General features: G+C 55.4%; 3 protein-coding genes across 8 annotated transcripts; all 3 read left to right on the top strand.

Moving 5' to 3' along the window:
• Positions 1–581: 581 nt before the first annotated feature.
• LOC144341373 (uncharacterized) lies at positions 582–53,877 on the top strand. The gene is made up of 13 exons (XM_078004587.1): positions 582–808; positions 8,980–9,294; positions 23,009–23,230; positions 32,394–32,572; positions 35,271–35,386; positions 39,296–39,330; positions 42,993–43,118; positions 44,231–44,354; positions 44,938–45,206; positions 46,904–46,968; positions 48,420–48,646; positions 49,922–50,172; positions 51,932–53,877. Exons 1-3 carry the CDS (start codon positions 585–587, stop codon positions 23,100–23,102), a joined length of 633 nt encoding a protein of 210 aa, XP_077860713.1. The 5' UTR covers positions 582–584; the 3' UTR covers positions 23,103–23,230; positions 32,394–32,572; positions 35,271–35,386; positions 39,296–39,330; positions 42,993–43,118; positions 44,231–44,354; positions 44,938–45,206; positions 46,904–46,968; positions 48,420–48,646; positions 49,922–50,172; positions 51,932–53,877.
• Positions 52,463–62,987, top strand: LOC144341361 (uncharacterized). The gene is made up of 4 exons (XM_078004535.1): positions 52,463–52,855; positions 55,016–55,173; positions 62,516–62,706; positions 62,797–62,987. The coding sequence occupies exons 1-4, from the start codon at positions 52,463–52,465 to the stop codon at positions 62,985–62,987; spliced, it is 933 nt and encodes a 310-aa protein (XP_077860661.1).
• A 2,119-nt stretch (positions 62,988–65,106) lies between these two features.
• TPPP (tubulin polymerization promoting protein) lies at positions 65,107–99,052 on the top strand. Of its 6 annotated transcripts, none has more exons than XR_013418076.1 (5): positions 65,146–65,202; positions 78,780–79,094; positions 91,357–91,510; positions 92,178–96,753; positions 96,819–99,052. XR_013418076.1 is itself a non-coding variant. In NM_001266695.1 (4 exon segments), coding segments are annotated over 3 exon segments (660 nt in total). In that variant the 5' UTR covers positions 65,107–65,202; positions 78,780–78,783; the 3' UTR covers positions 92,373–93,602.
• Positions 99,053–101,710: the final 2,658 nt, after the last annotated feature.

Genomic DNA, 101,710 nt, shown 5'->3' with positions numbered 1-101,710 from the left:
GGGAGCGCACCGCTGAGCGCCGGGTCGGGCGCTGCGGAGTCACGGAGGCGCCGCCGGTGCAATCGCTGCGTCTCCAAGGTAAGCGGACGTGGGGCTCGGTCCTGCGGGCGCGGCTCGGGGGCCACCCGGGGGCGCAGACTGGGCCCGTCAGCCCCAGCAGCCACCTGAGCCGCAGCCCCTGCCCCCCGCGCTCACCCGAGCCCCCTTCCCGGGCCGTCCCGCGTGTCCCGGCGCCCCCAGATTAGGATGCCCGGAGTTCAGCGCAGGGCGCTCGGTGCCCGGAGGCGGCAGGGAGGTTTCGCAAAGGCCGCGGGCGGGGGTCACCGTCCGCCGCGCCAGGGACAGGTCTGTCACCGTCTCCGGGCCCTGCGCCTGGCGCTTTGGCCTTTCTTCGCTGTGGGGGACGCCCCTGCAGCCTTTCCCTCCAGGCCCTCCCCAGCCCGGGACTCGAACCGTTTCCCTATTCCCAGGCCTAGGGGGCCGCCGCCAATGTGAGGCGTGGGAAATTAGGGCGTGGTGGGCTGGAATGAAGCCACAGCCCACAGCGGGTTTTGAGAGATCCCGGGCCATAGAAATGGCCCAGAATGAGCCGTCTCGGGGTCCTGACACCACCGGGTCCCGGCAGGTGGGGGTGTCAGACCGTCCCCCGCAGAGCCTCGGGCTTCCCCGGGCCTTGGCTACCGCCCACGGGCCTGTGGCGATGGAGAGGCGCTGCCGGGACACCTTCCCGCACCCCTGGGAGCAGCGCCCGAGGATCTGAGGAGCCCTTTATTCTGCGGTTTCGGTTACGTAAACGGAGCCGAGGGAGGTGAGAAGCGCGTCCCTCCCTGGCCGTGGCGGGGCTGGTGTTTTGATGAGGGTTTAGGGGCTGCTGTTTTGATGGGGTTTGGGGGCTGCTGTTTTGATGGGGCTTGGGGGGCTGCTGTTTTGATGCGGGTTTGGGGGCTGCTGTTTTGATGGGGTTGGGGGCTGCTGTTTTGATGCGGGTTTGGGGGCTGCTGTTTTGATGGGGTTTGGGGGCTGCTGTTTTGATGGGGGTTGGGGGGCTGCTGTTTTGATGGGGTTTGGGGGCTGTTTTGATGGGGTTGGGGGCTGATGTTTTGATGGGGTTTGGGGGCTGCTGTTTTGATGGGGTTGGGGGGCTGCTGTTTTGATGGGGTTTGGGGGCTGGTGTTTTGATGGGGTTTGGGTGTTTTGATGGTGGTTGGGGGGCTGCTGTTTGGATGGGGTTGGGGGGCTGCTGTTTGGGTGGGGGTTTGCGTTCCCTCTCAGTGTCACCGCTGATCCACCTGGCATGTTTATTGGCTCTTCTGCGTGCAGGGCCCCTGGGAGACCCATAGAGGACTGGGCCCCTCAGCCCACCCCGGCCACCCCTGCCCGCCCGACTTCTCTGGGGGAGAGGTCTCCCCCCGCGCCCAGCCAGCCCCTGCCCCTGGCAGGTGACCCAGCTCGCTGTGGCCTGGGACTAGGAGATGGGGCTGGACGGAGGCCTGGAAGGGGCAGGAAGTGGAGGGGAGTGAGGCAGCTGCAGCCTGATGCCGGCGCCTTGAACTGGGCTCTCGCGCCTGTCAGCAGCTGGGTGCCAGCGCCTCCCCACCACGTGATCCTCGGAGGGCCTGTGGGGGAGGGGCGGGCTCCAGGAGCGGCTGCAGAAGGCGAGCTCCAGGAGGGTGTGTGCGTTTCCCGGGAGGGGTCTGCAGCTTTCATGGTTTCTAATGGGATCCCTGATTCCGAAAGGCGCCGGCATGAACTCGCTCTGCATCTTCACAAAGCATGAAGTCACGGGGACTGGACCGCGTGTGCGTGGAGGAAGCTCCCTGGTCACTGGCTGCATTTTCATCTTACAGCTGGGGTTGGTCCATCTTCCCGAATTCCCTGAAGTTTCAATACATGTTTTAACGATTATACAAGGTTATAAATGCTCATTGTGGAAATGTGCATAGAAATGCTCATAGAAATGGTCTAAAAGGGGCTTCCTTTTGACCCCTCTACCCTAATTTGCAAGCCTCACACTGGCAGTGGCTGCCCTAGGCCTGGGAATCAGTCAACAGGGTTCCTGCCTCGGGCTGGGCAGGGTCTGGAGGGAGGGGCTGCAGGGGGCCTCCGTGGGCACAAAGGCCAAAGCGCCACATGCAGGGCTTGGGAGAACTTCCTAAAGAAAATTAGGATCACCCATCGCAGATGGAGACTGGGGACCTCTCTGGAGAGCAGGCAGTCTGTTCCCTCCCAGGCCTGTGGGAGCCACTCCCTGCAGAGGACGCTGAGAATTAAAAGCTTCCTTGGGAGACGCCGTGCCAGCAGAGAGCCGAGTCTATTTATAGCTGGTGGTGAGACAGGAGGACTGTGTGAGAGGGATGCCATCTGGGGCTCTCGGGGGCCCCAGGCCAGTGCTGGTCAGCGCCCTGCAGTACCTGGCCCAGCCTGGTGCCCTCAGGCAGAAGTGCCTTCGGGAAAACACTCTGGGTGAGGAGAGTCAGTCATTGCCTCTGCCTGGGCTGGGGGAGCCAGAAGGCTGCGCCCAGGAGGGTTGCGGCCGGGTGTCAAGTCCATCTGAGCCCACAAACCCTCAGCCAGGAGCCAGGATCAGGCAGCAGAATCTACACACGCCTAGTTCCTACTGCTGGAGCAAAAGGTGTTTCCTGGGAAGGAAGGGGTGGAGCTGCGTGGGTCAGGCCCAGCCACATCTGGGGCTCAGACCTGGTCCCCGGCATCCACGAGCCAAACCCCAAGATGCCCTGCATGGATCCTTCTTCTAGGGAGACCACCTTCTTCTTGGTGTGTGTGTGTTAGGAGGTGGCACAGGGCCATAACCCACCGCATGCCCCTGATATGATCTTCCACCCAGGGCAGCCCCCATCCAGGGCAGCCTCCACCCAGATGATCCCCCACCCAGGGCATACCCCACCCAGATGATCCCCCACCTGGATGATCCCCCACCTGGGGCAGCTCCCACCCAGGTGATCCTGCACACAGTAGAACACCCACCCAGGGCAGCTTCCACTCTGCATCTCCCACCCATGGCACCCCCCACTCTGATGATCTCCCACACAGGGCTTCCCTCCTAGGGCATCAGCAACAGATATCCCCCTAAGGTGACATCCTCCTCCCAATACCTCTACCTCCCAGAGCTACCCCCTCCCAGAGCCACCCCCTAGGCCATTCCTTCCCCAAGGCTCCACCACCCAGGACAATCCCCACAAGGATTCCCCACCCAGAGAATCCCCCCCACCTAGGGTATCCTCCCCACATGGCATCTTCACCCAGGGCACTCCCCCACCCAGGGCACCACCCCTCCCAGGGCACCCCCCCACACCCAGCACATCCCCCTCACCCAGGGCATCTCCCCACCCAGGGCATCTTCCCCACATGGCATCTCCACCCAGGGAATCCCCCCCAACCCAGGGCATCTTCCCCACATGGCATCTCCACCCAGGGAATCCCCCCCAACCCAGGGCTTCTTCCCCACATGGAATCTCCACCCAGGGTATCCCCTTCCCCAGGTAATCCCCCTCCCCAGCGTATGCCCACCAGGGGATTTCCCCCTCCCCAGTGCATCCCGCCCCCTAGTGCATCCCCCACCCGCAGGGTTCTTCCACCCAGTGCTTCTCCCTCCCTAGGGCTTCCCCTGCCCAGGGCTTCCCCATCCTGGGCATTTCACCTCCAGGCCGTCTCCCCGCCAGGGCCTCCAGGGCACATCAACTCAGCAGCACCTCCTCAGTGGGGCAGCCCCTCCCCAGCGCTGCAGGGCTCTGCCTGGGAATGGCTTTGATTGGCCCTGCTGGATCCAGGGGAGGGGCGGGTTCTGTGGTCTGCAGCCCCCTGGAATCACGCCTGGGGAAGGGCAGCACCCCGCAGGAAAGTGGCACGCGGTTCTCAGAAAAAGAATTAAGAAAAACATCAGCTGTCCCTAAATCTTATTTCCTTATCGCAAATTAAGACTGTTCTGGGTTCCATGTTGCTCCTTTAACTTAAGCACTACTTAATTGTGAATTGTGATTTAATGTCTGAATGTCCAAATGCGTGACTTTCTTTGGGGAAGAAATATAAAAAATCTTTCAAAAGAGTGGAAGCAGGCAAAGCTTTCTGTCTTTTCATCATACCAGCTGCCTTCTGCAGCCTCATCCGTTCAGAAAGCTGGGCTTCTCCCTTCCATCGTGGAAGGGTGAGCGCCTCCTCTGAGGACCCCAGTTGTGCTGACGTCGTTGAAAAGTGAGGTTCTGGAAGGGAAGGGAGGTTCTTAACCTTTCTTTAAGCCCAGCGGTTAAGGCCACCTGGAGCCCTTTCCCCGTTCAGCGTGGCTCAGGGAAGGGATTGGTGCGTGCGTTCCTCCGGGCCGGCTCTGTGTCCCACGTCTGACTTCTTGGCATGATCAAAGGTGCCCACCCATGTGGGCTCCACGTGATCCCCCAGTGCGCATGGCGTCACAGACCACATTTCCCAGATTCCATAACCTGTAACCCCAACCTGCTCATTTGTTCACAAACGTCCAATGTGACCTCTGCCCAGGGAATGCCACCAACAGCCGCACCTGCCAGGCCACTTCACATACCCGCTGCCTCCCTCTGGCCATCAGTCATCAGTCAGTGGGGACAGGAGCAGCGAGCACCCGTATGGGTGAGGAGAGAAGCCATTTCTCTTACTGTCTCCTGTCTCTGAAGAGGAGGAGGAAGTAAAATTTGAAAAACAATAGAAATGAAGTCAGTGGCAAGACCAGCAGGTGCCACTGATGACCAGGCCTGAGGTTAAAAGATTAACCCCCCACTCTAACCACATGTGCTCTCAATCTATCACGACCCTTTCACATGGAACCCCTTAGAGTTGTAAGCCCTTAAACAAGCCAGGAACTCTGTCTTCAGGGAGCTCAGCTCTTAAGACGTGAGTCTGCCGACACTCCTGGCTGAATAAAACCTCTTCCTTCTTTAATCGGATGTCTGAGGAGTTTTGTCTATGGCTCGTCCTGCTACATGGGGTCTGGATGTGGATTCAAACCCAGGCCCTGGCCCAAGTGCCCTCACGTCTGACACAGGCGAGCTCCCAGCACCCTCTGCGTTGTCAGGAAGTGTGTGACACACCTTCCTGGCCCACAGTGGTGTGCCAAGTGTGCTTAGCTCACCATGCCGATGGCTGCCACTCGCCGTTCACCCGCTCACACTGGATCCCCGCCCAGAAACAGACCAGGTCAGTCCCACCCACTCAGCAGTGCTGCTGGTACCTAAGGGCCAGGGAGCCATGTCCAGGCCTCAGCCAGCCCCAGGGACCTGACCCAGCCCCTCCCCCTGAGCCCAGGGCACCACTGCACAGCCACCTGCATCTCCCACCCATGGCGTCTCACAGGTGACCTGGCCACCGTGGCTGCTTCTGGGGCGTCCGACCTCTCCTGTGCACACAGCCCCCGCTTCTCCTAAGGCTGCCCAAATGCCGGTTTCCTCTGCTCCTGGGCGGGGTGGCACCTCTGCCTTCTCAGTGCCAGAGGAGCCTGGGCCATGGGCGGAGCCACTGGGGTGAAGCTCATCTCAGCCTCACCTCCCACCAGGCTTGTTCCTGCCACCTTTGCCAGTGCCCACGTGTCCCCAGGCCGCCTGCTGTGAGGGCCCCAGCTGGCACCTGGCACAGTCCACCTGCAGTTCTAGTGCCAGTCGTTGTGGGCTGCCTCTCTTCGTGTTCCGGGAGCGGGATGGGGTCTTACTCACTGTCTGTTTTCTCATCGAATCACCAATTCCTGAGCACTGTGCTCTGGCTTTGCCTGTGTTTTTAACGTTTAACCAGAAGCCGCGCAGTGGGCACTCTGCCGTGCCGGCTCACCGTGGTCAACAGTGTGCGCGAGTGTCCATCCACACTGCATCGAGGAGCCCCAGGCGCTCGCGCTCATGCTGCCCACACTCTCGCGGGGATGCCCGCTGTCCCTCAGACCACCATGTTGGCAGCAGGCGCCTGTCCACGCGGTTTCCCTTTCTTGGCAACTAGAGATGAAGCTGTCGTGGGCATTCCTGGGATGTTCTTTGGGGCACGTGGGCAGGAGTCTCTTGGGTCAATCTGGAAGTGGAGCCGTTGGATCCGGGATCATGTGTGTCTTTACATTCATCAGATGATGCCAAGCAGTTTCCAGAGGGGTCGAAGCCATTCACCCACACAGTTTCCTGTTGGCCCGTGTCCTTGGTGGCACTTAATGCCACCACAATGGGGATTAGGTTCCAGTGTGGATTTTGGAGGGGACGAATTCAGCCTGTAGCACCTTCTCCTCTTCTCTGTGTGTCTTCTCTTCTGCCTCTTCTAGGTAGAGACACTCACCATTGGATTTAGGGCTCAGCTATGGATAATCCAGGATGATCTCATTTCCAGATCCTTTCTCCAAACAAGGTCGGGTTCACAGGTTCTGGGGATTAGATGGGGCCACCGTTGGCCCAGAGCTGGCCTGGTCCCAGCTGCCTGCAGGTGCCCTGGAGCTGGAGCCCCGAGGGCAACCCACGGGCAGTGACTGGCCTGGGGTGGGGCACGGTCCTCGTGCGTCTGGCGCTCAGTGAAGCTGCGCTGGATGAGGGACCAGCCCCTGGTTCTGCCGTGTCCTGTAACCTGCTCTGCCCCTTGTGAGAGCCCCGGCTGTTTTCTCCTGTAACCCACTGTGCCTCCTGTGAGAGCCCCAGCTGTGTTCTCTAACCTGCTGTGCCCCCCGTGAGAGCCCTGGCTGTCCCCACGGGAGGTGCCTTTAAAGGAGGCCTGTCCCACCACATCTGCAGCCGCCGAGTCTCGGACGTGGTTGATGGGATGAGCCAGCCAGGATCTATTTTATTCCGTTTTGGGATGCTCCGTTGGCGGAATGTCCTGTGTGGTGCTTTAGGGAAAGGTGTTGGCGTGGGTGGTGGGCACTGGCTGGGGATGTGGTTTAACTCTCACTTGGGCCTCGGACAGCCGTCTCAGACCAGGATGAGTCTCTGCTGCAGTGTCCTTTGCAGAGTCCGGGAGCCCCATTGCACCTCCGTCCCACGGTGGCCATTCGGTGGCAAAGTTGGTGCCCACAGCCCCGATGACTCACGGAGGTGTGTGAATAAGGGTCTTTGTTCAGGCGCGTCCCCACACGAGATAAGACCACAGAATGCGGCCCTGAGTTTGAAGCATCCCAGAAGGTTCTTTTCCTCTGACCCGCACGCCCACCACTGTTCTGGGTGCTCACAAAACCCACCATTGCTTCTGGGAATTTCCCAACCGCTCCTCCTGCCCAGCGTCCCCTGCTGCACAGGCCCAGTGGAAACACAGGCCAGGCCTGTGAGCAGCTCCTGTTTCAGACAAAGAAATGGTGTCAGCGATAAAACGGGAGACTTTTCCTGGCTGGACACCTGACCCAGCCCTTCTACCCCCAGGATCCTGACCCCAGGTGGCCCCGCCCCCACCGGGATCCTGCCCCCACGCGGCCCCGCCCCCGCCGGGATCCTGCCCCCACGCGGACCCGCCCCCACCGGGATCCTGCCCCCACGCGGCCCCGCCCCTGCCGGGATCCTGCCCCACGTGGTCCTGCCCTGACTGGGTCCTGCCCCTGCGTCCTCCGCTGGGTTGGCATCTGCATTTTCGGTGCCTTCCAGGAAAGGGGTGAATGGGAGGGGCCTGAGGCCCTTAAGGTCCTCAGTGTAGGCAGCACCTCTGGATTTTTTTCCAGCTGTTTTGGGAGAATCTGTGGGATCTCAAGGTCAGCAGGGGCCACACTCAGGACCCCCAGGATGACAGAGCCACACTTTGGCCATGACTGGTGCTGAGAACTCCAGATCTGAGAGGGCTCCTTGAGTCCCAGGGTTGGGACATGCACCTGTGTCCTCGGCACCGACCCTCCCACCGGCTCTTGTGTCTGTGGGCCGAGGCCACGTTCAGCTCTCAGTGCAGTGCTGATGGCCACCTGGCGTCCCGGCCCCTTGGGGAAGCGGCTGTCATGCGGAGGCCAGCACCTCACTCTGAGTCCTTCAGGACCTGACTGTGTCTCACCATGCGTGGTGGGGAGGCGGCCTCGGCAGCCCCGCCCTGTGGCGTAGCCCTGCGTCTCCAAACCCTCCCTGAGCGGCACCCCTCAGTCTTCTCAACCCCATGGCCCAGCCGCCTGCTCTGGGGGTGGGCGCCTTGCAAAGTCCAGAGGGCGTCCCTGCGCCCCGACTCCGGTGCCCCCACCACTGCCTCAACCCTGCACACCCGCAGTCCCCTCCCCTGGCTGGGGCACCGTGGGCTCGGCAGGCCCAGGGCACCTGGGCAGAGCATCCTCAGGTGCCCCCAGGGCCACCACGCACACCCCCCCCAACCCAAAGCTCCATCTATGGTCAGAGGCTCTGCACTGGGGTGGGAGCGGCTGTCCCAGGACCACTGTGGACCCTCCCGGAGGAAGGCGTCCCGTCACAGACCCTGGGGAAGGTATGGTCCTGAGGTGTCCCCCAGAGCTGCAGAGCGGGCATCCACAGGAGGGGCAGTGGAAAAGTGTGGTGGTGGGGAGGACCCAGGATGGGCTGTGATGCTGCCAGTCACACCCTGAGCCTGCTCGGCCTGGAGCCTCTGGCACCCAGCTCAGCTCCCACCCTAAAGCTGCTGGCTTTATCTAGCTTAGGGAGTTCTTGGCCCAATGACGGCAAGTGGGCAAGGCCTTGCTTGGCTCCACTCTGCCTGGCAGCTGGACACCCATGCCTCCAGGGCAGCTGGCTCTGAGGGTCTGAGGGGCCTCACGCCCAGCCCCGGGAGGGCCTGCCCATCTCAGCCCTTGCCATGTCGCCCTGGGAAGGCCTGCCCGTCTCAGCCCTTGCCACGTCGCCCCGGGAGGGCCTGCCCATCTCAGCCCTCGCCACGTCGCCCCAGGAGGGCCTGCCCGTCTCAGCCCTCGCCACGTCGCCCCGGGAGGGCCTGCCCATCTCAGCCACATCCTGGTGCTCGTTGGTATGGTGGGTCTCCTGGGCTGCGCCCAGGTCAGCTGGGACATGGCCCGGGTGACACCTTTCTCCTCTCCTTCCTCCACAGCAACATGGCTGACAAGGCGAAGCCCGCCAAAGCTGCCAACAGGACGCCCCCCAAGTCCCCAGGGGACCCCTTGAAGGACCGGGCGGCCAAGAGGCTGTCGCTGGAGTCGGAGGGTGCCGGTGAGGATGCAGCAGCGGCCCCCGAGCTCAGTGCCCTGGAGGAGGCCTTCCGGCGCTTTGCGGTGCACGGGGACACCAGGGCCACTGGGAGGGAGATGCATGGCAAGAACTGGTCAAAGCTGTGCAAGGACTGCCAGGTGATCAACGGCAGGAACGTGACGGTCACCGACGTGGACATCGTCTTCAGCAAGATCAAGTGAGTGCGCTGGGCTCACGGGCCGAGGGACCTGGCTCATGGGGTCTGTAGGCTGGTGTTGGATCCGACAGATGGTCCATGATAGGCCACCGACCCTGTTCCCGTGGCTCCTGCCACAGATGGTCTGTGTGGTGGTGGAGCCCACTCAGCTGACTGCACTCTCCATTCTGGCAGAAGACGTTCTAGACCCAGTGTCTCCAATGGAAACAGAGCACAGGCTGTCTGCAGTCTCAGGTTTCCTACTAGCCCTGATAAGAGAAGTAGAGCAATGCAGGTGACATTAATCCCGGCAGGTTTTATTTCACCTCTCAACATGTAGTCTGTAGAAAACATTAACTTGAACTTTATGTTTTTTTTTCATATTAAGTCTTCAAAATGCACATAGGATGGGATGTAAAGAATGCTGAAGTGGGGGCATTTCAGAGGCGTCTGCTTCTGTTTGCCTGCACCTGGTGGGAAGCTGCAGTGGTCTGCGTGGCTTGCGTGTTGGGATGTTGTGGTCTGCGTGGCTTGCGTGTTGGGAGGTTGTGGTCTGCATAACTTACGTGTTGGGGGGTTGTGGTCTGCGTGGCTTGTGTATTGGGAGGTTGTGGTCTGCTTGGCTCACGTGTTGGGAGGTTGTGGTTTGCATAGCTCACGTGTCGGGAAGTTGCTGTGGTCTGTGTGGCTTATGTGTTGGGAGGTTGTGGTCTGCATGGCTTGCGTCTGTGTGGCTTATGTGTTGGGAAGTTGTGGTTTGCATGATTCACGTGTTGGGAGGTCATGTCTGTGTGGCTCACATGTTGGGAGGTTGTCTGCGTGGCTTGTGTGTTGGGAAGTTGTGGTCTGTCTGGCTCGTGTTGGGAAGTTGTGGTTTGCGTGGATTGTGTGTGGCTTTCAGTTGGCATCAGCCGGTGGGGCAGTCCTGGAGACTGAGCCCTCACCTGGAAGGCTGCCTGTGCAGCGCCTCCAAGCTGTTCTGACCTCCAGCGGGATTTGTGGAGCCTGGATCCATGGGTCCCACTGGTTCCCATGGTGACATTCCACCTGTCTCCCCTGGCTCTGTTCAGGCACTTATGGCCATGATTGATTATAGGGGATGGGCGCCAACAGCAGCAGAGGGACAAGAGCGTGGGTAACGTCCGAGGGAATCCAGTGTGAGGCCCAGATCCGCTCCCAGCAGAGGCACATGGGACGTGCTTAATTCCCAGGAGTGAGCTGTGAGAACACGTGTGAAATGCCCACTAGGGAAGCTCATCAGAGGCTTGGTGCCCAGGGTCACTGGGGTCTGGTCACAGGGCACCCCCTTGCCAGGCAGGTACCAAAATCCAGACCCCAGAGGGAAGGTGAGCTTTAGCATAAACTGCTCTGTGCCTGTCGTTGGAGCTGTGAACAATCCCTAGCACGGGGCAGGGGACCCCAGACGCCAGCCGTGAGTGGCCTCGCCTTCCAGGAGACCCTGGCCCCAGGCTGCTGTGACAGCACTTTTCTGCACAGCGGCTATTTTTCTCAGCGCTTCTGAGATTTTGACCTTATTACTACTTTTCAGCAGCTCGGTGCTGAAGTGCTGTGGTGTGTTAGTCTGTCCTCACACTGTTGTAAAGAACCACCTGAGACTGGTCATTGGTGAAGAAAAGAGGTTTAAGTTCCTCAGGCTGGCTGGGAGGCCTGGCTGGGAGGCATCAGGAAACTTAGTCATGGTGGAAGATGAAGGAGAAGCATGCGTGTCTTCACATGGCACAGCAGGAGAGAGTGCAAAGGGGGAAGTGCTTTTAAACAACCAGATCTCATGAGAAGTCACTCACTATCGTGAGAACGGAGAACAGCAAGGGGGAAATCCATTGCCATGATCCTTCCACCAGGACCCTCCCCTAACATTGGGAATTACAGTTCAACGTGAGATGTGGGCGGGAGTACAGAGCCAAACTAGATCATTCTGCCCCTGACTCTTCTCGAATCTCTTGTGCTTCTGACATTGCAAAACACAGTCATGCCCTCCCAACAGTGCCCCAAAGTCTTAACTCATTCCAGCATTAACTCAGAAGTCCAGAGTCTAAAGTCTTATCTGACACAAGGCAAGTTCCTTCTGCCTGTGAGCCTGTAAAATCAAAACCAAGTTAGTTAATTCCAGGATACAAATCGGGTACAGGCATTGGGTAAATAGACCCATTCCAAGAGGGAGAAATCAGCCAAAACAAAGGGGCTGCAGGCTGCAAATCTGAAACCCAGCAGGGCAGTCATTATATCTTGAGGCCCCCAAATAATCTTCTTTGATTCCTTGTGTCACATCCAGGCCACACTGATGCAAGGGATGGGCTCCCACGGCCTTGGGCAGCCCTGTCCTTGTGGCTCTGCAGGGTACAGCCCCTGTGGCTGCTTTCCCGGGCTGGTGTTGAGTGCTTGCAGCTTTTCCAGATGACATGGTGCAAGCTGTCAGATGTACCATTCTGGGGTCTGGGGGATGGTCGCCCTTTTTTCACAGCTGCACTGGACAGTGCCCCAGTGGGGACTCTGTGGGGTGAGGGCTCCAACCTCACATTTCCCCCCTGCACTGCCCTAGCAGAGGTTCTCCGTGAAGGCCCCGCCCCTGCAGCAGACTTCTGCCTGGACACCCTGGCTTTTCCATACATCCTCTGAAATCTAGGTGGAGGTTCCCAAACCTCAGCTCTTGCCTTCTGCCTTCCCACAGACCCAACACCATGTGGAAGCTACCAAGGCTTGGGGCTTGCACCCTTTGAAGCATTGGCCCAAGCTGTGCCTTGGTCCCTTTAGCCATGGCTGGGACACAGAGCACCATGGCACCATGTCCCAATGCTTCAGAGAGTATTGGGGCCCTGGGCCTGGCCATGAAACCATTTTTCCCTCGTAGACCATCAGGCTTGCCTGAGCAGGGACTGTGCAGAGGTCTTTGAAATGTCTCTGAGGTATTTTCTCCATTGTCTTGGCTATTAACATTTGACTCCTCTTTACTTACGCAATGTCTGCAGCCTTCTTGAATTCCTCTCCAGAAAATGATTTTTTTCTTTTCTACCACATGGCTGGGCTGCAAATTTTCCAAGCTTTGACACTGTGCTTCAAATGTCAGTTCCAGTTTTAAATGTCAGTTCCAGTTTCAGGTCATTTTTTTGTTGATGCAAGTGAGCATAGGCTTTTAGAAGCAGCCAGGTCACCTCTTGAACGCTTTAGTGCTTAGAAATTTCTTCCACCAGGTGCCCTAAATCATCTCTCTCAAGTTCAAAGTTCCACAGATTTCTAGAGCAAGGCCACAATGCTGTCAGTCTCTGCTAAAGCATAGCAAGAGTGACCTTTGCCCCCATTCCCATTGAGTTCCTCACCTCCATCTGAGACCACCTCAGCCTGGAACTCACTGTCCATGTCACTATCAGCATTTGAATCACAGCCATTCAGCAAGTCTCTGGGAAGTTCCAAACTTTCCCTCATCTTCCTGTCTTTAAGCTCTCCAAACTGTTCTAGCCTCTGCCCATTACCCAGTTCTACAGAGCATGTCTGTAGTCACCGTTCTTACACTTTGTCTGCTGATTCCCTGATCTCAGCTTTGAGTCTCCCCTGGTTTGGGCTGTGTTTTCCTGCCCCCTTGTGTGTGTGGGAATCATTTACTGGATACCAGGTGGAGTTTGTAGTTGGCGCCGTCGGGTGATGGGTCTGCTTACACACCTTTGAGACCTGGCGGCCTTTGTTCAGAGTTTGAGAAGTGGCTTAGACTCTGTGGGACCTTCCCCAGACATTGTCAGGGTAAGCCCAGAGCCACCCCGGAGGAGGGTGAAGCTGGTCCCCTGTCCGGCTGCACCTTTCCCAGGACTTGACTGGAGGCCCTGGCTGGTGGGGCTCAGGTGACCACAGACCTGCGTACAGGCTCTTGGCATGTCTGGTGCATGGTCCAGGCGTGGGCTGGGAGCTCGTCCTTTCCACCTGCCAGTTGGACGTTCTGGGTCCCGGATGGCTGTGGCTTGGAACCTGCTCCACAGTGAGCTGGGTGGGTACCAGGGTCTGCAGGCCTCTCGCACCCTCCATCCAGCTGTCTGGCCTTTGTGTGTTGAGGACAGGAGCCCGCGCCAGGCCCATCCTGGGTTGTGGCCACATCCCTCCACAGTGTCTGTGCGTGACATGACTTGGTCTGTGCAGTGCTGGGTCTTGTCTGATGCTTTGCTGGAGCAAAGGACCCTGGGCGTCTGCCTTCCCTTCGCTCACTGCTAAGGGTAATGTCTGTCCTCCAGGCCTGTCCGCCTGTCTGCCGTGAACTCGTCCACTCAGCTTCCAGAGCAATTATTGTCCTGAGCAGAGAGGTCAGATCTGGATGGACAGTGCACAGAGGCTCCCGAGTGCTGGAGAACTGTCAGGTAGGCTTTCCTGCCCCTTCCCCGTGTCGTCCTGGGCACCTGCCCCAGCCCAGCTGTTCCTCGTACTTGCGTACCTCGTGTGTGCCCCTGACAGACAGGATGTCCATGGGCAGCAGACCTCTGGCCACTGCAGGTTCCGGGCACCAGAGTGAGACCCAGCAGGATTCAGCCGGCAAGAGGGCCCCTGACTGTGGGCAACTTCCTCACGGTGGGGGTCCTGGAGGGGCTCCTGCTAACAGAAAGGGGTGCATCCCTGTCCACCTTCCCATCCTCATCCCCAAAGGCAGCGTCAGCAGCTGACCCACATCGGAGGCATTCAGATAGGAGTCAGTGGAGACCCCCAGCTGACAGGAACTGGAAATGCCTTGAGTGCTGAGGGAGGAGGGCTGCAGGGACGGGAGGGAGGAGGGCTGCAGGGACGGGAGGGAGGATGCCCTTCAACACACTTGCTGGCCCTTCTCAGGAGAAACCCTTCCTTGGCGTGGGTCATGGTGAAACTGTGCCCTGAGTTAAGCCAGTGACCGAATTCCTGAGCTCACAGGACGGCCAATGAAACAACTTGCTGAAATGCTGAAATTCCCTCCACTTGTGAGACTGAGAAGAAACGCGCCGAATTCAGTCAGAGCCACGGTGGCTGACGTCTTTGCTCAGAACCAGCTGCGGAGGTCCCTCCCTGGGCTCCTCCTAGGCTGAGTACTCTGGGGTCGCAGTCTTCCTGGCTCCTCCTAGGCTGAGTACTCTGGGGTCGCAGTCTTCCTGGCTCCTCCTAGGCTGAGTACTCTGGGGTCGCAGTCTTCCTGGCTCCTCCTAGGCTGAGTACTCTGGGGTCGCAGTCTTCCTGGCTCCTCCTAGGCTGAGTACTCTGGGGTCGCAGTCTTCCTGGCTCCTCCTAGGCTGAGTACTCTGGGGTCGCAGTCTTCCTGGCTCCTCCTAGGCTGAGTACTCTGGGGTCGCAGTCTTCCTGGACGTTGCCTGTTGGTTGTCGGGTTTTAGGTGGTTTTTTTTTACAGTTGTCTTGCTGCATTTTGTTGCGGACCACAGTGCATTGCAATCCTAGTCAGCTCAGGGGCTTTCAGGTATTTGACTTTGGAGCTGAGTAGCTGGGCAGACTGATAACAGACAAAGCGAGCTCTTTTGCAGGTTAGTAAACTTTGATCTTAGACTAAACTTCTTTGGTTCAGGTGAGGGCAGCTAAGCAGGTAGGAAGGTGGGGAAGGAGAGGCCGACAAGCAGGCATCGGCAATCCAAGCAGGGGCCTAGGACATCCTGTTTTTCTGTAGTTTGCTGACCTAAACCGGTTCAAGGCACCTTGTCTTGGAAATAGACCACTGCATGCATTATTTCACCAATGCCCGAGTCCATTTCACGCTTTCCCTCCTCCTCATGCCCCTTTGTCCCCTCATCCTCCCAACTGCCATGGCTTTATGAGGCGCCCTGGGTTTAAGGAAGGAGACCACTACTACTCCTGCTGCCCTCCTCCCCCCACCTTGCCTAGTTCCAAGACGAGAGGAAAGAGAGAAAGCAAAAAGTTAGAAAGAAACAAAAGTAAGGTAAATAGCCAGACAACCTTGGCACCACCACCCAGCCCTAGGAGTTAAAAAAAGTAATAATAATAACATCAACCCCTGACCTAAACTGCTTGTGTTATCTGTAAATCCCAGACACTGTATGAAAAAAGCGTTGTAAAACTTTTTGTTCTGTTAGCTGATGCATGTAGTCCCCGGCCATGTTCCCCACGCCTGCTCAATTTATCACGACGCTTTCACGTGGACCCCTTAAAGTTGTAAGCCTTTAAAAAGGCTGAGAATTTCTTTCTCGGGGAGCTCGGCTCTTAAGACGCAAGTCTGCCGACGCTCCTGGCCGAATAAAAACCTCTTCCTTCTTTAATCCGGTGTCTGAGGAGCTTTGTCTGCGGCTCGTCCTGCTACAGGTTCCGTGGCTACCGTGTCGACCAGGGCGGCCCACCCACCTCTCACTTTGGTCTGGAGTGAGCGAGAGCGACGCTGCTTTTCTCTTGCTCTTCAGCCTGGACCTGTGATGTGATTGGCGTGAGAGGGAACTGTGGATTCTGGCGGTAAGGAAAGTGGGGGCTTACTTTCCCGTGTTCCCAAAAGGCAGATGCAATCCCTGCACCCTGAAGGAGTCAAGCAGTAAAGGCGACACAGCAAGACCGTCGGGGACTCGGGCAATGAGGATTTGTCTCCTAAGGGGCCTCAGAAAAGGCCGTTTCCGCTGTGTGGAGTACAGGAATGGAAGGTTTCACCAGGGTGGAGTGGCTTCCAGAGGGTCCCCGTGGAAAAAGCGTGGCTGAGCAGGCCCAGAGGGGGACGAGGACACATTTGGGGGGCTGGAGGAGAGCGAGGACATGTCAGGGGGGCCAGACTGTCATAAGGGCAGGGACAGGGTGAGGCCGACTCAGGGACCACAGTGTCATAAAGGCAGGGACAGGGACGAAGAGGACAGACTTGGGGGACCATGGTGTCATAAAGCTGGGACGGGCCAGGACAGACTCGGGGGACCTCGGTGTCATAAAGACAGGGACGGGACCGGGACAGACTCTCGGGGCCTGGTGTCATCAAGACAGGACAGGGGAGCAGGACAGACTCGGGGGACCACGGAGTCATAAACGTAGGGACAGGGCCGGGACAGACTCTCGGGGCCTGGTGACATATACAAAGATGGGAACAGGAAAGGCTCAGGAGGCCATGGCATCTTAAAGACCTGATAGGGTGGGATGGGCACCTGTGGTCTCTGGGGTGCGTGTCAGGGGCTGGTCCTCGTGCAGAGACGGATGGAGGCCCAGTCTGAGAAGGGGGCCGTGTCCACATGCACAGATGGGGGCAGACGGGAGGCGCCTGGGGTCCACCACACAGGATTGCGCTGCCGGTCCCGGTGCACGACAGCCAGTTCCCCGGGCTTCAGTCCAGTTGCCAGTTGTCATAACACGGGGGGCCCATCCATCCTCAGTTGTGCTCACTTCCTGAACCCAACATCACAAGTCTTCAGTGTCACGACTCACAGATGCGCCTTTCGCTTGAATTGTGTGTGGGAGTGTGTGTGCATTGTGTGGTGTGTGGGGGAGTGTGAGCATTGTGTGGTGTGTGTGTGCATTGTGTGGTGTGTGTGGGAGTGTGAGCATTGTGTGGTGTGTGGGGGAGTGTGAGCATTGTGTGGTGTGTGGGGGAGTGTGAGCATTGTGTGGTGTGTGGGGGAGTGTGAGCATTGTGTGGTGTGTGGGGGAGTGTGAGCATTGTGTGGTGTGTGGGAGTGTGTGTGCATTGTGGGGTGTGTGGGGGAGTGTGAGCATTGTGTGGTGTGTGTGGGAGTGTGAGCATTGTGTGGTGTGTGGGGGAGTGTGAGCATTGTGTGGTGTGTGGGAGTGTGTGAGCATTGTGTGGTGTGTGGGGGAGTGTGAGCATTGTGTGGTGTGTGGGGGAGTGTGAGCATTGTGTGGTGTGTGGGAGTGTGTGTGCATTGTGGGGTGTGTGGGGGAGTGTGTGTGCATTGTGTGGTGTGTGGGGGAGTGTGAGCATTGTGTGGTGTGTGTGGGAGTGTGTGTGCATTGTGGGGTGTGTGGGGGAGTGTGTGTGCATTGTGTGGTGTGTGGGGGAGTGTGTGTGCATTGTGTGGTGTGTGGAGGAGTGTGAGCATTGTGTGGTGTGTGGGGGAGTGTGTGTGCATTGTGTGGTGTGTGGGGGAGTGTGTGTGCATTGTGTGGTGTGTGGGGGAGTGTGAGCATTGTGTGGTGTGTGTGGGAGTGTGTGTGCATTGTGGGGTGTGTGGGGGAGTGTGTGTGCATTGTGTGGTGTGTGGGGGAGTGTGTGTGCATTGTGTGGTGTGTGGAGGAGTGTGAGCATTGTGTGGTGTGTGTGGGAGTGTGTGTGCGTTGTGTGGGAGTGTGTGTGCATTGTGGGGTGTGTGGGGGAGTGTGAGCATTGTGTGGTGTGTGTGGGAGTATGTGTGCATTGTGGGGTGTGTGGGGGAGTGTGTGTGCATTGTGTGGTGTGTGTGTGCACGTTGTGTGGTGTGTGTGAGAGTGTGTGCGTTGTGTGTGGGGGAATGTGTGTGCATTGTGGGATGTGGGGGGGAGTGTGTGTGCGTTGTGTGGTGTGTGGGAGTGTGTGTGCATTGTGTGGTGTGTGTGGGAGTGTGTGTGCATTGTGTGGTGTGTGTGTGTGCGCGTTGTGTGGTGTGTGTGAGAGTGTGTGCGTTGTGTGTGTGGGAATGTGTGTGCATTGTGGGGTGTGTGGGGGAGTGTGTGTGCGTTGTGTGGTGTATGGGAGTATGTGTGCATTGTGTGGTGTGTGTGGGAGTGTGTGCATTGTGTGGTGTGGGAGTGTGTGTACATTGTGTGGTGTGTGCAAGTGTGTGCATTGTGTGGTGTGTGTGTGGGAATATGAGCATTGTGTGGTGTGTGGGAGTATGTGTCCATTGTGTGGTGTGTGTGAGCATGTGAGCATTGTGTGTTGTGTGGTATTTTGTGGGGGGTGTGGTATGTGTGCAGTATGTGGTGTGGTGTGTGGTGTGTGGTTTGGTGTGTGGTGTGCGGTGTGTGGTGTGTATGCAGTGTGCTGTGTGTTGTGTGTATTGTGTGGTCCCTGTGTTGTGTGTGGTTCATGTGTAGTGTGTGATGTGTGCATGTGTGGTGTGTGGAGTGTGATGCATTTGTGGCTGGTGTCTGGTACGTGTCATGTGGTGCATGTGCAGTGTGTGATTTGTGTGGTGTTTGTGTTTTGCTTGTGTTACATATGTGTGTGCAGTGTGGCGTGAGGTGTGTGCGTGTGGTTTGTGTGGTGTGTGGCTTGTGGAGTTTGTTGTGTGGTGTGTGGTCTGTTTTGTGTGTTGTGTGGTGTGTGCGTGTTGTGAATTGTGTGGTCTCTGTGGTGCGTGTTTTGTGGTATGTGGTGTGTGTGGTGTATGAGCTGTGTGATGTGTAGTGTTTGTTGTGTCTTGTGTGGTGTTGTGTGTTGTGTGGTTTCTGTGTTGTGTGGTTTGTGTTGTGTGTGGTCTGTGTTGTGTTGTATGATGTGTGTGCTGTGTAGTATGGTATGTGGTGTGTGGTGTATGTGGTGTGTGGTGTGTGTGGTCTGTGTTGTGTGTTGTGTGGTGTATGTGGTGTGTATTGTGTGTTGTGTCATTTGTGTTGTGTGGTGTGTGTGTGTTATGTGGTCTATGTAGTATATGTTGTATGGTGTGTGGTCTGTGGTGTGTGGTGTGAGTTATGTGGTGGTGTGTGTTGTGTGGTGTGGTGTGTGTGGTGTGTGGTCTGTGCAGTATGTGGTGTGTTGTGTGGTCTGTGTGGTGCGTGGTGTGTAGTGCGTGGTATGTGGTGTGGGTTGTTTGGTCTATGTGGTATGTGGTGTGTGGTTTGTGTGGTATGTGTTGTGTGGTGTGTTGTGTGTGGTGTGGTGTGTGGTCTGTGTGATATGTGGTGTGTGGTGTGGGTTGTGTGGTGTGTGTGGTGTGTGGTCTGTGTGGTATGTGGTGTGTTGTGTGGTCTCTGTGGTGCATGGTGTGTGATGCGTGGTGTGTGGTGTGGGTTCTATGTGGTATATGGTATGTAGTCTGGTATGTGGTGTGTGGTCTGTGTGGTTTGTGTGGCTTGTGTTGTGTGGTGTGTTGTGTGTGTTGTGTGGTGTGTTGTGTGTGGTGTGGTGTGTGGTCTGTGTGGTGTGGTGTGTGGTGTGTTGTGTGGTGTGTGGCCTGTGGTGTGGGTTGTGTGTTGTGTATGCTGTGATGTGTGGTGTGTGTGGTGTGTGGTCTGTATGGTGTGGTGTGTGGTGTGTTGTGTGGTATGTGGTGTGTGGCCTGTGGTGTGGGTTGTGTGGTGTGTTGTGTATGGTGTGATGTGTGGTATGTGGTCTGTGTGGTGTGGTGTGTGACTTGTGTGGTATGTGGTGTGTGATGTGTAGCGTGTGGTGTGGGTTGTGTGGTGTGTGGTGTGGGTTGTGTGGTGTGTGGTCTGTGGTGTGTGGTGTGGGGTGTGTGGTGTGTGGTGTGGGGTGTGTGGTGTGTGGTGTATGGTGTGATGTGTGGTGTGTGGTCTGTGTGGTGTGGTGTGTGACTTGTGTGGTATGTGGTGTGTGATGTGTGGCCTGTGGTGTGGGTTGTGTGGTGTGTGGTGTGGGTTGTGTGGTGTGTGGTCTGTGGTGTGTGGTGTGTGACCTGTGGTGTGCGGTATGTGACCTGTGGTGTGTGGTGTGTGGTGTGTGGGTTGTGAATGTGCTCACAGGCCACGGTGGTATCGAGGCTGAGCGTGGGCCTGAGGGGAAGGAGCTGTCCTGGAGTCTTCCCTGGCTGTTGTGAGGTCCGTGCCCCCGACTCGCTGTGTTCCGTGGGGTCTGTCCCCTCAGCTCGCTGTCCTCCATGGGGTCTGTCCCACTCACTTGCTGTCCTCCGTGGGGTATCTCTCCCCGGCTCGCTGTCCTCCGTGGGGTATCTCTCCTCGGCTCTCTGTCCTCCGTGGGGTATCTCTCCCCGGCTCGCTGTCCCCCGTGGGGTATCTCTCCCCGGCTCGCTGTCCCCCGTGGGGTATCTCTCCCCGGCTCACTGTCCTCCGTGGGGTCTGTCCCACTCACTCGCTGTCCTCCGTGGGGTGTCTCTCCCTGGCTCACTGTCCCCCGTGGGGTCTGTCCCACTCACTCGCTGTCCTCCGTGGGGTATCTCTCCCCGGCTTGCTGTCCTCCGTGGGGTCTCTCCCCAACTCGCTGTCCTCTGTGGGGTATCTCTCCCCGGCTCGCTGTCCTCCATGGGGTCTGTCCCACTCGCTTGATGTCCTCCATGGGGTATCTCTTCCCGGCTCACTGTCCCCCATGGGGTCTGTCCCACTCGCTCGCTGTCCTCCGTGGGGTATCTCTCCCCGGCTCGCTGTCCTCCGTGGGGCAGGTGCGGCCCCTGCTGCTGGGCTGCTCCGCTGTCCTGGGCCGCACCGAGATCCTGTGAGGAGATGGCTGTGTGCTGGCCAGCATGGAGTTCCCACGCCCCCGCGCGTGGCTCCGTGGAACAGCGCGACCCCAACGCTCCGCGCCTGCGGCCGGTGGTGCAGGTTCATGGTTCTGTCGTCTGTCACTTAGATTTGGTTTTGTTTTGGATTTAATTTAGATATAATTTTAGATTAATTTGCTCACCATGTTTTATCTGTGATAATTTATTTGATAGAGTAAATCTCTAAATAATTCTTTTTGGAAATGATTAATGGTTGGTGTACTTTGAATATTCACACATTCCGAAAGAATCTGTTTTGTCTCAAACTTTGATTATCCTTTGGCCAGATGCATTTTAGATTAAAATGCTCTCAGAACCTGAAGAATTGCTCTACGTCTAAAAAACGGATGCAGTACAATTTGCAGGTATCCATATATTGTAATGAATCTCCCTCGTGTTTTCTTCTGAGAACACTGCAGGATTTTTTTCTACATCCTTGCCGCTCACATTTTCACCGGTGTGGATGTATTTCTTTTTCCAATCATCCTTTCTGGCCCTTGTGCACAGTGTGGACCTGAAGCCTTCAATCTTCTCAGAGTTCTTCAGTGTTTTCTTCTCTCACAGACGCTCTACCTTCCTCTTCTGAAAGCCTGACAGATGCACAGGGTCAGGCTCCAGGCTCCAGGCCGCTGAGCGATTCCTCTCTCCTCCTCTCTGAGATCTGTGGTCCTTCCTGGATGTGATCGTCCGGGTTTTACCAATGTGATTTTTGGCAACATCATTTCTGTTTCTTGGCACTTTCATTTGGGTTTTGTTTTTAATTGGGAATTGTGTTTTTAATGTACAAGATTGTCTTTCTGTGTTTCTGTTTCCTTCCTTAGCACCTTGGACTTTTCTTTCCCCCTCCCCTCACCTCCCCTCCCCTCCTTTTCTTTTCTTTTGAGATGGAGTCTCCCTCTGTTGCCCAGGCTGGAATGCAGTGGCACAATCTTGACTCACTGCAGCCTCGACCTCCCAGGTTCAAACAATTCTCATGCCTCAGCCTCCCGAGTAGCTGGGATTAGAGGCATGTGCCACCATGCCCTGCTAATCTTCATATTTTTAGTAGAGACGGGGTTTCGCCATTTTGCCCAGGCTGGTCTCGAACTCCTGACCTCAGGTGATCCGCATGCCTCGGCCTCCCACAGTGCTGGGATTACAGGGTGAGCCCGCGCCCGGCCCAGGCACCATGGTCTTGTTTCACAGCTGTGAGTCTCTCGGGTCTCCCTGAGACATTCTTGTGTGGCTCAAGCCCCAGGGCCCTATGGCCCCGCATCCGCCTGGCGTCACATTTGGAGGACCAGGGAGGAGCCCCAAAGGCAGCGCAGAGCCACTGAATCGTGGACGTTCACGACTGCAAGGAAGAAGAATTGTGAACTAGTTCTCAGTGTCTCTCTTCCCAAAGTAGTACATGTAATACCAACTTCATTTTCTGAAGGTTTTTTCCCAAAGAGACAATAAGGGCTTTGCACGAGGCATAACGCGGGGAGGCTTCCTAACACTCCTGTTGAGACCGCCCAGCCCCTCCAGATCCCCCACCCCATAGCAGCCATTGAGTGCCTTTCACTCCCCCTCCCTCCCTCCCCTGACGCCACGTCCCTCCCTCCCCTGACACCACGTTCCTCCCTCTCCTGACACCACGTCCCTCCCTCCCCTGCCTCCCTCCCCGCCTGACTGGCCAGGAGCCGCCGCAGTGTGCGTTCAGAACCTCGCAGCCACTGCCCACCTGGACAGGCCCCAGCCCCGTGTGGCTGGACGGGCTACCCTGTCCTGTGGAAGGGGAGACACACAGGACCCCGTGAAGTGAGCTCTCGGGTCCTGCTCCTCTGGGAAGCTCAGGGAGGCTTCTCGGGGATGATCTGGGAGATTTCAGTGTTGCAGCAGTTAGTATCGGCTCAGGAGCTCTTCCAGCATTGCCTCAGTTTCTCTCAGGCGCACCCCTCTGCTCCGTGTGGCCTCTTTCTGATGTGGGTTTTCCTCTGGCACCTGGGGAGTCTTGGGTGAGCCTGTGTATTCGTGAATGGGTTCTGGGACCTATCACTGTGTGGGGGCTGTCGAGGGCTCCCCAGAACTTAAATCCTCGGGGGAACTGAGGGGCGGTAGCACCAGCACCGGGTGCCTGGCCAGGTCCTCCGCCCAGGGGCCCCCACACCCTGGAGAGCCGTTTTCTGTAGCCGCTCGGCTGTGGCCGGGGTCAGATTCTGCAGCATGTCTATTCATTCCCCTGAGCAGGCCCTGTACCGGCTCCATCCCAGCCCCGCTCCCAGGGACGCGGCCCCAGGCAGTGGGGTCCTTGGGCTCTCAGTGCTGGTCCTCAGGGATGATGTTCCCAGTCCCTGAGGTCTCCCTGACAGTGGGTGGGGCCAGCCCTCCCTGGGGCTGACGGGGCTGGTCTCCCCTTCTGGATCCTGCAGATGGACACCCGCTCCGGGAGCCAGTGTTCCGTCGCCCCAGAAGCCGTGCTCAACAACGGAGATCTGGTCTTGCCGCCCCGCATCTCCAGAGTGAACGGCTGGTCGTTACCCCTGCACTACTTCCAGGTGGTGACCTGGGCTGTCTTCCTGGGCCTTTCCTCGGCCACCTTCGGGATCTTCATTCCCCTCCTGCCTCATGTGTGGAAATATATCGCCTACGTGGTATCCTTTTCACCGCGGCACGGTCTGAGCGGGAGGGGTGCCTGGAGGACCCTGCAGTGGACCTGGCTCTGAGATCTGGTCCATGGCTGCCCGGCGGCACCAGTCACCTGCCCTGGGCCAGACTATGTCCCCCAAGCCTGCAGGTGGGCCCAGTGGCCACTGGTGCTCTGTGCAGCCCCTGCTCAGGATCAGGGTGGGCAGGACAACTGCTAACCCCACATTAGGCCATTCCTGTGTGGGTCAGGGTGGACAGGGCAGTCACTGACCCCATGTCAGACCGTCTGCTCCCATCTCCCAGTGGGTGGGGGACCTGTGTCTGCTGTCATCTCCCAGCAGGTGGGGGCTCACATCTGCTCCCATCATCTTCCGGCAGGCAGGAGCCTGCGTCTGCTCCCATCTCCCAGGGTGCATGTCCGTGGAGCATGTGGGCTCTGCCCTACCCCCAGCAGACCATGTCATTCAGTCAAGAAACCCCGGCCCCCTAGGGTTGCTGAGACATGAGTGTGTGAGGACAAAGGGGCCTGGGGACAGTTGGCCTGCGTTTGGTGCCTGGGGGCACTAGTACCCTATTTCTAAAAGTGGGATGTGTCACTCCTCACTAGAGCCTGCCTCAGTGGGGAAGCGGTGACACCACTGTGTGGTCCTCCGGCTGGGCCATCCTGGGCAGGTCTCTGGTGAATGGCGAGCCTGGTGTGTGTTGCTGCGGCACAGACAGGGAGGTGTAGGGGCCGGATGCAGAGTGACCAGGTGTGCAGCCCGCCAGCCTGAGCACCTCAGCCACCGGCAAGGCCATGTCCCTCTTTCCTGAAACTTGTTCCTGTGGTGTCTTTCAGTTTATAGAGGTAGAGACTACAGTCAAGCAGACCCACAGGTGCCAGTCACCTGCTTCAACAGTAAGCTTTTGCTAACCTTGTTTTACATCTCACACATGTGTACCGGAGTAACCTTAAAAAATCTCAGACATCGTGAAATTTCACCTGTAAATGCTCCAGTTTGTGTCTGAAAAACTATTTTTATTTTTATAACACCGTGCTTTATCTCACTTAAAAATTACATAGCCATTTCTTAACATCATATATTCCTTCTTCTCCGTATGGCCATTTCCCCAATTTTCTAAACAAGTCTTTCTGCAGATGCATGGCTCACATCGGGAGCCACGTGCCTGGGGCTGCTGTATCCCTGAAGCCCCCCTTCCTCCATCCGTTTTGCTCCCAGGCCTTTGACTGGTCAGAGAAACTGGTGCCTTTGCCCACAGGAGGCCCCTCAGTCTAGAGTTGGCTGGATTTTTCCCCAAGTGCAACAGTTTCCCTTGTGGGAAGGCTTTTGATAATGAATTCAATTTCTTTAATAAAGAGCTATTCTGTTTCTCTGTTTTCTTGTTTCTATTTTCATAGGTTGTATTTTTCTTCTTTTTTTTCTTTTTCGAACATGGAGTCTCTCTCTTGTCACCCAGGCTGGAGTGCAATGGTGTGATCTCGGCTCACTGCAACCCCTGCCTCCCAGGTTCAAACAATCCTCCTGCCCCAGCCTCCTGAGTAGCTGGGACTACAGGTGCACGCCACCACGCCCTGCTAATTTTTGTATTTTTCAGTGGAGACGGGGTTTCACCATGTTGGCCAGGCTGGTCTTGAACTCCTGACCTTGTGATCCACCCACCTCGGTCTCCCAAAGTGCTGGGATTACAGGCGTGAGCCACGGCACCCAGCTGATAAGTTGTATTTTCCAGGAAATTGGAGTATTGCACGTAGGTTGTCGTATTGCTTGGAATACAGGTGTTTACAGTGTTTCCTGCTAGCCTTTTCCCGTCTGTAGGGTCTGTAGTGCTGCACCCTCCTTCCTCACTATCCTGGCCCTTTGTGTCTTCCTCCTCCTCCTTCATCAGTCTTCCTGGGGTTTATCCCTTTCATTCATCTTGAAAAGAATCAGCTTTTTAATCTATTAATTTTCTCTATCGTTTGCCTGTTTTTCTTCTATTTAAAAAAAAATCTGCTTTTATTTTTACTACTTCCTTCAACTGACCTTGGGTTTACTTTGCTCTTTTTTCTATCATCTTAAGATGGAAACTTAGGTCATTGATTGTAGACCTTTCTCACTTTTTAATGTATGTTTAAAGCTATATATTTTCTGTAAGCACACACGTGGACCCGGGCGCACACGTGTGTTTTCTGTGAGCACACACGCGGACCCGGGCACACGTGTTTTCTGTGAGCACACACGTGGACCCGGGCGCACACATGTGTTTTCTGTAAGCACACATGCGGACCCGGGCACACACAGACAGACACACACTGCCAGTAAGGCTTTTGGCCTCTCATTCAACCAACCCTGTTTGGCTCAGTGATTCAAGGGTGTCTCCCCAGGGATTTGAGGCTCAGTCTCTGGGTCTTGGGGTGCCTTGTGTGGCTAAAGTTCCCTTGGGAGGTCAGGCCACACCCTGTCTACAAGTCTGAAATGGGCTGGGCCCAGCTGGCCTCGCAGAGAGCCTTGCCAGGGGTCCAAGGATGTGCTTTAGTGAGAGGCGTGAGTGCTGACTCATCCTGGGTGCTCTCTGGCTCCATCCGTCTTGCAACCTGCGTCCTGTTTGCAGGTGGCTCTCCAGGGCTGTGAGTGGCCATCTGGGGTTGTGAGTGGCCTTCAGGGGCTGTGAGTGTCATCCAGGGCTGGGAGTGTCTGTCTGGGGCTGGGAGTGTCTGTCTGGAGCTGTGAGTAGTCGTCCAGGCTGCGAGTGACCGTCTGGGGCTGGGAGTGACCATCCGGGGCTGGGGATGGCTGTCCAGGGCTGGGAGTGTCTGTCTGTGACTAGGAATGTCTGTCTGGGGCTATGAGTGGCCCTCCAGGATTGCAAGTGACCGTCCAGGGCTGGGAGTGTCCGTCCGGGACTGGGAATGTCTCTCTGGGGCTGTGAGTGGCCGTCCGGGCTGTGAGTGACTGACTGGGACTTCGAGTGACCATCTGGGGCTGTGAGTAGAAGACTTTGTGTCCCCCTGTCTGCTCCCTGGCCTCCCCAGTCCTAGGGGATTTAGGGAAGCAGTGCTCACTTCCCAAGAGGAGGCCTTTGCTGAGAGGCCCTGAGTGTGCCCAGTCACCAGAGTGGGGGTTCCGTGGGGTCTAAGACCATGCCTGGACACACATGTGGGGGGTCGGGCTCCTACCATGGGGGGTGCTGGAATGTGGCAACCCATGTTTCCACCTGGCACACACTGCCAGTCTTGCACCCCTCCACTCATCAAGACAGATCATAGTTCTGAGTAGTGGCCTGTCTCTGCCAGGCCCAGGATGTGCCCTATGGCCCTGCTGGCATTCCCCAAGATCCCCTGCCATTGGCCGAGCTTCTGCTGTGGCCCAGCGTCCGAGTTCTCCACCTACAGCCCCGAGTCCCCACACCCCCAAGGCCTGGGTCCCAGATGGCCTCCCCCACCTCCAGGGCCCGGAAACCCACAGACCCACAGAGCTGCATGGCAGCGCCATTGGCCCCAGGTGTCCTGCAGTGAGGGATGAGGATGCCACTGAAGCCCACAGTCACTGACCGTGTGCTGCACGGCCCGCCTCCCTGCTCCAGCACATGCCCTCCAGACATGGGTGTCCTCCTTTATTGCACCTTCATGGCAGGTGAGAAGACAGGCTGTGATCGGACCATGCCTGAGGCAGTCCACGTCAACATTCTCCAACAGCCCCCAGATGCACTTGATAGGATTTTTAATCCAGAATCTGGCCAAGGTTCTGGGCATGTTGCGACCGAGTTTCTGGGTGTGTTTAGGTCAGCACAGTGCCCGCCTGCCTTTTCCTGGCAGCTGCTGGCGTCTCCTTGACCACAGCATCACGGCGTGTCCAGACCAGCGTCTTGCTCCACCATCTGGGGGTCTGTGTGGTTGAGGCTGAGCAGTTTCAGAAGAACGTGGCGCAGGTGGCGTCGGCCTGTCCCACTGCTCTGTCCGGAGGCCCAGTAGGTGGGGATGCAGCGGTTCCTTGGGAGGGTGGGCCGGGTCTCTGCCCCTGCCAATCCAGAGTGGTGCACAGGTGGACTCTGGGTCTCAGGTATGTTGCTTTCCGCTGCAACCCTCATCTGAATCACAGTTACGCTGGGGGTGTAAAATGCTGTGTTTCCGTCTGTGATTCCACTGCATGGCCCAGTGGACGCTCTGCAGAGGAAGGCGCCCTCCCCTGCTGCTCTGCCCACCGTCTGTCTCTCTCCCTCAGCATCACCAGGTGGCCGCGGCACGTCCTGGGGCTGCCATCACAAAGCACCAAAAACCAGGTGCCTGCAACAGCAGACATATCTGGTCTCACAGTTCCGGGGCCCGGGGTCCCCAGCCATGTGGAATCGGGTGCTGGCTGTACCCTGTTCCCGCTGAAGCTGCTGGAGGGGGTGGCTCCGGCCGTGTGGAATCGGGTGCTGGCTGCACCCTGTTCCCACTGAAGCTGCTGGAGGGGGTGGCTCCGGCCTTGTGGAATCGGGTGCTGGCTGCACCCTGTTCCCGCTGAAGCTGCTGGAGGGGGTGGCTCCGGCCGTGTGGAATCGGGTGCTGGCTGCACCCTGTTCCCGCTGAAGCTGCTGGAGGGGGTGGCTCCGGCCGTGTGGAATCGGGTGCTGGCTGCACCCTGTTCCCGCTGAAGCTGCTGGAGGGGGTGGCTCCGGCCGTGTGGAATCGGGTGCTGGCTGCACCCTGTTCCTGCTGAAGCTGCTGGAGGGGGTGGGGTTGGCTCCGGCCGCTGTCCGTGGCTCGTCTTCTGGTGTTCACGCCGTCTTGTCTCTGTGTGTGTCTGCGGCTGTTGGGTACCCGTTTTTGTAAAGATGCCAGTCATTGGAGTGGGGCCTACCTGAAACGGCCTTGCCCTAACAGGACTATCTGCAAAGACCCTATTTCCAACTGCGGTCCCAGCCACGGGTGCTGTGAGTCAGGGCTTGGACCTATGTGGGGGATGATTTGACCCTCCACACCTGGCTGTTTCCTTATGCGCTGCTAGAATCCCTTCTCTCCACTCTTCCTTTGGCCTGTGGCTTGGCCATGTGCCTCTGGGCTGTCACCTGCTCTCTGGTAGGTGAACCCTCTGTGGCTCCCCTGTACCCCCCACTCCACACCTGGATCTCCATTTCTAACAGAGCCCTTGGTGTCCCAGCCCTCGTCCATGCTGCCCCTCCCACTGGCCAGCGCCAGGCTCAGGACGGCCTCCCCAGCTGCACCCCCCGTGCCTCAGCGACCCCCTCGGCCCCCTGGGCCAGCAGCATGTGGCTTTCCATTGTGGCCACTGGAGGGTGCCCACGCTATCTGGCACCTCAGGGACCTGGGCGGGTCTGGGAAGTGACCACCCAGGCCCCGTGGCTGCAGCCCCTGACCCCGGGGGAGGTCAGGTGCAGGGTGAGGGATGTTGTATTGTGGACAGCGGGGAAGAAATGGAGTAAAGACCCCAGGTTAGGCGGACATTTGAGTGCCAGGCTTGGCCAACGGTCAGTGGCCTCGTGCTTGAGCCCTTCCAGAGCGTGCCTCAGGGCACACGTGGCCGCATCTGTTCTTCTGCAGAGGGAAACAGACTCCGCTGCCGCCACGTCCATAGGGCCTGGTGTGTGGAAGGGATTGGAATCTGTGTAACTCTGTTTAATCTGGAGAAATCTCTTCCCAGCAAAGTCCTGTGCTGTGGCCCAGGGCAGCACGAGCTTGGCGGCCGCGCGGGAAGATTCACCAGCACAGAGCGGCGCTGTGCCTTCAGCAGCACGTGTCAGCTCTGAGCCCCGCAGGGACTGATAAGGTGACAAGACGTGACGGGGACTGCGCTGGGCCCCAGGATCAGGGGCTGTGGGCTCACTCTCCGCCTCCTCTCTTTTCCTGCCTGCAGAACAGGGCGGGGAAAAGGTTAGCAGTGTTACAAAGGGCACAGGGCGTGTGTCCTGGGCTGGTGCTGCGGCACTGTTTGTTTACAAAATACAGATTGTTGCTAGGGGAGATTCCGACATAGCTAGGTTCTCATGACAGCTTGAGACCGAAACTTCCAGAGGGCAGGCGGTTTGCGTGGTGAAAGGGAGACACTTACTCTACTTCTTTTACTGTTTATTGCTCGTTGGAACATAAAGCACTACCAGGATAAAATTAAATGTGAAAGTAGAAGCAGAGAAAATTGAGAATACAGTACCCAGTGTCTCCTATCCTGGGGCTCTTGCCAGCTCAGGAAGGGTCACCCGCGGGGGTGGGTGATGGGCAGAGTGGCCAGCTGGGTCAGTCTGGGCAAAACGTAGCCAACTTAAGGTCACCAGCATCATTCCTGTGGGTGATGGATGTCCCAGGAGGACATCCTCTTGCAGAGCGCGGCCCTCTCTGGCCGAAGTGCGGCCGATGGACAGCAGGGCACCGTAGTGTGCAGTGAAAGATTTGCTTCAACCTGGTTCTCATGGGAAAAGCTTTGAGTCCAGGGAGCTGTCCAGGGGGAGACACTGCCCTGGAATCTTAGCGGGGGTGTCCTTTGCCAGCTGAACCCTTGTTTCTGGGTGGATGCCTTCAGGGGGACCGCCCGGCCTCGGCGCCTGCAGGTTTGGGGACTGGCTCGGGAGCGCCACGGGTTTGCCTGGCAGGTTCAGGCTCAGGACAGCCCTGAGCTCCTCCACATGGAAGTCAAGGGTCCTGGTTAGGGCCACACCATCTCCAGGCTGTCTCCTGGTGGCCCCCTGCAGCAGCACCGTCTCCCTGGCAGTGGGCTTCTGTGTGCAAAGCCTGGAGAATGTGAGGCTGCAGTTGGATGTGGCGACCAAGGGCCTGGGTGGGCGTCCTCAGCCTGAGCTTCACCTGCTGCCCGGGCAGAGGCCCTGCCTGGCCCTGCCTGGCCCCGCCCTCCCTGCCCAGCAGTTTCCAGCGAGGGAAGAGCTGCTCCAGCTCTGCAGAGGAAGGGGCTTCTCCTGGGCCACGGTGCAGCTTCCTGCCTGGTCTCATTGTCCTCAGCGGCCACTGAGAGCATCCCAAGGCTCCAGATGCGCTCTCCGTTGCCCTGGCAACCACGTAAATAGTGCAGCGTCCCCAGCTCAGCCTGCAGGGAGCGGGTGCACGAGACAGCAGCCGGGATGCAGCCTCGTCACGTCGGTGTCACCAGCTGGACAGTAAGCCCTGCAGCCTCAGTCCACTCCCGTTTGGCGGGGCCCCTGCAGGCCTCTCCTCTGGCATGGTGGGATCAGAGTGGCCACTGATCTGATCAGTCCTGGCCCCCATGTGAGTTCCCCAGAGCCTGGCTGGCCTCCAGCCGCACTGTCCAACTCCCACCGCACCCCCGCCTGGGCAGCAGCTCCCTAGTCCCATCCCCTTGGCATCCAGATCATTCTGTCCTGTCCTCCTTGCAGCCATGTCTGCACCACAGAGCCGCCTCCTCAGCTCATGCTCACAAGCACCCGGGGCCGGGGCCGCGGGGGGCCTGGAAGATGCAGGGTGTGTGCCGTGTCCTGCTGAGGGCTTCGGCACCTGTGTCTGCGTTTCGGTCGGAACCAGCTTCACACTCAGGCTTCCCATGCATTACAGCACGTTTCTTACGGGGCCCTCGTCAGGGAAGGGCTGCTGCATAAAAACCCTGACCCCATGCCCCAGGGTGGTGCCAGGACAAGGCGGAGTGTGAGCCCAGCAGCAGCGAAGCTGTCCCAACGTTGCCTGAGGGGGCTCCAGAGAGGGGCTCTGTCTGAAGGAACAGCAGCCCCCTGACCTGGCGCCAGACCCGCCCTGCTGGCAGCCTTCTGCTAAACTCCCTGCGCAGCCTTTTGCACAAGGTCAGCACCTCCCTCCTCGCCCCTGTGCCAAGGAGGACAGCGCTGTGCCCCGCAGGTCGGCAGCCTGGGTTTCCATGCCAAGCTTAGGCCACACGGTGAGGGCCTCTGGGCCGCCCCACGGAGACAGCTGTCAACCCTGAACTCCTGGCTAGAAGGCGGTCCAGGGGCCAGGCAGGGTGACGGGAGGGCCCCGCGCTCCACCCCTTCTGTTTGGTTGCCATGGGGAGTCTGTGTTGGTCCCAGGGTGAAAGGAGGAGGGAGCCAGGATCTGAGGGCGGGAGCTGATGTCCCGGTCATGGGGAGCCCAGCTTCTCCTGGCTCCAGGGGACAAGGACCCTCTCCCCAGTGGCCCCACAGCCAGGCTCGGAGACAGAGGCCCAGGTGAGTCTGGGGTCCTTGAGTGAGTCTGGGGTCCATGAGCGAGTCTAGTGGGGGCTTCCCTGAGCGAGTCTCGGGGAGAGGGTCACTGAGCGACCGTCTGGGGTCTAGAGGGAGCGGGTAGATTGTGCAGCTCCCTGCCTCCTCCCCCCTCCTGCTGTCTGAGGCTGTGCTTCTCCCCCAGTGCTCGCGGGTCTCTGGTATGAAAGAACCAGGTTCCCCACGGCCTTTGGGGCTGCATCTGGCTGTGTTTACATCTGGGCGTCCCTCCTGCGGCCCTGCTCTATCCCTCACGGTGTAAAGGGCTTTGGGGTGACTGTGCTTGGCTGGGCTGGCTGAGCCTCTGGGGGTGCGGTGCATTCTGTAGGGGATTTGCCCTGTGTCCAACAGGGATGAACAAAAAGGGCATGGGGGCAGCCATCCCGGTCCCCGCCTGGCACAGGGCTGTGTGTGCAGGGCTAATTGGTGGCCTTGTCTCCTCTGGGCCTGGGTAAGCAGGGCTGTGTGTGCACCGCTGGGTAAACAGGCCAAGTGGGCAGGACTGGGTGTGCAGGGCCGGGTGAGCAGGGCCAGGTGAGCAGGGCCAGGTGAGCAGCACTGATGGGTGGCCTTGTATCCTCTGGGTCTGGGTGAGCAGGGCTGTGTGTGTGGCGCTGGGTAAACAGGGCTGAGTGGGCAGGACTGGGTGTGCAGGGCCAAGTGTGCAGGGCTGATGGGTGGCCTTGTCTCCACTAGGCCTGGGTGAGCAGGGCTGTGTGTGCAGCACAGGGTTTGCAGGGCCATGTGAGCAGAGCTGGGTGTGCAGGGCTCAGCTCTGCAGGCCTAGGTGTACAGGGCCATGTGTGCAGGGCTGGGTGAGCAGGGCCAAGCCTGGTTGAGCTAGGCTCCAGTGTGCAGGGCTGGGTGTGTAGGGCTGGGCGAGTAGGGCTGGGTGAGTAGGGCTGACTGGTGGCCTCACCTCCCCTGGGCCCTTGGGCCTCATGGAGACGCCTCGTGCCAGGCTGACCAGGCCAACGAGGCCCTGGGCCAGGTTCTTCCTTGACGTGTCAGGTGACCGGGAGGATCTTCTTCTTCTACCTCATCGTCCACCTGATTGCCTCCTGCATCGACCCGGCCGACTTCAATGTCAGACTCATGAAGAACTACTCTCAGCCCATGCCGATCTTCGACAGATCGAAACACGCACACGTGATCCAGAACCAGTTCTGCCACCTGTGCAAGGTCACCGTGTGAGTGCCCACCCTCGCCGAGGCCCCGCGCTGTCAGGGTTACCTCCAGGGGCCCAGGGGCTTAGGTCACTGCTGGCCCCACAGGGCCCCTGCCATGGCCACAGCTGACGCTAATGGAGCTTCCAGGGACCGGCCCTGTGGCTGCGGGTGGATAGCCCCTCATCGCGCTGTGAAGGGGACGCAGTGCCAGGCCGCCCCAACTCCTCTGCAGGCAGGGCTGAGGCTGGAGGGCTGTGTCTGTCACCTGCAGGTGACCCGCTGCTCCCCTGGAACGGAACGCGGTGGCACTCAGGCATGTTTGATCCTCAGTGGATTTCGTGCACGAGGTCCCTCCCCTGTGATCCCAGGGCAAGAGAGCGCTGTCTTTCTTGGGGGTTTTCAAGGCAAGCCCCAGGGAAAGAGGGAGGGAAGGGTTCCAGTGTCTCCAGGGACCCTGGAGGCATCCGTGATGGCCTAGGGGGTGGCTACAGGGCTGCTTTCGGCTGCAAGGGAGGTCCTATAGGCACAGGTGGGATCCAAGCCCCCAGCCTCAAGTCCTGGAACCATAGGGCAGGTGCGGCCTCCTCCAGGGCCATTGCCCAGAGTGAGGCTGGTGCAGGAAGGCTGGGGGGTGGTCTACGCTCCGGCGTCCGCACCCACCACAGACATGGGCTCCTGTCCATCCCCATGTCCTGTCCAGACAGTGGGATGAAGATGAGGGGTCTTTACTCCCCACAAGTGGGCTCAAGCCCAGGAGGACTGGGGGCAGGGTAGGGCATGTAGGCTGCCTGGAGGGGCTGCTGCTTTGGAAACCCAGGCTGGGCATGGAAGGCCTTGCCACGTCCTCCGCACTGCGCGGCCACATCCAGGCCAGGCTCCCAGGCTCAGCGCTGGCAGGAGAGTGCACTGGCGGCGTCAGGAACCAGGACACCAGGAAGGAGGGCTGGGACCACCCGCCTGGTCGTCGCTGTGTCTCCTCCAGAGGCCTGAGAGGCCATCTGTCTCCCACTCCGTGAGGCTGAGGCAGCTGTGGAGGGTGGTCCTTGGGGCAAGGTCGCCAGTCTCCTGTGCAGGCTCCTGGAGGTGCAGCCTGGCCTGCATGTGTGTTCTGTTCATCTGGGGGCAGGTGTCGGGTGGGGGGCCATGGGGAGCTGTGTCAGAAGCAGCTGGCCACTCAGACTTCATTTTGAAGCTGGAGGATGGACCTTGGAGAGTCCTCAGGGCTCGTGGTGAGGGCACAATTCCCTGAGCAGGTGAGTGATGTGGGGCTGCCTTCCAGAGATGGATGGGAGCCACATTCACAGTAGATTGTAGAGAAAACCTGCTTGATGAGGTCAGGGAAGCACAGCCTTCCCCACATTGCCCGGCCGGCCAGGGAGCCCCGGCCATGCTGGAGACCCTGGGCCCGCCTGGGAGGTTTTGCGGCTTCCCTGCCCTCAACCTCACCATGACGCTCAGGTTAACTTTCCCACAGAGCTCACTCGCACCAAGCGGGCCTCTGGCAGCCACAGGGCACGCTGAAAATCTGGTTTTGATGGTATTTGTGCAAACCTGGGCAAAAGAACATATATTTTAACTTGAATATAAACAAGCACAAGTTCGTGTGCTCAAACCACGACAGGTTCTGGGGGGCGTGGAGGACTAGCCTGAGCCATGTGAAGCAGCTCAAGGCCCGGCCAGGGCCTAACACCCAAAACACTGCAGGGACAGGCTGGGCTGGCTGCAGGCAACTCCATAGGGCACCCACCGCCATCTGCTCCTCACTGCAAATAGGCCTCTGGGCGGCTGCCCCAGTCTCCAGAAATAGTCACGAGACATCAGCTCTCACGGTGTTGGTGCTTAGGGAAAGAAGCATGGAGATTTTGGCACCTCCCCGGAAGCTCGTGGCTGAAATAGGTGTAGAGTCCATTTTATTAACGTTTATTAAGACGAGTCTTTTAGATAAACAGGTGTCTCAGGTTTTCCTTTGCTTCGATGCGCTGCTTTGCTGCCTGCAGTGCAGGCCGGGTGGATGGGGCTCTGGTTGGCCTGCTGAGGTGGGCTCTGTGCAGGGCTGCAGGGATATGACCTGTCTCGGCCCCATCAGAGGCTGTGCTGAGTGGCACTGACGGCACTCGTGTTCACCTCCTGGGCCTGGGGCTCTGAGCGCCCGCAGCAGTGTGTGGTCCCAGGACCCGCTAGCCAGCACCTCGGGGTGGCCGCCACACTGTCATCCTCCGACTTCGGGGTCTCTGTGAATCCCCCAAGGTGTGCCCCACCCCGTGTCCAGATGTGAGGAATCCCGCAGGCCACCCGGACCCTCAGACAGAGCGGCCCCGCCTGAGCTGGCCTCTGACCCCCGCCAGTGTTCCCAGGGGATCTGGAGCAACCTCTCAGGCTGCATGGTATGGGGGACCCAGGTCTGTGAGAGGCAGCTTCTCTTCTGACACCACTGACGTGCAGCTCAGTGAGGCCTTGGTGGGCAGGGGGGTGTGGAGCGGTGCCGGTCCCCAAGTCACAGCTGCAGAGCTCTCTTGCTGACCATCAGCTAGCTGTGGAGCTGGACCCACGAGGCGCCTGCACCCATCCTGGCCTCACAGGGCCTGCGTGGTGGGCGGAGCACCGCTCCCTGCGCAGGGGCTGGGTCAGTGGCGCTGGCTGCCTTTCTGAACTGTCCTGTGGGCGCTGCGCAAAGCTGCAGGGCTGGTAACTTGTCCTGTTCCTCCTTTCCTCTTTCCAGAGGCCAAGAAGCTGACCACCTTTGAGTATCTCATTAAGACCCGCAAAGAAGAGAGTTCAAAACACCAAGCGGCGAGGAAAGATCCATGCACGCAAAGGGAGGAAGGATTTCTCCAGGTACTGCTTGTGTCTCTGTTCCATGTCTCAGGCCTGGGACAATGTCTAAGGTCACTCTGTGGTTGGGACCTCTCAGCCATGCTCCTTTGCTTCAGGGCTGGTGCAGCCTGTGGACACTGCTGTGAGTGTGTGTAGTGTGTGTGTGTCTGTGTGTGAGGCTATGTGCATGGGTGTGTCTGTGTGTCTTTGTGAACTTAAATACCGGAAATGCACCAATGACTTCCTAGTGCAAAGAGAGTAATGGAACTGGGTCTCCTAAACATTTCTATACTTCATTATACATCATCTAACTCTTCTAAGGTTGAAATGTGCTTTTTGCATCTTTTTTTTTTTTTTTTTAGACAGAGTCTCGCTCTGTTGCCCAGGATGGAGTGAAGTAGTGAAATCTCGGCTCACTGCAGCCTACACCTCCTGGGTTCAAATAATTTGCCTGCCTCAGCCTCCCAAGTAGCTGGGATGGCAGATGTGTGCCACTATGCGTGGCAAATTTTTGTATTTTTAGTAGAGACGTGATTTTGACATGCCATGCTGGTCTCAAACTTCTGGCCTCAGGTGATCCGCCCGCCTTGGTCTCCGAATGTGCTGGGATTACAGGCATGAGCTACTGTACCTGGCCTGAAACACGCTTTTTAACTTAAGGAAGTTAGTTCCCTTTCTAGTTAAGTGACATGAATTATTATAACTAAAGAAGACACAGAAAATCTCAACAGACATAGAGCTGCCGAGAGACTGAACTACTAATTTAAAATCTCCCAGTGAAGAAAAATCCCAGGCCCTGAAATCTTCATGCATGAATTCTAGCAGAGATTTTAAGAAAAAAATATAATACCAACTACACACAGACTCTTTCAGAAAACAGAGAAGGAAGCAACACTTCCCAACTCATTCAGCAATGCCACCATCAACCTGACACCAAAGCCAGGCGTTCGTAAGCCAATACATTCAGGAGACACAGTCAAAGACCACTGATAAGACCTTGGCAAACCAAATCCAGCAGCACCGGGCAGGACCATGCACTGTGGCCAAGTGATATCGCTCCGGGGTAAGCAGTGGCTTAAGGCCTAGAAATCAATTACTACAGCTCAGCACGTTCGTCCAATAGAGAACAGTGACCATGTGATCAAGCCAATCAATGCAGAAAAGAGTTTGTTACCAGCAAGTTCCCATTCATGATTTTTAACAAATCTCAGTGACCTAGGAATGACAGGAAAGCACCCCGTGTACCTGACATGACATTTCCTGGTGAAAGGCTGGTGACCCTCTCTCTGAGGCTGGGCACAGGCGATGACGCCCCCTCCTCCTACTTCTGACGTTGCCGGAACATTCTGGCCAGCCCAACGCAGCAGGGAAAATGAAGGCACACAGAATACGAAGTAAAACTGTTTATTTGCAGGCAACAAAATCCTAAAAGTATGTTTTAAGACCCAGTTAAGATAATAAAATCGCTTAACAAGGATGTGGGGCATATATTAAAATACATCCTCACACATCTCTATCCACCAGCAATGAAAAATCTGGGTTATATTTTTAAAACTTCCTTTCACAATCTTATAAAAAGGAATAGATTCGACAAATCTTGTGCAGATATATACACTGAAAGCTACACACCATGACTGAGAGAAGTCGAGATACTCTATTGAGTGAAAAGGTATACAGCATTCATAGATTGGAAAAAAATACTATTGAAAGAGCAATTTTCTCCAAACCTGATCTACAGATTTACCACAATCCCTGCTGAACCCCAGCAGGCTTCTGATTTAGCAGAGATGACAAAGTGGTCGTAGAATGTATATGCAAATTCAAAAGACCTAGACTACTATACAAGCAAAAACAATTTTGAGAAAAAATAAAATTAGAGAACTTAGGCAATGAGACTTTAAATTTTGCTATAAAGCTGTAGCACTAAAGACAGTGTGGCGCTGACATAGAGAGAGACATAAAGCTACAGTAATAAAAACAGTGTGGCACTGATGTAGAGACAGATGTGGAGAAATGGACCAGAAGAAAGGTCCAAAGTTAAACCTTTCATTTATGGTCAATTGACTTTAAATAATTGTACTAAAATAATTAAATGGGGAGAAATTATAGTTCAACAAGTGGTACTGTTAACAATTGGATATCCACATGGAAAAGAAAAAGGAATGATTTGAGTTCTTCATACCTGTACAAAGATTACCCAGGACCACTTCATTCCCCACACAAAAATTAGTCCAAATCCATCTGACACCTAAACTTAAAAGCTGAACATAGAGCACTTCTAGAAGCAAGCATAGAATGAAATCTCTGTGATCTTTAGTGAGACAAAGCTTTTCTTTGATATGACACCAAAATCATTGCCTATTAAAGAAAAAAATCATAGTTTGGACTTTACCAAATTGGAAAATATTTGCTTTTCAAAAGTCACCATTAAGAAAATAAAAATACAGGCACACATGAGAGAGATTGCAGGTTTGGTTGTAGAAAACCACAATAAAGTGAACTTCTCAGTAAAACAAGTCACGTGAACTTCTGGTTTCCCAGTGCGTATAAAAGCTATGTTTACATGACACGTGTGCAACAGCATTATGTCTAAAAACTATGTGTCTGAATTAAAAGTGCTTTATTGCTGAAAGCTGCTTACACCGACACTCAAAGTGAGCACATGGTGCGGGGAAAATGGTGCCGATAGACTTGCTTGACCAGGGTTGCCACAAACCCTCAATTTGTAAAAACAGCAACAACAACAACAACAACAAAAACAGCATCTGTGAAGTGCGGTAAAGCAAAGCACAATACAGCAAGGTGTTCGTTCCTGTGCAAGCCACAGGCAAACAAACTATTTTCAGGTCTTAGACTGATGTCCGGAATATACAAAGACACAAAGAGCTTTCAAAGTGCAATTGTAAAAAACAAACAAAAACACACAAACAAACAAGAAACCCAGTTTTTCAAATGAGCAAGAGAGCAGGGCACAATGGGAAGCTCCTATAATCTCACTGCTGTGGGAGGCCAAGCAAGAGGATTGCTTGAGGCCAGAAGTTCAAGACCAGCCTGGGCATCTCTACAAAAATAAATAAAAATACATACATACATACATAAAATGGGCAAAAGATTTGAACAAACTCCTTACCAAGGTAGATACATAGATATATGGATGCCACATAAGCACATGGAAAAAAATGTCAACATCGTTCTACATCAGGCAGCTGCAAATTAAAACCACAACCAGATACTACCACACACCCAGGAGAATGCCTGTCATCAAAAAGACAGACACCGGCCGGGCGCGGTGGCTCAAGCCTGTAATCCCAGCACTTTGGGAGGCCGAGACGGGCAGATCAAGAGGTCAGGAGATCAAGACCATCCTGGCTAACACGGTGAAACCCTGTCTCTACTAAAAAATACAAAAAACTAGCCGGGCGCGGTGGCGGGCGCCTGTAGTCCCAGCTACTCGGGAAGCTGAGGCAGGAGAATGGCGTGAACCCGGGAGGCGGAGCTTGCAGTGAGCTGAGATCCGGCCACTGCACTCCAGCCTGGGCGGCAGAGCGAGACTCCGTCTCAAAAAAAAAAAAAAAAAAAAAAAAAAAAGACAGACACCACTAAGGGTCAGTGAAGCTGTAGAGAAATTGCAAGTCTCCTGCATTGCTAGTGGGAGTTAAATGAGGGTGTAAAGTGCTACCACTTTGGAAGGTAGTTTGGTATTTCTTTAAAAGATAAATGTCTATGACCGGAATCCCACTCCCAGTTTCTCACCAGAGAAATGAAAATGCGTGTACACGTAAGTGGTTCTGAGACCTGAACTCAGGACCCAAGAGAACTCCAGGTACCGTTCCTCAAAACCCACTAATAATAGACTTGACTTTTATGTAAGAATCAGCTGCATGTCAATAACTTCTTTTTTCATGTTACGAATTTTCGTTTACCCCACAGCAAGGAGATGGCGCCCTGGGCTCATCTGCACAGGGGTAAGTTGCCAGCTTCCTGCAGTTGCTTGGTCACTGAAGAATAGCTGTATTCTTTTCTTAACTCAAATGACTGGAAAATAATTCACCTATGATGAGACATTTTGGCATCATGGGATGATGCAGTAGAAGATAAAATAGTTTTGTTTAACTTTGTTAAATTATACCAAATCATCTATCTCGATGTGCTTGTTTTACTTGCAGAAACTACATTCTTCACTCCCTTCTTCATAACTAACATCTAAACTAAAGCACAAGAATAAGACCCCCTTATTTATTTCTACATCTCTCCATGAACACATGTGTAGTTGTGAGTCTGAATGTATTTCTGATGATCTCTAATAGTGTTTCGTGTAAATTGTAAGCTCTGAGAGTCCAACCCGTTCCTGAGTCAAAGTGGTAAGTAAATGGGAGCTCTGGGGGCGCCTTGACCCTGGAGCCCCACCCATCAGGGCCAGGGTTGGCTTCACAAACAGGGTTTCAGGAAGCGTCTTTGAGCCAGTGTTGTGCAGTGCAGGTCGTTTTATTTTGGAGGCTAAGAGTCAAAGGGCATGTGCATTTTCCGTCTTCACAGACTCTTCCTGATGACTTCCCCAAAAGGGTGGAGCAGTTCACACTTCATTCAACCCTGTCACTCTTTTCGGCGTGAGATACTAACAATATGTTTAGTTTTATTCAAAGAAAATATGTAATATTTTAATATGCATTTCCTTACTACCATTAGGACTGAAGATTTCTTCATGTTTTGACCATTTTACAAATTTTCCGGTGTGAATTAACATTTCTGGTGTGAATTACCAGTTGGGTTATTTGGATTATCAAACATAGTGACTCTTTGCATATTAGGAACCCTATGGGATCTTGCACAGTGTAGAGGTTGTGAACTTTTCCGAAGCCAAATATGACAACATTTCCTTTCCTTTTGTCTTGCTTTAAAAAGCCTTAATTACTCTAGGGTTATACAAATATCCTCCAATACTCTTTGCTTATGTAGTTATAATTTTTTTATTTTTATTTTTTGGGATGGAGTCTCACTCTGTTGCCCATGGTGGAGTGCAGTTGTGCAAACTCGGCTCACTGCAAGCTGCACCTCCTGGGTTCACGCCATTCTCCTGCCTCAGGCTCCCGAGTAGCTGGGAGTACAGGCGCCCACCACCACACCCGGGTAATTGTTTATTTTTTGTATTTTTAGTACAGACAGATTTCACCATGTTAGTCAGCATGGTCTCGATTTCGTGACCTTGTGATCTGCCCGCTTCGGCCTCCCAAAGTGCTGGGATTACAGATGTGAGCCACCGCGCCCAGCCTAGTTATACTTTTTATTTTTATTTTATTTCAATGAACTTTGGGGGGAACAAGGTGTTTGGTTGCATGGCAAAGATTTTTAGTGTTGATTTCTTTTTTTTTTTTTTTTTTTTTTTTTTTGAGACGGAGACTCGCTCTGTCACCCAGGCTGGAGTGCAGTGGCGCGATCTCGGCTCACTGCAAGCTCCGCCTCCCGGGTTCACGCCATTCTCCTGCCTCAGCCTCCCGAGTAGCTGGGACTACAGGCGCCCACAACCGCGCCCGGCTAATTATTTGTATTTTTAGTAGAGACGGGGTTTCACCGTGGTCTTGATCTCCTGACCTTGTGATCCGCCCGCCTCGGCCTCCCAAAGTGCTGGGATTACAGGCGTTTTAGTGTTGATTTCTGAGATTTTGGTGCACCCACCATCTAAGCAGTGTATACTGTACCTAATGTGTAGTTTTTTATCCATCACCCTCCTCCCACCATTCCCCCTGAGTCCCAAAAGACCATTACATCATTCTTATGCCTGCATCCTCATAGCTTGGCTCCTACTTATAAGTGAGACAGTATGATGTTGGGGTTTTCATTCTTGAGTTAGTTCTCTTAGAATAATGGTCCGCAACTCCACCCAGGTTGTGTGAGTGCCGCTATTTCATTCCTTTCTATGGCTGAGTAGTATTCCGTGGTATGTACATATGTACAGATCACAAGAATATGTCACATTTTCTTTATCCATTGATTTGTTTTAGGCTGCTTTCATATTTTTGCAATTGCAAACTATGCTGCTATAAACATGTGGGTGCAAGTATCTTTTTCGTAAGATAAGTTCTTTTCTTCTGGGTAGGTAGCCAGTAGTGGGATTATTGGATCAAATGATAGTTCTACCTTTAGTTCTTTACAGAATCTCCATACTGTGTTTTATGGTAGTTATACTAGTTTACGTTCCCACCAGCAGTGTAAAAGTGTTCCCTTTTCAACACATCCATGCCAACATCTGTTCTTTCTTTATTTTTTAAATTATGGCCATTCTACTGATGGTCAAAACATGGAGCATGTGGGAAGCCCAACACGGCAGATCACAAGATCAGGAGATTGAGACCATCCTGGCTAACACGGTGAAACCCTGTCTATACTAAAAATACAAAAAAATTAGCTGGGAGTGGTGGCGGGCGCCTGTAGTCCCAGCTACTCGGGAGGCTGAAGCAGGAGAATGGCGGGAACCCGGGAGGCGGAGCTTGCAGTGAGCCGAGATCGCGCCACTGCACTCCAGCCTGGGCGACAGAGCAAGACTCCATCTCAAAAAAAAAAGCGGAGTTTGGTGGCATGCTCCTGTAATCCCATTACTCGGGAGGCTGAGGCAGGAGAATTGCTTGAACCCAGGAGGTGGAGGTTGCAGTGAGCCAAGATTGTGCCACGGCACTCCAGCCTGGGTGACAGAGTGAGACTACGTCTCAAAATACATAAATACATAAATAAATAAATACGATGGAGCATGGGAGTGTGTTGGAGACACTTGCAGACGTCCACGGGGAACTGAGTGAGGGAGCCTGCAAGTGGGGCAGGTCTGGGAGCACTGAGGACACAGCACAGGATGTGTGGGCAGGTCTGGACCCACACCCAGAGGTCAGCTCAGGCAGAGCAGAGGAGCTCGGAGAGGAAAGGAGGGCAGATGCAGCTACCATCGGGCTCTCTCTGTGCACTGAGAGCTGAGCACTCACACACCCAGCAAAGGGTGTAAGGCTAAGGGCGCAGGTCCTCACAGACGTCCCGCGTCTGCACTGAGAGCTGAGCACTCACACACCCAGCAAAGGGTGTAAGGCTAAGGGCGCAGGTCCTCACAGACGTCCCGCGTCTGCACTGAGAGCTGAGCACTCACACACCCAGCAAAGGGTGTAAGGCTAAGGGCGCAGGTCCTCACAGACGTCCCACGTCTGCACTGAGAGCTGAGCACTCACACACCCAGCAAAGGGTGTAAGGCTAAGGGCGCAGGTCCTCGCAGACGTCCCACGCGCTCGCTCCCAAGAGGCTGCGCAGCGAGAGGGAGGCTGCACAACTTGACCCCTCCCATCCCCATCAGGCTGCAGTGCCCAGTTTTCCTTCTGTGGCCCCAGAGATTCAGAAGGACCCACCTGAAGATCTAAGGTTTGTCTTTCACTCCACTTAGGAGAGCCCCATTCTGACCATGGAAGGTCACACCCTGGCCCTTAACTTCAGTGGCCACAATCACGGAGAGTCTGATGGGGACTGGCCTGCACCCCCAGACCCGGCCTGTGAGCTGCTTCTCTTAGCTGCAGGCTCAGTCCAGGACCTGCGTCTGATCCTGCTGCTCTGATATCCCCCAGAGGCATCCCAGGCCCCCCTCTCTCACTCTTTGCAGGAATCCAAAGCTCCTCTTAGCAGAGCGATCAGGAGCTAATTGGCACCATAACCTGCATTTGGACTTTGGCATCAGACAGACCTGGGTTCTAGGCCAGTGTGGAGATGCTGCTGGTTCTGTAACCTCGTAAGTTTTTAATCCACTCCGAGCCCCTATTCCTCACAAGGATATGAGGGATATTCGTATCGCTTCCCAAGAAGGTCATGTGTGAGCTCCTGGAGTTGTGAACGTCACTGCCAGCGTCTGGCGTAGCGAATGGTGGTTGCCTCTTTCCCCTTGTTTTGGATTCCAGGTGCCCAGAGTCACACTAATCCCAATCCTGGGTAGGAACACTGATGCATCCTTGATCTGAGTGACGTGCTTCCTTCACTGACTCTGTATTTTGTTTATTTATGATGATGGAGGAAGCACCAAAAACAAAAGCAGAGTCTGACATCGTCTTTGTCTTCTGTCAGGGCCCCCGTTCCAAGTCCTTGCACCCCGCTCATGTTCTTCATTCTCTTGCTGTCCTTTAAATTTTGTTCCTTAGATATCTATATAGATATAGATGTATATTCCTAAAGAGTACATACATGCAATACATTGGTAACTTTTTCTTTTTTTTCTTTTTAACAGAAAGGACGTTGTATGTATGTAATATCTGGACTCTTTGGGGAATCACTTTTTTCGCTTAATACTGAATTGCCGAGGTCTGTCCATACCGCGTGTCACTGTCTTCTGCTTTCTTCTGCTTGCTCAAGTCTGTTGAACTCTTCTAATGAACTTTTTGTTTCAGTTATGTACTTTTCAGCTCCAATTTCTTTCTGGTTTTTAAAAAATATATAATTTCTCTCTCTATTAATAATCTAATTTGCTCATATGTCATTTTCCTATTTTATTTAGTTGTCAGCGACTTCCTTTAGTTCACTGAGAATATTTAAGACAGCTGCTTTAATGTCTTTGGCTAGTAATTCAAATGTCTGAGCTTTCACAGACATCGTTTATGCCAAGTTTTTTTCTCCTGTGAATAGGCCATATTATTCTATTTCTTTACATGTTCTATAATTTTTTGTTAAAAACTGGATATTATGAGTATCATAATGTGATAACTCTAAAAATCAGGTGCTTCTCCTCCTCTGGGACTGTGGATTTTCTCTTGTTAAAGGCTGGATCCATCAGTTTGTGACTTTTTCAAACTGCTTTTGCAAAATGTGTATTTCTTGTCACTGAAGTTGCTCTTCCTTTATCTATACGACCAGTTGGTGAACTACCAAAGATTTCCTCAAATATCCAGCTACAAACAAGGGGGAAAGTCTGTCTCTTTAAATCTTCCAGTGGACGCTGCTGGAGGAAGCCACTGCTGCCAAGTGGATCAAAACCAAGGCAAGTCTCCGTATTGATCCCTCAGGCACCACCAGACTGACCAAAATGTACCACGTCAAATTTTTTGAGGGCAAGGTCCCTGATGCTCACTCTGACATCAGCCAGCTGCTCCAGGAATGTGGGTTGCTACTCTTATAGGCACAGCAGGACTAAGAAATGGAGGCGGTAGCTGGCTCGTGTCCACCACTCACAAAGGACCAGCCGCTTCTCCTTCCTTCCTTCCTTCCTTCCTTCCTTCCTTCCTTCCTTCCTTCCTTCCTTCCTTCCTTCCTTCCTCTTTCTTTCTTTTCTTTTCTTTTCTTTTCCTCTCTCTCTCTCTCTCTCTCTCTCTCTCTCTCCCCCCCTCTCTCTCTCCCTCTCTCTCTCTCACTTTCTCTCTCTCACTTTCTCTTTCTTTCTTCTTTTCTTTTGACAGTCTTGCTCTGTCACCAGGCTAGAGTACAGTGGCGCAATCTCCACTCACTGTAAGCTCCACCTCCTGGGTTCACACCATTCTCCTGCCTCAGCCTCCTGAGTAGCTGGGACTACAGGCTCCCACCACCACACCCGGCTAATTTTTTTTTTTTTTTTTTTGTATTTTTAGTAGAGACGGAGTTTCACCGTGTTAGCCAGGATTGTCTCGATCTCCTGACCTCGTGATCGGCCCACCTTAGCCTCCCAAAGTGCTGGGATTACAAGCATGAGCCACCGCTCCAGGCCCAGCTTCTCCTGTCTTCAAGCATTCTCCCATAGATGCCTGACCCGGTTCCAGAGTTTCCAAATAATTCATTGCAATTACTCTTTATAGCTCAATGGTTGTTCCAGTGGAAGGACCAGCCTCTATAGCTTCCTACAATACCATTTTGTCCTTAGGTAAACTACTTCTGCCTTTTTATATACAGACTTAAACACAGTTTTACAACATTATCTACATTCTTCCCCACCAACCTTCATTTCACAATCCTCCACTATTTCACCTATCATACTTTGTCATACTTTTATTTTCACTTCAAATTAATATTTTATTTTCTCTTTAATCTCAGTAATTTTAGGATTAGCTTGGTGGTACCTTAGCTCTCCTTTGCTTATTGAGTCCTGTCACTTCCTTCTGTACATTTTTTCCTTGCACTTTTCTGTGTCTACTAAGACTACTGCACCCACTGCAATAATCGGGTGGCAGACACTCCCGTTGTTGCCTATGGTGTGGGAAGTTTTGCAGCAGCAGTCACTGCCTGGCTGCTCAGCCTGCAAGTCCCCCAGCTAATTGTCCCATCAGGAGCCCTGCCCAGCGGAGCATCCACTGCTCCTCACTGGCGATTCCTGGGGGGCTCTTCCAGGTTCTGCAGCACGTCCTGACCGAACCTTCTGCATCGGCTTCCATTTGCATTCTTTCCTTCTAGGAGTCATCATTTCTGATCCAACAAAGGTTTCCCTTCTTGCTTTTCTTTGATGTCCTGTCTTTACTCATTTATGGATCCATTTATATCCTGATTATAATTTTTATTTTATTTATTTATTTATTTATTTATTTTTGAGATGGAGTCTTGCTCTGTTGCCCAGGCTGGAGTGCAGGGGTGCAATCTCGGCTCGCTGCAACCTCCGCCTCCTGGGTTCACACCATTCTCCTGCCTCAGCCTCCTGAGTAGCTGGGACTATAGGCGATCACCACTACGCCCGGCTAATTTTTTGTATTCTTTAGTAGAGACGGGGTTTCACTGTGTTAGCCAGGATGGTCTCGATCTCCTGACCTCGTAATCTGCCCGCCTCGGCCTCCTAAAGTGCTGGGATTACAGGCGTGAGCCATTGCGCCTGGCCGATTATAATTTTTAAGGATTGGATCAGAGAAGGAAGACTATAGCATGTGATAGATAAGCTGTTTTGATTTAGAAGTATCCTAGTGACTTTTTTGCTTGTGGGTCTTTCAAAAACGTTCAAAGCAAGATTTTGCACATTTCTGGTCACTAATTCCTGACATATTCAGCATTGCAAGTTAAGATAAGCCCGAACTCCAAACCTTTGCAGAGTCTGGGCAGCAACACGGTCACTTCTCCTGCCAGCTGGCCAGCACGTATAAACAGTCAAGTTCTTGGCTGGCTGCGCTAGTGTAGCATCAGGGCAGAGAGCAAAACACCTGTACCCAAGATGTGGGTGTAAAAACACTTAAGGCTCCCTGACAGCCAGAACTCGCCACAATCAAGCAAGAGTTGTGAGAAGGTGCCAGGCATGGGATGACCTCTTGTGGGCCCATATTTCCCCACTTTTCATGCTAGAAATCCAAACTAGCCTCCTTGGCTACCACAAGACCCTCTTATTGATCAGGGAAAACACACTTTATCTCGCTGTATCAGCACACATGCAGAAGAAGAAAGCAACATTCTTCCAGCAGTGCGGTCTTATCACCATCTTCACAAAAACGAAGGCTCGGAAACTCAGAGAGGTGAAGCGATTGCCCCCGTCACAAGCTCATCTCTAAACTGTACTCTCGTTGACACATTTTGTCCACTTCGGCAGTATAACAAATATTACATCACACGTTCTCTGTTGTTTCTCTTTCTGAATACTGCAAACAGGCTACAACAAGAAAGAAGACAGCCCATGAAAACCGACAGTGCTGAAAGTGAAGCCTGAGATTCAGGTAAGGTATGTGGCAGTACGGGTCGTGTTGAAATCTGCCCAGGTTTGGTTCTCTAGAGAGTGCAATATCTTCTTTAAAAAATCACCAGTGCAAACTCAAGGGCTAGGATGCTTGCTGTTTCCTTGTCTCTTGATGTCAACAGTAACCCCAGAATGTGAGCCACGTGTCCGTCTGTAGAAGTAGTGCATGGCAGACGAGGTATGAAAATATCAATTCATCTTTATTTTCTCGGCAGTAAACAATGTATAAATTGTAGACCGCTCATTTTCATACTTGCCTTTAAGTCTAAACTAAGAATTATTTTCACCCAATTGTACTAATCTAAGAACTTTAAATAATGAACACCTGCCATTTTAAGATGATTTCTATTAGAAGCCTCTGACCCTACCTATCCGAGCTTTCTGCTCAAACCTTTAGGACGATCCATAGAATGCAGCGAAATTTAACTGTGAAACAAATGATCATTGACTTCCAGAATCAGGGGGAAAGTTTACTCACTAGAAGGCTAAAGGAATTTGCTATGAGGCACACACATGAGTTGGCAAACCATCCAGCCATGCTCTGCCATCAGAATAGGAAGCTGAGCACTTGAAAACAGAGGAGCATGCTGTCCCTCCACTTCTATATCCCCTCAGCTAAGAAACATGAGACATGATTGTATCTGAAAATGAGACCTCAGCCCTTTCTCTAAGCTGTTACCTGTGCTTTCCAAGGCAAGGCAAGCTCCTTTGCACCCTGAACTCTACCATTCAGTACCTGCTGTCTCACAATGCTTCAGAGAGGCACCTCGCAAAAACTAGCTGGACAGGAAAAGGGTATAGGGCACACTGAATCCTCAAAGGCATGAAAAGTCCATACAAGAAAAGTCCTGTGATTGGGGAAAACATCAAGAGCCCTGGGATCCTCAGAGTTCCTGTGCTCCCGGCAGCTTCCCACAGCTGGCTGGGTGCCTTGGAGCCCTGAGGAAGGTCAAGGTCTCCCAGCAGCACAGCCCTGACCAGCACCCTAGAGGACAAGAGGGCAGGACTGATGGTTCTGTGTATATCCTGTGAAAATGTTGCAGAACTGGGAATAGACATCACCAGGAAAGCCCAGAGAGACAGCAAACCTAGGAAAATTGTTCTCTAGAAAAACAGTGTTTGAGATGCATAGCACAGGGGCTTAATGAGGCAGGAGCCAAAATCATAATTGGAGACAAGCTGAGATGAGAAGACAAATCCCCTGAGATCAAAGGGGAGCTGAATGAGATATGGAAAGATTGTAAGAAACTGACCATGTATTGCAAAATTAAAATCTTTCAAGGAAAGATGAAGTAAAGTGGTGCTGTAAAAAACTGTCTCAGTCATATGGAGGACAAACTTAAGAAGCTACAACTTGAGTTCATGTAGAATGTCTATAGAACAGCACCTGATTCTACGTGCTTCTCCCACCATTCCCTCTGTGTGCAACAGTGAAACGGCTGAGGAGTAGCAGAGCCCGAGAAGTGGAGCTGGACACTTGGCTGATGCGTCAACTTGCAAATCATCTGCAAACAACTGACAGCTGCTGTGGACATCCTTCCATGTGAGCATCAAATGGAGCCGTGGACTCCCTGCCGTGAGCAACAGTGGCTAACAGTGATGGACACAAGGGGTGTCTTAGTCCATTGGTGTTACTACAAAGAGACACCTGACCCTGGGTAATTTATAAAGAAAAAAATGTATTTGGCTTGTGAATCTGATGGCTGAAAAGTTCAAGATTGAACCCCGCATGTGGTGATGGTCTCAGCCTTCTTCCGCCAACAGCAGAAGGTGAAGGGAGCTGACATGTGTAGAGATCACATGGAGAGAGGGGAGGCGAAGGGGTGGAGGAGGCTCCAGGCCCTTTTCAACAAGAGCCCATGCGTTGGTTAGAGCAAGAACTACTGGAGCTGAACTCACTCCCTTCAGAGGGAGGGCTTTACTCTCTTCGTAAGGGGTCCACCCCATGACACAAACACCTCCTGTGAGGCCCCATCTCCAACACTGGAGATCAAATTTCAACATAAGGTTTGGAAGGGTCAGATGTCCAAACCATAGCAAACAGCAAGTTCCCATGGCAGAGCTTGATTAGTGATTGAAACAAGATGATTCAGTGTGTTTTATGGAAGCTCAAACTCAGCCAACCACAGCTTGTCTGCTGAAGTTATGGATAATTTCAGGTCACATTCTTTATTGTTTGCATGTTCTTTATCGTTTGTATTATGTTTGAATGAGGCTAAATCATTTCTAAAGCATGTGGTCTTCCTGGGGTGCTTTTGAAATGATTTAGCCTCATTCAAAAAAAATATTCACCACTAAGGTTTTAAGCAGATGTTGGCTGTGATAACATCTTACAGTTGTGAATTACTGTAGCCCACATGAAACACGTCTTCAGTATGCCTTCCCCTTCTCAAAGTGCCTGTGGGTAGGAGTCAGTCACTCCTATCTCTAGAAAAGGAGATGGTGGCTAAGAGAGTTGTCTGATTTTTATGTAATCCCAGAAAGGACTTAAGGTAGATTTTAAAGATCGTGGAATACAGACTGATGGCATAAAGGGAAAAGGAAGGGGAAAGAAAGAAGGTAGTGATATGAAGCCTGAGGTTCTAGTCATGTGGCAAGTCACTTACAAGGATCGGAGAATGCTCTGAAAACTGAGGAAGTTAGGGGGTTGTGTGTGTGCGTGTGTGTCCGAGGAAGTTAGGGTTGTGTGTGTGCGCGTGTGCGTGTCCGGGTACATGTGAGTGCGAGAAGTTAGGGGGTGTGTGCGCGTGTGTGTCCGCGTCCATGTGAGTGTGAGGGTAAGTATTCTTAAAGGCATCAATGAACTGAGGCGACATAAGGAATTTTCAGGCCGGGACTGAAGGCACAGAGGAACCCAGAGAGAAACCCAGTGGGGAGTGCAGCTGGCCTTTGCCCCGAGGGCGTTTGGGAAACCTGGTGAACTTCATTTTCAGCTTTACAAGAGACAAAAAGAGAAGATCAAGCTGAGAGCACAGCCAAAATGGCAAGCCAATCAGTAATCTCTTAAAGTTGGCACCCCCAGATGGCGGTACCCTCATTGCAGTGGCAAAGTAGAAGCAACTCACTTCTCCACCCGCAAAGAAATCAGGAGTGATCAGTCATCTCGAGCCCTAGAGCTGAAAGAAAGAGAGAAAAAACACTGCCGAGTATTTGGAGCAACAGGTTGTCCCTAACTGTGTGCGAGGTGAGTGACCGAAACTCCCCAAGCGGAGAGTTTAACGTAGAGTGATTCTGCACTGATCATTCCCAGGGGCCAAGCATCATTCCTTATGAGTAACAAACCTTCATCCTACGGCTCAAAGATTTCTCACAAATAAAACTACAAGCCAATGAGCAACTCTTAATGAAAAATAACTCACCACACGTGAAAACAAAGCACTATGAGTGAGAAGCAACAGAAACCATAGTAGAAACAGACACACAAATACTTCAGATACTGAATTTGGCTGACCAAAACATAAAGAAAACACAAACTCAAAAATATCTGGAGAGAACAGAAAACTATTTTTTAAATTACCAAGCAGATTTGGAAAAATACCAAATAAAACTAATACAAATGAGAAAAATACCAAATAAAACTAATACAAATTTTTTAAATTGATGGATGGATTTGACAACAAATTAGACACAATTGAAAAGTGAATTAGAGAACTAGAATCTAGAGCTGAACAAATTACTGAAATAGACACAAAGTGACAGAAATGCGAAATGTCGAAAACATTAATGAGAATACCGTTTGAAGACTATGTTATGTTTAATTAGAGTCCCAGAAAGAGAAAAGAGAAAATTGGCAAGAGGTTGTATTTAAGGAGATTTGGCTGAGAATTTGCCAACATTGTTAGAAGACACCAACTCACAGATTTATAAAGTGCAGTGAATCCAAGAAGGGTAAATAAAATTCTAGACACAACATAATTCAATTGATAAATGCCCTAAACAAAGAAATATATATATAATCTATGTATATATATATTTTTTAGACAGAGTCTCTCTCTCTCTCTGTCTATATATATATATATAGAGCTCTATACCCCAGCCTGGAATGCAGTGGCATGATCTCGGCTCACTGCAAGCTCCGCCTCCCAGGTCACGCCATTCTCCTGCCTCAGCCTCCCGAGTAACTGGGACTATAGGCGCCCACCACCACGCCCAGCTAATTTTTTGTATTTTAAGTAGAGACGGGATTTCACCGTGTTAGCCAGATCTCCTGGTCTCGATCTCCTGACCTCGTGATCCACCTGCCTCGGCCTCCCAAAGTGCTGGGATTACAAGTGTGAGCCACCGCACCCGGCCAGAGAAATATTTTTTAAAATATCTAGTGATAAAAGATGGGTTGTCTTGGCCGGGCGCGGTGGCTCAAGCCTGTAATCCCAGCACTTTGGGAGGCCGAGACGGGCAGATCACGAGGTCAGGAGATCGAGACCATCCTGGCTAACACGGTGAAACCCTGTCTCTACTAAAAGAAATACAAAAAAACTAGCTGGGCGTGGTGGCGGGCGCCTGTAGTCCCAGCTACTCGAGAGGCTGAGTCAGGAGAATGGTATAAACCCGGGAGGCAGAGCTTGCAGTGAGCTGAGATCTGGCCACTGCACTCCAGCCTGGGCGACAGAGCGAGACTCCATCTCAAAAAAAAAAAAAAAAAAAAGATGGGTTGTCTTTCAAAAAGATGCATTTCCCAAGAAGAACAATAGAAAATGGCCTATGTTGGTGATGCACTCATCTCTAAGCTTTCTGGAAGGATGGGGAGGGCAGGAGCCTTGCTCAGGAGGACTCTCACTAGACCCAGCTGGGAAGTGGGGCTAAGCCAAGGTGATGATCTTCCCGGAAGCCAGCCCTGCCTCTCCAGGGAAGAGGGTAAAAGCCACTGGTGGGTTTCCATCACAAGGAGACCTGAGCTCCGTCCCTGGTGGCTGCTCAGAGAGTGACTTTGTTTTGTCCTGCAGAAGCGGAGGTGCCTGTGATCCAGGTCTTCCACCCTGAAACCCCACCCTGCATCAAGGTCCTGCCTGGAGAGTCTACCTTGCAAAGCCTCCTGCTCCTACACATGCTACAGTCCAGCAACGAGAGCCCATCATCTCAGAGCCTTGCAAAGCCTCCTGCTCCTACCCATGCCACAGGCCAGCAGCCAGAGCCCATCATCTCAGAGGCCCCTGTATGTCCTTCGAAGGAACCAGGACCCTCACAGCCCAGCATCCATCACTGTCATCATCTTCATCACAACCAAAGAAGAGCAAGCCTGGCAGGCGGGGTTACATCTCCAGGACGATGGGCTGCCAGCAACTGCAGAGATGCGGCCACCTGCTTAACTGTGCTGTCCAGCCAGCCAGCCAGCTGCAGGGCCTCTTGCTGCTCAAGAAGAGCTGATGGGCCGGGCACGTTGGCTCACACCTGTGGGCACAGTGCTGAGAAATGGGAGCACAGTAGTGAGAAATGGGAGCACAGTCCTAGGAAATGGGAGCACACAGTACTGCGAAATGGGAGCACACAGCACCGGGAAATGGGAGCACACAGTACTGGGAAATGGGAGCCCACAGTACTGGGAAATTGGACCACACAGTATTGGGAAATGGGAGCATAGTACTGGGAAGTGGGAGCGCACAGTACTGGGAAATGGGAGTGCAGAGTACTGGGAAATGGGAGCACAGTACTGGGAAATGGGAACACACAGTATTGGGCAATGGGAGCACAGTACTGGGAAATGGGAGCACACAGCACCGGGAAATGGGAGCACACAGTACTGGGAAATGGGAGCCCACAGTACTGGGAAATTGGACCACACAGTACTGGGAAATGGGAGCACAGTACTGGGAAATGGGAACACACAGTACTGGGAAATGGAAGTACAGTACTGGGAAATGGAGCACACAGTACTGGGAAATGGGAGCACACAGTACTGGGAAATGGGAGCACAGTACTGGGAAATGGGAGCACACAGTACTGGGAAATGGAGCACAGTGCTGAGAAATGGGAGCACAGTGCTGGGAAATGGGAACACACAGTACTGGGAAATGGGAGTATAGTACTGGGAAATGGAGCACACAGTACTGGGAAATGGGAACACACAATACTGGGAAATGGGAGCACAGTACTGGGAAATGGGAGTACAGTACTGGGAAATGGGAGCACACAGTATTGGGAAATTGGAGCACACAGTACTGGGAAATTGGACCACACAGTATTGGGAAATGGGAGCATAGTACTGGGAAATGGGGGCACACAGTACTAGGAAATGGGAGTGCAGAGTACTGGGAAATGGGAGCACAGTACTGGGAAATGGGAGCACACAGTATTGGGCAATGGGAGCACAGTACTGGGAAATGGAGCACACAGTACTGGGAAATGGGAGCACAGTACTGGGAAATGGAGCACACAGTACTGGGAAATGGAGCACACAGTACTGGGAAATGGGAGCACAGTACTGGGAAATGGAGCACACAGTACTGGGAAATGGAGCACACGGTACTGGGAAATGGGAGCACAGTACTGGGAAATGGGAGCACAGTTATGGGAAATGGGAGTATAGTACTGGGAAATGGGAGCACAGTATTGGGCAATGGGAGCACAGTACTGGGAAATGGGAACACAGTACTGGGAAATGGGAGCACAGTACTGGGAAATGGGAGCACAGTACTGGGAAATGGGAGCACACAGTGCTGAGAGATGGAGCGCAGTACTGAGAAATGGGAGCACAGTACTGCGAAACCCCAGACCTGGATTCTGAGTTCTTCAGCCTAGCCCAGACTTCTTATCTTAGTAGACAACAAGAGTCAAGAGAAGACCAGAGAACCACAGTCATCATCTGTATTTTAATGAACTCTGCATTTTAGTCTGTAGTCATATTTTAAAAGATAATCCGTTTTCTAAATATATCTCTAAGTTACTACATGCATTGGGCTGTTTTGTGTTTCTATAAAGAAATACCTGAGGCTGGGTAATTTATTTTAAAAAAAAAATGGATTTAACTGGCTCACAGCCCTGCAGGCTGTACAGGAAGCACGGTGCTGGTATCTGCTTGGCTTCTGGTGAGGCTCAGGAAGCTTCCATCGTGGCAGAAGGTAGGTTGGGAGCCAACACATCATGTAGTGAGAGCAGGAGCAAGAGAGAGTGGTGGGGTTGGGGGGCGGGCATACATTTTTAAATGACCAGATCTCAAGTGAACTACCAGAGCAAGAACTCACTCATCACCAAGGGGATGGCACTAAACTATTTATGAGGAACCTGCTCCCATGATTCAAACACCTCCCAGCAGGCCCCACCTCCAACACTGGGGATTACATCTCAACATGGGATTTGGAGGGGACAAAAATCCAAGCTATATTATTCCACCCCTGGTCCCTCAAATCTCATGTCCAAATCACCTTGCAACATGCAATCATCCCTTCCCAATAGTCCCTGAAAGTCTAAACTCATTCCAGGATCAACTCAATCAAAAATGCCAAGTCCAAAGTCTCCCCTGGAGATGAGTTCCTTCCACCTATGAGCCTGTGAGATCGAAAACAAGTTATTTACTTCCCAGACACAATAGATACAATGATGGTACAGGTACTGGGTAAACACACCTATTCCAAGAGGAAGAAATTGGCTAAAAGAAAGAGGCCACAGGCCCCAAGCAAGTCCGAAACTCAGCAGGGCAGACATTAAACCTTAAAGTTCCAAAATAATCTCCTTTGACTCCATGAGGCACACTGGTGTGAGGCGTGGGCTCCCAAGGCCTTGTACAGCTCCACCCCGGTGTCTTTGCAGCTTGCGGCCCCTGCAGCCAATCTCATGGGTTAGAGTTGAGTACTTGTGGCTTTTCCAGGCTGAGGCTGCAAGCTGCCAGTAGATCAAACATTCTGGGGTCTGGAGGGCAGAAGCCCTCTACCCACAGCTCCACGAGGCAGTGCCCTGGTGGGGACTCTATGTGGGCTCCAACCCTACATTTCCTCCCAGCATTGCCCTCATAGAGTATCTCTGTGAGGGCTCTGCTGCTGCAGCAGGCTTCTGCCTGGGCAGCCAGGTTTTCCCACACATCCTCTGTAATCTAGAGGGAAGCCGCCAATCCCCCTTCACTCTTGCGTTCTGTGTTCCTGCAGATTTCACACCACTTGGAAGCCACCAAGGCTTACCCTCTAGAGCGGCAGTCCACGCTGTACCTGGAGACTGTTGAACCACCACTGAACCACCTGAAGAAGTTGGGATACAGGTACCAGTGTCCCCAGGCTGCACAGGGCATCAGGGCCCTAGTCCTGGCCCATTAAGCCATTGTTTTCTGCTTGGCCTCTGGGCCTGTGATGGGAGGGGCTGCTGCAAAGATCTTTGAAATGTCTTCAAGGTCGTTTTCCCATTGTCTTGGATATTAGCACTTGGCTCCCTTTTAGCCATGCAAATCTCTCTAATAAGTGGTTGCTTTGCAGCCTGTTTGGATTCCTGTCCTGAAAACATTTTTTCCTTTCTCTACCACATGGCTAAGCCGCAAAATTTCCAAACTTTTACACCCTGCTTTCCTTGTAGGTATAAATTCCAACTTGAAGTCATTCCTTTGCTCCCATATCTGATCACAGGTTGTTAGAAGCAGCCATGCCATTTCTTGAATGTTTAGCTGCTTAGAAATGCCTTCTGCCAGACACCCTAGGTTACCATTCTTAAGTTCAGACTTCCACAGATCACTAGGACACAATTACAATGCAGCCAAGCTCTTTGCTAAGGCACAGGAGGGTGACCTCTGCTCCAGTTCCCAATAACTTCCTCCTGTTCATCTGAGACCTTGTCAGCCTGGCCTTCATTATCCATATTTCTATCTGCATTTTGGTTCCAGCCACTTGTTAAGTCACTGAGTTCCAAACTTTCCCTCGCTTTTCTGTCTTCTTTTGAGCCCTCCAAAGTCTTCCAACCTCTGCTCATTACCCAGTTCCAAACCTGCTACCACATTTTCAGGTATCTTTAGAGCAGTGTCCTGCTCCTCAGTGCCAATTTTCTGAATGAACCCATTGTTGCATTGCTATAAAGAAATAACTGAACCCGGGTAATTGCTGACAAAAGACCTGAATCCATAGGTATTCATGATGAATAATTCATGACAAGCTACACAAATGAAAATAAGAAATCCAGGCCTAGATACATTGTAGGGTAAGGCGGAACACAGAAGAAAATCTAACTTTAAAAATAACCAGAAAGAAACAACAAATCATCCACAGAAGGAAAGCAATTAGACAGCAGATGTGTTAATCGTAACAACAGTAGATAGATAAATCATGTTGCTACAACAACAACAAAAGACACTTTTGACCTAGAATTATGTATCCAGCAACACTATCTTTAGGAAAAAGAGCAAATTAATCATATTTTCAGATAAATAAAAGCCAAGTTTACCACCAACAATCCTACACTATGGGACATCAAAAAAGATGTTTTTATTGATGGAAAATGTGTAAAGCAAACACAGAGCCTACAGGGAATAATTTTTAGAAATTCACTATCACTCGTGGAAGTTTTCAGTGCCACTCTCAATCACTGTTAGGTCAACCATATTTTTAAAATAATAAAACTATAGATTTGGACAACATCATCAACAGGCTTGATTTATTGGACAGCAGTGGAACTGGAAGCACATTTATTATTAATAGAAAATGTGCGTTCTCCTTAGTCACACAAAGAATATTGCCCAAAACACTGCTTGCTGGCTTCAACAAGTCTCAAATAACTTCTATGGGATGGACCAGTGTTTCCCTTTACATATTTTGTCTGATAGTTATTCCTGTCTGCTTTTAACATTTCTATTTATCACTGGGATTAAGCAATTTGATTATAATGAGACATGATGTAATTTTATTCAATGGTACTTGTGCTTGAGGTGCATTCAACTTCTTGCATCTGTAGGTTTATAGTTTACGTCAAATTTGGAAAAAAAAGTCATTATTTTTCCAAACGTCTTTTTTTTTTTTTTTTTTGAGACGGAGTCTCGCTCTGTCACCCAGGCTGGAGTGCAGTCCCCAGATCTCAGCTCACTGCAAGCTCCACCTCCCGGGTTCACGCCATTCTCCTGCCTCAGCCTCCCTAGTAGCTGGGACTACAGGCACCCGCCACCTCGCCTGACTAGTTTTTTTTTGTACTTTTTAGTAGAGACGGGGTTTCACCATGTTAGCCAGGATGGTCTCGATCTCCTGACCCTGTGATCCGCCCGTCTCTGCCTCCCAAAGTGCTGGGATTACAGGCTTGAGCCACCGCACCCGGCCCCAAACATCTTTTTTAATGCACTACCCTCATTCCTCATGTTTTCTTCTCTCCTTCAGGGACTTCAATTAAATATATATTAAGCCACATGAAGTTGTCCCACAGATTACAGATAATTTAGCTTAAATTTTTTTAATCCTCTTTTCTTTTGGTTTCATTTTGGATAGTTTATATTGCTATGGTTTCACGATGAATAATCTTTTCTTTTTTAACATCTAATCTGCCATTAATCCCATGCAGTGCAGTTCTTATTTTATAAATTGTAGCTTTCACCTCTAGAACAGTGATCCAGAGTGTTGTTATATCTTCCATGCCTCAAATTAGCTTTTACAGTATGTGGAATAGAGTTTTGATATTGTTTTAATGCCCTTGAGTCTGTTCTGGATCAGTTTTAATAGACTAATTTGTCTTCTTGTGGCTCCTATTTTCCTACTTGTTTGTATGTATAATATTTCTGACTGGATGTCAAAAATTGTTGCCTTCTCTGGTGTTGGATATTTCTGGAGTCCTATCAGTATTCCTGAGGATTTCACAGAACTGACAAAAGACACAAATCCACAGGTATATGATGAGTTAATTATGACAAGCTGCATAAATAAAAAGAAGGAATCCACACCTAGGTAAATCTTATTCGGGGATGCAGATAAGATAAAATCTCATTCTGAGATGCAGTTATTTAAGAACAGAGTTTTAAAGTGTTTATAGATGTAAGGGGTAGAAGTGCAGATTTCTTCCATGCATATGTTGCATAGTGGTGACATCTGGGCTTTTAGTTTACCCATCGCCTGAATAGTGAACATTGTACTGAATAAGTAATTTTTCAACTCTCACCCCCTTCCACCCTCCCACCTTTTGGAGTGTCCAGTGTCTTATTATTCCACTCCATATGTTCATGTGTACACATTGTTTAGCTCCCACTTATATGTGAGAACATGTGGTATTTGACTTTTTGTTTCTGAGTTATTTCACTCAGGATAATGGCCTCTATCCATGTTGTTCAAAAGATATGATTTCATTCTTTGTTATGGATGGATAGTATTACCTTGTGTATATATGCTACATTTTCTTTAACCGGTCCTCCACTGATGGATGCTTAGGTTGATCCATTATCTTTTCTGTTGTGAATAGTGTTGTGATAAACATACAAGTGCAGGTGGTTTTTCATATAATTAAGTCTCTCCCTTTGGGTATATACCGAGTGGTGGAGTTGCTGAACCAGATAGTGGTTCTATTTTTAGTTCTTTGAGAAATCTCCATACTGTTTTCCAGAAAGATTATACTGATTTACATTCCCAGTAGCATTCCCCTTTCTCCACATCTTCACTAAAATCTCTTGTTTTTAGACTTTAATAATAGCCATTCTGATTGGTCTAAGATGGTATCGCACTGTGATTTTAATTTGCCTTTCTCTGATAATTAGTGATGAGCATTTTTTCATATTTTTTGACCACTTTTGTGTCTTCTTTGGAAAAATGTCTGTTCATATCCTTTGCCTACTTTTTAATGGGGTTATTTGGTTTGACTTCCTTGTAGATTCTGGATATTAGCCCTTTGTCAGATGCATAGTTTGCAACTATTTTCCCATGTCTATTTACCCTGTTGATAGTTTATTTCACTGTGCAGAAGGTTTTTAGTTTAAGTTCCATTTGTCTATTTTTGTTTTTGTTGCAATTGCTTTGAGGACTTGGTCATAAATTATTTGCCTAGGCCAATGTCCAGAAGAATTTTTCCTAAGTTTTCTTCTAGGATTTTTGTAGATTTTGGTCTTACGTTTAGGTCTTCAATCCATCTTGAGTTAACATTCGTATATGGTGAGAGGTATTGGTCCAGTTTCATTCTTCTGCATATGCCAATCCAGTTTTCACAGCACCGTTTATTGAAAAGGGTGTCATTTCCTCAATGTATCTTTTTATGGACTTTGTGTCTTCATTTCTGAGTCCTCTATTCTGTTTCATTAATCTATATGTTTATTTTTGTACTACTGCCATGCTGTTTTGGTTACCATACCCTTGTAATATAATTTGAAGTCAGGTGATGTGATGCCTCCAGCTTTGTTCTTTTAGCTTTGGATTGCTTTGGCTAGTTGGGCTGTTTTTGGGTTCTATGTAAATTTTAGGATTTTTTTTCTAATTTGATAGAGACTGTGTTGGGTCTGTTGATTCCTTTGAACAGTATGATAATTTTTAACAATGTTGATTCTTTCAATCCATAAACCTGGGATGCTTTTCCATTTGTTTGTGTCATGTATGATTTCTTTAATCAATGTGTTGTAGTTCTCCTTATAAAGATCTTTCACTTCTTTGGTTAAATATATATCTAGGTAATTTTTTGTAGCTATAATAAATGAGATTACCTTCCTGATTTGGTTCTTGGCCAGATTGTTATTGGTGTATAAAAATGCTATTGATTTCTGTACATTAATTTTGTATCCTTAAATGTTACTGAATTTATTTATCAAATCTAAGAGTTTTTTGGTGGAGTCTTAATACGGTTTGGCAGTATCCCCACCCAACTCTCATCTTGAATTCTAGCTGCCATAATTCCCATGTGTTGTGGGAGGGATCTGGTAGGAGATAATTGAATCATGGGGGCAGCTTTCACCATACTGTTCTCATGGTAGTGAATAAGTCTCACGAGATCTGACGGTTTTATAAGGGGAAGCCCCTTTCACTTGGCCTTCATTCTCTCTCTTGCCTGCTGCCAGGTAAGATGTGCCTTTTGCCTTCCACCATGATTGTGAGGCCTCCCCAGCCATGTGGAACTGTGAGTCTATTAAATCTCTTTTTGTTTATAAATTACTGAGTCTCAGGCATGTCTTTACCAGCAGTGTGAAAATGGACTAATACAAGTCTTTAGAGTTTTCTATACAGAATATCATTTCACCAACAGAAAGGGAGAGTTTGGGCTCCTTCTTCTCCAATTTGCATTCCCTTTATTTCTTTCTCTTGCCTGATTGCTCTGGCCAGGACTTTCAGTACTATGTTGCATAAGAGTGCTGAAAGTGGGCATCCGGGTCTTATACCAATTCTTAGAGGGAATACTTTCAACTTTTCCCCGTTAAGTATGATGTTGGCTGTGGATTTGTCATGTAAGGCTTTTATTATGTTGATGCATGTTCCTTCTATTTCTAGTTTTTGAGAATTTTTACCATGAAGGGAGACTGAATTTGATCAAATGCTTTTTCTGCATCTATTTAGATGATCATATGGTTTTTATCCTTAATTCTGTTCATGTGCCACGTCTCATTTATTGATTTGCATCCCTGGGATAAATCCCACCTGATCAAGGTACATTATCGTTTTGATGTGCTGTCGGGTTCTATTTTCTGGTATTCTGTTGAGGATTTTTATGTCTATATTCACAGGGATATTGATCTGGAGTTTTCTTTTTTTGTTCTGTCTGTGTCTGGTTTTGGTCCCAGGGTGATACTGGCCTCATAGAAAAGAGAGATATCCTCCCTTTTCAATTTCTTGGAATAGTTTCAGGAGGATTGGTTTTAGTTCTTCATATGTTTGGTAGAATCTGGCTGTGAATCCATCTAGTCCTGGGCTGAGTGCAGGGCATTAACACAACAAGTGAAGCCACTTCCGGCAGCGGAGAAAACAACTGCAGGGACAGAAGCGGACCAGGCTCCGTGTGGTCTGCTTGGAGCCATCTCGGCTTCACAGAGCTCACTGCCCACTGCCTCTGACAGCCACACCCAGGGCCTCCGCCCCTGCCCCGGCCAGCTGGGGTGTGTCCTCTCCACTGCAGACACAAGCGCCCCCCTTCTCTGCGGCCCTCAGCTCTGCGACGCCATCCTCTCTCTGGTCCTCCGTGTCTCTGCCAGGCATGGGCTCCCGTCCACATCTTTTCTGCCCAGCACACTGTCCTGTTGCCGTGTCCCCGCATCCTTCTTCCCTAGCATCGGCTGTGGAACTGAGGTAGCAATGGCTGGCATATTAAGAATGTGCTCCAAGCAGCTCTGCCTAGGGCTGAACACCCCCCATGTGGCTTCCCCTCCTCATCAGCATCTGACCAGTGGCAACAGTGAGGCCACAAGGCTCAAATGCCCTTCTCTGGGTCACAGGTGTGTGATAGTGGAGCCAGGGTCGCTCCCTGGCAGCAAGACCCAGAACCTGCACTTTCATTCCATGTTCCACAGCAATTCCAACCCCAAAATTGAACTTGACTTCTTTAAACAATATAACCAGATGCAATCATAGCCCAAACACACAAGGCACGTGCACACACACAGGTGCAAACACACACACATGCACACACACAAAGACACACGGGCACAGGCACACACAGGCACACAGGCACGTGCACACACACACAAACACACAGACACGGGCATGTGAACACATCCACACACAGGCACACAAGCAGGTGGACATACAGGTGCAAACACATGCACACATACAGAGACACAAGCACACGCACACACTCGTGCAAACACACAGAGACACACAAATACACAGCTGAACATAACGCAGCTGAACACACACCGACATACACCAGCATGCATATTCACACCTACAGGTGCACATTCACACACAGGAATACACAAACACACGCATGCATGTGCACACACACTCACGTGCACACCCACATCCCCGCAGACATTACCTAAGCTGCCAAGGACCCGTGGGAGTGACTTCAACACCCCCATGAGCCTTTCCAGGACCCACACCCAGGCAGGCACGTCGTTCCTTCAGTGACAGGTGTCACACTGACCACCCCCTCAGGCCCCATGCACCCAGGCTGTAGCTTGTCCCCAGCCCAGGACCCACACAGGAGCTGCTTAGGGTTCTCAAGGGGCTGTGACTGCTCACCTGCTGTGGGCCACACCCCCACGGGGCCCAAAGAAGCTGCTCAGCCCATAGGCCATCAAAGGACATTCAGCTGCCAGGGGTGGGTGGACGCCTGACAGGTCCAGCTGCAGGCCTGGTGGGAGCGGCTCCACCTCAGCTGCTGGGACCTGGCATCCCCATACTTGGTGTCGGAGGCCTTTTCATGTCTGCTGCTGTCTGTCCCCAGGAGTCCATTCCTCCCCCTACTCCCTGTGCTTCCATCTTCAGCATGGGGCCTCCCAACGGACCTGGGCTCCTGTCCTGGTCTCCCACTGCAGACCCGGATGGCCCAGCGTCTTCCGCCATCGCTTCCGCCCAGGGCTTCCAGTGCTACCCACCACGCTGTGTCTGCCCTGCCCAACCTCCACTGTCAGCCTGAACCTCTGCCCACAAAACCCAACGCCAAACCCAGGCAGGGTGGGCGAGGGTGCTGGGCAGCAGGGGCTTGTCCCTGAGAGCCAGCCTCCTCCTATGTGACAGCTGCCTGGCCTGGTGCTCCCAACTGCGGACACAGAACCTGTGCAGAAAGCCGTGGAAACAGCCGCAGGCAGGCGCCTGGGTGAACGCTGCTGGTCACTGGCGCGACGCCACAGGTGGAGCTGGGAAAAGCTTTGGTGTTGCGGGGGTAGTGCCCCCCACCCAAAAAATTCACATCGACCCAGAACCTCAGAGTAAGACCTTTAAAACAGGGTCTTTGTAGATGTAATTCCATTAAAGATTTTGAGATTATCCCAGCTTATCCTGGTGGCCCTTAAATCCAGTGACAGGTGTCCTGATAAGCAAAGGAGGAGACAGACACAAACTCTGGGAAGGAGGCCCCATGAGGACAGGGGCAGAGGTGGAGCCATGCGGCCACCGCCCAGGACCGCCTGGAGCCACAGAAGCTGGAAGAGGTGGGAACCTCCTGAGCGCACAGGCCTTGATATCGGACTTCTGGCCTCCTAAGCCTTAGGAGGGAACCCCTGTTGTTCAACCCATTTGTAGTGATTTTCTCAGGAGCCCAGGAAACGTCTTAAAACCGGACACTGTGCGTGGATCACATCATTGGCTGTGCGTCAGTTTTCAGTAATTGCAGGGTAAATGGAGGCCATCCAGGTCTGGCGGTGTAGCCAGAGCTGGGGTCAGGAAGGGCCACTGGAGAGGCAGCCATGGCCAGGTGAAGAGCCTGGAGTCCCGAATCGGGATCCACCTCTCCCGACTGGGCAAGATCCTGTGCCCCCGTTTCTGGTGATTTTGTAAGTGCTGACTGAACCGACTGCCGCTGGGAAATAACATCCGTGACCCCAAACCAAAATTTCACCCGCAGACAAGGAAGTAGACTCCATGAACACCCGACTCCCGACGGTAGAACCAGGTGCCCACCCCAGCCCCGGTCACTGTGTGTCCTGCGCAGGGGCCAGGGCAGCCCAAGGCTCAGTTCTGTCCTCCTGCTGAGACCTCGCTCAGCCCCCTGGACGCCGCCCCGCGCCCCCTGCCTCTCCTCTCCTCACAAAGGCTCCAGGACCATGTCTGTCTCTGAAGCCTGACGTTACCTCCCACTGCAATTTTATTGTAAAATCACTGCGTTTATGTCAAGAGAGTTTGTACAGGTTTCGAAAAATGCACTGAAGAGTCACCTTGTGCCTAATAGGACAGTAAGAACACACCAAGGAGACACCATTTCATTATTTCATTGATGCTGTTAGTAGGAACTGCCTGAGGGGAAGGCGCCCCGGGCTCCGCGGGACAAGAAGGCCGTCAAGCCCGCACCGAGCAGGAGGGAAGCAGGAGCCGCAGCCTGGCCGCCGCACAGCTTTGGGGGTCTCCCAACTTCCCTGCTGTGAGTGCGGAATTTCTCAGAAGAATTACACAGAAGCCCATCTCTGGTCAGTTCTGAGTGGAAGGAGAAACCACAGGAGAGGAGAGGAAGTGTGGGGCCCGAGACCACCGTGGGGTGGGTGGGGGCCAAGCCGCCGGGCTCTGAGGCCTCAGCACCCCCTGCCCAGCACCCCAACTTCCCCTGCTGCCTTTGTGGGCTCCAGGGTCTGCTGGACACCTGGTGCAGGGACAGAGTCGGGGCTGGGGTAGGAGCTCAGCTGCACCAGACACAGTGGAGCTGGAAGTCACCAGAGGCACCCCTTCCTCCTGGGGGGCTGTGCCTCGGCCTCCTCAAGGCAGGGGCCCCTGTGCCCCTCAAGTCCCAGCACCCGGCACCACAGAACCGCCCTGTCAGCTCGGCCCAGAACCTTGTGCGGAGCCAACTCCTGCGGAGGGCCGGTCAACCCCGGGCAGAATGAGCCCCCTCCGCAAAGCCTGTCTAGCGGCGCGGGGCCACAGGTGCCCAGAGAAAGGCGAGATTAGAAGAGCTGCCGGGATGGTGGCGCTGCACACGAGCGCCCTGCAGGGAGAACAGAGGCTGAGGCCGAGGGCGGGGGTGCGCGCTCTGCTCTCCGCTTCTGCGGGAAGGGCGGCCCAGTCCCAGGCAGCTGCGCTCCGCGCCCGGCATGGACCTGGCTCCCTGCTCAGGCCGACCCCCGGCCGCGGTGCCCCCACCTGGGCGCCCAGTCCCCGGCCTGCGCCTAGCCTTGGGGTCCGAGCACCTTCACAGCCCGGCCCTGCCGCTTCCCTGCACCGTCTGCAGCTCTTTAAAGAACTGGACGCGGTCGGGGGTCGCCCAGCACTGTCCTCGCGCCCCTCGCCGCCAACCCACCCCACCCCAGGAGGCCGCGTCCGCGCTCATCCATCCCCCGCCGCACCGTCCACGGGCGTCCTGCGGGGCGCAGAGATCGGGGTCCGGTCGTCCCCGGGGGGGCCCGGAACCAGGTGAGGGGCCCCGCCGCACCCTGCCCAGCGGTTCCCACGGCCCGAGGGTCGACCGCGCCCTGCGCTGAGCGGATACCCGGTGGCCGGCGGGGCCTGCGCGGAGCCGGCCTTGTATGGCAGAGGCCACAGTGCGCCCCGCGCGTTCCCCGAGCCGGGTGGGGCGTCGGGGGCGGGGCTGCCAATGAGCGCGCGGGGCGGGGCTTGGGGCGGGCACGGGACGTTGGGGGCCGGGGGCGGGCCCGGTGCGGGGCGGGGCTGGGCGGGACCGGCTGGCGCGGGGCCGCGGCGGGAGCGCTCCGCTGAGCACCAGGTCGCGCGCGGCCGAGTCGCGGAGGCGCCGCCGCTGCAATCGCTGCGTCTCCAAGGTAAGCGGGCGCGGGGCTCGGTCCTGCGGGCGCGGCGCGGGGACACCCAGGGGCGCAGACTGGGCCCGTCAGCCCCAGCAGCCACCTGAGCCGCAGCCCCTGCCCCCCGCGCTCACCCGAGCCCCCTTCCCGGGCCGTCCCGCGCGTCCCAGCGCCCCCGGATTGGGATGCCCGGAGTTCGGCGCAGCGCGCTCGGTGCCCGGAGGCGGCAGGGAGGTTTCGCAAAGGCCAAGGGCGGGGGTCACCGTCCGCCGCGCCAGGGACAGGTCTGTCACCGTCTCCGGGCCCTGCGCCTGGCGCTTTGGCCTTTCTTCGCTGCCGGGGACGCCCCTGCAGCCTTTCCCTCCAGGCCCTCCCCAGCCCGGGACTCGAACCGTTTCCCTATTCCCAGGCCTAGGGGGCCGCCGCCAATGTGAGGCGTGGGAAATTAGGGCGTGGAGGGCTGGAATGAAGCCACAGCCCACAGCGGGTTTTGAGAGATCCCGGGCCATAGAAACGACCCAGAATGAGCCGTCTCGGGGTCCTGACACCACCGCGTCCCGGCAGGTGGGGGTGTCAGACCGTCCCCCGCAGAGCCTCGGGCTTCCCCGGGCCTTGGCTACCGCCCGCGGGCCTGTGGCGATGGAGAGGCGCTGCCGGGACACCTTCCCGCACCCCTGGGAGCAGCGCCCGAGGATCTGAGGAGCCCTTTATTCTGCGGTTTCGGTTACGTAAACGGAGCCGAGGGAGGTGAGAAGCGCGTCCCTCCCCGGCCGTGGCGGGGCTGGTGTTTTGATGGGGGTTTGGGGGGCTGCTGTTTTGATAGCGGTTGGGGGGCTGCTGTTTTGATGGGCTTTGGGGGCTGCTGTTTTGATGGGGGTTTGGGGTCTGCTGTTTGGATGGGCTGTGGGGGCTGCTGTTTTGATGGGGGGTTTGGGGGCTGCTGTTTTGATGGGGGTTGGGGGCTGCTGTTTTGATGGGGGTTTAGGGGCTGCTGTTTTGATGGGGGTTTGGGAGCTGGTGTTTTGATGGGGGTTGGGGGGGCTGCTGTTTTGATGGGGGTTTAGGGGCTGCTGTTTTGATGGGGGTTTGGGGGCTGGTGTTTTGATGGGGGTTGGAGGACTGCTGTTTTGATGGGGGTTGGGGGGCTGCTGTTTTGATGGGGTTTGGGTGTTTTGATGGGGGTTGGGGGGCTGGTGTTTTGATGGGGGTTGGGGGCTGCTGTTTGGATGGGGTTTGGGGGCTGCTGTTTGGATGGGGGTTTGCGTTCCCTCTCAGTGTCACCGCTGATCCACCTGGCATGTTTATTGGCTCTTCTGCGTGCAGGGCCCCTGGGAGACCCATAGAGGACTGGGCCCCTCAGCCCACCCCGTCCACCCCTGCCCGCCCGACTTCTCTGGGGGAGAAGTCTCCCCCCGCGCCCAGCCAGCCCCTGCCCCTGGCAGGTGACCCAGCTCCCTGTGGCCTGGGACTAGGAGATGGGGCTGGACGGAGGCCTGGAAGGGGCAGGAAGTGGAGGGGAGTGAGGCAGCTGCAGCCTGATGCCGGCGCCTTGAACTGGGCTCTCGCGCCTGTCAGCAGCTGGGTGCCAGCGCCTCCCCACCACGTGATCCTCGGAGGGCCTGTGGGGGAGGGGCGGGCTCCAGGAGCGGCTGCAGAAGGCGAGCTCCAGGAGGGTGTGTGCGTTTCCCGGGAGGGGTCTGCAGCTTTCATGGTTTCTAATGGGATCCCTGATTCCGAAAGGCGCCGGCATGAACTCGCTCTGCATCTTCACAAAGCATGAAGTCAGGGGTACTGGACCGCGTGTGCGTGGAGGAAGCTCCCTGGTCACTGGCTGCATTTTCGTTTTACAGCTGGGGTTGGTCCATCTTCCCGAATTCCCTGAAGTTTCAATACATGTTTTAACGATTATACAAGGTTATAAATGCTCATTGTGGAAATGCGCATAGAAATGCTCATAGAAATGGTCTAAAAGGGGCTTCCTTTTGACCCCTCTACCCTAATTTGCAAGCCTCACACTGGCAGTGGCTGCCCTAGGCCTGGGAATCGGTCAACAGGGTTCATGCACCGGGCTGGGCAGGGTCTGGAGGGAGGGGCTGCAGGGGGCCTCCGTGGGCACAAAGGCCAAAGCACCACACGCAGGGCTCAGCAGAACTTCCTAAAGAAAATTAGGATAACCCATCGTAGATGGAGACTGGGAAGCTCTCTGGAGAGCAGGCAGTCTGTTCCCTCCCAGGCCTGTGGGAGCCACTCCCTGCAGAGGACGCTGAGAATTAAAAGCTTCCTTGGGAGACGCTGTGCCAGCAGAGAGCCGAGTCTATTTATAGCTGGTGGTGAGACAGGAGGACTGTGTGAGAGGGATGCCATCTGGGGCTCTCGGGGGCCCCAGGCCAGTGCTGGTCAGCGCCCTGCAGTACCTGGCCCAGCCTGGTGCCCTCAGGCAGAAGTGCCTTCGGGAAAACACTCTGGGTGAGGAGAGTCAGTCATTGCCTCCGCCTGGGCTGGGGGAGCCAGAAAGCTGCGCCCAGGAGGGTTGCGGCCGGGTGTCAAGTCCATCTGAGCCCACAAACCCTCAACCAGGAGCCAGGATCAGGCAGCAGAATCTACACACGCCTAGTTCCTACTGCTGGAGCCAAAGATGTTTCCTGGGAAGGAAGGGGTGGAGCTGCCTGGGTCAGGCCCAGCCACATCTGGGGCTCAGACCTGGTCCCCGGCATCCACGAGCCAAACCCCAAGATGCCCTGCATGGATCCTCCTCCTAGGGAGACCACTTTCTTCTTGGTGTGTGTGTGTTAGGGGGTGCCACAGGGCCATAACCCACCGCATGCCCCTGATATGATCTTCCACCCAGGGCAGCCCCCACCCAGATGATCCCCCACCTGAGGCAGCCCCCACCCAGATGATCTCTCACACAGGGATTCCCTCCTAGGGCATTGGCAACAGGGTTTCCCCCTAAGGTGACATCCCCCTCCCAGGACATCCCCCTCCCAGAGCTGCCCCCTCCCAGAGCCACCCCCTCCCAGAGCCACCCCCTCGGCCATTCCTTCCCCAAGACTCCACCACCCAGGACAACGTCCACAAGGATTCCCCACCCAGAGAATCCTCCCCACATGGCCTCTCCACCCAGGGAATCTACCCCCACTCAGGGCATCCCCGCCACATGGCATCTCCACCAAGGGCACCCCCCCCACCCAGGGCATCCCTCCACCCAGGGCATCCTCCCCACATGGCATCTCCACCCAGGGAATCCCCCCCACCCAGGGCATCCCCCCACCCAGGGAATACCCCCCACCCAGGGCTTCCTCTGCACATGCCATCCCCACCCAGGGTATCCCCTTCCCTGGGAAATCCCCCTCCCCAGCACATTCCCCCCACCAGGGGATTTCCCTCTCCCCAGGGCATCCCTCCCAGGGTTCCTCCCCCAAGGCTTACCCCTCCCTAGGACTTCCCCCCTCCAGGGCTTCCCCATCCTGGGCATTTCACCTCCAGGCCTTCTCCCTGCCAGGGCCTCCAGGGCACATCAACTCAGCAGCACCTCCTCAGTGGGGCAGCCCCTCCCCAGCGCTGCAGGGCTCTGCCTGGGAATGGCTTTGATTGGCCCTGCTGGATCCAGGGGAGGGGCGGGTTCTGTGGTCTGCAGCCCCCTGGAATCACGCCTGGGGAAGGGCAGCACCCCGCAGGAAAGTGGCACGTGGTTCTCAGAAAAAGAATTAAGAAAAACATCAGCTGTCCCTAAATCTTATTTCCTGATATGCAAATTAAGACCGTTCTGGGTTCCATGTTGCTCCTTTAACTTAAGCACTACTTAATTGTGAATTGTAATTTAATGTCTGAACGTCCAAATGTGTGACTTTCTTTGGGGAAGAAATATAAAAAATCTTTCAAAAGAGTGGAAGCAGGCAAAGCTTTCTGTCTTTTCATCATACCAGCTGCCTTCTGCAGCCTCATCCGTTCAGAAAGCTGGGCTTCTCCCTTCCATCGTGGAAGGGTGAGCGCCTCCTCTGAGGACCCCAGTTGTGCTGACGTCGTTGAAAAGTGAGGTTCTGGAAGGGAAGGGAGGTTCTTAACCTTTCTTTAAGCCCAGCGGTTAAGGCCACCTGGAGCCCTTTCCCCGTTCAGCGTGGCTCAGGGAAGGGATTGGTGCGTGCGTTCCTCCGGGCCGGCTCTGTGTCCCACGTCTGACTTCTTGGCATGATCAAAGGTGCCCACCCATGTGGGCTCCACGTGATCCCCCAGTGCGCATGGCGTCACAGACCACATTTCCCAGATTCCATAACCTGTAACCCCAACCTGCTCATTTGTTCACAAACGTCCAATGTGACCTCTGCCCAGGGAATGCCACCAACAGCCGCACCTGCCAGGCGACTTCACACACCCGCTGCCTCCCTCTGGCCATCAGTCATCAGTCAGTGGGGACAGGAGCAGCGAGCACCCGTATGGGGTCTGGACGTGGCTTCCAACCCAGGCCCTGGCCCAAGTGCCCTCACGTATGACACAGGCGAGCTCCCAGCACCCTCTGCCTTGTGCACAGCCACCTGCATCTCCCACCCATGGTGTCTCACAGGTGACCTGGCCACCGTGGCTGCTTCTGGGGGGTCCATCCTCTCCTGTGCACACCAGCCCCCGCTTCTCCTAAGGCTGCCCAAGTGCCGGTTTCCTCTGCTCCTCGGCGGGGTGGCACCTCTGCCTTCTCAGTGCCAGAGGAGCCTGGGCCATGGGCGGAGCCACTGGGGTGAAGCTCATCTCAGCCTCACCTCCCACCAGGCTTGTTCCTGCCACCTTTGCCAGTGCCCACGTGTCCCCAGGCCGCCTGCTGTGAGGGCCCCAGCTGGCACCTGGCACAGTCCACCTGCAGTTCTAGTGCCAGTCGTTGTGGGTTGCCTCTCTTCGTGTTCCGGGAGCGGGATGGGGTCTTACTCACTGTCTGTTTTCTCATCGAATCACCAATTCCTGAGCACTGTGCTCTGGCTTTGCCTGTGTTTTTAACGTTTAACCAGAAGCCGCGCAGTGGGCACTCTGCCGTGCCGGCTCACCGTGGTCAACAGTGTGCGCGAGTGTCCGTGCACACTGCATCGAGGAGCCCCAGGCGCTCGCGCTCATGCTGCCCACACTCTCGCGGGGATGCCCGCTGTCCCTCAGACCACCATGCTGGCAGCAGGTGCCTGTCCACGCGGTTTCCCTTTCTTGGCAACTAGAGATGAAGCTGTCGTGGGCATTCCTGGGATGTTCTTTGGGGCATGTGGGCAGGAGTCTCTTGGGTCAATCTGGAAGTGGAGCCGTTGGATCCGGGATCATGTGTGTCTTTACATTCATCAGATGATGCCAAGCAGTTCCCAGAGGGGTCGAAGCCATTCACCCACACAGTTTCCTGTTGGCCCGTGTCCTTGCTGGCACTTGCCACTGTCAGCCTTTGCAATGTCTTAGCCTTTTCTAAGGCTGTGTGGAAGCCTTATGATTTGCATTTTCCTGGTCATACTAACGAAGCTGAGTGCTTCCCGCCGAGCACTGGGCACTTGGATACCCCATCCCCGAGGGGCCTTTTCAAGCCAGCTGCGCTTTGTGTATTGAATTCTTATTGATCTGTACAGGTTCTTTATATATTCTGGAGACAAGCCAACATTTGTGGTGTGTAGCAAACATCTCCTACTCTAGGGTTTGCCTTTTCACTCTCTTGATGACATTTTTTCAATGAACAGAAGTCCTTTCTTTTAATCTGGTGCCTTCTAAGAATCTTTTCCTGCGGGCCAAGGCTTTCTGTGTCCGTGTAACAATTTTCCCCCACGCCAAGGACATCAGAAATTCTTTTGCATGACCGTCCTGAGGCTTCTCGATCTGATCTGGAGGACAACCTTTAGCATGCAGACACAGCTGAACCTTCCCTTAAATCAACAAATTCCCATCAACTGACTTTTCCTCACGCCAGCCACATATGCACCCTTCATTTTCTCCACCTAAAAATGGGCAACTGGAGGCTGGATGGGTCTCAGAAGGCAGGTGCTGTTGGCAGCCCTGGCCTAACACCCATCCTGGCTTAAGCAGACCCCCAGGGGCCTCTGGAGCCCCCTGTGGCCTCTCAGTGCTACCTGAGGGCCTCCGCAGACTCTGTTCCCCATTAGGGATGCTGAGCCTTCTGGTCCCACCCACTGTGTCACTGTGTCCAGAGGCCGCTGACAATTGACACAGTCCGGGGTTAACACAACAGGAACGCATTCCCCCATGGTCCTGGAGACCAGAAGCCCAGTGTCCAGGCATCTCAGGGGTCAGCTTCCTCTGGAGGCTTGGGGGGACCCTCCCTGCCTCTTCCAGCTCCTGGTGGCTCCAGTTGTCCTGCGCGTGTGGCTGCGTCACTCCAGTCCCAGCCTCATGGCGACTGTCTTAGTCCGTGGGTGTTGCTGTGACAAAACCAGGCGTGGTAATTTATGAAATGATATGTTCACTTCTCACAATTCTGGAGGCTGGAGAGTCCAAGATCAAGGCACCGGCAGGCTTGGCGTCCGACAAGGGCCCTTCCCTGCTTCCAAGACAGGGCCTGGTTGCCATGTCCTCATGCTCTAGCCCTTTGATAAGGCACTCAGTCATTCCTCGGAACCTGGCCCCCATAGCTCAGTCTCATCCCCCAAAGACTCTAACTCTTAATGCCACCACAATGGGGATTAGGTTCCAGTGTGGATTTTGGAGGGGACGAATTCAGCCTGTAGCACCTTCTCCTCTTTTCTGTGTGTCTTCTCTTCTGCCTTTTCTAGGTAGAGACACTCACCATTGGATTTAGGGCTCAGCCGTGGATAATCCGGGATGATCTCATTTCCAGATCCTTTCTCCAAACAAGGTTGCATTCACAGGTTCTGGGGATTAGATGGGGCCACCGCTGGCCCAGAGCTGGCCTGGTCTCAGCTGCCTGCAGGTGCCCTGGACCTGGAGCCCTGAGGGCAACCCAAGGGCAGTGACTGGGCTGGGGTGGGGAATGGTCCTCGTGCATCTGGCGCTCAGTGAAGCTGCGCTGGATGACGGACCAGCCCCTGGTTCTGCCGTGTCCTGTAACCTGCTCTGCCCCCTGTGAGAGCCCCGGCTGTTTTCTCCTGTAACCCACTGTGCCTCCCGTGAGAGCCCCAGCTGTGTTCTCTAACCTGCTGTGCCCCCCGTGAGAGCCCTGGCTGCCCCCATGGGATATGCCTTTAATGGAGGCCTGTCTCACCGTATCTGCAGCTGCCGAGTCTCGGACGTGGTTGATGGGATGAGCCAGCCAGGATCTATTTTATTCCGTTTTGGGATGCTCTGTTGGCGGAATGTCCTGTGTGGTGCTTTAGAGAAACGGTGTTGGCGTGGGTGGTGGGCACTGGCTGGGGATGTGGTTTAACTCTCACTTGAGCCTCGGACAGCCGTCTCAGACCAGGATGAGTCTCCGCTGCAGTGTCCTTTGCAGAGTCCAGGAGCCCCATTGCACCTCCGTCCCACGGTGGCCATTTGGTGGCAAAGTTGGTGCCCACGGCCCCGGCGTCTGTGGCCTGGATACTCGGCCCTAGTGCTCTGGAATGTTCCATCCTCCCTCCTGTGTCTCCCTGTCATCCTTAATCCTTAGTCTCCCACTCAGAAGGGGTTTGCTCTGTAGCCTGGGAGGGTTTTCTCTGTGACTTCCCTGCCTTCTCATCCCTACACCTGTGTGCAGATGGGCTCCGGTGGCCGTCCCCAAAGTGGCCGTGCTGAGGGCTGCGGGGACCACATCCTGCAGATGGGGGCCAAGATGTGGTTCCCAGAGGCAGAGGGCACCAGGGGCTGGGTGCTGGGTGCACCCTGTTGACCCGAGAAGCTCCCGTGTACCCATCTCTCTTCTTCTGAGGGCGGAGAGTGAGTGGAGGTGGCCGGGGCTGCACAGCCCCTGCTCCCCTGCCCCCCTTACCGGAAGGTTCCTTGTGCAGGGTCCCTCCCACCCCATGGGACTTAGGATAGTGTGAAGCCTGCCCTGTCCTGCCCGGGTCTGAGGCCACGCGGTTGTGGTGAGTGGCAGGGGTCCCGATGGCCCCGTGCAGGATGGCCAGAGGACGCCACGTGAGACGACCAGGGTCCAAGTGTGGTATGCTGCGGGCGCTGCCACAGGACTCGGCCCTGCCCTCCTCCTCCCACTTCCTTGGGGACTGCACTCAGCCTGGGCTTGGCTCTGGCCCTCAGGGTCCCTGAAGAGCAGGAGCCCGACCTCAGGTCCGCTCTGGGGCAGAGCCTCAGCCCAGGCCTGGAGACCCCATCCTAGCGACCTCTCTGGACCAGTGACCTCTCAGGATCAACCAGTGACCTCTCAGGACAGTGACCTCTCTGTGCTGGGGACCTCTCAAGACTGATGACCTCTCTGGACCAGTGACCTCTCAGGATCAACCAGTGACCTCTCAAGACTGATGACCTCTCAGGACCAGTGACCTCTCAGGACAGTGACCTCTCAGGACAGTGACCTCTGAGGACTGGCGACCTCTCTGGACTGGGGACCTCTCACAATGGGGACCTCTCAGGACCGTGGCCTTTCAGGACTGTGACCTCTCTGGACGGGCACCCTGGGGCAGACCTGGCCGTGTGCGCCTGCCTGGCCTCTGGGTGGGGTGTGCTCTCGAGTGTGCCCTGGGGACGCTGGGCTTGAGTGGCTGATCATCCTGCATCTTCCGCTGCAGGGGGAAGTGCACAGACTCAGAAACTGCCAGCTTTGTTTTGGGTCAGCGGGTGCAGCTGGAGAAGCTGCTGGTGGCTTCTCCAAGGCAGGTGGAGCTTCAGAGGTCACCCCCGGCCTGGTCCAGCCCAGCACAACCCAAGGGGCCTGCAGGACACCTGCGACCAGGACAGAGGTTCCCAGGGAGGCCAGAGCCTGAGCAGGGCCGAGGGCTGACTCTGGGGTCTCAGGTCCCAGGGAGGGGTGATGAGCTGAGAGGGGTGGTGGCTCCCACTGGCTCTGTGGCTCCTGCCTCAACCTCTGACCCGGCACTCCTGTTGATGTGAGCACGGCCTGTCCACCAGCCTCCTCTGCCAGCAAGGCTCAGCCACCCCACAGCCATCCACGTGGAGAGCGGTCGTGTGGGCTCTGTCGGCGCCACCCCCCTGTGGGCGTGGGCAGTGAACAAGGGAGCACCGAGGCTGCTGCTACCTTTAAAACAGCAGCTGGCCCTAGTGACACACCCCAGGCCCTTGTGACACACCCCAGACCCTAGTAACAGGCACCAGGCCCTGGCGCTAGTGACAGACCCTAGGTCCTAGCCACAGGCTGCAGACCCAAGGGATAGGCCCTGGCTCTGGTGACTGACAGACCCCAGGTCCTAGTGAGAGACCCCTGTTCCTAGTGACAGAGCCGTGGTCGGTCCTAGTGACTGCCCCTGGCCCTGCTTACTGATGCCACGTGGGCACCCGGGTTTCCAGCCCCTGGACAGCTCTGTGATCAGAGGCCGGCTGCTGTTTCTCCAGCCTTGTCACTTCTGTTCCGTCAGCTTTTCTGTAAGTTTGGCTTCGGGCAGTCCAGCATCCAGTCTTAAGGTATTTCCCAGGAGATTCATTCTGACAAATTGGGCCCAGTTGATTTTCCGTGGGGCCTCTTGGGAATAGGGACAGCCCATGGGGTTGGGGGCAAGGTGGCCTGGGGTGCCTGGGCGGCCAAGTCCTTGGAGCTGGCGACGCACCTGGGGCAGGCGTTTCCCGGCCAGCGGGGATGCTTTGTTCCCCAGGACAGTCGCCCTCTGGGGTCTGCCTCTGCCTGCCCGTTCTGAGGTCTGTGGTACCACCTCTACCCTTGTCTTCTGCCCTCTCCAAGCCTGTTTTGAAAATGCCAGTTGTACAACAACGTGCGGCCCACCCGTGGGTGAGCCCATAGGCACCATCCTCCTGACTCCCTGGGGAGGCCCTGGGGGTGGGGGCGTGAGTGGGGTGGGCTCAGCCTCCAAGCAGGTCCTGGCCGGGCCCCACTTGGGCTCCCTTGGGGTCTAGCCAGGGAAGGGGTATGTGCTGTGAGCAGGAACCTGGGTCAGGGCAGGGCTGGGCATGTCCCTCCTACCAGGGAGGCACCGGCCAGCAGGAGAGGGTGCAGGTGCACACCTGGATGCAAGCCACAGGCCTGGGAGTGCAGGGCACAGCTGGGATGGTGGGCACAGGCCTGGGAGTACAGGGTGACCCCCTTGGGGCTCAGGGCACATGTGGGATGGTGGGCACAGGCCTGGGAGTGCAGAGCAACCCCCTGGGGGCTCAGGGCACACATCTGGAGATGGTGGGTGCATGCCTGGGAGCTTGTCCTTTGATCCCTGGGTGAGCAGTTTGTCTTCCTGGAGTCTCTTCTGCTACACGACCTTCTTTTCCCTCACGGTGACAGAGCACAGCCTCCGGGGGAAACGGTGTGAGGGTCTGCACCCAGGGCTCAGGTGCGCTGCGTCCAGAAACTGTGAGAAAGTGGAGGACGCCTGGCCTCCGCCCGTCCAAGGAGAAGCAGCTGGCACAGCTGCATACTACACTTGGTGGTGAGCGCCAAGGGAGAGGTGCCCGCCCAGGCTCATTGTCCCTCTGACACCTCCACGTTCTCTTAAATTAAATGTATTCTATTACCGTCATTGTGGAAACAGCACATGGGTCTCGTGAAGCGATCCAGACAGTGCGACTCCCGTCTCCTCTGCTGCCGCTCGGGGTTGGCCGCGGCGTCCTTCTCCTCCAGACCCAGCAGCAGCCTGGCTGTCTTCCACAGCAGCACGTCTCGCCTGATTCATTCTGTCTATTTTAATTTAAAAACCTTTTAAAAAATAGTTTGCTAAGCTAATGCCTGTTTGAGGTAAAACAAAACTACAAGAACCTAGAACAGCGAAGCTCAGATGGGCTCTGAGGCGAGTCCCCGTGTGAGATCCCTGAGCGTGCACCCCACGCAGAGCCGGCTCTGGAAGCATTTGTGGCAGCCGGCGTCTGAGGTCGGCACCGCTCCACGCCTTGGTGCAGAAAGGCTGGGGCTGAGTTGGGACGGATTCCGCTTTTCCCTCCAAAACTGCCTGGGCCTGGTCCTCGGCCCTCCCGTCACGGCCGTGGGTTCCTGCATCTACTACTTCTTCTCAGCTGTTGACGGCTGTCGCCCTCGTCTTCCTGGGAAGCCCAGTACCAAGCACCTCCGCAGGGGGTGTGGCCACGTCTCTGAGCTCACACCCACTGCAGGTGGCCTCCCTCCCCTCAGCCTGAGTGGGGACAGTGGACGAGGGTATCCAAGTCCCGGCCGGAAGCATTTTTCCTCAGAACGTTTGAAGCCAGTGTCCGTCTTCAGTAGATCTGGCGATGGCCTGATCCCTGTTCCTTTCTGCCCTCTGCCCCGCGGACCCCACAGTGCTCTCGTTCGTGCCATCTCATGCTGTTGCTGTGCTGAGGGGGGCTGAGCCCAGTGAAGGTGGTGCCTGCCCAGCAGGGGTGCAGGGGTACCTGGGCGCAGGGGCCCTGCGCTGGACCATCCTCACGCACCGTGACTCCCGCCTGCCCGCATCTCTGCTCACGCGCGTCCGCTTCCGCCGGGTCTGAAATTGCCTGCTGGCCTCCCTCTGACCTGCCTCAGTTTCTCCTCTTCACTCCTCGCTGCCTGATGTTTCATTACTTGTTTATTTATCACCTGCCCCAACTGAAGGCCTCACGAGGGCAGGACGCTTTATGTCCCGCTCAGCCTTCCAAGGCCAACCTCCAAGCTTATTAAAAACTCCTGCAAAGCACGCGCTGATGGGTGGGACGTCCTGCGTGAGCCCTGAAGGCGGCTCCGAGGGGCTTCCCTCATCCCTTTGCTCCCAGGCGGGTCCCACGGGGTGCAGGTTCTCAGATGACTCACGGAGGTGTGTGAATAAGGGTCTTTGTTCAGGCGCGTCCCCACACGAGATAAGACCACAGAACGCGGCCCTGAGTTTGAAGCATCCCAGAAGGTTCTTTTCCTCTGACCCGCACGCCCACCACTGTTCTGGGTGCTCACAAAACCCACCATTGCTTCTGGGAATTTCCCAACCGCTCCTCCTGCCCAGCGTCCCCTGCTGCACAGGCCCAGTGGAAACACAGGCCAGGCCTGTGACCAGCTCCTGTTTCAGACAAAGAAATGGTGTCAGCGATAAAACGGGAGACTGTTCCTGGCTGGACACCTGACCCAGCCCTTCTACCCCCAGGATCCTGACCCCAGGCGGCCCCGCCCCCACCGGGATCCTGCCCCCACGCGGCCCCGCCCCCACCGGGATCCTGCCCCACGTGGTCCTGCCCCGACTGGGTCCTGCCCCTGCGTCCTCCGCTGGGTTGGCATCTGCATTTTCGGTGCCTTCCAGGAAAGGGGTGAATGGGAGGGGCCTGAGGCCCTTAAAGTCCTCAGTGTAGGCAGCACCCCTGGATTTTTTTCCAGCTGTTTTGGGAGAATCTGTGGGATCTCAAGGTCAGCAGGGGCCACACTCAGGACCCCCAGGATGACAGAGCCACACTTTGGCCATGACTGGTGCTGAGAACTCCAGATCTGAGAGGGCTCGGTGAGTCCCAGGGTTGGGACATGCACCTGTGTCCTCGGCACCGACCCTCCCACCGGCTCTTGTGTCTGTGGGCCGAGGCCACGTTCAGCTCTCAGTGCAGTGCTGAGGGCCGACCTGGCGTCCGGGCCCCTTGGGGAAGCGACTGTTGTGTGGAGGCCAGCACCTCACTCTGAGTCTTTCAGGGCCTGACTTGGGTCTCACCATGCATGGTGGGGAGGCGGCCTCGGCAGCCCCGCCCTGTGGCATAGCCCTGCGTCCCCAAACCCTCCCTGAGCGGCACCCCTCAGTCTTCTCAACCCCACGGCCCAGCCACCTGCTCTGGGGGTGGGCGCCTTGCAAAGTCCAGAGGGCGTCCCTGCGCCCCGACTCCGGTGCCCCCACCACTGCCTCAACCCTGCACACCCGCAGTCCCCTCCCCTGGCTGGGGCACCGTGGGCTCGGCAGGCCCAGGGCACCTGGGCAGAGCATCCTCAGGTGCCCCCAGGGCCACCACGCACACCCCCCCCAACCCAAAGCTCCATCTATGGTCAGAGGCTCTGCACTGGGGTGGGAGCCGCTGTCGCAGGACCGCTGTGGACCCTCCCGGAGGAAGGCGTCCCCTCACAGACCCTGGGGAGGGTGTGGTCCTCAGGTGTCCCCCAGAGCTGCAGAGTGGGCGTCCACAGGAGGGGCAGTGGAAAAGTGTGGCGGTGGGGAGGACCCGGGATGGGCTGTGATGCTGCCAGTCACACCCTGAGCCTGCTCGGCCTGGAGCCCCTGGCACCCAGCTCAGCTCCCATCCTAAAGCTGCTGGCTTTATCTGACTTAGGGGGTCCTTGGCCCAATGATGGCAAGTGGGCAAGGCCTTGCTTGGCTCCACTCTGCCTGGCAGCTGGACACGCGTGCCTCCAGGGCAGCTGGCTCTGAGGGTCTGAGGGGCCTCACGCCCAGCCCCGGGAGGGCCTGCCCGTCTCAGCCCTCGCCACGTTGCCCCGGGAGGGCCTGCCCGTCTCAGCCCTCGCCACGTCGCCCCTGCCCGTCTCAGCCACGTCCTGATGCTCGTTGGTATGGTGGGTCTCCTGGGCTGCACCCAGGTCAGCTGAGACATGGCCCGGGTGACACCTTTCTCCTCTCCTTCCTCCACAGCAACATGGCTGACAAGGCGAAGCCCGCCAAAGCTGCCAACAGGACGCCCCCCAAGTCCCCGGGGGACCCCTCGAAGGACCGGGCGGCCAAGAGGCTGTCGCTGGAGTCGGAGGGTGCCGGTGAGGGTGCAGCCGCGGCCCCCGAGCTCAGTGCCCTGGAGGAGGCCTTCCGGCGCTTTGCGGTGCACGGGGACACCAGGGCCACTGGGAGGGAGATGCATGGCAAGAACTGGTCGAAGCTGTGCAAGGACTGCCAGGTGATCGACGGTAGGAACGTGACGGTCACCGACGTGGACATCGTCTTCAGCAAGATCAAGTGAGTGCGCCAGGCTCACGGGCTGAGGGACCTGGCTCATGGGGGTCTGTGACCCTGAGCCCCCGGGTGGGTTCTGTGGGGAGTGGGCCATGGGGAGTCGAGGGGGTTGTGCTTCAAGACCCCGCCCTTCTCAGAAGCAGCCCAGACGTGGGAGTCTGAATGTGCCATCTGGGCCTCCGGAAGCAGGGGTCCGGGCATTCCAGGACCTCTCGGTTCCGAGTCCTGAGCGGCAGCCCTGGCTCCTCCTGGCCCCATGGTTGTGCGGGGTCTTGGCATGGGAGGTGGCCTATGAGGGGGTGTCTGGCCTCGGAGCAGACTCAGGGTGAATGTTGCTCTCCAGAGTCAGGGAGCTGTGGCTGGGATCACTGGGCCTCCCCAGGAGTGGGGACAGTTCCTGCCTGAAGCCTGGAGAGGCAGTTGGCTGCTGGCAGGCAGAGTTCCTGACCCTCCATGGGTTGACTCAGGGGCTGAGTCTCAGAGGTTGGATGCTTGTGTCCCCATGCATGGAGCTGGCCATTCAGGTCCCAGCCCCTCCCAAAGCCTTTGTGCTGCTCCACTTCTGCCCCGGGATTCCCACAGGTGCCGAAACAGCAAAGGGCACCAAGGATGCGGCTCTGGCCATCACTGCAAAACAGCATCATGCCGTTTGCTTTGTCTGCGTTGTGTGTGCATGTGTGCGCGTTTCTGCGTCGTGTGTGCATGTGTGGGTGTGCGTTTCTGTGTCATGTGTGCACGTGTTTCTGCGTCCTGTGTGCACGTGTGCACGTGTTTCTGTGTCATGTGTGCACATGTGTAAGTGTTCCTGTCGTATGTTCACGTGTGCGTGCATTTCTGCGTCGTGTGTGCTCGTGCATTTCTGCATCCTGTGTGCACGTGTGTGTTTCTGCATCGTGTGTGCACGTCTGCGTGTTTCTGTGTTGTGTGTGCACGTGTGCCCGTGCGTTACTGCGTCGTGTGTGCATGTGTGCACGTGTTTCTGTGTCGTATGTGCACATGTGCAAGTGTTTCTGTGTCATATATGCACGTGTGCGTGCGTTTCTGTGTCGTGTGTGCACGTGCATTTCTGCGTCCTGTGTGCACATGTGTGTGTGTTTCTGCGTCGTGTGTGCAGGTGTGCATGTGTTTCTTTGTCGTGTGTGCACGTGTGCCCATGCGTTACTGTGTCGTGTGTGAACGTGTGCGTGCGTTTCTGCATCGTGTGTGCACGTGTGTGCATGTTTCTGCATCGTGTGTGCACATATGCACGTGCATTTCTGTGTCATGTGTGCACACACCTGTTGCTGTGTCACACGTTGCCTGTTTTCTCCTGGATGATTGCCGGGAAGCACACTGAGGCACCCTCACCCACCCCGGCACATTTCACCTCATGTCCCGACACCCCACCATGATCGCGCCTGAGAAAAGCAGTGGTTCTCCCCCAGCCCCGTGTCTAGCCCTGTCCTGTCCATCTGTGTAGAAATGGCTTTATTTTGGCGGTTTGCACCCGCGTCCACTTGCAGCCAGATTCCTACGTTGCCACAACCTCATTACTTTTTCATCTCAGAGCTCCTGCTGCCTTCCCCCTCGGAGGCCTTGGCTTTGCAAGGGGCTGGGCCGTGGGTCAGATGCCCCCATGCTGAAGGCTTTGGGGCCCACCTCTGCGGTGTCAGCACCCGTCTACCAGCTCTGGATGGGCACCGTGGCCTTTGCAGCTGTGCTGTCTCTGCTGTGGTCTGTGGCGATGTCACATGTGTCTCCCGGGTCATGCATGTCCCCTGGGTCTTGGGTGTCTCCTGGGTCGTGCATGTTCCCGGACTGTGCGTGTCCTGGTGAGCTTCCTATTGTGTACGGCACATCTGAGTGCATCTGAGGGCATTTTGAGTTTAGAAAGTTATGCCAGAAAAGCCATGAAACTGCTCAAAAGGATGCCTGAACCCGGATCTTCTCTCCAGCTGACTGCCTTGCAGGCTCCCCCAGCTCTAGGGGATGGCAGGGGCAACCAGGGCCAGCAAGTCCTGTTCGTCGTCCTGACAGCTCGCAGCCTCAGTCCTAGAGAAACTGGAGGGGAGGGTCCATCCGGGGACCCGGGTGCAAGCTGGTCTCACCCTTGACCCTGTCCAGACCCAGTGGCCCCTGCCAACCTCCTTTGTGACTTCCCAGCCTCAGCGTCCTCATGGGCTTAGCCATCGGCCGGTGTGAGAGGAGGCTGTGGCTGGCCCCTCTGGGCAGGTAGTCACGTAGCCTTGCACTTCCCAGCCTTGGACAGGGCCATCATTTGCCAACACCTTGGTGGTTGGAGCCCATACTAACCCAGGATCACTCATCCCTGGGGCCTCTGGAGACCAGGAAGGCACAAAGAGCCTGCCAGGGCAAGGGGACCAGAAGGGCCCCGACAAGGGCTGGGGCTTGGCCTGCGAGGGTCCGTCTGACAGCCTGAACCCCCCACACTGCACCCCTGGCCACACTACACCTGCCTGTGCTGCACCCCTGGCCATACTGCACCCCTGGCCACACTGCACCCCACACACTGCACCCCCGGCCACAGATCCTTCGTGGACTGACTCTCGGGGCCGCACCTCCAATGGTACTGTGGCTGAGGCGACTGGCACCTGACTCAGAGGTCCAGACCCCACTTGTGGGCTCTTTGGCGAGAGGCAGCTCCCACAGGCTTGCTGGGGCTCCCATATCACCCACAGGGCTTGTCGTGCCAGCTGCTGCCTGGAAGACAGACCAGCCGCCATCCCTGCTGGAAACCTGCAGCCTCCTGCAGCAGCAGGCTATGCAGTGTAGGCTTGTGTAGACACCCCCCGCCAGCTGCTGACAGGTCCTGGTGACCAGGGCCGCTCTGGTGGGTCAACAGCCATGGGCAGGCGGCACTGACCTGCGCTGTGCTCAGGAGGCCGGGGGCCAGAGCCTCTGGCACAGACAGTGCCCTTGTCCTGAGCCCAGAACTCACTTTGCCAAGGGACGTGTCCCAGGCACACAGACCAGGAGAGGGAAACTGGGTTGGCTATATTTAGCCCATACAGCGGCAGGTGGGGTTCGCAGAGCGGCCATGGTGTCTGGAGCCTGTGTGGACATTGGCAGGGCTGGCTCCTCCCCTTGGCCGCCAGGGCCCATGTGTCCCCCAGTGCTCCTCCTCCCCCTCAGGTGTCCTTGTTTGGAGGGGACCCAGCCCCTTCGTGGATCCCAGCCCCGTGCTCCTGGGCCCTGGCAGCTGCTCCTCAGCAGGCCTGGGCATGTGGGCGCGTCTGGGACGAGTCCCTGGGTGCCCTCTGTGCCGCCCAATGTGTGCTCTGGGATACACAGGAGCAGACCCAGGGCAAAGCAGTGTGGAGACGGTGCTTGTGGGTGAAGCTCCTAGAAGGGCTGGGCGGGAGGTGGGAAGAGCCTGTCCAGGGGCCATCAGCCCTGCAGGGCCAGCCCCATGCGCACAGCCTTGGCGCACAGCCTTGGCACTGCCCGGACACACCAAGTATGGTGCCAGGTATGATTCCTTCTGCAGAAAGTGGCCTTCAAACTATGGCGCATGTGTGCGTGCACATGGCCACACGTGCACACACACGCCTGCACACACCTGCACACACATGCAGAGCTCTCCCTGTGGTGGCTGGGGCTTGGCGGCTGTGGCTCATTTGGAGAATGATGGGAGCCCTGCCTGCTCGTGGGGGTGCTGGCACCCCAGAAGGCCAGAGGAGCCCCAGCTGGTCTGGGCCTGTTCCCAGAGCCAGGGCTTGAGCTGCTCAGGCACTTGGGGGCTAAAGCTTGGCCCCCTGCTCCAGCACAGCCACCTCCCCAGTGCAGAACCTGGGACCAGCCTTGGGGTGTGCCAGCCTTGGCTGGCCATGAGGGTCAAGGTCTGGGGGAGCAGACAGCTGTGGCCCGAGCCCAGGGAGGGGCTGAGGCTGAGACCCAGTCCTGGGCAGCCTGGTCGGCTGGCTGGGCACTGTGGGTGGGCGCCGTGTGGCAGATTGTCCTGTGGGCAGCAGCTCAGGTGGCCAGGACCGGGACCGTGGCCTGAGGGGAGGCTGAGGGATTCTGACCTCCCCGCCTCCCAATTCACCTGCAGCCGCAGACCCTTGTGACCCCGGGCTTCCCCCAGGACTGCCTCCGCATCTCTCCCACCCTCAAACTGTCCTTCCCTCCTGCAGCCTAGATTCCCTTCGGGGGAGGGTCCCTGTGATCCTGGCACGGGGTCCTGACCTCCCAGGTGTGCAGGAGCAAGGGGCCTAAACTCACACACTTGTCTCAGGAAGACAGAGGGGGGCAGGGCCACCAGGAGGGGCTGGCGACACTAGAGATTTTCCTTTAATCTCCAGGAAAAGCAAGGGGTGGCGGGCAGCAGGCCTGAGGGGTATTGGCTTGCTTTTGTTTTGCATTTTGGAGAGGGGGATGCCCACTGTCACTTGTGGGAGCCTTTGCCTCCCTCAGGAGCCTGGGGACCGCGAGGAAGTGGCCTTAGGTACCGCAGAAAGCTGCTGACTCTGACAGGACTTGCAGAGAAAAAGTCCACCGATTTCTGTTTTCGGGGCAGGTTGCCATGGCTCCACCGGCGTGGCGCCAGCTCGGGGTATCTGCGAGCCTTTGTTTAGTCCTCGTTGCCATGGCAGCGCTTGTTTGTTTTGATGTTACTATGTGTTAAATCTTAAACAAATTTCTTGCAGCCGTATGCCAGGTTTTTGTTGAAGACTACCGTTAACCCAGACAATGACTCCCTCCTGCAAAGAGCACGCACTGGCAGCTTCAAAATATTAATTAATGGGCCGGGCGCGGTGGCTCAAGCCTGTAATCCCAGCACTTTGGGAGGCCGAGACGGGCGGATCACAAGGTCAGGAGATCGAGACCATCCTGGCTAACACGGTGAAACCCCGTCTCTACTAAAAAATACAAAAAACTAGCCGGGCGAGGTGGTGGGCGCCTGTAGTCCCGGCTACTCGGGAGGCTGAGGCAGGAGAATGGCGTAAAAACCCGGGAGGCGGAGCTTGCAGTGAGCTGAGATCCGGCCACTGCACTCCACCCTGGGCGACATAGCGAGACTCCGTCTCAAAAAAAAAAAAAAAAAATTAATTAATGGAGGCATGAGGTGCACAAGCAGGATCGGACCACAAGCGGTGGGAGTGGGGCCCAGTAGGGCCATGGACAGTGAATCTTCTGGCACCTCCTCGAGCCTGGGGAGGGGCCCATGCCATGGGTGCCTCGGGACCCCTGGGGTCAGGCTCAGCCGCTGCCTCCCCACCTGCACCAAACACCACCAGCCTCTGGACAAGGGTCTGCCAGCCTTGCTCACTGGGCCCCCTGTGGGTCCAGCTAGCCCAGGTGGGGGCACCCATCTGATGAGGCAGAGGAAGGAGGGCTGGGCTGGGGTCTCAGCTCACTGGGAGCCCCAGCCTCCCCCAGGGCCCACGCTTGTGTGCTGGGTGTGGTGTGTTTTCCCAAGTAAATGCACTGATATTTCCTGCAGACACCTAGGCGGAGACTGGGTGGTGGCTTGGCTTGGGGGACTGATACCTGGACGCAGGTTAGGAGGAAACCAGGGCCAGTGGGGGCCTGAGAACAGCAGGGCCAGACTCCCTGGGGTCTGTGGTCGCCCCGAATGGGGAGGACTGCTGAGCCTGGTACACCCCCCAGGCCAGCCAGCACTGGGGTCTATGGTCACCCCGAGCATGGAGAGCTGGCAGGACACTTTGTCCTAAAGTCTGCAGACTGTTCCCAGTACGGAAGCCGATCCAGCCACCTCCCAGGAGCAAGACCCAGGTTTGGAGAGAATCCAGGTCACTGCGTGTTTGGAGGGCAGCCACCACAGAGCAGGTGAGGTCCTCAGAGCGCTGTGTGTGATGTCCTCCTGTCTGTCCATCTCAGAAAAGCAGTTGTCAGTTCCCCTGGAAGGGCCAGGAGCCTCAGGGCAGCATTGCTCCCCTCCCCCTCCCCCGTGGTACCCAGCCGCGGGGAAGGGTGGGCTGCATTCCCCACACCCAACCCTGTCCCTCCATTACTGTGGGTGCCACCCTGTCCCGGGCTGGTGCTTGGCAGCTCTGGAGCCCTCCGGCCAGTTCTGTCTTTGGGGAGCCTCTAGTGGCCACCCCTGGAAGTGCAGGATGACAGTGGCTTCTGCAGAGTGGAGCCCCTGGCAGGGGTGTCCCTTGACCGTGGGTGCGTCTGTGACTGAGGGTTCATGAGCTCGTGGCACTGTGGCCTCGCAGTCAAGGCCTGTGGCTCCTGTGACGTGCAGGTGCAGTACCGGCAATCCCCAGTGCACTGCGTGGTGACAAGCACCCATCTCTTCTGCTCTCCCCAGCGCACTGTGTGGTGCTCGGCCAGTGGTGGGTGTGGCTTTGGCTGTCCACTTTGCCCCATGAGCCTGGCCAGGCAGCACAGGTCATGTGAGAGGGTGGCTTCCAAACAGCCAGAAACTGACCTCAGGTGCATAGACCCAAGCCCTGCCAGGGCAGAGACTAGGGCAGATGGAGGCAGCCCAGCCCCTGAGGGCCCCTAGAGAAGGTTGGGCCCCTCACATCTGCCCGGGGTCCCTCTGGGCCCCAAGTCCATGTCCCACCAAGGGCCACCTCTTCCTGGTGACATCCACAGGGCGGTGACCACACATGCTCCACCCCCACCCCTTCCCAGGAAAACAAAAAGGCTGGCGGCAACGCAAAATTAGGAGGAATCTTAGGGTGTCCCACTCAGAGGGAAACAGTGGGCGGATCACAGGCGGCCCCTCAGGTAGGGTGGGACCTTCAGTAGCCAGACCTCCGGAGCTCAGGCACCCCACTGACCCGCTGTGTGGGGGCTTCATGGTGGTCCTGCCTGGGGTTAGAGCTGGTGCAGCAATGGGAGGGCCCTGGCTCTCAGCCCACCCCAGGGCCTGAGCTGCCGTGGCCCAGTGGACATTGTCATCCATTGGCTAAGCTGAGTGGGGTGCAGGAAGGGCTCCGGTTTCCAGAGATGAGGGGGGAAGCCCTCCCAAGTGGCCAGACATCACCTCACCTGCCCCCAGGTGCTCAGCTACTGGTGGAGTCACCTGCCAGGAGAGAATGGGCAGGGCCTAGAGGGCTTGCCACCAACCACGGCCGGCCCCAGGAAACTTTGCTCTAGGTCCTCTGTATCCTGCTGGGGCTTGGGGGAGGCAGGGGGCCCCCAGGCTGGGTCCTGCAGGACCAGGACCACTGGACCCTCCTGGAGCAGTGAGAACTCGGAGCTGACGTGCACGATGGCGATGCCAGACAGGGCTCCCCTAAGGCCATGTCCCTTCCAGGCAGGAGCCTCCCCAGAAGCCCCCACTGCCCCCGCGGGACCCACCAGCTAGGGGTTCCTTCCCAGCCTCCTCAGGTCTCAGGAGCTAATGGAAGATCCCAGAGGTTGGTGCCCTAGGAGAACCGCAGCCCCTCACTCTTGGACTCGCCTAAGTACAGGGAGAGGCTGTTTCCCCTGAGATTCCCCTCCACAGCCCCCAGCTTCCCACCTGTGGCAGCCTCGGGACAGGGCACTCCAGCCACAGCAGCTGCAGGCCGAGAGAGCCCAGGGGAGCTGGTAGCTTTCTCTGGAACCCGAGCAGCAAGCTGTCACCCCACCCGCTGGCCCCTGCGCCTCAGAGAGGTCACCCTGGGAGGGCATTCCTGATTCACAAGGGTGCTGGATGCATAGTCCCGAGCCAGGAGTGCCTGTGACGTCCGCCCCGGAGGAACAGGCCTCGGTCCTCAGAGGGCTGTCCTGACTTGAGCCCAGCTCCCGGAGGCCCCAGGCCGGGTCCCAGTGTCCCCTGAGAGACCGAGCCAGGCTAAGAGGCCAGGGGACTCAGAGCCTGGGAAGTAAGTCCAGGCCCCACAGGGCATCGTGTGTGAGCAGTGGCAGCGCCCGGCTGGGTCGGCTTCCGGGCAGGGCGCGGGGCTGGGGAGCACATGGGCAATGAAGATGCCGAGCTCTGCACTCGGAGGCTCCTCCAGCACCCTGGTATCTGGAGAACAGGCCCACTCTGTGTCGGGAGAGCCAGGCAACCAGACTAAGTGTCTCTGGGGAAGACGCAGGCACCACTGTTCTAGAACTCTTAGGACTGCCCCAGGCAGGGGCACCCGGGTTTCCTGGGGAGAGCTCCCCACCAGCATGGAGCAGAGACCCAGGCGCCCTTTCCCCAAGACACTCGGGGCACAGGCAAAGCAGGTGTCCCGATCTGAATGTCGCCTCTGATGGGGGAGCCCCCTCAGCCATCCCCCTCCCCGCGGAGTGACTCATGCTGGTGGTGCCTGGCTCCGAGGCAGTCAGAAAGGGCTGCGTGCCCCAGCACTGGTCACCAAGCTGGCAGTCAGGCCTGGCATCCGCATGTCAGCTTGGGCAGGGTGTGAATAGAAGAGAGAGCGCCTTTGATGGTCCGGGACTGACAGAGAGGCCCCAAGGGCCCTAGAGAGTCAACACCCCCCACAGGGCCCAATGGGCACTGTCAGTTCCAGGCACTGCTGAGCTGCCTGGGGTGGCCTGGCTCCTCCAGCACCACAGGGAATGGTGCGGGTGTCCAGGCTGAGCGCGTCAAGGGGCTAAACCTGCCCCCAACACTGTGCACCACCAAGCCATGGAGTGGCTCACGGCCTCTCCGGCTCACCGGGCTCACCAGCGCCCCCTGGGGGATGCCGCTGAACAACAGCACCCTATAACATGCGGTTCTGGAATGTGCCCTGCCTGGCTGTCCTCAGCAGTCCAGGCCCCGCCCTGGGGCTCTGTCTCCCCATAGCCCCCTCCGGCCACAGCGTGAGGCCTCCGCTCACCTCCCTGGGACCCCATGAGGCGTGGGGGTCTGAGCTGTGGGACCCCGAACGCTTGGTGTGTTTCTGAGTGGATTTCTTCTCCTCTGGCACAGTGTGGTTCCTGATGGTGTCTGTTGTGTCTTCAGGACACGCCTGAAAAGTGTGTGGGAACCCTCAGGTGCTGTTTAAACACAGCATCCGCCTTGGGGTTTGGGAACCACCCAGCGGCACCTGCATGTCTGGCTCCAAACCTGGCCACTTGGCACCCACCGCGTGGGGTGCCTATCCTGGGCTTGTTCTCAGGGGTGGGGTGCCGTCCACGTGCGCACGCATCACAGCACTGTGGTCTAGCCACTGCAGGGCATTGGATTGTCTGGGGTTTGATGACGAGCAGAACAGTGGTAAACATTTGCATTTATGTGTGAGCCTCCGTTTTCATTTCTCTTGAGCAAGGACCCAGGAACGTGACTGCTGGGCCTTCTTTGGCTGTGACAGAAGCTGTCCACAGTGGCTCTGCCATGCTGCTCCGCCGGCTGTGGATGAGGACGCCCCCCACCCGGCGGCCTGCTCAGCTCGAGGTGCTGGCAGTTTGTTTATTTGATTGTTTGTGCTCCCTGGAGGGTGCGCAGGGTCTCGCTGTGGTTTCCCTCCGCACTTCCCTGAGGGCGCCAACGGCCGCCGCCTCTCCAACGCGGCCGCCTCTCCGTGTGCTTGTCTGTCTGCACTTCCCTGATGGCGCCGACGCGGGCCGCCTCTCCGTGTCCTTGTCCGCACTTCCCTGAGGGCGCCATGGCAGCCGCCTTTCCCTGTGCTTGTCCGCACTTCCCTGAGGGCGCCATCGCAGCCCCTCTCCGTGTGGTTGTCTGTCCGCACTTCCCTGATGGCGCCTACGCGGACCACCTCTCCGTGTCCTTGTCCGCACCTCCCTGATGGCGCCATCGCAGCCGCCTCTCCGTGTCCTTGTCCGCACTTCCCTGAAGACGCCAACGCTGTCTCCTCTCTGTGTGCTTGTCTGTCCGCACTTCCCTGAGGGCGCCATGGCAGCCGCCTCTCCGTGTGCTTGTCTGCACTTCCCTGATGGCGCCAACGCTGTCGCCTCTCGTGTGCTTGTCTGTCCGCACTTCCCTGATGGCGGCAATGCTGCCTCCTCTCCGTGTGCTTGTCCGCACTTCCCTGAGGGCGCCATGGCGGCCGCCTCTTCGTGTGTCTGTCGGCACTTCCCTGAGGGCGCCAACGCTGTCTCGTCTCCGTGTGCTTGTCTGTCCGCACTTCCCTGAGGGCGCCATGGCAGCCGCCTCCCCGTGTGCTTGTCTGTCCGCACTTCCATGAGGACGCCACGGCGGCCGCCTCTCCGTGTGTCTGTTCGCACTTCCCTGAGGGCGCCATCGCAGCCGCCTCTCCCTGTACTTGTAGGCACTCCCTGGGGGCACCATGGCAGCCGCCTCTGCCTGTGCTTATCTGTCCGTGCTTCCCTGAGGGCGCCATGGCGGCCGCCTCTCCATGTGTCTGTCGGCATTTCCCTGAGGACGCCATGGCGGCCGCCTCTGGGTGTGCTTGTCTGTCCGCACTTCCCTGGGGACGCCATGGCAGCCGCCTCTCCCTGTACTTGTCGGCACTTCCCTGGGGGCGCCCACGCGGCCGCCTCTCCGTGTGCTTGTCCGTCCGCACGTCCCTGATGGCGCCAAGGCGGCTGCCTCTGCGTGTGTTTGTGGGCACTTCCCTGAGGGCGCGGCCACGGCCGCCTCTCCGTGTGTTTGTCAGCACTTCCCTGAGGGCGCCATGGCAGCCGCCTCTCCGTGTCCTTGTCCGCACTTCCCTGAGGGCGCGGATGCGGCCGGCTCTCCGTGTGTTTGCCCACACTTCCCTGAGGGCGCCATGGCAGCCGCCTCTCCGTGTGCTTGCCTGCATGCACGTGTTTGCTCTGAATATTGCTGCTTCAAATATTCTGCCCGTCTTTTCACATGGAATTTTTTTTCTCACTGCTGAGTTTTAAGGTTCCTTTGTGTATCTGAGAGACAAGTCCTTTCTCAGGCATGTCTCCTACTCTGTGGCTTGTCTTCTTATTGTCTTAAGGGTATCTTCTGAGAGCACAGTTTCCATGAAGTCCAGTTCATCCATTTTTTCCACTATAGGCCATGTTTTGTTGCCATTTCTAAGAAATCTTCACCTAATCCCAGGTCACAGAGATCTTCTTTTGGTGTTCTTCTAGAAGTTTGTTTTAGTTTCATAATTAGGACTGTCCTCTATTTTGAGTTAGTTTTGTATATAGTGTGCAGTATAGACCAAAGTGCATTTTAATTTGCACAGGGATCACCAGTTGCTCCAGCTCCACTTGTGGAAGAGGCAGTCCTTTCTCTCTGGCTTGCCTCTGCACCTGTGGACATCCGCGGATGGCATGCGTGTGGCTGAGCCGGACTCCCCGGGCTGTGGGGCTGGCAGTGTGCCCATGCCCACGTCACTGCCACTTTGCAGTGAAGCCTGGATGAGCTTTGGAGTTGGGTAGTCAGTCCTCTGATTGTTCTCATTTCTTGAAATCGTTTTGGCTATTCTAGGCCCTCTGTTCATTGACTTCTGGAAAGGCTTGCTCGGGTTTTATGGGTCATTTGTCTCCTGAATCTTGGTCACTGTGGTGGATTCTGCAGCTGGGAGTGCCCTTGGAATGCTTGACCTGCTGGGTGCAGCCCTTCTCGCGCTGTTCCAGAGGCTTCCCTGGTGAAATGCAGGTGGCTTTTGCAGAACTGAGCCTCATCCACAGGATCTCTTGTTTTAAACAATGAAAAACCCTACTTTGGGTTAGTTGTGGTAGATCTGATCAGAGGAGAAAAATGTTTTCTAATTAGAATTATTATATAAGAGACCAAGCGTCAGTTTAGAACCCTCTGAAATTGCCTGAATGGCCTGTGGTGGAGGATGTTGTAAGGTGTAGAGTGTGTTTAGATGCAGCTGTGTTGTGTGACCAGGAGCTGCTCACCACACCTCCCGCATCTGGCTCTGCACCTCTGAGGCCAGGGCAGCGCAGGGGCACAGCGGGCCGCCTGGCGGGTTTTGGAGCCAGGGGGTCTGAAGTGTGGGCCTGTGCCCATGCTACCAAGTGTCCGGGGGTGGGGGCGGCGGCCCCTCCTAACCATGTTCCTGTGTGGGGGACACCTCCACCTGGGACCCCAACACACACAGGCAGAGCGGGGGCCCCAGCAGGTCCTAGGACCTCCAACTCTTGGCGCAGCTGGGCGGGGCTGTGGTGGCCCCCGGAAGAGGAGGTGGGCTCTGCTCCCTAATGGCCTCCCCCACCGCCCCAGCAGAGTGCAGACCCACAGGCACCCAGTGTCAGAGCGGCCTGCAGGGCCGTGTGAGCATCCAGCTTTACAGAGGACCTGCTTCCGCCAAGCTTTCTTCCAAGACAGTTTGGATTTGCGGTGCTACCAGGGCGGCCGCCTGCGGGTGAATCCTGTGAGTTGCTGGGCAATGGCCGCCCAGCTCTGCTCGGACCCACGCCAGCGCGGGCAGCCCTGGGCCGGCCTGCGCCCAGCCCTAAGTTGCCTGTGCCCCTGCAGAGGGAAGTCTTGCCGGACCATCACCTTTGAGCAGTTCCAGGAGGCACTGGAGGAGCTCGCCAAGAAGCGATTCAAAGACAAGAGCAGCGAGGAGGCGGTTCGCGAGGTGCACAGGCTCATTGAGGGCAAGGCGCCCATTATCTCAGGGGTGACGGTGAGTAGGGCGGGGATGGAAGGCGGGGCCTGGAGGGGGGCTGGGGGCGGGGCTGGCAGGTGGGTGGTGCCTGGGGAGGTGTGGTCAGGAGGGACATGGATTGGGGCGTGGCCTGGAGGGTGGGGCCTGGGGAGGCGTGGTCAGGAGGGGTATGGATGGGGGCTTGGCCTGGGTTGGGTTCTGGGAGGCGTGGTCAGGAGGGCATGGCCTGGTGTGGGGTCTGGGGAGGTGTGGTCAGAAGGGGCATGGATTGGGGACTTGGCCTGGGGGGGGTGGGGTGGGTCCTGGGAGGCGTGGTCGGGAGGGCGTGGCCTGGGGCAGGGTCTGGGGAGGCTTGGTCAAAAGGGGCATGGGTTGGGGGGCCATAGCCTGGAGGGTGGGGCCTGGCTCTCCTGACAGCCCCTTCCCTCTGAGGGTGCAGGTGGTGGGGTCCCCAGCTGCATAAACACCAGGTGGACCGGGGCAATTGTTAGGGTCATGGCACCCTGCAGGCCCAAGCCTGCCCCGGGGCCACAAGAGGTAAAAATAAGAATTAAAATTAAAAGGGGCATAAATCCCAGGGTTTTTGCCCCTTGCCCACTGCCCCACCGCTGGGAGACCTGCCCAGGGCACAGCCACTTCACCTGCTGGCAACTTACCTGTCCCCTTCCTCCCACTCCTCTTGCAGAAAGCCATCTCGTCGCCCACAGTGTCGAGGCTCACAGACACCACCAAGTTCACGGGCTCCCACAAGGAGCGCTTCGACCCCTCTGGCAAGGGCAAGGGCAAGGCTGGCCGCGTGGACCTGGTGGACGAGTCAGGCTATGTGTCTGGCTACAAGCACGCAGGCACCTATGACCAGAAGGTGCAAGGGGGCAAGTAGCCCCCGCTCCATGCCCCGCGGCACTGCCGGTGTCCCCGGAGCAGGGACTCTGTCACCTCGCACTTCATTACATTCCTGTGCTCACTCGGGCAGAACTCAGATGGGTGCCCCAGAGGGGGCTGGGGGGAGGCCAGGCCCAGGCCTCCCTCCTGCCCCTCCTCCTGCCAGATGCCCCCAGCACTCCCCTCTCGAACCAGGTTTGGGCCCCAGTTCACTCACCCTCCTTATACACCTGCGTCCTCAACCGTTTCCAAAGTGTCTCCCGGATCACACCACATCGGGCACGTGGTTTGCAGGTCAAAGGGGTGTTTTAAAGGAGCTGGCTGTCATGGCAACAGGAGGCTGTGCTGACCTCCTGACTGGCAGACACCTTCCAGGAGCCCTGAGGGTGGCAGGAGCTAATCCCAACCAGCAGGCAACTAACACGGAGTTGGCCCCACACCAGACATGGGAGGTGTCTGTGGGGCCCGAGACCTGTACTGCATGCAGTGGACACCACAGGGCCTTCCCGCTTTCCTGGGCAGAGGGCAGAGTGAGGCCACCTGGCGGGGGTGCTGGGCACCTGGCACATGTGTGGGGAAGCCGGTCACATGGACACAAGTGTGCACACATGCCTACAGGCCAGCTCTGTGCCAAGGGCAACGTCGGAAAAAGGAAAGCTGTGGGGGGGCAGTGGGCGGCTTCCCAGCTGACCACAGTGGCCTGGACTGTGAGGGTGGAGTCAGCTCCCTTTGCTTTCCTGAGTAGACACGGTGGCTGCCTGTGTTCTCAGAGCAGGTCTAGGAAGATTTGGAATGTCTGGTCCCCGTGGTGTTGCCAGGCAAGAGACACGAAGTGCTGAGACACTCCTCGCCTCACTGCGTGACAGGGCCTCTGCCCGGCCCTCCTGCTTGCCCATCCTCACTAGCTGCACCCTGCTTGCTCGCAGACCTCCCATTGCCACAGCCCAAGCGCCTTCTTCAACTCTCCCGAAATGACTTGGCCTCACCTCTCCCGGCCCCTCCCCCTGGAGAGCAGGACACCAGGGAGGACCCCCAAGCCTGCAGTGTCTGTGGGGCTTTCTCTGCCAGCAGACGGCCAAGCAGAGCCCATCCAGGACCCTCCACACTGCCAGGACACACCCAGGCGGCCTGCTCTTGCCTATCTGCACCTGGGGAGAAGCTGGCACTCCTGCTCCCTCCTGGGGAGGCTGAAGGGTGTGGCTACCCACTGTCACAATGGCGCACTGCCACTGTCCCTTGGCACGCAAACAGCCACAGCCGCGCGTGTGACCTGCTGGGTTGTGGTTCTGGAGTCTACCTGAGGATGAGCCTGCGGCAGTCTTGGGGAAACGCTTCCAGAGCCTGTTAGCCCGTGGCTACGGTGAGGCTCTGGCCAGGGCAGGGGGCCGCCCAGGGCCAGGCTCACAGCACAGGATGGTGAGGCCCTCCCTCACTGGCACGCATGAGCGCCACCCGCCTCCCCTGACTCCCAAGAGTGTACCTGCTGCGGCCACAGCCCTGTGGAAGGACTCCCCCTACCTGAGCAGAGCAGGAGCCGCAGGGCTGGAGCTCCCAGACAGCATGGTCCGCTGAAAGTTGGGGGTCTCTGAGGCCCCTCAACAGACTGCCGCAGGCTCATCCCCAGGTAGACCCCAACCTGAGGATGGGGAGGACCTGGCAGGCAGCTTCTCATGGCAGGGCTGGGAAGTTCATGGTGTCTGGCAATAAAGACCAAGGAAAAATGAACCTCAGGCTTTGTGGCTCCTTTAGGATGTCACCTCACCGGCCTGGGGAAGGCGGGGGGTGCACAAGCCCAGCCCTGTGCCCCCACTGAACCTGGCTGGACCACGTGTGAAAGGCAGAACTAACGTACGGAAACATTTGAAAACAACTCTGAATGTGCAGTGTGGAATCATCCGATTACAGACGAGCGGTCACCGGAATTGCCTGATCACAGCCCATCACAACTCCAAAGCCCTTGTGTTGAAGAGGTCGAGGACGAGCGGTCACCAGAATCACCAATCGCAGACGAGCAGGTCACCGGGATCAGCCGATCACAGACGAGTGAGTCACCAGAATCACCTGATCACAGACGAGCGAGTCGCCGGGATCGGCCAATGCCGATCACAGAGGAGCGAGTCACCGGAATCGGCCGATCACAGACGAGCAGTCACCGGAATCGGCCGATCACAGACGAGCAGTCACCGGGATCGGCCGATCACAGACGAGCGAGTCGCCGGAATCACCTGATCACAGACGAGCAGTCACCGGGATCGCCCAATCACAGACGAGCAGTCACCGGGATCACCCGATCACAGATGAGCGAGTCGCCGGAATCGGCCAATCACAGACGAGCGAGTCGCCAGGATCAGCCCATCACAGCCCATCACAATTCCAAAGCCCTTGTGTTGAAGAGGCCGAGGACAAGCGGTCACCGAACAGGGCGGCTCCCCAGGTCCTGAAGCCTGAGACCCGAAGGACCCTGGCACCCTTATGCCCTCGGACTGCTGCCCTCCTCAGCCTCCCTGGCCTCAGCGCGCCTCCACCCTGGGCCGCGTCTCCTGGTCCAAGGCTGCGTTTCTCCTTCTTCTGTCCATGGGCAGCCCGGTCCCCACAGTCACAGCCAAGTCACACAGAACGAACATGACTCCAGAGGACCTCGCCCTGGAGCTGAGCCTGGCGCCGGGTCAGGACGGAGGGACAGGCGGGTTGGGGTCCGCAGGTCCCCACACGCGCGGCAGGCACAGAGGCTCGCCAGGCCTTGCTGCGGTCTGTGGGGACGAGGGACACTGAGGAGAGAGGCACCAGGACCCCGACTCCTGGTCACTGGTTGGCCTCAGACAAGAATGGCCTCAAGAACCAAGCGCATCGGGAGCACACCAGAAACCGGCCCTGAGCACGAGAAACGTCTCCACCCAGCCCGGGCACCACCCGACCCCGCAGGGAACAGGCCCTGTCACCGACGGGGCACTTCGTCCACGCGGCCAGCACGGACTCACCACAGCCCTTCCCAGACCTGGCTGGAGTGACCGGAGCGGCGAGGCTCGTGGCTCCCATCGTGGCCCCTGGAGGTGAGCTCCTTCGCAGAAGCGGACCCTTCACTCTGAGGGAAGTCGTGGCCTGCATTCCGAACCCTAGGACGCCCCTGTGGGTTTCGTGAATGAGATCGAGGCTGCTGTGGCACCCAGCCCGTCCTAGCCTGGAGCACCATGGGCTCCTGGAGGGAGAGGCCCCACACCCCCGCTCTCCCTCCACACTTCCAGGGTTGTGCCCACGAGTCAGAGGCACGGCCTCCCCAGTGTCCCGCCCTCCCTCAACGGCCCCCAGGCTTTCCTCAGACATGCGGGAGCCAGGAGAGCACCCTTCTCCCCTCGGCTCCAAAGCGAATCTTTGAAAACACCCGCTCTGCTCCCGTTTCTGTCACCTAGCCAGGAGGGGTAGCAAAAATTAAGTCACGAGGGCATAGTGGTCACCATTGTCAGTTACAGTTTGTCTGTGGAATCTGTGATTGCATCTGTGTGCCGCCTCCAAACACAGAACATTGTTTGGACAGCAGCCCCACTGCACGTAACAGACCCGTGCATCTTCCTCAGTCAGTTTCTGAATATTGTGAATTCAGGCAGGTGTGTGTTCTCTTCTGCATGTTTTTATGCACTGCCAATTAGCTTCTACTAACCATGGTTCAACAGAAAATAAATGTGTATTTGTGAATAACAGAAACTGCACAGCCTGCAAACCAGGAGAGGGACAGGTTCTGTCGGGGGTGACACCAGGAGAGAGGGACAGGTTCTGTCGGGGGTGACTAGGAGAAAGGGACAGGTTCTATTGGGGGTGACACTAGGAAAGGGACAGTTTCTGTCAGGGGTGACACCAGGAGAGAGGGACAGGTTCTGTCGGGGTGACCAGGAGAGAGGGACAGGTTCTGTTGGGGGTGACACAAGGAGATAGGGACAGGTTCTGTTGGGGGTGACACCAGGAGAGAGGGACAGGTTCTGTCAGGGGTGACACCAGGAGAGAGGGACAGGTTCTGTCAGGGGTGACATCAGGAGAGAGGGACAGGTTCTGTCGGGGGTGACACAAGGAGATAGGGACAGGTTCTGTTGGGGGTGACCAGGAGAAAGGGACAGGTTCTGTTGGGGGTGACACCAGGAAAGGGACAGTTTCTGTCAGGGGTGACACCAGGAGAGAGGGACAGTTTCTGTCAGGGGTGACACCAGGAGAGAGGGACAGGTTCTGTCGGGGGTGACACAAGGAGATAGGGACAGGTTCTGTTGGGGGTGACACGAGGAGATAGGGACAGGTTCTGTCGGGGGTGACACCAGGAGAGAGGGACAGGTTCTGTCAGGGGTGACATCAGGAGGGACAGGTTCTGTCGGGGATGACACCAGGAGAGAGAACAGGTTCTGTCAGGGGTGACATCAGGAGGGACAGGTTCTGTCGGGGATGACACCAGGAGAGAGAACAGGTTCTGTCGGGGGTGACAAGAGGAGAAAGGGACAGGTTCTGTCGGGGGTGACACCAGGAGGAGGGACAGGTTCTGTTGGGGGTGACACCAGAAGAGAGGGACAGGTTCTGTTGGGGGTGACACCAGGAGAGAGGGACAGGTTCTGTCAGGGGTGACATCAGGAGGGACAGGTTCTGTTGGGGATGACACCAGGAGAGAGAACAGGTTCTGTCAGGGGTGACATCAGGAGGGACAGGTTCTGTCGGGGATGACACCAGGAGAGAGAACAGGTTCTGTCGGGGGTGACAAGAGGAGAAAGGGACAGGTTCTGCTGGGGGTGACACCAGGAGGAGGGACAGGTTCTGTTGGGGGTGACACCAGAAGAGAGGGACAGGTTCTGTCAGGGGTGACATCAGGAGGGACAGGTTCTGTCGGGGATGACACCAGGAGAGAGAACAGGTTCTGTCAGGGGTGACATCAGGAGGGACAGGTTCTGTCGGGGATGACACCAGGAGAGAGAACAGGTTCTGTCGGGGGTGACAAGAGGAGATAGGGACAGGTTCTGTCGGGGGTGACAAGAGGAGAAAGGGACAGGTTCTGTTGGGGGTGACACCAGAAGAGAGGGACAGGTTCTGTTGGGGGTGACACCAGGAGGAGGGACAGGTTCTGTTGGGGGTGACAGGAGATAAGGGGGTGACAAGAGGAGATAAGAGAGGGACAGGTTCTGTCGGGGGTGACACCAGAAGAGAGGGACAGGTTCTGTTGGGGGTGACACCAGGAGGAGGGACAGGTTCTGTTGGGGGTGACAAGAGGAGATAAGGACAGGTTCTGTCAGGGGTGACACCAGGAGAGAGGGACCGGTTCTGTCGGGGGTGACACCAGGAGAGAGGGACAGGTTCTGTCGGGGGTGACACCAGGAGAGAGGGACAGGTTCTGTTGGGAGGACAGCGCTGATCGTGTGTCAGCATCAGGAAAGGAGAAAGGCAGAGGGAGCGCATTGAGAAGACTGTTCACACCAGAGTACTTACTCATTTTTATTTACTGCTATAGGATAAGCAACCAGGTAGTGTTCATAACAGTTAGCTTTACCAAAATTAAAGTTCAAATTATATGTTTAAAATATTGTAGCAGAAGATATATGTTTATACTGGACTATTTTTACACCTTCTAATATCCTGTCCCAAGTTTGGGCACAGATGGTGGAGTTGGGCTGGCATCATGTCCTGTGGCCGCCCCACTTGCCTGTCGGTGCCGCTCCATCCCAGACCCCAGGGGTGCCAGCTCAGGGCCAACCACAGCAGCCCTGCGTGGGCGTCACCTCCTACCCCGGCCCCCGCCCTGGGCTGCTGTGGCTGCCTGCTTTTGTGAATGGTGTTTTGTTGGCACAGGGCCTGTCCTGTGTGTTCACACATGCCTGTGGCTCCTTCTGCTGTACAACTGGAGTGGGTAGGAGTTGAGATGGAGACGCCTTGGCCCTGGACACTTATCTGTCCCTCTACTGGCCCAGCTCAATCTCCTCCTTTGGGCAATCACGTGTGCACTGGCCACCCTCCCACCCCACACCACACACCATGAGGGGATGGCACAGGGGGACGATAAGGCTGGACGGTGATGTTATCAATAGGCCAGAACATCCTTCAAACACTGAACCTGCATCTTTCCTCCTCTTACTACTGAACACTTTGTGAGCTCTGGTGGTCCAGGGTGTGGCATTTGTCCCCTGGCCTGTGATGGGGAATAATGGGCACAGCGAGATGCTTGACTTCTTTCTTTTGACCTCTTAAAAAACTAAACTAAGCCAAACCACAAAGGAAATCTGCACAACTTAAGAGAAACTTGAAAGGGATCGTGTAACTACTAGTTTGTACTAAGTTTTTTTCAAGAAAGGGAAACAAATTTATATATATATATGTGCAATATATTTTTACACTGTGTGATTAACATAAGGGAGTACTGAGCGTATCACTTTATCAGTGTGACAGGTGATGTCCATGTCATGGCTGTTCTGACTCTGAAAGGCACTTCTGCCAACGTCTAAACCGCACTCACTGGGAACGTCTGTGGGGTGGGGTGGCTGTGCTGTCCCTTCTGCAGGTGAGAGGCGTGGTGTCGCCTGTTGGACTTGCTGTTGAGCCTGGCTTGCAAACCTGTAGTGAAACAGCTCATGTCTGTGTGCACATGCCCCTGTGTGTCTGCTGTCATTAACATTGTGTGTCCAGTTGGTAAAGTGACAAATAAAGGTGTTTTAAAACGTGGATTTCTCTGTTCCTCAGAGCACACATATCTGTAACAGATGGTAACAGGGGATGGGTACTGGAGGGGCCCCAGGTAGGGAGTGTGCTGAGTGCCTCCACTGGGCTGAAGCTCACAGGGCTGAGAGCCTTGTGTCCCCTTTGCCTAACGGAGCCTCTCGCTTCCTCATCTAGACAGGAGGACTGTGAAGGAGGAGCAGGCGGACCGGCCATCTGTCAGTTGTGAGTCCTGGTCTACCACTGGTGCAGCCTTGGGTGGGGTCTAATTCAAAGGGAATGGACGTGAGACGTGAACACTGTGAACACCACCGTAGCCCCCAAAACAGGGCGACGTCATCACAGGCTGCCAACCTGAGATACTAGCCCAGTGAAACAGTTTTCCAAAATGAGGATACAATAAAGGCATTTTTAGACAATGAAAAGAGAATTTGCCAGCAGCAGATGTTAAGAGAAATTCTAAATGCAGAAAGCAAAGGTGATCTCAAATGGCATGTCTGGTTTGTGAAGAAAGTGGAGCAGACAGAATAAATAGGTCAATAACTCCAAATTAACAGTGACTATATCAATACTTTGCGAGGTTAAAATGTTCCATAAAAATACCTGGGAACCCCCACAGGTGAGCAGAACAGGAGCATGGGGAGGTACGCGCGTCTTGCGCTCAAGGAACCCCAGGGGTGGGTCAGAACACGGACTAAACGCACACATGCCGTAAGAACAGAACAGAAGCGAGTACACGGTCTCCAAATGAGCAGAGGGACATGTGGGACAGATCATCTAAAAGTGGCAAAAGTAGAGAGGGAAAAAATCATGGAATAGAACAAACAGCACAAAATAAGATGGCAGATTAAAACTAATTAGATGGCGGATCAATCAGATTCACTGATAAAACAAGAGAAAGAAACAGAACAGGGAAATCGATAAAATAATATTTTAACCCATATTTACTTGTTATTTCAGCATGGCTAACGATAGATCAGATCAGAAATTGAAAAGAAAATGGAGGCAAAGGGTGTTTTTTTGAAAGAACTGAAGAGAAAGTTCAAACAATGAATATGAAGAATGGCCAAGAATGGGCTGGGTCCCCGGGAGGCAGATGCTGAGGTGGCCTTTGTATCACAAGAGGCTCACTGATGAGGAATGCCCCTGAACAGCACAAGGGGAGGAGGCAGCGTGGCCAGGAGGCCTCAGGGAGGCTCTGGAGATGGCCTGCTAGGGAGCTCCCTGTGGTTCGCATTAGGTCCAGGCCCTGCCTGCTTGGACACCGGCTGCGGCTGCCTGGATGAGTGTGTCCTCAGCTCCAGAGCCCAGGCACAGCCTGACAGCATGGCGGCTAGAGATGGTCTCTGTCCCTACGCTCCTTGCCCCTGGATAGCAAGGTCTTGCTTGAAGGGACACAACTGTCCCTACGTCTCTGCCACAGGGACACACACAACTTCAAATGCTGAAGCCATTCAAATTATGTGTGTTATATCCCCCAAAATGGAAAATTAAGACAATATGGACCAATTCTTAGAGACACATAACATATAAAAACTAACTCCAAAAGAAATGGAAAGCCTGCTCAGCCTTGCGACTTAGGGGAAGTCACTGCCAGCGACGGTAGAAAACCCGACACCTCAGTGGCCGGACACACAAAATTTATTACTCACACGACGTCCAACTTCGGGAATAACAAGAGCTCTCTTGCAACAGAAGACAAACTGGCTTCCTAATCCTGTGATGCGGCTGCCCAGGTCACTGGCAGGGAAGCTATCAACGCGACGCGCCAGCTCCCACCGCTCTGGCCTTGAAATGACTCACCTCAGTCCCACGCACAGGCTGCTGCTCAGCAGTCACACGGCCCAACCCAACTCACGGATATGCAGCATAAAGGCAAGGGGGACATAAGGATGGTCTGTGTGAACAGCTCTGCCACATCCTGGAACACTGAGTTATACGGGATCACTAGTCAAACCTCCTGACAAAGAAAGTTCCAGGCACAAGTGACTTCACCAGCAAATTCCATCAAACATCCATGGAAGAAATAATTATAATATTAAATAAATTCTCCTAGAGAACGTAGAAAGAAGGCACAATGTAGCTCATTTTACGGTGGTGTAAAGACACGAATCCTGACAAGAACAGCATTACAAAGGAAAATCGTAAGTGGCTGTCACCCGTGAAGAGAGATACTAACCGCTGTATTAGAGCACGCAGCTACCCAGTGCTCAGGATGCACCAGACGCTGCCTGAGAGTTGTATTCATACTAACTCATTTTACCTTCACAACAACCCTGTGAGGAAGGCACTATTTCCCCATTCTATAGACGAGGAAATCAGGGCCCGAACACAGGTGGTAGGTGGTATAGCTGGGCCACAAAATGCTAAACAAAATATTAACAAACCAAATACAACAATATGTATGTAAAAGAAAATCCGTAATTATTAAGTTGGATTTATCTCAGAAATTCAAGGTTTATTTTTAACAACAGCAAATTATGGTCATTAACCACATCAATACATTAAATGATAAAAATCATGCGGTCATCTCAATCGTTGCAGAAAAAGTGATAAAATTCATCCATTCTTGATGCGAATTATTGATAGAAGCAGCTTTAAAACAAAAAAAAAATCTATTACAAGTGGATAAATGGTGAGAATTTATCACCCCTTTGAATATCA

Source organism: Macaca mulatta, chromosome 6, assembly GCF_049350105.2.
Source record: "Macaca mulatta isolate MMU2019108-1 chromosome 6, T2T-MMU8v2.0, whole genome shotgun sequence".
NCBI classification, from domain to species: Eukaryota; Metazoa; Chordata; class Mammalia; order Primates; family Cercopithecidae; genus Macaca; species Macaca mulatta.
The sequence above is the reverse complement of the archived record's forward strand: the minus strand, read 5'-3'. Positions and strand labels throughout refer to the sequence as shown.

Coding starts and splice junctions, on each gene's coding strand:
- LOC144341373 (XM_078004587.1), top strand. CDS start 585: ATGAGCCGTCTCGGGGTCCTGACACCACCGGGTCCCGGCAGGTGGGGG. Junction 809..8,979: donor CGTAAACGGAGCCGAGGGAG/GTGAGAAGCGCG, acceptor CTTCCTCCACAG/CAACATGGCTGACAAGGCGA. Junction 9,295..23,008: donor ATCGTCTTCAGCAAGATCAA/GTGAGTGCGCTG, acceptor TGGATCCTGCAG/ATGGACACCCGCTCCGGGAG.
- LOC144341361 (XM_078004535.1), top strand. CDS start 52,463: ATGGGAGCACACAGCACCGGGAAATGGGAGCACACAGTACTGGGAAAT. Junction 55,174..62,515: donor CTGAAGAAGTTGGGATACAG/GTACCAGTGTCC, acceptor CCTATGTGACAG/CTGCCTGGCCTGGTGCTCCC. Junction 62,707..62,796: donor CATCGACCCAGAACCTCAGA/GTAAGACCTTTA, acceptor CCTTAAATCCAG/TGACAGGTGTCCTGATAAGC.
- TPPP (XM_015139672.3), top strand. CDS start 65,708: ATGAGCCGTCTCGGGGTCCTGACACCACCGCGTCCCGGCAGGTGGGGG. Junction 79,095..91,356: donor ATCGTCTTCAGCAAGATCAA/GTGAGTGCGCCA, acceptor GTGCCCCTGCAG/AGGGAAGTCTTGCCGGACCA. Junction 91,511..92,177: donor CCATTATCTCAGGGGTGACG/GTGAGTAGGGCG, acceptor CTCCTCTTGCAG/AAAGCCATCTCGTCGCCCAC.